The sequence below is a fragment of the Cryptomeria japonica genome, chromosome 4 (genome assembly GCF_030272615.1).
Source record: "Cryptomeria japonica chromosome 4, Sugi_1.0, whole genome shotgun sequence".
Lineage (NCBI taxonomy): Eukaryota > Viridiplantae > Streptophyta > Pinopsida > Cupressales > Cupressaceae > Cryptomeria > Cryptomeria japonica.
Window position 1 is genome coordinate 599508968 of NC_081408.1, and position 144179 is coordinate 599653146.

General features: G+C 36.4%; 3 protein-coding genes across 6 annotated transcripts; all 3 read right to left on the bottom strand.

The window, feature by feature from the left end:
• Window positions 1-26626: 26626 nt before the first annotated feature.
• LOC131040323 (mitochondrial protein pet191 homolog) lies at window positions 26627-97430 on the bottom strand. 4 transcript variants are annotated; one of them, XM_057973220.2, is made up of 4 exons: window positions 97039-97422; window positions 67461-67565; window positions 27859-27916; window positions 26627-27034 (listed from the first exon to the last, which is right to left on the bottom strand). In XM_057973220.2, exons 1-3 carry the CDS (start codon window positions 97105-97107, stop codon window positions 27875-27877), a joined length of 216 nt encoding a protein of 71 aa, XP_057829203.1. In that variant the 5' UTR covers window positions 97108-97422; the 3' UTR covers window positions 26627-27034; window positions 27859-27874. The 4 variants fall into 4 exon arrangements, 3 of the variants coding, with proteins under 3 accessions (XP_057829203.1, XP_057829204.1, XP_057829202.1); XR_009104810.2 differs by lacking the exon at window positions 26627-27034 and adding an exon at window positions 60365-67288 and having other exon boundaries at window positions 27688-27916; window positions 97039-97430; XM_057973221.2 differs by lacking the exon at window positions 27859-27916 and having other exon boundaries at window positions 97039-97425.
• On the bottom strand, window positions 51269-53052 carry LOC131040321 (uncharacterized). Its single transcript, XM_057973216.2, has 2 exons — window positions 51758-53052; window positions 51269-51663 (listed from the first exon to the last, which is right to left on the bottom strand). Exons 1-2 carry the CDS (start codon window positions 52586-52588, stop codon window positions 51592-51594), a joined length of 903 nt encoding a protein of 300 aa, XP_057829199.2. The 5' UTR covers window positions 52589-53052; the 3' UTR covers window positions 51269-51591.
• On the bottom strand, window positions 94030-95867 carry LOC131040322 (uncharacterized). The gene is made up of 2 exons (XM_057973218.2): window positions 94517-95867; window positions 94030-94432 (listed from the first exon to the last, which is right to left on the bottom strand). The coding sequence occupies exons 1-2, from the start codon at window positions 94997-94999 to the stop codon at window positions 94274-94276; spliced, it is 642 nt and encodes a 213-aa protein (XP_057829201.2). The 5' UTR covers window positions 95000-95867; the 3' UTR covers window positions 94030-94273.
• Window positions 97431-144179: the final 46749 nt, after the last annotated feature.

Genomic DNA, 144179 nt, shown 5'->3' on the forward strand with positions numbered 1-144179 from the left:
TCTTGGAATCCAACTTGGCATGCTTGGCATCTAGAATCCAAACATATGCGAGAGACCCAAAATCTTTCAGATGGCCAATCCTTGGTTTGCGACCAATCCATGCTTCCTCAAGAGTCTTCCCCTTGATAGCATGAGTGGGAGACCTATTAAGGAGATAGACTGCAGAAAACACTACTTTTTCCCAATACTTCTTAGGAACATTTATGTGTTCCAACATAGACCTAGCCATTTCTGTAATGGGCGGTTGCGACGTTCTATAACGCCATTTTGCTGAAGAGTGTATGGTGTGGTTAACTGACATTTTATGCCACGTGTATCACAGAAAGTGGAGAAAGCGGTAGAACAAAACTCCCCCCCATTATCATACCTAAGAGTAATAATAGAACAACCAGACTCTTTTTCTACCAAGGCCTTAAATTTTTGAAATACATGAAACACATATGATTTCTATCTAAGAAAGTACACCCACATTTTACGATTGAAATCATCAACAAAAAGTAAGAAATGTCTGCACCCAGTAATAGAAGAAGTATTCATTGGACCACATACATCAACGTGGACCAACTATAGTACCTTAGATGCTCGTCATGAATCACCATCCTTGAACGGTGTCATGTGCTGCTTTCCAGCCTGACAAGCTTCACAAACTCGTTAATTCTGAGTTTGAATTTCAGGTAAGCCATGTACTAAATCTTCCTAAACAAGTTGAGCAAGGTAATGAATGTTCAGGTGACCATATCGTTGATGCCATAGACAGGTGATAGAGGAGGATTTTGTTGCGAAGGCATGCTCAAGAGAATCACCTATATCCACAAGTATGTAAAGACCATGATCCTCAATACAACCAACAACAGTAGTGTGTGTTGCATGATGAACAATTGAACACTTATGTGCACTGGAGATGACATCAAGCTGAGGATAATGCTGCATAATCTGACTCACAGAGAGAAGATTTAGTTCCATGTCAGGAACATAGTATACATTGAGGAATATGAGATTCCTCCCACCAAATTGTATCTGAATGTTGCCCTTGCTGACAACGGTATACTCTTCACCTCCTCCAAAATTAACCGAATCGGTATAGGAAGAAAATTATATAAGCCAGTCACGCTTGTGAGTGAAATGTCGAGAAGCACCAGAATCTATATACCAAGCAGAAGATTTCACATGGTCTAAAGGTCTTTTAGCCATGAAGGTGTAAAAGGTAGACTCTTTCTGCTCTGTGTGCTCAGCAACATTGGCTTTAGGCTGAGACCCCCCTTGCTTCTGTTGATCGGAAACTATGTGAGTATGACAATCCTTAATCATATGGCCATATTTGTGACAATAATTGCATTGAACCTTCTTCTTTTTTTAACCTTCCTGTGACTGATTGGAGCCCTTCTACTAAGATCACTGAGATGACTGAGCTTTGCCTTTATCCTTGTGAAAAGATTTGGCTATGAAGGCTTACTCTGAGGAGGATGAAATGGCACCGCTACCAAACTATTTTTTCCAACGATCCTGCTGCAGAAGTTTGGTGCACAACTCTGGAAATTTCATATCAACATTCGTAGACGTAATGTTGAGAGTTCATATGAAGTGCTCATAGGATTTTGGTAGAATCTTCAGGGTTATTACTACCATATCCTCTTCCTCCATTTTTCGACCAATAACTTCGAGCTAATCTCGAATGTTCTTAATCTTCGTGAGATGCTCCTGTAAGGACATGCGTTTATCCATCATGATGGAGAACAACTGGTCATCTGTGACAGAGAGCTTAAGAAGCATGACAGCTTCTCGATTGTGATCATCAAATTTGTCCTGGTCTAATCCGATTGTGGAAGGACGAGATTCTTTTTCCAAAACCAAATTATCAAGGTGACGATATTCGAAAATAGTTAGCATGCGCTGCTTCCAGATGTTATAATTCTTGTCATTAAATCGATGACTGCCTTCCAACATCAAGTTGGTCAATGACGTCATCTTGCACCTTTCCCACTACACAGAAAAATGAGAAATTTGAAAAGGCATGAATGTGAAATAAAGGCAAGAGAAAGTAAAGATTTCAAAAATTTACAGCTGGCATGAATTTCGAGTCAAATCTGTAGGCGCGAAAAATGATGCACCCAGAAGAAAAATCTGAGGACGACCCAAAAAATTTCTCAAAAAATCCGAAAGGAATCTAGTCTCTAATTTTTGAAAACAACAAAGAATAGCGGGTTTTCGTCAAAACCCTAGCCGCAGGTCATCGTGCATGTTGGCAAGTATGGAAAAAAAAAAGAAAACCAGGTCACGGATTCTGAAGATCACAAAATGCAGAAAAACCCTATGAAATTAGAAAACCCGTCTCAGGTCGTCGTCATCGAAGATAGGAAAATGGCGAAAAAATTCCCATCGAAAATGCAGAGCCGTGAAATAAAAAACGGATCGCCGGGCGCTAAAAAAAACACTGAAAAACGCGAAAAAAAAATCGCGTCGAACAAAAATCATGGGCCACAGGTTGAAGGTCAAAAAATGAGCACAGACAATGCAAAAAATCGCACGCGGAGACCATAGAAGAAGGTACCAAAAAAATCATGCAAACCCGTGTGCAGAAGATCGCAAAATACACAACGCGATAAAAAAAAAATCACACGGGTTGCAGAAGAAATGTGTCGAAAAACCTGAGTCGGAGATCTACAGAAATCACAAAAAATAATCTCGACCTTGCCCACAAACTAGACACAAATCGCTCAGGAAATAGAAGAATCGTTCTCCAATTTTTTTTAAAAACTTCTTTCGGAATTTTTTGAAAAACATTTTTTTCTATTACGACTCTGATACGCAAGTAATTGGTTAAAAAATTGATGTATTAACAATGAGCAAGAATGCTCAATAAATAAATTACAAGGATTTACAAAATAGATACTTTCTAACAAGAAACTAAAATCACAATATATTACATGATTGAGCATTAATAATTAGCATAGGAAAATATAATATTAATATCACTGGATCGTGTTCTTACTCTGACTTGTCTAGACTTAAGTAGCGGCTACATCGCAATTGCAGCGATTGTTCCAGCACTTTGCCTTGAGGATGAGGCTTCTTCACGCATCGTGTGGGCATTGTGCTTATTGTTGAGCTGATTGGTCGTTTCTACCCAGCTAGAGCCATGTTTTTGTTTGGACTATCGACTTGCCTTGGGTTGTTCATATGCTTTGACTACGTCATTATTTAGTCATGATTGAAGGCTTCAATCCTTCACTTGGATCGGGTTTATCTTGCAGTTTTTGAGGCCCTACAAAATTCACCTTGATTGCAAACCTACTAGTCTATGGCTATGGTGAAGCTTCATAGGTGGGTTCATTTATATTGATCGTTGGATTTGTTTGGGGGTATTATTAGTTGATCTCATTTTACAGATCTTGTTTGGGGTGATTTATTTGTTGCTTGCTTGCACACTCCATGTGAAGATCTATTCATTTTGAGGCTCTTGATTTGCCCTACAGTTCAATCTGTTGTTGGCACATCAAGTCATACATTGGTCAACTTATCAAATCTTATTGGCATTTTCAATTACTGTGGATCAAGTTATTGCACTTGGCTGACAAGATTCTCACTGAGTAGCAACGCCCCTTAACAATCTCTCGGCATAGTCCCAAGCTAGTATTTCATCAAATTTTGGTGTTTTACATATTAAGTGGTTGTGTATCCACCAGAGCTGATATATTAATCTCTTTGGTGGTAATATTGCTTGTGCTTGGGATCTTCCTCATTACAAGCAAGTTCAATACCATTGAATCTTGATGTTGGATATGTAGCCCATGTTTTACCGTCTTTGTGACATTGATTATACCAAACGCTTTTCTCTGGAGGTCATGCAATTGTTTTGTTTTGTTGACATTTTCAATCTCTCCTTGCCTTGTGGTTGTTGGTATCGACATTCCATTTTGTGCAAGCGACATTGTCGAGGTGTTTGTCATTTGTTAATTTGGTGCAAAGGTTCGTCATTTCTGAGTGATCGACTTGTTTGTTTATTCATTGTGATCAAGTTCCATGCTATATTCATGGGATTCTAGCTCTCTCCTCATATGAGGTTGTGGATTTGTTATGCATTTTTTAAGCTTATACCCATCCTTCACATTGGTGCGCTTGTGGTGCCTTGGCCGATTGAGTGGCATCGTTTGGTTTGCACATGGTAATTTGTGGAGATCAAATTAGTGACAATCATTTACTTATTTAGTTTAGTGAGCTGATTGGCGCGATTCATCCGCCAAATATAACGTGCCCCACTCATTTTTTAGCTAAAACTTGGGTTTTTATCATTTGGATAGTCCTTTTTTTGTGATGACACTATTTTTTTTATTTTTGGTTGAATCATAATTGGCATTATGGGTTTCGCTTTTATTTTGGAGAAAGGGAATTGCAAGGAATGGAGTGAATTTATTCTAACTCATCTTAGTGAGTGTCATTTATTACCCTATTTGTATAATGAAGTTCCTTGTCTTGACACAACTTGTGAATATAGTATTTGGAAACGGTTTAGGGTTGGTGTTTTTAGAGTTATTTTTGAAAATGTAAATGATGTCGTTCTGGAGTCACTTATTCACTTTGAGTGTCCTCATGCCCTTTGGACTCACATTCGAGAGACATGGAAATCATGATACTCCATCTCTCGATGATCCTCTTTCTAATTCTCATGTGTCTCTTCATTCTTCAGAACAAACAACCCATGTTTGTGATCCTTTGGAGGTTGCAGATGATTCAGAGGTTATTGCTTCTTTGTCAGAGATAGTTGATCAACCTTCACTTGATATTTCCATCATTCCTGATACACCGAATTATCTTTGTCTTCCTGATTGGAATTCCTACTTTCTAGACATTGGTTCTTTATTTGTGGAGTCTCACATTTCAGATTTGGGAGACATACTTGAGGAGATTTCTCTTCTCTTTGATGATAGTTTCATCATAGTTGGAGATTTTTCTTCATCTTCTTTGGAGATTAACATTCAAGAGTCTCCTCCTTCACTTGATTTGTCACATTTCATGGTCCAGTTTGATCATGCCTATGTGATGGCTTCTTCGAGCTTAGAGACTCCTTTTCATTTTTCAGAGGCATATATCCTATTTGATGATAGTTGTGGCACCAGTGTTGTCACTTCATCTTTGTCTTTGGAGCTTGTTCAAAATCAATTTCCAATGGTTCCTTGGTTGTCACCTTCTGTCATGATTGGGTATGTACCTGATTGGTTTGCGACATCATCTTCCGAGGACTTAGCGACATGTGAGCGGATTTCAGAGACATCATCATTCTACATTTGGATTTCGCTTCCTAATTCCTATCCAATTTGGAAAACATTCTTGCATTTATACTTGTTTTATCTTCTTCCCAAGGGGGGAAATGTCATTTGTAGACATTGTAGTATGTTTTGTCTTCAAGCACTCAAAAGGACATTGCTCATTATAGAGGGGCAATGTAGTCACCTTCTTTCCTTCCTATGGAGGGATATTTGCTTGTATATAAATGATGTGTGTAGTCCTTGGGGGATGTGATTGAGTCCTTCATCCATGCATCTTATTTCTTCTCTCTTTTTTGGAGAGAGTTTTGTCCCATGAGGTTTTTTCCTTTTCTCTGCTTTGTGAGAGATTGCATCTCATTTCATTTGCATTGTACATGGGTACCTAAAATGACCTAGTTGTTGGGGCCCATCTTGCATCTTTCTCATATTACATAATAATCTTCTCCCTAAGTTACACTTAAGGTGGGGTGTTGGAGTACATTAATATTTACAATATTAAGTTTACGTAGGTATATCATTTTCCTAGGTAGTAGGTAAAGTTTATTATATTTTATTATTTACCTACATTAATATTTGCCAATAGTTGGCAGGTAGTTGTACCTACCCTTGCACCTCATCGGTGCTCTCATAACCACTCATGCCTTTATAAGGAGAGCTTATGTACATTTTATATTATCTCAATCTCAATATATCATCTATTGCAGAATTATATCTCTTGTGAAGCTTTATAGCAGTTTGTTGGTCTTGCGAAGTTCATAATTCCTACACCCTTCAACTCCTTAATCTCACTTAGCGACACATCTTTATCAAATGGAAACACTGGAGATGAAGATGAAGGGGTAGCTACAACGTGCACTAGAGCACTTTTTAAAATATATATGTGTGCTTCCAAGTCCTTATTCTTTATCACTAGGTGCATGCATTCCTTCTTTTAAGGCCTCGTGATCTATATAGAGCTTATCATGTGTTGCCTTATCAAATAGAGAAATATTAACTGCTAAATTTACACCTTCTGGTGTAGGGGTTTCTGATAATCTTTTTACTAGGCAACTCCCTTTAAAATCTTCAAGTTCTAAACCAAATTTTGTTTATCTATATTTGGTGCCAATGCCCACAATTCCAAAGTTTCATATTGTGGACTGGAAATAAAGCCAGAGAAATAAATCCTTCTCTACTTTCTACTTTGATGAATACACTTGTTTCTCTAACTTTCTCATAGTATCAAATACTAAAGTAGTACAGAGATCCCAATGTGACAATAGGAGAATTCCACTTTCTTTAACTAGCTTCCTCCCCTCTTCTGGTGTTCTGTCTGAAGGTGGTGCCTAATTTCTTTCCTCTACAACCTTCTTAAGATACTCAGCTTGTCTCAATGAAACAACAAAATCTCTTAATTCTCAAGTCTACACAAAATTGTCATTATCAATAAATTAATTGCAAGCCAATGTTCTGATATCATTTGTATGATCATTTGCAATCTTCAAATTTTACAATATTCTGCTCGAAGGCATAATAGGAACAATTACCCTTGATGTAATAGAATGTGGTGAATATGGTTGAGGAGGACAAGAAATAATGGGGGAAGATGGAGCTTCATGTTGTTCAGGCTCAACAATCTGCACATTCTCTTCTAAATCTACAATTTTAATACCTTTTCCTTTATCCAACTGAGATCAAACAACTTTGCTTTCTTAGAATGTGGCTCTTCATCCTTTCCCTCTTTCACCTCAACAATAATAGGCTGCTTATCTTTCCTAATAGTTTTCCTTGGAATTAGAGTATGTGCATGTTCTAATAACCTTTGAATCCTTATGAATGGACTATGCTCCTCAACAAAGAATCTAGGAAAGTTTGGATTGTCATTTTTACATCTTTATCAAATAGCATCGCATGGACCATATGAGGCCCCTGCTTTAAAAATTTGATAAATGAAACGAATCCCTCTAGATCAAAATCTTTAGTAGATTCATACCTCACCCTGTATGATTGCAATATTGAGTAGGTTCTTTCTAATCCATCTTTATTTATAGTAGTGAAATTCGCGAACTTGATTGAGGTAGGATAAAGGGAACCCTTCTTTTGTCCTCACAAATGTATTTTATCTGTTTCATTCAATTGCCATATCACTTCAAGCAAAAGCAATTATCCTTGGCACACACCTTTGTAACACATGGGGTTGAACATAATACCCATAAACTCACAGGGGCTTCACTGGCTAGGCAATATTATATCACGTGCATTCCTATTGGGGGGTTTAATGTCCCAAAAATGAGGATGCAATATATTGTCTATCAGTGAAAATAAGGGGGTTTTAATTCTGGATATGAAAAAATACAATATTTGGTAAAAATAGGGGGGCTTTTAATTCAGGTTGTGTATTGGGAGGGGGTGACTAAAGAGGAGTTTAGGGCAATATTTTTTGAAAATAGGGGGATTCTTTAGTATTCCATGAATGCACGTGCTATAACCTAGGTTCACTAAGTGAAGCCCTTGTGCATAAAATCTGATAGAAATATTATTTGTATAGAGATACCAATCTCCCCAATTTTGTAAAATCCCAAGATCAGGACTTATGTTAGAAAATCTAAGGAAATCCATCAATTTTGGAATTCTCACTTTAGGCTCACCAAAGTAGCTCATGATTTTCCGAACAAAATGCTCTTCAAATGTCACAAAGTCAGCATTTTCATAGTTCTTACAATCCCATATGTATGTCCACCATTGGACAAGGAGCATATCATCTTTACCATCTCTCATTCTGACTTGGAGTTTGTCATCACATCACCCTTTTTCTCTAAACAAGAGCATATAACAAAGCAAAAAATACCACTTGAATTCAAATTCTTTTGGATGTGTCTTTACTATGACTAGTTTCTCATGCATTCTTTTAGCCAAAAAAGTTTCAAAATTGAACTTTATGTTGATTTCAAGGTTCCGAATATCAGCTCCCATAAAGATAAATGGATTAGGCATTTTGGGCTTAGCATCACGGACCAAAACCTGACATAGTGTGTAATAGGTCTTCACAAAATAATCCTCAATGTGTCCACCCCAAAGGGTTCTTTCTCAAATTGGGATTGGGAGCACTATTCTTCCAGGACCCTTAATTTTGAACTTACGGATAGTGACACTTCTAAACACAATATTATGTGTCTCATATTCATTCTTGAAGTGATTAATTTGTTTTTGCCTTTGATGCTCCTAGGTTCAAATTGAAGGCATTTGAAATGGCTACCTTAGACAAATTCACCATTTCCACACTAGTAGCTAAAAGCACACTCCTCAATTTCACATCATATCTCTTAGCTACTGATTTTACAAAATCTGCATACACAAATATGTTTGGCACAACTAGCTTCCCCATATCTAAATACCATATGTTTCTAAGGGGGAATTTACAACATCTCTTTTTGTACTAGTGCCCAAACAAATCCCACCCTGTCTTAGGCAATTGAGCATCTTGCACTCTAGCCAACTCATCTAGGAGCTTGTCATTAGGGCCCTCTAGACCACTAAGTTGCAATGGTTTTCTTTATCCACTCAATTGTTTAAGAATATCATTATCTAACTTCTTGGAGGCTTGAGATACAACTACTTTCTTACTCATGTTGATTGTCACTAAGGTTTCAACTCTATAACTAATGTTTTGTTTTTTTAGCCAACAAAGACTTCAATTTTCAACTCAAAAATATTCTACACAAAATTATGAACTTAAAGATATAAGAAACATGGAAATTGGTCCAATTTATAGTCCAGAATGAGTGTATACTGGTCGTTCTCTACAAACCCTAATTCCTTTAGCAACTTCCTTTAGAGCTCAAATTAGCAAACGAAAGTGGATGCAATAAATTGTGTTTGATGAGGTGGTCTAGACCGAGTATTTAATTGCATCAAATGGCTCAAAATCAAGCCTAAATAAGTCATTTTGCAATTACTGTAGTTCAAGTTCGAACTATGAACTTGTAACTAGCCATTATCCAAGTCCAAAGACTAACCACTGATTTCGAAGGATCATGGCACAATAAAAGATTTGATCTAAAAATATATTAGGCACACTTTAGAACATTTTGGCCAATCAGCACTCAACATGTTGGAGTCCATTTTACATTGTGGAGCTATGTGTCACCAGCGTGTGCACCCCCAACAGAGAATGGGTCCCATTCAATTGGCACCATGAGGTTGTGCAAAGAGCTTCCCATTACCTAGCTCGCGGGTGGGACCAGCCATGTGTCATCATCGTGTGATAGCACAAGGTTGATTCTAATGAACATAAAATTTTGTTAATATTCAAATATTCTAAAGATAAATTTTAATTTAATTTATCTCTGCAAAATTTGACTATTATCCAGGGATTGAGTGCATATGGCCCTTGTTACCCATAGTAAGCAGGGTCAGGTTTCATGAGGCCTCAAGAGAACAAGTCTTTATCAATAATGTTTTTACTAATGCTATGCTAAAATTTGTGGTAGTAGAGTTATCTAAAGAATCAAAGTTACAACAAAGAAAGAGGGTACCCAAATGTGAAGAATAAATATAACACCATTTGCAAGTGGCCATCTTCTTCTTTTTCTAACCAAGTGTGTGTTGTATGAGAAAGAATGGTTTTCTCAAAAACACTTAATATGTAGATATAAATATTTATGGCCTGCATTGGTTTATCTCCATACATGGATTGCAAAAACTTGTCTATGAAGATTGAATGAATGATATAGATATGTCTAAGTGCCCAAGGTTTTTTGGGTTGTGTCAATCAATAAATGATAAACCTATAATATCATCCAATTGAATGTCAAATTTCTATCCTAATGCCTATATTTCTAAGAGATGGATCATTCAAGAAATTGCTTATCATTTCAAAAAAAAACATGGGATTCCAAAGTGGATATCTAAAATATGGCCAATGGGACCATTCAAACCAAATGCCACCTTTCATGAATGTGAGTGTAACTCCTAGTATTGACTACTCAAACGAGGAACTTTGTATGAAAAGTGTAACTTCTTTACCAAGATGCTCTCACACACTACTAAAAATAGTTCAAGATTGTTTTCCTAATGCACTATGTAACCGCCATATCAATTCTCTTTTACACCCATCGTAATATATATGTCAAGTGGTGTAGTGTGTCAACCAAGGAATCTTGGGAATCATCTCAAGTGGGGCACCTCATTCCAAAAGGGGTCAACAATTAAATACATTACAAATTTTTAAATATTACATTATTCCTAAGATTTACAAAGTCCACACCTAATCCTAGCATAACTTTAAGGACAATAGTAAGGGCTCATGGAGGTCACAAATAATTTAAACATATGACCCTTTTCATAACTCAATTAAAAATTTGGTATGATATTATCTAAAACATGAAATTAGAACATTATAAAGGGGCTAAACTATTGTGAATGGATTCCCTTGAAACTTTTAAAAATGATGAAACATAATATTGCTTGGGTGAAATGAGAATATGCAAACATCATTTATAATTCTTCCCAGACCTCCTTGCATTATATTTTAGTGTCTCCTCTTATTGTTTAGTTTTCAAGGTTTTACATCAAGATGTTGCCAATTAGAATCTCATTTAAGGGCTTCATCTTTTGTTGAACCCAACTTTTTAGCTGGGGTGGCTTGTTTGTAATGGGGAATCTTGTCATGCATTGATCATCCTCTCTCAAATAACAATAGCTTTGATAGTTTTTAGTCTTGGTTGTTATAGTTGATTTTGTCTCCTCCCATAAGCTACAGCCGCTCTTATTTCACATTCACTCCTCATTTTGTTTCTTCAATTTTCTTTTGGCATATGGTGTTGGCTTAAGCTCCCCCCTTCTCTCTCTATACTATTAATGTGTTTTGTCTTGTGAAAATGGTTTAAAAGAACTATAATTGTAGCCTAATCCCATAGAATGTCAATGTGATGATACAGAAAAGTTGTATGTCAATTTAGTGGACCAACGTCATAGCCCCGATCTCACAAGCGAATCTGAAAGAGAAATTGTCCCACGATGCTAAGACTTCACAATTTTTCCTCTTAACGTCACTAATGAATGCAACAGTAGTCGTGGTTAACAAACAGATCGCAAGGAACCAAGATAGCATCGCAGGAAAATAAGATAACAATCACCTTCTGAGTCGATCCTCTAACAATAGTTCCCTCCAATGCGAACAGGGTATTTGTTATGAATTAACAATAATAAGTTATGGAAAGCAATTAATCCATAAAAGGGTGCATTTGGCAATAGAGGTCTTAATTGAGCAGCGATTTACTAAAATGAAAAGGCAACGGTCAAATTGCAAGAAGACACCACCTTTGGAAGGGACATGGTCATGAAAAGACATAAATCTCCAAACCGATTGAGGTATAACTTGTAGACTGATTCTCAAAGGAGAGGGGCATTGAAGGAGATCACAGAAAAAGACGTGAAGTCTGCATCAAAGAAGAGATCATAATTAAATACTATCATTATCAGAACAGTAGATTGCTATGTTGTATCTTACTTATGCTTGTTTACATTTATGTTATGTTATGTCTGCATTCTATAAGGAATAATGAGCAAATAAATATAACTGTAATATAAGTTATTATATTTATTTGGGTATGAATACGTATAAAGAAGTATTCTCAATAAAATTTGCATTTGTTAATAATAGGGAGATCAAATTTATACTTAATTTTATTTATGTACATATGCATTCATAATACATGAAATATTATTATACTAATGGCTTAGCCTTTAATCATTCGCTATTGCTTTTGAGAGGATAGGCTGGTGTGTAGGGAGAGGCAGAGTAAATCCTCACAAGATAGGTATGCCCAAGATGGGGAATGGACGGAGTCCTGAAACCTTAAGGGAGCCTACTTGTAAATTGGTTTCCAAGCACCCTATGATAGTAACTCCCTGTCCTCCATTGGGATTAGAAAAGAAATAAGGATGGGGTAAAAATATGATAATTATTGATCGTATTATGAATAATTAATTGTTCTCTAGTTTCAATAATTTGATTGAAAGCATGATAAGTGATGGTGATGTATGTTTAATTATGGGAAACATGCTTACTTCTAGTAGGGGACATTACAATTGGTATCGGAGCTTTTATCTTGCCATCCTGTGAAAGATAAGTTAATGCAACATACACAAAGGGCACAAAGAACCTTAGAAAGGGAAAGAAAGAAACTAGCAGCAAACTCTAACCCCACTCAAAACAATAACATGGATGAACCAATCGAATGGAGATGACAACCAAAGCATCAATGGATCAAAATGAAAGAACAACCCAAGTACTTCTCCAAGCCTAACAAAACATGGGAAATTCAATCAATAGTCTTAAGACCAATTCCTCAAATGGGGGAGACATAAGTTCAAATCATTCAGAAAATAATAATGGATCCTCTACATCTAGGATACCAAAATCCTCTTTCCTACCAAGGGATGATATACAAAGGGAGGAAGAAAAAATTAATCCACCCACAAATAGCACCGAGGAAATTGATGTAGCCTACACAAATTTAGACCCTAAGGTAATAAGAACTATATCATTTAGGGAATTTTGTGAAGCAAAGAAACACGAGGCACCTAGAAAAGAGAAGAGGCATCCAAGTAAAGACTTGAGACACAAGGTAAATAAACTAACTCTTCCACATTTCAATGGATCTAATAAAATAACAGCCCATGAATGGTTACAAAAGTTGAACACCTACTTTACCCTTAGCCCAATGACCGAACAAGATGTTGTCCAATTTGCTATCCTATATTTACAAGGATTGGCCCATGAATGGTGGCACCATACCCAAGGGCACCAGAATGTATCTTCCTATGATGAGTTCTCATAAAAACTTATTAAAAGATTTCACTGGAAACATCCAAAAAAATATTTTAAAGAACTGACTCAATTAAAGCAACAAGGAATAGTAGACGATTACATAGTTGTATTCCAAAATAATTTAGTCAGGTTTCAGAAGTTGATGAAGATAGGCTAACCTATCTATTTGTTGAAGGATTGAAAGATTCACTCTAAGGATTGGTAAGCACCCTTAATCAACTATCTTAGAGGATGCCATCAAAAAGGCCTTGAGACTACAAACATCATCTACAAGTAACAAACCCTTAAACAAACATACAAAAAATTCCCAAAAGGAAGATAGATTCCACAAAGACTTCTCTTCCAAAGATAAACTTGAGAAAAAGAACTTATGCTACAAATGCAAGGAACCTTGGGAACGTGGGCACATTTACCATAAAGGAGGGCTTGATAAGATAAATTTATGCTACAAATGTAAGGAGAAATGGGAACCAATGCATAGATGTGAGAAGAGAGATCGAGCCTATTAAATAGAAGCAACCTTCGACAAAGAAGAAAAAAAGAAACCCACCAAAGAAAACAAGGTATGACAAAGGAAATCTTAAGAACATAGAATCAAAAGAAGAAGCGACAATGAACAAATGGAGCTTTGTGGAGGAACCAATCTAGTAATCACAACACCCACATAAATATGGCAGTTGAAACCTCCTCATAAAACCTCAAGGTTTCATTGTCAAGTAAGGAATGAATACATTCTACTTAATAAGAAGGATCTAGTAATAAGTGGCATGTGTATGTTTTGTATTTTATGTGTATGCTTTGTGCTTGGTTCATACTAGATGTATTTTCATGACTGGCACTTTAACAACTAAGACAATCAAAAGAGACAGGAATTTATTCAAAAGAGAACATTGAATTTAAGGTCATAAATGTGTGTCATGCTTCTTGAAAATATATGAAAAGTTCACCCTTGTTTTGTCTCACAATTACAGTTGATGAGAGAAAACTTATCTTAAGATTACAAACCTTGCAAATTCCCAATCATTAGTCAAGATAACCCACAGTGAATTAAAGATAGTGATATAAGCATTGAGGATCTAAGAGTTAGTTTAGGGATCCTCACATGAAAAGATTTAGCTAAAATTGGCATTGCTTGAGGACAAGCAAATTTGGGAGGGGCATACTATCGTAGCCCCGATTTGATAAGTGAATCTGAAAGAGAAATTGTCTCACGATAGTGAGACTTCACAATTTCTACTCTTAATGTCAATAATGAATGCAACAGTAGTCGTGATTACCAAACAGATTGCAAGGGACCAAGATAGCACCGCGGGGAAATAAGATAACAATCACCTTCTAAGTCAATCCTCTAGTAGTAGTGCCCTCCAATGTAAATAGAGTATTTGTTAAGAATTAACAATAATAAGTTATAGAAAGCGATTAAGCCATGAAAGGGTGTGTTTCGCAATAGGGGTCTCAATCGGGCAGCGATTTACTAAAATAAAAAGGCAACAGTCAAATTGCAAGAAGACACCACCTTTGGAAGGGACATGGTCATGAAAAGAAATAATCCTCCAAAACGATTGAGAGGTATAACTTGTAGATCGTTACTCAAAGGATAGGGCCACCAAAGGAGATGAGGGAAAAAGACATTAAGTTTGCATCAAAGAAGAAATCAGAATTAAATACTATCATTATCAAATAGAAGATTGATATGTTGTATCTTATTTATGATCATATACTTGTTTACATTTATGTTATGTTATGTTTGCATTCTATCATGAATAATGAGCAAATATATATAACTGTAATATAAGTTATAATATTTATTCGGTTATGAATACGTATAAAGAGGTATTGTCAATAAGATCTGCATTTGTTAATAATAGGGGGTCATATTTATACTTAGTTGCATTTATGTACATATACATTCATAATACATGAAAGATTGTTATATTAATGGCCTAGCCTTTAATCATTCACTATTGCCTTTGAGAGGATAGGTTGGTGTGTGTCGGGAGAGGCAGAGTAAATCCTCACAAGATAGGGTACAAACGAAGTCCTGAAACCTTGAGGGAGCCTACTTGTAGATTAGTTTCCAAGCACCTTGTGATGGTAAATCCATGTCCTCTATTAGGGTTAGGAAAGAAGTAAGGATGGGGCCTAATTATGATAATTATTGGTTGTATTATGAATAATTAATTGTTCTCTAGTTTCAATAATCTGATTGAAGGCATGATAAGTGATGATGATGTATCTTTAATTATGGGAAACATGCTTACTCCTAGTAGGGGACATTACAACCAATTAAAGGTTAGGCATCTATATAAAGCAAACAAAGCTCGACAAATATGGAGAAACCTTGTCAAGCCTCTCATAGTCCAAATTTGGGGGAGCAAATGAATCCACTAAAATATGGTTGACTAGAAGACTCGTTTATAATAGTCAAACAATGAATACATGGGTGGAAAGACTTGGAACCTATTGCTAAGTCATGAATGCATGAGATAAATTATGTAGTATGCGGGGATCCTATTATAAAAGCTTACTAGCAAAGGTACCCTTTATCTCTCAAATGGTCCTCTAAGATCCCTCCCAACATGAGCCTTTCCAAAGTCAATGGACATGATAGAATCATCTCAACACCCAAATAAACAATTGGACAAGTATAAAAATGTAGGTGAAGTATCAAATTGATTAAAATGATACCTGACAATGCAACAAAAAGTATAATGTTCTATGTGACAAGAATATGGAAAAGGATTTCAATACACAACATACTTTTCTATTGGAAAAGCATATTGACTAGGTACGTGGTAAGAATACAAGTCAAAGACATTAAATAAATGTGACATGTCCAATCCTTCTACAACTTCATTTGATGTGCATTTTTAGAAATCTCCATAAAAAGTGATATGGACAGATTTTCTTGAATTTCAACTTATTAATGTTCCTTTTAAGAACCCTTCTTTTCTTGAGTACACTATAACCAACCCACCCTCTAAGTAGGTCCTCTCTCATATGTGATCATTTGTGTGTGCCTCATACTTGGCATTATAGGCTTCTAGTTTCATCTTAACTTATGTGTGTACAATCTCCATCTCTTGCGTGAAGTCATTAGTATTTGTGTAGGTGTGCTTGTCACTTTCCATTCCCAACTAGTCAATGGTGCCTCTTGGATAAGTTCCAAACACCACCTAGAATAATGCATGTCCTATAGGCTTATTTATTTGAATTAGTACAAACCCTACTTGTACCAACACAAAATCCCACTATGCATGGTTTTCACCTACTCAAAACTTGAGTTTATTGCCAAGACTTCAATTAACAACCTATGTTTGTCTATTTGCTAGTGAATGATAAATAAAACTAAAATTGAGTTCTATAGCCAATTTATTCCATAAGGTACACCAAAACTAGCTAAAAATATTAGTATCTCTTTCCAAAGTAACACTCTATGGTAACCCATGCAATCAAACAACTTCATTGAAGAACAAGCTCACAATCCTAGATGCATCATTCAACTTTGGCAAGGAATGGAGTGCATCATTTTCTAAACATATCAATTACAACAAACATGGAAACATTACTTCTCTATATGTGTGGAAATCCAAGGATCTTTTCCATGGGCAATTCCTACAATGGTTTATTTGGTGTACACAATGGCTTATATAACCCCATATTTTGTGTCACTCCTTTTGTTGGTTGACAATTTATGCAATATTCTACAAAGTTGTGCACACCTTTACACAAATTAGGCCAATAATGCATGTCCTCCAATACTAGCTAATGTTCGTTGCACCAATAATACCCCTCCATGTATCTCTTGAATATGGTTCTCCCACATTGAACTATGTGATATACAATTTTTATCTTTTCAACAAGCAGTCTTGTGCAAAATGGTCCTCAAATAGGTCTATATCTTTCCTATGACTCTATTCATATGCCCTATCAAGGTTTTCAACATGCAAATCGTTCATCAACTACATGCCTACTAATTACATTTTCATAATAGACAACAATGCTTGCCTCATACTCAAGGTATCTACAACATTATTTGCCTTTATAGTTTTTGCTTCAAAACAAAAATAATCTTGTAGATATTACACCCATCTCATGTTCCTCAAATTCAACTTTGCTTGGTTGTTTATAAACATCAACAATTGATGATTTGTGTACAACACAAACCACATAGTGCATCCACTTGTGCAAAGATTGTCTAATTGTTAAAAATTACTAATCATAGGCAAAATACTTCTACCTAACATCATTCAATTTGCCATGAAAATATGTGATGGGCTTACCCTCTTGACTTAGCAAAATACTAATTGTGCTTCCCTTAGCATCACAATCCACCTAAAACACTTTTTCCAAACTTAGGCAGTACCTATGTCACTTTCTTCTTCAAGTGTGCACAGATCTTAGCAGCAATAGATATCCATTCAAATCCATTATTTCTTGTATGGTAAATCAAAGGCATACAAATACCAATGAAATTCCTAGCGAACTTTGCTTATTTCACCAACCTATAGAAGGTCCTCGCCTTAATGATGCTTCTTGGTTTTAGCCACTCAACAATTGTGCAAACATTTTCAAGATCCATTTTCAATCCTTCCTAAGATATGACAAATCCCAAGTGGTCAACTCCTCCTTTATGATTGTGTACTTATTTAGGTTAGTGTGCAACTTGTTAGCTAGACAAAAACCTATTACATGTGCACACAATGATTCGTCCAAGTCTTGTTAAACACCAAAATATCATCAAGGTAAATGTCCACAAACTCGCCCAAAAATGGCTTCAAAACCTCATTCTTTAACCTCAAGAATGTAATCAGCACATTAGTCAACACAAATGGCATCCATGTCCACTTATACAAGCCTTCCTTAGTTCTAAATGGAGTCTTGCATTCATTACCTTCCCCTATGTGGATTTAATGATACTTTCTCTTGAGAACTCTTCAAGAAATAACATGTACCATTTAGACAATACATCAAATCATCCATGAACAATAACAAAAACCAGCTCTTAAAGGTAATGTATTGATTATGCAAGGGTTGATATGCATCCTCCAATAAAAGTACTGCAAGCAATATAAGGACTCATGCTTTCCAAAATTAGACCTCTTTCTAGGAATTCTTCTACCTATTGGGCTAACTTCACACTCATATCTAGACTCATATGATAGGGTGACTTGTTAGGCAAATTGGATCCTAGGATAAGATCCATGCAATGTAAGATGTGCATCAATAGCAATCTATTTGGCATCCATATGCCAGTCACATCTACAAACTTATGAAACAACAATAAAATGAATTTAAGCTACTCAAAAATGCACACCTCTTCTTCCTCCCATGTACCTTAATTACTATTGCATAGGAATCTTACAAGTCTCTTACCTCCTTGAGAAACACCTTTGTTGAGGTCAACATCATCTTGCCTTCTACACTTCTTTTGCAACAATTTAAACTTCTTATCATTCTTGACGATGGTGTAGGTGTTCTTCCCCCTATTATGGATCACAAAAATATTATACTATCAAGGCTGGCCCAATATTACATGGTAGGGGTTCATGGGAATCACATTATACCAAATCTCATCTAAGTAGTTGACAATGCAAAATGCCACTCAACATTACTCAATCACCATGAGTTGTCCCTTTTGCACAAGAAACCTTGTACAACATGGGATGCACAACCATCTTCAAACCCAACTTATAAACCATCGTTGTAGACCTTAAACTATCAATGTTGCCTCCAATTATCAACTTGCAACACTTACCACCGAATTTACAATTAGTAGAGAAAATTGTCTTCCTCAACATAGTTCCTTCTCTTCTTGTGCAAGTTTAAGCAAAGCACTGTTTATCAACAAATTCTCACATACTTAAGGAGTTCCACTTTTTGTGTCATTGTCTTACTCTTCTCCTTGAACAACATCCATGCACTTCTCTATGTGACCTTGTTTTCATGCAAATTCCAAACACTCAATTGCCAAATGACCTTGCCTACACCTAATGCAAATCTCATTGAAGCCTTTGCCATGGCCTATTCTTCTCTTTGCCCTACCTCCACTCAGGTTTTCTAACTTTTGAGTTTTGCATGATACCACTAGATTCAATTGCTTCCTTCCATGCATAGATATAGTTTTCTCTACCTAGTACACTATGTTGTCTTTGAGATAACTTTTATATAGTATGTGCAAGCTAATAGCCAATGTCTATGGAACATATATCTCTCAAATAAATTTCATCTTAAATGGAGGAGTGCAAATATTCATATAACTAGAGGCCTTTTGTGTTTTCTTTCACATGGCAAAAGTGTATCTTGAGTTTGTAGTATTTTTTGTGTACTTTTTCATGTATGTCTCTCATTGGCACAAATTCCATTACTTCTTGAATACATCTAATTACTAGTTGGTGAGCATGAACTTTTCCTTGCCCTTGGCAACCATGTGATCCCACCAAGAGATCTTTCTCTTCTTCCTCTTCACATAGTCTTTCTACAAGTGTTCCCATAATGAAGCAACATACCCTTTCAACATTGTGACAACATTATTCACCTTCCTAAGGTCCTTGATGGATTAAAAGTCAAATTATTTCTCTAGCTCACTGATCTAGTTCAACTATTCCTCTAGATTTAAGCTTCCCAATTAGGTAGGAAAAATCAATCCTCAACTTCATACTAACTTTCACTAGGGCTCTTGCAAACTAAACTTCTATAGCTTCCTCCTTGTCAAAGTCTACCTTCACTTTCAACGAAATCTCTTAACATTCATCCTCACTTATATCAACGATCACAACTAGTCTGTTTTGTGTAGCTTCTATGACAATGAATGTCTCCTGTAGAGTTCTCAACATACTAACAAAATCCATTGAGTGCAATCCTCCAACCACTTGAATTGTGGGTCATCGCAACTTTTGGACCACCTATAATATGGCAATCACACAAATACTTACAACTATGAAACTTACACAAATCTCACATCTAAGACTTAACCTAAGGCCCTCTAATACCAACTCATAAAGCATTATAACAAGTTAAATGATCAACCAATGATGAGAGCACATAGTCACAACAAAAGCAATGTAAGAGAAAAAATGAAATGCAAGAAAATAGAACCTTTATTAAGCATGGCAAGAATTACACACATATGGACCCTTTATGACAAATGGAACCCAATGTTAATGTTTGCGTACGCTTCATAAGATTTTATTTATTTCTCTGATGGTTGTCTTTCCGTTTTGTTGTTCCTTATTTCTTGTTCAGCGATTAGCTGGAAGTATTCTGTCTCCGAAATGTATGTGAGCTAGCAGCAATTACTTCTTCGTGGATTTCTTCTGTTGAAGTTCTTTGGCATTATACCTATTCAATATATATATATGTATATATATATATTTAGAATTTTTCTTACTCCTTGTCTTGGAATTTGGAATTCTAAAAATTGCAAATTTTAGGGTTCCAACACTCTCTATGTGATAGCATCATGGATTCACTCAACATGATGTTCACCATGGCTACTCCCATGAGTGAAATAAACAAAAGCTCTCATCACAGAGTCACTGAATGTGATGTTGTCATGGAGTCTCTCAACATGACATCCACCATGGCTACTCCCACAGGGTGTAACAAGGGCTTTTACCTCAAACTGCTCTAGCAGAGAAGAATGCATTAACAAGGGCTTTTACCTCAAACTTCTCTAGTAGAGAAGAATGCATTAACAAGGGCTTGCACCTCAAATTTCTCCATCACAAAGAAAAATGCATTACAAGGGCTTCACCTCAAATTTCTCCGTCACAGAGAAAAATGCTTTACAAGGGCTTTCACCTCAAATTTCTCCATCACAGAGAAAAATGCATTAACAAAATCTTCATGATGATGAGGCTTCTTTATATCAACCTTCTGACCTCCTCGTCCAAGGTTACCTCTAATGAAATGACATGCTCCCTCTAAAGCTGAAATGTCAGGCTTCCTCTGAAGCTGAAAAGATCACGATCCTGGGACCTAGAACATGTGTAGCCTTCACCTCTTTATTGTCGGTTCCCATTGAGTTAGTCCTATAGCTAAGTCTTATATTCTCATAAGAATCCTCCAACACTGTTCTTTATATCAAGAATCTTTTGGTATGCATTAAGGTCTGCTCAAATACACCACATACTGAGTGTTCTCCCCATTTGAACAAGACATAGATTGCAGACAATAACAATGGCAACAATGTGATAAGTGATCACAACATATAAAAGCTGATAGGATGCAGATGCCAGATAGGAGTAACGACATAGAGAAGCGGTGATCTTGTCCTTCCAAAACAATAAAGTGGACCTCACACAATGCGATACCCTCAGATCAGTCACATAACGGAGATCCCGATGTGTTTTGCAGGGCTGCTCAAGAAATTCGAAATAGGCAAAAATGAAGTCGTAGCTTAGAGAATTGGCATGTCTTCAGAAAATAAAGATCGAATAACACCAAACAATAAACAAGCAACCCTCCCAGAATCCCGAGGCCTCCTGTGAGGGAGACGAGCTCACACTCGCTTTGATACCATGTTAATGTTAGAACCAGAATCATAAGACACAAAAATATGAAACTTAGAAAATCTCACAAGAACAAGATACACATAATCTATATTAGGAAAACCCTCTACCTGAGGGTGAAAAACCCAACCACATAATTTTTTTTTTAATTGAATGCCCAAATTGTGTACAGAACTTAAGAGATCAAATCCTCACACACAGATAATCTCAGCCAAACATAATAACTATATCAGAAGACTGAAGATGATGCAAGGTCACAACAACAAAGTCCTGAGCTTTTCATCGATAATCATCAAATACATCAGAATATCGATCACACTAAACTTCACATCTCTCGACGTATATATAACACATAACACACCCCAATATAGCTCACGAAGAAGAAAGACGGAAGGCCGAGCATCTAAAGAAGATGTCAGTTAGACAACCAATATACACAAAGAGCCAATTAATTACAATATGCCTAAACAACTTGTAAAGTGACAATTAATTACATAAACTAAGGCAATTTCGGGATTTGGAATTATTTTTATTTAAAAGGGGGGTGTCTTTTCACCCAAAGGGGTATGAAAACCATTCAAACACATATATATGTGTGATGTAAAATGTAAAGAGAAAAAGAGGGAATAGAGAGACGAGGTGGAGGCAATTTTGTACTTTTAAACTTTTTATCAAAAATAACCAGTTGCATTTTCTTTCTCATATGTCTTGAGAGTTAACATATTTTCAGAAGGCAGTTGCTTGTGATATTATCTAAAGGAGATAAGGTTATTTGTGTTCTTCCAGTGAAATTTTGTGTTTCATATTGTAGATTTGGATCAAAAAAGATTTACTTGTGAATTTTAATTGTTCCCTGTATTTCTTCCTTGGATGGTCTCTTAAAGTTAGGGTTAAATTCATTCAAGCGCTTTACAATATAGACATTGAAGTAGAGCTCATAAGAAACAGTAATTGACAGACTCGTCAAGAGGGGGTGGGTTTAAAAACTGTCTCATAAGTTTACACAGTAAGTCCCGAAGAAATATAAGACTCTGTAGCCCAAATAAGAGGAAAGGCACTGATCATTTGTAAACAAACCCTTTAACCATCCCAATTACCCTTTACTTTTAAGCATTAGGATTAGTAGAGTAGGTATAGTAAGGTAATTTAGCCAAAGTGTAATATATATACCTTTGTAAGATACATAGATCAATACACACATCTGAAATCAATCTGTTTGAGAAACTTATGCCATTTTGAGACTAGGAGATATCAGATTAAGACACTAAATCTGCTATAAAAAGCATTAGTTGAAGGAACAACTAGTGAATAGGTATACCCGCCTAGGTCCTGCAGAGCCTAAAGTGAGAGAGTTAGTAACCAAATAGGTTCACTCTATAAGTTGGCCAAGTCAATTGGAGGGTTTGATCATAGGAGTTGGCATTTCCTTAGAACCTATCCAATCTGTTGATTTGAGACCCAACAGAGAGAATGCATGATAAAATGTTTGTTTTTACACATATGGGTGTAGCCATTGTGTTTATCATGTTGAGAGACTCCATGACTTGAAAATCAGAAAATAATATCTCCTTTGCTAAGAGGGGGTGGTAATGTTTGCGTACGCTTCAGGAGATTTTATTTATTTCTCTGATGGTGGTTCATTTCGTTTTGTTATTCCTTATTTCTTGTTCGGCGATTATCTAGAAGTATTCCATCTTCGGTCTGTATGTCAACTGATAGCAGTTACTTCTTTGTGGATTTCTTCCGTTGAAGTTCTTTGGCTCTTTGTGTATGTCGGTTGTGGAACAAACATCTTCTTTTGGTGTTTGGCCTTCCGTCTTTCTTCCTCATGAGCTATATTGGGTCGTGTTATGTGTTATATATACGTTGAGGGATGTGAAGTTTAGTGTGATCGATATTCTGATGTATTTGATGATTATCGATGAAAAGCTCCGGACTTTGTTGTTGTGACCTTACATCATCTTCAGTCTTCTAATATAATTATTATGTTCAGCTGAGATCATCTGTGTGTGAGGATTTGATCTCTTAAGTTCTATACACAATTTGTGCATTCAATAAAATAATTTTTTTTTTGTGGCTGGGTTTTTCACCCCCGGGTGGAGGGTTTTCCCAGGATAAATTTTGTGTATCTTGTTCTTGTGAGATTTTCTAAGTATCAGATTTATGTGTCTTATGTTTCTAGTTCTAATATTAACATGGTATCAGAGCAAGTCTGAGGTCGTCTCCCTCACAAGAGGCCCCGGGATTCTGGGAGGGTTGCTTGTTTATTGTTTGGTGTTATTCGATCTTTGTTTTCTGAAGACAACGCCATTCTCTAAGTTGTGACTTCATTTCTGCCTATTTCAAATTTCTTGAGCAGCCCTGCAAAACACGACAGGATCTCTGTAATACGACTGATTTGAGGGTATCACATCGTGTGAGGTCCACTTTATTGTTTTGGAAGGACAAGATCACGGCTTCTCTGTGTGGTTGCTCTTATCTGGCATCTACATCCTATCAGTGTGTATTTGTTGTGATCACTTATCACATTGTTGTCATTGCTATTGTCTGCAATCTCTGCCTTGTTCAAAGGAGAGAATACTCAGTATGTGGTGTATTTGAGCAAACCTTAACGCATAACAAAAGATTCCTGATATAAAGAACAGTGTTGGAGAAGTCTTATGAGAAGATAAGACTCAACTATAGGACTAAGTCAATGGAAACGGACAATAAAGACGTGAAGGCTACACATGTTCTAGGTCCCAGGATCGTGATTTTTTTCAGCTTCAGAGGGAGCATGACATTTCAACTTTAGAGGGAGCCTGTCATTTTATTAGAGGCAACCTTGGACGAAGAGGTCAAAAGGTTGATATTAGGAAGTCTCATCATCATGAAGATTTTGTTAATGCATTTTTCTCTATGATGGAGAAATTTTAGGTGAAAGCCCTTGTAATGCATTTTTCTCTATGATGGAGAAATTTGAGGTGTAAGCCCTTGTTAATGCATTCTTCTCTGCTAGAGAAGTTTAAGGTAAAAGCCCTTGTTCCACCCTCTGGGAGTAGCCATGGTGGATGTCATGTTGAGAGACTCCATGACAGCATCACGTTGAGAGACTCCGTGATGAGAGCTTGTGTTTATTTCACTCATGGGAGTAGCCATGGTGAACATCATGTTGAATGAATCCATGATGCTATCACGTTGAGAGAATTCGTGATAAAATGTTGTTTTTTACACATATGGGTGTAGCCATTGTGTTTGTCATTTTTAGAGACTCCATGACTTGAAATTCAGAAAATAATATCTCATTTGCCAAGAGGGAGTGTTAATGTTTGTGTATGCTTCAGGAGATTTTATTTATTTCTCTGATGGTTGTCTTTCCGTTTTGTTGTTCCTTATTTCTTGTTCAGCGATTAGCTGGAAGTATTCTGTCTCCGATCTGTATGTGAGCTAGCAGCAGTTACTTCTTCGTGGATTTCTTCCGTTGAAGTTATTTGGCTCTATGTATGTCGCTTGTGTAACTGACATCTTGTGGATTATTATGTTCAACTGAGATCATCTGTGTGTGAGGATTTAATCTCTTAAGTTTTGTACACAACTTGTGCATTCAATAAAATGTTTTTTTTTTGTGTGGCTGGGTTTTTCACCCTCGGGTGGAGGGTTTTCCCAAGATAAATTATATGTATCTTGTTCTTGTGAGATTTTCTAGGTTTCAGATTTTTGTGTCTTATGTTTTTGGTTCTAACATTAACACCCGACAACAAATAAACCCAATAAAAGAAATATCTAACCCTAAGAAAAGACTATGTTACAAACTACCACTCCTCCAAGATACTAATCTTCTAAAAGAAATCCCAACCCTTGGCCGCTAAACAATCAATCCCTTTCATGCAAGAATGGCACCATTAAACAACAAACCATAGAAATGCTTGATATTCAACTATAAATTGAACAAGCAAGAAGACATATACGAAATGTTCATAAACTAACGAAAATTAACATCATAAAAAGACAAGCTACACTCCAAAAATGCCCCTTTGGCACCCATGTAACCTACATGTAAACTACATGAAAATCTCAAATCAACCCCAAAGAATCAACTACAAAGTATACAATTTATCTTTATAAAATTTTGGCACTAGACCGTATGCAATTTAAAGAACATGGCATCAACATAAGCCCTGCACAAACAAAGACCATCATGCAAAATGATACAAATGACAACTCAACTCAAAAGATTAGGTACCACCCAAAAGACTTATGCACTAGTGCATAGAGCGTGTAGACAATACGCACAAACCAAGACTTGCACAAAACATATCCCAAAGGCTACATTCAAATCACTACATAATGTACTCTAAACAAAGAAGTTGTGCACAAAAATAGACTTGGCTGCACAAGGACTAAAGGTATAAAGACATTATGTTGAGTGGATCTAACACTTGCCCAAAAAAAACACTAACAAAAACAAAGAAAAATACACAAGCACGCAACAAAAATAAGGCATGCATGAAAACAAACACAGGTAAACAATACAACCTATTTTTGTACAAAGGACACAAAATTGCTCAAACCCTGATATGCTCTTGAATTATTTCCCTTGTTATCAATATGTAAATAAAAGAAGAAAAAAAACCTTAAAAAATTACTTGCCTATAAACACGAGTCATTAGAGAAGTGACTTTGTATTATACACACGGAAAAGGCCACAATTTTTTTAAAATATTGAATGAAATTGATCATAAAATCTATAATTAATTAAAACAATAAAATGCTTTTGTAGGATACTCTCGCTGACTTAATTTATTTGAAAAGTAAAAATAAAAATCTAAAAACAAATTATTTCTTACTTATGCTTTTAAATTTTACACCATATGCCTTATATGTATATTGGTTTATTAACGTAGCTTCATACTAATCCTTCCATTCAATAACTTTAAAAAAAATTCCCACTAAGAACGTTGGTTGGATCATCTTATTTATTATAACCAAATTAAGCTTTACCTCCTTTAGAAATTCTTTATCAAGCAAATAATAGAGCCGCCACCACTCACAACATCATCCCTAATCCACTTATTGGATCATTTATTGCAGGGACCAACTTCAAACATGTACCTTGGCACTCAATAAATTTTGACATAACAGATATCCATTTGTCTATGAATTTTAGTAAAAAGCACAAGTGTGACTCGTGAACCAGCTAATGCTGCTGCAAGAAACCGGAGTCGTCTATTCTCCATACAAAAACAGTACCTCATCAAAAACACAAAATCTGCAAATCACAATGGACTTTTACATGATTTCTACTAGTTCAATCTTATTAATCTGCCTTTTTAATGCTGTGAAAATGCAAAAAAATCGCTGAAAAACAACTGTGTTGTGCAAATTTGTGGTTTTTATTAGATATCGTTTTGTATGGAGAATAGTCTTTGCCGAAGAAACCACTCCTAGTGGCGGATGGAGTAACCCTGCAATAAGCGCTCCTAATGTCAATATCTGCCCCCAAAAAATAAAGTTCACAAATATCTTGTAAGTCAAGAAAATATTCTAATATTACTATTTTTAATAAATGGTAAGAATGTGAAGCCATGTTCAAGTGGAGAATTGTGCAAGCTTGTTATATGTCAAATTTTGAACTGGTTATTAGTATTAGCTCCTTTATAACGGCTTTTATCAACCAAGCATCTTTATTGCTTGATGCGGTGTACCTTTGTTGGTGCTAAGTTCCTTGATAACGGACTTTGCCAATTATATATCTTTACACTTAAACTTGAACCCTACATCCAAACTTTATCCCCAATTTCAGTCCTTTTATTGAGTTATAGGAAGACCAACTGTTGTTATAGTGCTTATACCACTGTTTAAAATGTGAAAAAGTAGTCTTCTTGGTTGAGAAAATGAAATGTTTTATCTATTTAAATGCTTCAAACACAATTCAAGAAAGACCATATACAATAACATCTGTCCCCCTTAGAATGGTTTGATTTATGATAGACATTTTAGTGTATTTAACAACAAATAACAGCAAAGCAACAAAGAAAACAATAGAGGCATAATGAACCACCTTTAGAATTGATTAATTCATATTAACCAATCAAAAATAGCGTATCTGCTAAAGTGTAAACTATGAAGGAAAGATTTTTATTGTTTGGTTCAATACACTTACATATATTTCTCACTAAAACAGTTTAGAAAACTCTAGATATGATTTAAAATTCACCTCACCAAAAGCCTAAATTTACATTAAGATTCTCCACAAAATTGTTGCAATGGAAACCACAAGCTGTAGTACCAGAAAATCAAATGCTTCAGTAACCTTTGTTCCCTCGGATACGAGTCCTCATATCAACCTGACACACATCATTAGCAAATTTCTGTTAAGATTTGTACTCATGTGCAAGCTGAAATGGAGCTAAAATAGCACCTTCTAGACCATACTCTAGGAACTCCAGTCAATTTAACTAGAATGCCTACCAAAATGGCTGATTTGATATATTTATTGTCCTCATTTTAATGATACCATATGACAAACACTTTGTAGACGGACATGATGAACTTTAGGATATTTGTAGTTTTGACAAAAAAGTTTTAACAATCATCCTGATTAAATATTATAATCATTATTTCACTAAGCCCAAGAGATCCTCCATTGTACTTTCAATTTATGCTATACAAGGATAACTATTAAAATCCACACACTCCATAATCGATCCTTTAAAACTAGCGTTGTAGTTGATCCACATGATGACATGCTCACCTTTATCGACCCCTTGTTTAGGCATTCCAATATATGTTTTGAGACTTAAAAAACTAATGGTTTATTCATCTAATGTTTAACAAAACTACACTTAGGATAAGCTAAAATTCATGCTTTATTGGGTGCTCAAATGACAACCCTTTGAACTCCAGCAATACTTATCATAAAACAAAATCAGATTTTGAATTTATTCCCCTTCTTCCACAGTAAGAAAACTTGCACACAACTTTTATTTTAATCCTTGAGCCTCTCAAATAGAAGCACTAACTTCTTATTGGCATTTTTAAATCTATTTGCATGTTGCAATCAACATGCAAGAGTTTCATCGAACTTTGGCATCTCAATCTCATAAAATAGCTCCCCAACCTAAACTTATAATTTTTGGCTGACTTACATTTCAACATCTTTGCTAATCCAACCCAATGGGTAGGTATCTGGACAATTATGTTTTCAACCCAAAATTCTAGACCAATCCTTCATAGATTAGGTTCGTCCAATGACATTTCAAATATAAAATCAACTCATCATCTTTAACTTATATCTTCACATGAAACAAACTCTTTTTGACCACATTAAGCATTATCTAGTACGGTAGTACCAGTTAGAAGCAGCTATTGATATCATCACCAACATCTTAGCTGATATGTTTTTCATCAATTTGCTTTAATTATGAAGATGGTCTTCCCATTTCTCTCCCACAAAAGGTTGAACATTTATAGTGTCAAAAGAAAATGTGAACATTTTGTTTGGGTATTGTTGTGATGTTTTCACATATCGCCCCATTGCAAATGGGACCCCCCCCGCCTTGTTTTCACTTTTTAGGGTAGTGTTTTGAGTCACCAATCTTTGCAAGTCTAGAGTTAGGGGGTTTTCAAAGAGTTCTTTTTTTTAAGTCCTCAAGTCAATTGGACCAATCATGATCAAATGGGCATTTAAACATCTCAGAAATGCTAAGGCAAGCCAAAGGACGAAAAACACAACTGCTTAAGGTCAATTCTAACAACTTCCTATTCTTGTGGAATTCTGGTTTTTTTTTGCTTTTTGCTTTTTCATTTTTTGGCATTTTGGGACCAATCGGGGAAGAAGATTTTTCCCCTGCTTATTTGCTTTTTGCTTTTTTCAGCTTTTTTGAAAATTGACCTAGGATTGGATCATTCAGGTAATAATAATGAGGTTCTTGTCTTCGAAATGAAAAGTTTGTATCTCCAAGGTAAAAAATCAAGAGAAAATCCTCCAAACAAGGCGTTAATCCAGAAAGTTCCAGATAAACATGGCGGTGAGCAAGAAATTCCACTAAGTGTTTATGGCAAAGATGAAATCTCTTGAATCAAAGCAACATCCTAATCCAAGGCAAACTTTGCCCATCAAGGAAAGAAAATGTCTTGAGACATGGCAAACTCCACCCATCAAGGAAAGAAAATGTTTTGAGACATGGCAAACTCCACCCATCAAGAAGAGAAAATATCTTGAGACATGGCAAACTCCACCCATCAAGGAAAGAAAATGTCTTGAGACAAGGCAAAATCCGCCTTCCACATGAAGAAGACATCCTAAGCAAGGCAAACTCCGCCCATCAAGGAAAGAAAATGTCTTGAGACATGGCAAACTCTACCCAACAAGGAAAGAAAATGTCTTGAGACATGGCAAACTCCACCCATCAAGAAGAGAAAATGTCTTGGGACATGGCAAACTCCACCCATCAAGGACAGAAATGTCTTGAGCCAAGGCAAAATCCACCTTCCACATGAAGAAAACGTCCTGAGCCAAGGCAAACTCCGTCCATCAAGGAAAGAAAATGTCTTAAGACATGGCAAACTCCGCCTTCCACATGAAGAAAACGTCCTAAGCCAAGGTAAAGTCCACCAAGCCTTGTGAAGAAATGTCTTGGGATATGATGAATTCCGCCCAACACTTCGCAAAAATGTCTTGGCAACACATGAATTCTGCCCAAACACTTAGAAAAATTTCTCAACCACATGCAAAGTCCGCCCAAGGAATGGGTAAAGAAAGTGGTTTAAGTGTTGGCATTTTTTAAGGAAAACTCGGAATTTTGGCTAAAGTATAAAGAGATGAGAAAAAATTCTAAAGTCAATATGAAGTTCACCTTGGAAAATTTAAAAGTTTCCTATCCACACATGAAATCCACCCTAGGTGGATAAATGAGAAATTTGACTAAAGGTGAAAGCAATTGTGGAAAGCAAAGAGAAATTCGCCCAAGTTGAGAAGGAAAAATTTGGAAAACAAAGGTTGAAATCAACAGGGAATTCACCTAGGGTAAAGCAAAATCAATGGCAAAGGATAAAATTCGCCCAACTATTTATAGGAAAATGGAAAGATGATCAAAATAAAAAAGTGAAAAGCATGAGGAAATTCGCCTAAGTAAATCAAAAGGAAATTTGCCCAAGTCTTGGAAGGGAAAGAATTTGAGAAAATTTGGCTATGTGTTGAAAAAGTTCAAAATTGCAAATTTCCAAGACATCTTCCGAGAGAATTCCAGAGCCAATTTCCACACTTGAGATCAAAAAAGTTGGAGTGATTTAATAAAGAATTTTCCAAATTTTCAAAACAGCTTTCACTTCAAATCATCATAGATTCCAGATTCTATACGTAACATGCAACTAAAGTTCGAAAGCATTGTTTCTTAGGGGCAAATGCTTCAATTTCTAAAATTTTCATAAGTTAAAATTAACCTTTGAAAATTTCTTCAAACTTTGCACTCAACGATGGGAACAAACATCCAACCCCCTTATTGTTTTTAAAAATTTAGAAAGTTTTCGTGATTTTCAAGAGATAGATGTCAGCTCAAGGAGGACTTTCAAGGAAAGTTCAAATGAAGTTTCCCAGCAAGGGAGCATCCAGAATCTAAATTCACTTCAAAGTGGAAGAGGGTTGGTGACACCAACCTTGGTCATGTTGACTTCAATGACAAACAAGGAAAGATTGAAGAGAGAAGTAGAAAAGAAAGAAGAATTAAAGAAAGAGAATGAGAAACTAAGAAATTATCTCCAACACTTGATCAATCCCATTGATCAAGGAGATGCAGCGCCCCCTCCACTCTTGACTCTTCCACAGGAAACAATTGGAAACTATGAAGAAGTGAAAGTGACAGCTAGAGAGACTAAGGACCAGATGGCAAACATCATTTAAGTTGTCACATTTGTGGAGAAATTGATATTAGCATATGGGCAAACTTCTTCATTACTTTCTAGAATTCAAGACATGGCAGAAATATGGGAAGATCTTCATGATATTCATGATAAAGTAATGCCATGCTTGAGGTGTTCAAAGGAATTCCGAAGCAAGAATTAATAGATGGGCAAGTAATTGTAGTTGGAGATATCTATAACTTCAACACATGGTATTGGGCATTGATAGAGCAAGAAATGAAGTTTTAGAATTGATGGTGTCAAAATTGAAGAGCTGATCAAAGAAATTCAAAATAAGATTTTCCTTATAGCTGTTGATGTGCTTGGAAAGGAAGCAATCCGAAAAAATGAAATGAACATGGAAAATCTAAAGGTCAAAGCACAAGAGAATTTCTTCACCTTCACAAGATCGATCCTTAAGCAAAATATGACTAAGGCATCCACCTTCTTTTCCATTAGGGATGCCTTTCAGAAACAGGAATTGGATTGGGAAAATGCTTTTGCCACCTATGCTAATGACTTGGACATGATTGAATTCAAGATAAACATGCTGCCACATGTCACAATGGAAGAGGTTAAGCCTACTATGTCCAAGTTCATCGAATATGCTGCCACAGAGAGAGGATAAGGATGCATTCTTCTAGAAGAAAGCTCCCTGTGACACTTGTCTATCTTTTATTTGCTCTTATTGGATAACTATTGCAAACCCTATTCAAGGTATCCGTGTTTCAATCTCGACCATTGATCTCTGTTTGATCTAGATCTTTCGTTCATTTTCAAGACTCTATATAAACCCCTCTTCTCTCATTTGTATGGGAGAGATTGGTGAAATTGTTGCTTAAGACTATTAAGATAATAAAGTTCATTTGCATTGCTTTGAATCTCTATGTTATCTTGTAGTTGCATGGTTTCATATTTTCTTCAACATAGAATAGAATTTGTTTTATAAAGTTATTAAATGAATGCAAAATTTGATAGTATTGGTTGGTGAAATCGTTGCTCATACTTTCGATGAACAAATGATTTTTGTTCATTGTGCAAAGTTAGCCTGAGCGTATTTTGTGGATGTTTAAATTTTACTTTCGAATAACTATTGTTCATTCTGATGGTACTATTCATGGTATGAAAATTCTATGCACAACCCTTGAAGATTGCACCCACTTTGTTTAGTTGTTTAAGTTGGCGAACCAAAGCGTGGTTTAGATTCACCCAATCACTACTGACTCTTAAATTCTTAGGAATAGAATAGAATTCCTAAATCCTTTTCCTTTTTTATCTATTTTGAAGTTCAAAATCGAAAATCCAAAAAAAATAATAAAGAGTTCTCATATCTGAAAGTTTTCATTGTGAATGAAATTCTCAAGTTCCCCTTGGATTACCAGCATACATCACCAAACAAGCTATATCCAACATTAAAGTCGCTAGTTAGCAGTAAAAGTTGCTAGTTAGCAGTGATTTTATTCAAGAGAGGATAGAGTGTCTTTTGGGCATCTTTATTCTGTGTTCGGTGTGTCATAAAACATGCACCAACAAGTATGTGCATCAAATACTTTTACCCAAAATCCTGCAGTGCTCGTGAAAAATGGTTTTTTGCTAAAAAAAGAATTTGGCAAAGGTCTACATGGATATTCAATGACACCCTTTAACCAAGCTCAGCAAAATATAGCTATAATACCTTATGAGTAATATTTGTGCAAGAAAATCAACTTGAAAGGAATGCAAACAAGTCAAATCATAGTCTATTTTATCAAAAATTCACACAATAATAGAGGAAAATGTACGGACTTCAAAAACCTGATTTATGTTGTTTTGAAATAATTTTGTAAGTATATTATAAATATTATTATTTTTGGATAACTCCAATAAATTTGACAAAATAAACAATTGTTAAGGTAGAGCACGAAGAATCCATTGTGCATGATCTTAAGCTTCATGCTTTGTATAAGTTGGGTGAACAAAAGGTGGAGCTAATGCTAGTGCCTGGTGTTGCTGTATACAACAAAGTTTATGAAGGCTAGCACTTTGGGCATCCAGGAGGTGGTACAAGTCTAAGCAATGCCAAATATGTTTCTTGAACTTCTATATGTTGAGTTTTTTGTATGCAAATGTTATTATATTCTATATTTTGTCAAGTCTCAAGACGGGGGGACAAGGGGATAGGTCTCAAAGATGAGGGGACCAAGGGCCTATATTGGCAACTATGGGGAGATGGCAACAGGACGATGGTTCAAATATATATAGTACTTAAAAATAGTTATTAAAAAAATATATAAGAAATAACATGTGAAACTTTGAAATGCTGAAATGTATTTGATATTGCATTGAATGCATAATTAGAAGTGAAAATTCAGAAGTCACAACATAAGTAAAAAGAAATTTATGACCAGCATCACATAAAGCACAATCTCAAGATGGGTGATATGATTCAACTGAATTAGCATACATGCTCCAAGAAGAAGATAAGAAGCTCAAGCCCATAACATATGGCCCCTTCATGATCAGCAACATTTTTGTTACAACAATATCATGTTATAGTCAATGGTTAATGTGGAGAATGTTAAGTTATTTAAGCCTATTTGTGTCGTTCTTGTCTTCCTTGCTTTGTTTTGTGTGCTCCATCACTATGTTGCCTCCACATTGTGCAATTCCAAATCTCCCACATGCCTGTCGTGGTCCCTCCATTCCTAATCTCTCTTTTCCCTCTCACCACCATCCCCTTCCCTCGTGCAAACATTTATGTTCACCTTTCCCAACCTTTATTTGCCATCAGCCTTGTCTTCTTTTCATTCCATCTTCATTTGCCTCTAGCTCTTGATGATAATGGCTCATTCTAAAAAAAATTGCATCCTCCTACTTATTGAAATATAGGGGTCTCCAATCTTCAATGTCCTTACTTTGTCCACCTCTCATGTCTTCAAGGTGGACTATCCTATGGTGGAGGGCATTGTTCAAGTTCTTGTTGGCAAGGATTTCCTTCAAGATCCACTCTACACTCTACACTACTCTGAGGTGGCACCCCTATTCTTGTCCAATGCAATGGAACTCTTACACAATGAGCCACTCGTTTAGACATTGGTGTTTAAATACATCTAGGATTATCTCATTCATAAGATTGTCTAGGCCCTGGAATGGAAGTGTATGACCTTTTCCAAAGGAATTCTCTTGTTGGGGACCTATTCAACTTCAAGGAGCTAAAAAAGGACCCTAACATTGTGTGCATCTTTAGCACCTATCAAACAACTTTACAAAATGACTCCTCAGAAGTGCTAGAAGTGGTTGTCAATAATCATCAATTGGTGCTTGGCCCGGTATTTGCAAACCACTTCCAATGTACATTTCATGCACTCTATTTCCTATTGGTCCACATCCCACACTAGCTTCCACCATCACCTACATTGGCACTACCCACCCCCCAAAACAACCGGAGTCTTCTACCACCTCATCTCTCAACTCTTCAGCTTTGGGTTAATGGCTTCTGTGTTCACCTTTTTGGCTTTTTCATTTTTATAGGCCATGTTTTATATGTATTTTTGCAGTTTGCTGGCCAAATAGTTTGTTCAAATGTTCTTGCTCTATGGAGCTCATTATCATATGTATTTTGTTTTCGTTTAATAAAATCCAATTATCACCTTTTATTCAAAAAAAAATTAACTTGTTTGAGCCTGAAGCTCGAGAATCAAGTTCTACTATTTTAGATTCGACTAAGAACTTTCAAGAAGTAAAATAGGGCAACAATCGTTAGCAAAGCAAGCCTACCAAGAGGAATGACCAAGAATACTAGTGGTGTGTCCTAAGGGCGCTTGCATCCCATTAATGCTATATGGCTATCCAAGGATAAGATGTTGAAGTCTATCTACAGTTAAGTACATAAGATTTGGGTGCCAAAAAAACCTCCAAATAGGAGATGTGCTGTGAAAGGATCTCCTATATATACATATATTTATTCCTTGTAAATGATATACACTTGTTGTAGATAATCACATTGCACAAAGTTCCATATAATATTTTGAAAGCGCTTCCATTTGAGGGAAAAAAGAGACCAAATACAAAGCAAATGAAGAGTCACCAATGTCTCTTTGGGATCATTTCTCTTACCATGCAAGTTCTAAGAGGCAAATGAAGAATTGTTGCTAGTTTCTCCACATCTTGATTGAAGCTAAATCTATAGATAAGAAGCATTATGATTTCATGACAGCAAAATTCAATTCAATGATGGGGAAGCAAAGAACATATCATGCAAAGCGTGTGGAAGGGTAAAGAGCAGTTCCAAAAAGAGAATCGGAATGTCCTTTGTATCATAGTCCCTTTTGTATCTAGCAAAATTGAACTCGATACAAGCCTACAAGGCCCCATTCATTGGGTTTCTCCAAGGTAAATTTTTGGTCAACTTAAAATGAATGGTTTGCGATGATTGTTCCCTAGCATTTCATTTGATTGTGGAATATTTCATTGAGTTTTGTAACACTGTCAAACAGTGTTCTTAAAGTACTCGTAAGTTGGTGAATTAACACCAATCTTACTTGACCCAATTAAACTTGTCACCATCCTTGATTTTTTAATCAGCTCAAAATTACTTTGCTCAACCTTCAATGGCACACCTTTTGTTGAATATGCAAAAGTAAAACTTTATCATGCATGCCATCTCCATATTGATTTGGATGGCGCCATCAAAGAAATTCCACCTACCTTAATAGTGGAAATTGAGTCAAGATACAATGCCCACTACTCCTAAGACTGTCTATCCTTCTAAAAGATATTATAGGTATGGTTCTCTTTATTCATGTTATATTTCTTTTGTGTCATACTATTGACGTGTGTTTTAAGCACAATCAAACAAGGAATAAAATACCAAAGTATTTTACCCTCTTGAACAAAATCACCTTAGATGCTAAATATATGATCAACTAAGACGATTCCAAGGTTTCTACGGTCAGTTCTTGACATGTGGGTAACTCAATGGCTGATGTGATTTGTTGTTTTCACTTGGGGACTTACACAATTGTTCAGATTTGTCAAGCTTATCATGAATGAGGATAGGTTGCCAATGACTTCAAATGATTTTGCAATTATAGCTCTTGATCTAATCTAACAAAGGATTTTCAAATAAAATGCAAAAGGACAAGGGTTTAGGAGTTCTATTCTATAACCTAGAATGCAAAATGTAGTGAATGATTCAATGAAATTCAACTATGCAAGGTTTCACCATCAAAGAACAATTCAACACATGCTTAGTGCAAACATCTATGGTAGATTTACAGATATTCAAATTATCACCATCAACATCAATACCATCAAGGCAATGCATACCAATGGATGTGCAATAATTAAAGTTAAGTCCAATTCAAATTTTAGTTGACCACAGAAGGCAAACTTACAATCAGCAAGAAGCTAATGGTATGGATTAAACGAATTTCATTCAATGCATTCAATACTTCTTTTATCCAATCTAAAATACTTGAAATAAATTCTAATCTAAATTTGGAGGCAATGAGAACCACAAATGCAAACAAAATCTAAACAAAACCACCAAACTTCAATGATTTTATTCAAATTTGCAACACATGTAGACGACAATTCTCAAAAATCTCTCTTACAAATGAGAGGCAAATGGGTTTATATATAGTCTCAAATGAAATGAAGGGCCAAGATTCATTTAGGATCAAGGGCCAAGATCTTGCCAACACTACCCTAAAATAACCCTAATTAGGGTTTGCATCAAAAAAGAATAGGTCCAATAGGATGACGCCTAGTAATCAAGCAAAGAATCTTCTAGAAGATTTTGTCCTACATCCCTCTCTTTAGCTGCATACTCCACGAATCTAGCTACAACTGAGTTGAGTTCCTTCATGGTGATGCTAGGTAAAGCTTCCTATTGCGCATCAATCACATCCAAGGCATCTGAGCAAGCATCAAAGACACTTTCCCAATCCGGCATAAGCTTCTGCAAATTGTTGATGTGAACCACGAGAGAAACCAGATCATCAATCTAACTCTTCTTCAAAGATTTTAACTGATTGAAGTAAACAAACTTCATCTTTTCTTTCAATTCTTCTAAGTGTAAATTGTTGGAAGCATGAACATCCATTCCCAATAATTCATCAATAGATGTAAGGATCTTGGATTGAATCTCTTATATCGATCCTTCCATCTTTGTGCAATCCTGTCTTGCATGATCATAAGCGGACCTCTGCATAGCTAAAGAACAATACCATCCCTGGAAATCATAAACATCACTTGCATGCACAACTCCCTCTTGGATCAACGTAGGCATCACGATTCGCTTCAAAACTCGGAGGCGAGGAATGGTCTTCTCCTGCACTGGGTGGAAATCATCCCAAACTCGCTCCAAATACTGTATCCTGAATATGAGCATTGACGTCTTGTCAAATGCTTGGACAAACTGAGCTAGAAAATTATCTTCTTGTTTCTTAACATCTTCAATCCACTTTCCAACCTCCTGATGTGTACTCCTCGCTGCCTCATAGTCAAAAGGGAATCTGCGATCAATTGCAATGGGTGAGACAAAAGTAGGATCCTCACACCTTTGGGAATTCATCCCTTCAATATATTCCTTGACTCTCCTATTCTCACTCTAAACCATCTCTTCTTCTCAATAGTCTTATTCAATCGCACCTCAATTGCCTTGTCAATATCATTCAACTCTTGGAATTCTTGCTTCTGTGTAGTAGGTCCAAGGTCAATTGTGGTAACCTGATAATCCATAGGAGTGACAACATCTCTGGTCTTATCACCTAGCGGGACAGCCACTTGTGCAATATGCACCCCTGCCTCATCTCTAGTAATCGTAGAGAACACCTTAGCCTTCTTTTGTTCCTTTTCTTTGCTAGTCCTAGCTAAGAAATCATCAATATCTTATATGGGTTGTATCTCTATCATTTTCTTTTTCTCCATATTGTACAGCAACCAATTGAGAATAGTAGAAAATTTCCATCTCGTCCTCGAGGCTCATGTCCCGATCAAGTCCTCTCAAGGCTGTAACGACATCATCATCTGTATCCTTGTCCTTAGTTAAGTCCACCACATTGTTGCCCAAGTTGACCTCTAATTGAATAGTAGGAGATCCCAATTGTTCTTCATCATCATCATGTGGTGTCGACTATGCTGTAGCATGCAACTCTTGATTGTTCTCTGGTAGGATTTTCATATCAGAATCCTATCTGGACTCATCATCCTTCTCTGTCATATCATTTTTTTTCACAGATGAGAAGCTCATGGTGGATAAAGGAGTGTTAGACTTGTGATTTTTATGCCTTGACTCTTGGCTAATGGTCTCCTTGCCTTTTGATTGTGATTCTCCAGGCATAACCTTTCTTCTCTTGGGAGCCTGACTCTCCTCATCATTATGTATCCTTATATTGCTGACTGTTCTCTCATCTTCATTGAGAGAAGACTCCTCATTTATCATTTTCTCATAGGTAAAGGTGACCTTCAACTTCCTTAACTCATTAACATACTTGTCCACCCATTCCCTGGAGTAATCATTCACTTCTCTCATCAAAACATTCAAATCCACCAACTCGGGTTGCACCCAACTAGGTAACAAGATAGGCTTGTCCTTTTCATTTATGTACTGTGGAAGGACATGATCACCATCATCCTGAACCTGACCTGGGATAGAGAAGAGATTGTACTTCCTCATGGAGTCAATTGACATACGAGACCACATCCTCTCTCTAACTGCGAGCTCGTCCATAAGATTAGCCCAATAGTCCTCGATGTCGATTCTGTGTGTAAAAATTCCTCCCTTGATCTTTACAATTATCTGAAATGGATCAAATCGATCCCTGCTCTTGTAGGTTCCAAGGCAATAGAACTCCAGTTCTTCAATAATTGAATTTGTTGTGACCGCGGTGTGGCATACCTCCAACGTCTTCCAAAGTGCAATTGGGAGACTTATCCTTGTTCTATGCTTTTCCTTTTGGAGGAAATCATACTCCAAAAGTTGTCTCACTACCTCAAGCAAAATCATCTTATCTGTCGAATACCTAGGAAGCTTGTATGGTTCAGATCGAAACCCCTGAATCCATAGGTATGTGAAGGTAGGAAATTGTATATATTGTGATCCGTACTTGTCAATAAGCTTTGTTGCCTCCTTGGACAACCGTTTGTGGATCTTGCCTTGCAGCAGTCTTGTGATGTACATGGTGAAAGCATCGTTCACCCTTTTGTAATGTTCAATCTTGTGCATATGGAGTTGCAGATAGCACTCATAAACTCTATAGTGTCTCGGCCCATTCTTGACTACGCCTTTGCATATCAGTCCTTTGTACACAACAAATCTGGCTAGTGTACACAAGGTAGGAGGTCATGTTGAATGTTCGTGTTTTCTCCAAACCTCTCAACTGGAAGTCGAGGTTATCACTTATTATTTTGGCCCAGTTGATCATTGTTCCCTTTGTTATCTCTTCAATAAAATAATACATCCAATCCTCAAATAATGCCCCTTGAGGTGCTCCCATGACTCGGTTGAGCAAAAATACTAAGTCACTATATTCATCTTTGAAGTCCAAACATACGAGCCTCTTGGGTAGCCTAGAGTGATGACACCTTGTCTCAAGAACTCACTCATTATTCACAATTGTCGTATGCTTCCGCTCTCTTTTCAAATTTCCCTAAGGCTTCATCCTTAGTCCTCTCTTGCATATCCGCACACTTGGGAATTCCAAACACTTCCGCGATTGATCATCCTAGTTCGCGGATCATAGTGCTTGGCACACTCAATAACAAGCTCACTGCATTGGATATATGGTGGAAAGCCAGCCGCTTGGTAGATTCCACTATTCACGATATTAGCCAACAGGGTTGAAGGAAGATGATTCTTCACTCCAAATATTCTGTCTCATCTGCTTCATGTCTAGGTACTCAATGTTCGTATATGTGGTCTTCTTCCATTGGGACAACATCAACCAAAGATGTAAATATCTTAATCGGCAATAAATCTTTAAACAATCGGGAATCGGCAATAAATCGGCAAAATTATCGAGCATTTGAAAATATATAATTTCTTAAAATATTCTTAAAAAACACATGTATAGACTAAATTTATAGAACACAATAGCATATTACTGATTTCCATCATATATAAATCATAGTTTGAGTCAAATACATACCATATAGTGATATACCAAAAAACAAGTTCAAGTTCTAAATACATTTGAGTCAAATACATATTGTAGAGTCTAGACCACAAAACAAATCAATCTTTGAAGTCTGAATACATATTAAGTTAATGGTTTCATATCATTGAAAACTGGAAATCATAGATTGCGTCTACGACTAAAGCTCAAAAAACTTTGTTGCCGCTAAGTGGGTGTTGAAGTAGATGGTGTTGATGTGTTTTTAGGCACATACGAACACAGAATAAAATACCTAAAGTATCTTATCCTCTCTTGAGTAAAATCTCCTAAAGATTAGCTTAAGGATCATTCAAGAAGACTCCAAGGTTCATGAATAGAGGATCACTACGTGTTGATAAGCTTTGTTGGTCGTTGTGATTGTTGTTTCATCTAGGGGCATTTATGGTTCGAAAAGATTTCATGAAGTGGTTTGCAGATGATATGCAATGAAGTTTCATGCTAACACTATTGAAAGATTATCAAAAAAAAATGGCAAAAGATAAGGGTTTAGGGAAGTCCTAAACTATCCTAAGAATGAATGGATGAAGAATGACACAAGTGAAACTCAACTAGTTATAGCTTTGCCATACATGAACAACTCCACTAGAACTAGTGCAATCTTCTAAGGATGTTTGGAGATTTTCAAATCACTACTAATCATAGACACCATTAGTTGAATGCATATCAATGATTGAGCAATAATCGAACTTAAACAATTTCAAATGTTCCAGTTGACCACACAAGGCTCACTTACAATCAGCGAGAAAGCTAGTGGTATGGATAACGAGCTTCACAATACATCAAATGCAACATGCCATCATTCAATCCAACACTAAAACTAACATCAAAGATTGACTTGAGAAGATAAAAGAACAATGCAATAGGCTTCAAGGATTTAGCAAGAACACCATAACTTCAATGTTTTATTGATCCAATAGCCAAACAACAACAATTCTTCAAGTCTTTCTCTTGCCACTATTCTAGCACTATTACTCTCTCTTCTATTCTCTTCTACTCTATTGCTATTGCTATTGCTATTATTGCTTATTAACCATTACAAATGAAATGAGTGGAGTTTATATGACTCCCAAATACAATGAAGGGCCGAGATCGAATCAAGATCAAGGGCCAAGATCTTGCCACCTAAACCCTAATTAGGGTTTGATACAAATGAAAACCCTATCTAGATAGTCATCATCATGAATCAGCCAATAGGAAAATAACATGTGCCAGCACACACCAAGGAAGCATCCTCCAATAGGAACATGAAATGCCAAATGGGATCATAACAAACTATCTTCTAGAATCTGGTTCCCTTTCTCACATTCCTTTCTAGCATGTTCGATGAATCTAGTCACCATGTCTTCCATCTCACTCATCGGGATCTCAGGTAGAGATTTCAGCTGCTCTTCCATATGCATGACTTTGTCGAAAGCCTTGACGATAGCATCCTCCCATTCAAGTTCGAGTTCTTGAGTTTTGCTTGCTAAGACCACGAACTCGAGCATATCATTCATTTGATCCTTGGTTGTCATACCATCAGTACCGTGGAAAATAACCTTTATTCTTTCTTCCAACTCCTTAGCCTCTATAATTGTCCCTGGATCAATCTTCTTTCCCAAGACAATCTGTGCTACTCCCACTATCTTATCATGGATTTGGTGCATATCATCCTGAGCTTGACCACATCCATTTCCAATCTCCTCGAAGATGATCTTCTTTGTGCGAAGTAGGCTACTCCATCGTAGAAGGCTAGGTGTAGTTCCTTCTCTCCTTACTTTCTCCCTTGATAGGACCTCTCTTGGTGTCTTCCTTATTACTTGAAGCACTGGAATGATAATGTTCCTAGCATGAATAAATGCTTTGGAGGCTTCTATGAGGACATGAATTCTTCGAAGGACCTTTATAACAGTATCGAGTGTTTGCATGATGCCTTTCACGAACTTGCTCACTCTAGTATATGAATCCTCTATCCATGTATCCATCAGCTGTGATGATTACTCATTTTCTCCATATGATCAACTGACTCTACGGGAAGCAAGGGAGGTGGTGTGGCTGCTCGATTTTGATGTGTCAATGGTTGCTGAAATTGTTGGACATGGTTCCTCCATGCACTTATCTCCTTTTCCAATCTTCTCTTCTTCTCTATTTCAGCTCTTAACATGTCATTGACGACCCTTAATGAATCGGTTGCATCACCTATAGCTTGCTCGGAGGTAAGTGGACCCAAATCAATAGTCTCCATATCATACTCATCTGCTGTAATCTCTCCTTCATATTTCTCAACTCTCGGAGTGAGTCATCTCTAATCACCTTTGACATCTTTGTAGGTTTCCTCTTCTCAGTTACTTCTCGAGTTTGGGTTAGATGACTTGCTATATCATAAGTTTGTTCTTCTTCAGCTACTATCACCTCTTGAGCTAGTCTTTCTTTTAACCACTCCGGAATAGATCTTCCTTCTTGAATTTGTGCTGCTCCGTGCATTTGCTCATCTCTTGGTGGTGAAGTAGTTTCATCGTTATCTTCTCCGCCTTCTTCAATCTCCTGAATGAGGTGAGTGAAGTCTTCTTGTTCTTGAGATGCTTTTTCTTTTCCTTTATCATTGTGGACTGTAGACTCTGCTAATCCATTGGCCCCTTGACTCGACTCCTTTTCCATTCTTAACTCTTCTTGTCTGGAGAAAGGATGGTTCGCACTTGATCTATGTTTATTCCTTGCGGGTTCCTTTTCACCATAATCTTCCTTTCTCTTTGATCCTCTTGAATGAGATGGTTGAGGTGCACTGCCACTTGCACTAGCTTCATCTTCATCATCTGCTCTTTCTTCTTCTAAGTGGAATGTTGGTGTTATATTTTGTTCTTTCAACTTTTGGTGCTGCACATCTATCCATATGCGAGTATATTCCAAGACTGGCTTCATCAATTCTTTCATGTCATCAATCTCCATATCCGCCCATTTGAATATGATCTCTTTGTCTTCTTTGGCATAGGATCCTTGGAGATATCTACCACTATCTTGAACTTGATCGGCTACATGAAACAATTTGCCTTCTCTAATGAAATCGAGGGATAGCCTGGAATACATCTTCTTTTCACCTCTATATCATTTTGAACATTCGTCCAATAATCTTCAAGATGCCATCGATGTCTATTCTTTCTTCCCAAAACTTCCTTCACATTGCCATATGAATCAAAGCAATCTCTAGAGGTGAATAGCTTGAGTGAATGTAGTGCTAATTCATGTTTGGCATCTTCTGCTACATGAATGGATGGGCATGATTCGATAGAATCTCCAACTGTGATGGGAAAAGAAAAACCAGCTCCATGCTTGTGTCTATATGCCTTGATGTATGCCAATAACTGTCTCACCACCTCGAGTAGCACCACTCTATTCGTTGGGTATCGCGGCAACATGTAGAGAGGGACACGAGATCCTTGAACTCTGATGTAAGTGAACTTCGGGAATTGGATGAACCACGCACCATGTTGCTCTACCAATGCATGCGCTTCTGGAGAGAGTCTTTGTTGTGATCCACCTCAAAACTGCTTTGTGATATGCATCGTTCACCCTCCTGTAGTGTTGTTTTGGTGGATGTTTAAGCTGTGGATAACAATCATACACTTTGATCTCTCCACGTCTCCTTCCAACTACGCCTGTGTACATGAGTCCCAGATACTCAAAATTTCTCGCAATGGAGTATATGACGTAGTGTTGTGACGTTTTCACACATCGCCCCATTGCAAATGGGGACCCTTGCTTTTTTGCTTTTTAGGGTTTGTTTTTGGTCTTTTAGGGTTTTGTTAGTTAGCCTTTGCATTTTGAGTGTCGCCCAGGTGATCACATGGATAAGCAAGTCCGGCTTGAGTGATGTCCTGATCCTGAAATTTGGCTAAGTCTGGAATGTCCTGATCCTGAATTTGACTAAGTCTGGAAACTGAAAAAACCTCCAAAAACTAGATTTTGCAATATAACTCCTGGAGGTCCGAAACCACTCTCAAACATCCTGAAAGTATATATGGAATACTTATACTTAAATGTTATATTCCATGAAAATTATCCTGATAGAGAGTTCAAAAAGTCAAATTTCGCTCGTGTCCTTCACTGAGGATCCAGAGCGAAAAGCGCTCCTGTCCCTCTCCAAGGGTCCAAGGCGAATCGCTCATGTCCCTCGCCAAGGGTCCAGAGCGAAAAAGCTTGCTAGAGTCATTCCTGACCTTGTTTGGACAAATTGAGACATCAAAGGCATGAAGGAGGACGTAATCAACCCATTGAAGATAGTTTTGAAAGTTAACAAGGCATAAATGAGCTCATAAAGGCCAGAGCGCTCCTGTCCCTCTCCAAGGGACCAGAGCGATTTTCCCTCAAGACAAGTTTTTGGCAAAAGGAAGGCAAGTTTCGCGTTTGAGGTGGGTGAAGGAAGACGCAATCGATCCGTTGAAGATAATTTTCGAAGCTAGCAAAATACAAGTGAGCTTATAAATGCAAAATCGCTCTTGTCCCTCTCCCAGGGACCAGGGCGAAAAACACATTAGCTAACCTTCCTCTCCAAATTCGGACGAATCCAAGTCAAGACGCAAGGTCAAAATGATGTTTAAAAGGTTTCACGGAAGGACGAAGTTGCAAAGACCACAAGACTTGATAAAAATGGCTAAGGCGCTCTTGTCCTTCACTCAAGGACCAAGGCGATTTTCATGGAATCAACCATTCCCTTCCAAAACCACGTCAAGGCAAGGATATGCAAAGTCAAAAATGTCTTTCGAAGGACGATGAACAAGGAATTGACTCCAAGAATCGACAATCTTGGGCACAAATGCAAAATTCGCTCATGTCCCTCTCCCAGGGACCAAGGCGAGATTCTTAACAAAGTGATATTTTCATCATGCTTAGGCGCCAATATCCTTCAAATTGTATTAAATGCCAGATTCGATAAAACCTTGAAATATTTTTGGCATTTAATAAAAGCGCATGGTATTTAATAATTAATTTTGAGCCTAAAAAAATCGAATTTTTTAATTATAAAGGCATTTAAAATTAATTATTATTATTTTAAAAAAATAAAATAAAATTGGAGCGCTTGGGGTATTATTTAATGTTTTTATCAAGTCGGCCTCTTCTTTTATTAATTTTTATTTATTTTTTTGCCTTTATTTGCAAGGTCGGCCTCATGGGTAAGTGGAAGGTGAGCACTCTATATATTGGAGGTGTTTTTTCATTATTCAAATCATTCACTCATTGTTTCAAGTGCGATTTGGAGAAGCAAGGAAGGAAGTGCGAAATCCAGAGGAGTGGAGCGAATTTCTACTAAGTGTGGAGAAGCTAGTGGAAGGCGAAATTCATCTTGAAGGCTATTGGAGAGGCGTATTTCTTGCTAGATTGGAGGATAATTTCCAGATTTTGAAGACATTTGAAGGCGAATTTCCAGATCTTGAAGAAGCTAGTGGAAGGTGGAGTTCTTTTCCAAGCAAAAGGGGGCGCATTTTGCTAAAGGGAGTCTTGATCTACATTTTGCCTAGCGAATTCTCCTATTTTTGCATCATTTTTTAGATTTAATTCCCAAGTGGAGGTATGGCGTAATCACCTTGGCACCATTTTTGAAGATTTAAATTTTGCTTTGAAAATCCTAAATTAGGAAATGATAACTCAAGATTTATCATGAAGTTTCCTAAATTAAAATCTTGAATCTTCCTTTTAAAGTTTAATTTTTAGATTTCAAGATATATTACTAATTTTGAAATGTTGTGTAGGTATCAAGATGACGACTCCCAAACTCGAAGGATCTACAAGTCGGAAGGCTCTCATCAAGGAAAATCAAGCCAGATCAAGGACGGTCTCCTCCGAGACGATCAAGCAAGGACAAGAGCAACCTCTTCCAATCCAGCATTTCAAGGCGAGGTACATCATCATCCTGCAAATCAAGGACACAAGAAGTCAAAGCAAAGGGTTCGTTGAAGAAGCAGATAGTTCCAGATGAATTAATTAAAGCTAGCTTCTCAACAACATCAAGTTGAATATCTACCAAGTTACAAGTGTCAGACGAGGTGGCATCCTAGTCATCACTTCTCCAATTAGTGTGGTCCACCTCAACATTTCCAGATTCAATGTACCTAACTCATGGCAGGTGGCACAAACTCCGATGTACCTACCCCGGCTATCCATTGGTCGATTTTTCCAGAGAGGACATGTGTCCAAGCAATAAAATTTTATCATTGGTCGAGCATTAAATGTTATGTAATGGTTGTAACAAACCCTAATTAGGGTTTTCATTGTTGAATCTTGGCCATTGATCTCAAATTGATCTAAACCATCGAATTGTATTGAGGGCACTATATAAGCCCTGGCATTTCATTTTGTAAAGGCAATAAATAAATGAGGAGTTAGAAAATAGTTGGAAGCATTAGATAGATAAGAGATAGATAAGTAATAAGATAGAATAGCAATTAGAGTAGAGTAGAGAGAGAAAGCAAAGATTGTTGCCAAGATGTTGTTGTAAAAGACTTGTAACTTCATTGAAGAAATGGTGAAATTTATGGGTCGATTCGACAATTTGCATGGTCTTTATACTTCTCATATTTGATTTCGTGTTATTAGATGAATGGAAGAAATGTGCGTGATTGATGGTGGAATTCGTATATCCATACTACTAGCAGTTTGTTGATTGCAGACTTGCCTTGTGTAGTCAACTGGAATCATTCAGCTTAAGCTTAACTTCAATTGTCGCTTCTTCATTGATATGCATCAACCTGATGGTGTCTATGCCTGCAGTGATGATTTGAACATCATAAAGCTTTCCTTCGAAGATCGCACTAGCCTTGTGGAGATGGTCCTGCGATGTCAAAACAAGACCTAGTTAGAATTTCATCAAAGATCAATCATTGCTCCTACATTCCTTAGTATTAGGATTAGATTCTTTCCTCGCCCTCATCTTTTTTCCTTTTTTCCAAGTCAAAGCTAGTAAAATCCTGTGTCCAGCAATATTCAAAGCAAATCAGAAGTTCAGGCATCAAGTGTAAGTCCCCTTGCGATTCCAGCAAATCGCATCATACCACAAAGAGCTTATCCACACGTAGAGACCCTACATACAAGAACCTTGAAGTCATCCTGATTGATCCTTTTTCGCGATATCTTCAGCAATCAGAGACTTTATTCAAGAGAGGATAAGGTACCTTTAGGTATTTTATTCTGTGTTTGATAGTGTACAAAATACACGTCAACACGTAGGAGCTCATATAGAACGTTCTGGTACGCAATAGCCTTCTTAACTGTTTATCAATGTTGTTGCTAATGAGTCTTGCCCAGTTGATTGCCTTCTTATCGCGGGTGACGGTCTCAATGAAGTAGAACATCCACTCCTCAAAGTATGAAGCCTCAGATGCACCAACCAACCGATGGAGTAAGGTGATGAAGTCTCTGTATTCATCATTGAAGTCTATCATGTGCAGTCTATCGGGCCATCTTCTTTTTCCTCCTCTACTCTTCTTCAACCAAAATTTGTCAATGATTTTCGCACAAGGATCTGGATCATCATCGTAGGCTGATTTAGCTCCTTCCAAGGTTATGTAGGCCATTTCCTTGGGCTCGGGTAGATGGAATGTCTTGCTAATTGTTGTCTCTAAGAGGTATGCGAGCACTGTCCCATCCTTCGCCACAATTCTCCTTGAGTCAAAGTCATAGTGTTGAGCACACTCTACAATGAGCTCATAGCATTGCACTGCGGGAGGAAAGCCGGCTGCATTTATGATTCCACTTTCGATCATCTTCTTGGCCGTAGTTGTGGGTTCGTTGATGTATGATGGATGGCGGAACTTCTTGGTGCCGAACTTTCCAAGATTAGCATCTCCTACTTTGCTCCAATTCAACGCGATTCTGCTTTCTAATGCACTCCCCTTCATATCTTCCTTGATGAGCACTTGGCGGGAAAGAGTCTTGTTTGATTTGGAAGCTGCCATCCTTCACCTATGAGAAATGTGCAAGTTAGAACAAGTTGTAGCGCAATGAAGCTTATTTTCTTAACTATGAAATGAATTTGCTAAAGACTGATCTATTCATTAAATACATTAGAGAGGTAACTACAACAAATAACTATCAATTCAAATCAAACCTGCCCCTGACTTTAGATCAGTTCGACTAATGCACTTACTTCTGATTTTTAAACTTCAACTTTCAAAAACCAATTAGTGAAGCAACTTCTAATGTTCAAGATTTGCGGCCTTCTTGATCAGTTCAGGTGTTTCAAGGTGAATTCGCCTTCCTATCAGATCTGAATCCTTAATGTTGAAATCTCCAATCTGCACTTGAAATTCGCTGACTGCTACTCAAGAGAGAAGGAATAATTGTTTGATTTGATGCTAAAATGATTATTTCACTCTTACCTTTATAGGAGATCAAGATGAAAGGTTGTGCCTTTTCCTATGTAGGCCGACTTTGTCAAAATAAAACAAAATAAAAATTACCCTTTTGCCGACCTACCCTATGATTAATTTCGAATTTGTTTTGGGCGGCTAAGTCATGCATTAGTCAATTTCGCTCCATTTTATCAACTCATGAAGTTCGTTGTTATGTGGAATTCGCTCCAACTCCTAAACTCTTGAAGTTCGCTTGAGATCATCAACTCATGAAGTATAAAATTCGCTCCTCCTTGACTCATGAAGTTCGCTTTAAATCCTTCAAACATGAAGTTTACCTTTGTATGAAATTCGCTCCAATCTCTTCAAACCTGAAGTCCGCTCCAATACTTCAACTCATGAAGTTGCCTCAAATGTGAAATTCGCTCCAAAACTCTCAAACCTGAAGTTCGCTCCAAAACATGAAGTCATGAAGTTCACTCCAAAACACAAAGTCATGAAGTGGGAATTTCACTCTAAGTTGTGTGCACTTGAAGTCTTATTTCAATCGCCTTGCTTGCTAGGTTCGCTTGTCTTTTCCAAACATGAAATTCGCTCCAAACTCTTCAAACCTGAAGTTTGCTCCAATACTTCAACTCGTGAAGTTGCCTCAAATGTGAAATCCGTTCCAAAACTCTCAAACCTGAAGTTCGCTCCAAAACATGAAGTCATGAAGTTCGCTCCAAAACACAAAGTCATGAAGTTCGAATTTTGCTCCTCTACATGAAGTCATGAAGCTCGCTTGAGTGTTTGATCATGGAGTAGGCGCCTCTTGACTTTCTCTCATTCTTCCACTTTCAACATGAGGAAATTCGCTCCAAAAGTCTAACTCATGAAGTTCGCTCCAAAGTAGCAACTCATGAATTTCACTCCAAAGTGGCAACTCATGAAGTTCACTCCAAAGTAGCAACTCATGAAGTTCATTTGTGAATACTTGAACATGAAGTAAGTGATTCTAAATTTCCTTCATCTCTTTATCCTCATTTCGCTCTTGAAGGTGAAATTTGCTCCAATACCCCAACTCATGAAGCTTGCTTGAGATCACCAACTCATGAAGTTAGAAATTCACTCCAAAAGGTGAACTCATGAAGTTAGAAATTCGCTCCAAAAGGTGAACTCACGAAGTTGGAATTTCGCCCCAAAAATGCAACTCATGAAGTGCTCTCAACTCCTTCATTTCATTCCTTCATCGCTAATCTCGCCTATGAAATCTTGAAAGTGAAATTTGCTCCAGTCTCCTACTCCAAATCTCTCACACCTGAAGTTCGCTCCAAATCCTTCAAACCTGAAGTTCGGTTCCAACTTTTCAAACCTCAAGTTTGCTTCAAACTGTGAAGACATGAAGTAAAACCTAGAGAAGACTTAGAGATGACGTAGATTACAAATGAACTTATCAAGACTTCAATTCTTGGAATAATTCATTCAAATGCTCAAACTCACACTTACACCAATTCTCAAACAAAAGGGTCAAGGGAGAAATCGCTCATCTATCACTTAACACAAAGCTGGCAACTTCAATAAACTCCTTAACTAGACTTCCGATCAACTGACATGAGATGCAAACCCTACAAACTTACTCATTTCATCCTAAAAAGGAGAGAGGCTAGACTAAGCGGCTAAGTTCTCAAAAAAAAAGGGGGGTCCCCATTTTGATGGGGCAAGTGTGAAATGATCACAACAGATGGTGTTGCAGCAGCTGCTGCTGTTGCAATATCCTCAACAGGTGAGGAATCTGCCTCTTCTGGATCACCAAACTCATCTCCTACCTCCTCACGTTCTGCCACCTCTGTCGCCCATTTAGCTGCCTCCCTCTCCATCTCATCTAACTAATTGTCAATGAGAAATGCATCCACATCAACATCACCAGTAGCACCATCAGGTTCAGCAATCCAATCCACTGTGTATGGATCAATCTCATCTATGTCAAGTGCATCATATGAATTGTTCCCTTGTACCCTCTTTTCATGCAATCGAAGGTTGTACCACACATATACAAGGTCATTCAAGCGCTTTTGAGTCAACCTATTGCACTTTTTTGTGTGAATGGCCTCAAAGACACTCCAGTTGCGCTTACAACCAAAAGCAGTACAAGGCTGAGATAATATGTGTATTGCAAGCTTTTGAAGATTAGGCATTGTGGCACCATAATCTTCCCACCACAGATCTGCAAGCATACAAATTGGCATTTATAACTTGGTAAAGATTTTTGAAAACTTAAAGATTGAAATAAATGGTAAAATAGATTTAAGAGCACATTTATTTTTACCTGGCAGCAGGGTGTCTCTCTTACAAATACCAATAGGTGAAGAAAACAATGGCCCATCTTCCTTCTTGTACCTCTGCAACTCATCAACAACGAGGTCTTGAATATTTTCATCAGGAACCAACCTCTGAATACATGTGCCAAGGCCAAGTTGAACCTCCTCATCTATTTTGAAAGTGCGGGAGTAAAAGAACTTGGGCTTCAAATAGTAGGCAGCAGCATGGATATGTTGGTGGAGTTGTCGGTTCCACCTTCGATAAATTATGCGCCATATGGGTTCATATTTGGTCCTGTCTGACCCATACAAGTGTTGAATTGTCTCTTTGGCCTTATCCATGGCCTCATATAGATACCCTATGGGATTTTTTATCCCCATCCACCATCTGTAGAACCCTCACCAACAGTTCTAACAACTAGACATGACAAATTTAACAAAAATTAGCAATGTGTAATATTAGAAAATTAAAAAATAAATCATCAATTGAAATTTGAACTTTGAACACTTACATTGATGATCTCCTCCATGAGTTTGGCAAATCTATCATCAAAAACGGCCTTCACGACCTTGTCTGCTTTAGGCTTCCTACAATAAGGGCTCTCCAACCATCTTTCACTCACAAACATCCTCTTCAGGTTGGGCAATGCATGTAATATGCTTTGCAAGTTGAGGAAATTAGTAGCAAAATGTGTGACTCCTGAACGAACAAGATCCTTACCATCAGTGTGTTGTCTCATAAGCTCCAAGACCCATGTGTGGTTGTAGATGTACTTTGTGATTTCCCTTCCATCTTCAACCACATTCTTCACCCAACTAAGTTTCCCTATGTCCTCAAGGAGTAAATCAAGGCAATGAGCAGCACAAGGGCTCCAGAATAATGTTTGATGCCTAGCCTGTAGAAGTTTACCAGCTGCCACATATGCAGCTGCATTATCGGTCACAACCTGAACAACATTTTGTACTCCCACTTCGGTCACCACCTCATCCAACATGTTGCACAAGGTTTCTGCATTCTTCACTTCAGTTGAGGCATCAATCGATTTTAAAAATACCACCTGTCCCCCTGAAGCAACTAGAAAGTTTATGAGTGTCCTATTCCTACTATCTGTCCACCCATCAAATAAAATGGTACAGCCATTCCTTTCCCGATTCCTCCTTTGTTGTTCCACCAACTGATGTGTGTTTTGGACCTCATGCTGCAATAATGGCCCACTCAACTCATAACGACTTGGGGACTTGAACCCCTTACCTGAAATGGTCAATCCACTGACCATTTGCTCCCAATATGAACTCTCAACAATACTAAATGGAATATTGTTGTAAAACCAAAATCTAGCCATTGTTGCTTTTGTCTGTTGATGCACTTCCTTATTCCATGAAGTACCCTAACAATCCAGGTTGCGCACCAGGAGTGTTACGAGGAATTAAAAAACTAGATGTATTGCTGCCCACTTCAATATGTTCCGGCCCTGTAGAACTGATATCTCTCATTGGGGCTGCCATTGCCTCTGTTGTCCTCTTTTTTTCTGCCTTCTTTTGCTCAAATTCGGAAAGCCTTGCTTTTGCTTCCCTCTCAGCCTCTTCAGGAACATTTTCACATACCGTAATATTCTATCTAGTGATCTTTGCAAGGTGATATTTGAGTCGGTGTATGCCACCGGTCATGGCTTTCGTGCAATGGTTACAAATAACCTCTCTTGTTACTGCACCTCGTGTGCCATGTTTCCACATAGGATCCCTCTTTCTACCACCACCTCTAGTTGCAGAAGCCATTGTCCTTTGTAAAAATTCGAAAGAAACCTAGCAAAGCTGCAAAAGAGACGAAACATGGATCAATCTCCTACTTATGTATTTACTTTTAGTCTACAATCAGAAATTCTGAAATATAAATACTGTCACAAATCTACAATCAGAATCTTATTGCAGATTTGTGACAATATTATCATTAATCAAAAATATAGCAAATTTGTGACAGTATCATCATTAATCATTAATCTTATAGAAAAGGACAAAAATCATTAATCTTATAGAAAATATAGCAATACTGTGACAGTATTTAATATTTATAATAGATTTGTAATAGAAAATATAGCAATACTGTGACAGTATTTAATATTTATAATAGATTTGTAATAGTAAATTTATATATATTATAAAATTATAAATAGTAATACTGTGACAGTATTTTCACAGTCCCAGAAAATATAAATACTATCACAGTATTTATAATTTATGGTTTGTGAGCTTTAGTGAAAAAAATGAAAATATAAATACTGTCACAGTATTAATAATATAAAATTATATATAAATTAAAAATCAAAAAATAAATTGTTAATCTGAAAATTAAAAAATAGAACACTGATTAACTCATTAATGATTTATTGTTTTGCCAGAAATTAACTATACTCTATAGTCTATACTGTAAATATTGTCTATACTCTATAGTCTATACTGTATAACTATAAACTATAACGCAATAAATTAACCCTTACCTCTGCTGCATCAAGAACTTTCATCAATCCCGTCAGCCGTCGCGTCTCCTCCAGTCGCGCGCTTAAAAAAATTAACTTTGCCCTCGTCCATAAAAAAAAAGCCACTTTTAGGTTTGCCAAATATTATAAACAATTAACCACTTTTGCATACCGCGATTTTTACTGTTTTCCATGCGATTTTTTCGCAATTTTAATGCAATTTTAACTGCAAAAAACCCCCGATTTTTTACCCCCGATTTAAATGGCGATTAAATCGGATAGGGTTTTGCCTCAAGAAAAATCACAATTTTGGCAATTTTTAGCAGATTTTTTCATCCTTGATATCAACAACTCCAGATAGAAGCCCTCTTGTACGATCTTCAACTGGTTCTTTCTTGCTCCTATTCCCGCTTTAGACATGGTGTCTGTACGAAGCTCAAAGTCAATATCATGACCAAAATAATTCAAACAACTTGTTTTCAAAATTCCTTAAGTTTTGATTTTTAACGATTTTGTCATATTTAATGGTCTAAAATCAGAAATTTCCATGGTTAGTGACAAACTCTGAAAACAACATGAATTTCAATCAAAATGGGGTACAAAACCCTCTTAAAAACTAGATTTTCAGACTTATGTAAGGTCTGATCACAAAATATGTCTGAAGTCACCCTGGTATACTCAGAAAATGAGGAATTCGAAGCTCAAAATGTATACCCAGGTCTGAATACACTCAGAAAATGGTGTATTGAAGTCTGATTTTCTGATATTAAAGTCTGAATACACCCTCTGAAAGTCTAAAAATGGATGATCTTGGCTGCCCCAACACGTCTCAGGTCTAAATTCTGAGTCTGGAGGTCTGAATACACTCAGAAAATGACAAATTTCAGAAGTCAAAATTATAAACAAAGTCTGAATTTCTGAGGACAAAGTCTGAATACGCCCTCCAATGGTCTGAAAATGTCTCTCAAAAGTCTAAAAACACTCAGAAAATGCTCCATTTTAATGGCTGGAAGTGGTCACAGCCATGGCACACCTCCACACTTAAGCTGTTTTGTCCTTCAACACTCCAAAATGGCCACGTCTGGGCACAAATAAGTGGCTGGGAATGAAGTCTCAGTCTGGGAAATAATGCTGGTAATGTAGTTTCAGACTGGACCAGCAATGGTGCCAATCACAATGCCTTCAATCTACTTAACAATGGTGCCCCAGGACTCTTAGGCAAAATCGCCCTCCTCACTACAATGGCGCCTCAAATAAATCACTTCAAACCACCCCCCAAATGAGGCACAATCAGCTACAAACAAGGTTGATGCCCTCCAATAATGGGGGCGGCACACACAGAATCATCCCAATCAGCAATGGCATTCACATAAAAGCTTGGAGACCACCTTCATCAATGGTGCTATCCCACACTTGGACACATTTGAACCCTCTAACCAGCAATGGCACTTCCAATCAGTCTTCAACCTGTCAAATCAATGGCAATATATTATTATTTTAATGCTGGCTGGGTCCTTTTATTCATGTTTTCACCTTCCAAGTTCACCACACAAGCAACGTGGGATAAAAAATTGCCCTATATCAGCCTGGTGGAAAATCGATTTGCGTTGGGATTCCACAATTTGTCATTAAATGCATTACACTTGATCATCAATAATTGTGGCAAGGCAAAATAAAATCATTTGGGGCACGCTTGTCATTGCATTAAATTCCAACCACCTGGGGGGAAATCGATACCTATCTGGACAAGTAATTTTCATCAAAATTCGCCCAACTTGCACATTTTAGCCTTGAGGAGAAAATTGACCCTCCTCTGGACAACAAAATCATCATCATTTCACTTACCTTGTCCAAAAATTCCACCTTGCAGAAAATTGATGCCTATCTAGACAATTAAATTTCATCGTTTCATGCAAAGGCATCCCCAATGGAAAACAGTCCTTCATCTGGACTCAAAACCCTAATTAAAACTTGTCAAAATTCATCAAAATAGCCTCCAAGGGAAATTCGAACTCCATTTGGACAATAAAATTTCATTAAAACTCATTAATTCTTCCCAGTGGAAAAACGCACCTCATCAGGACGACATAATCTTGTCCACACTTAACTTCGTCTCCCTCATTTTCTTCCTCTGGTGGAGATTTGAACCTCATCTGGACAACTCATAGCATTTAACTTAGTCATTTTACCCCTAGTGGAAAAACATGGCTGATGAGGAGGATTATACAGACCGAAAAGAGGTAACCTTGAACCAACCAATCTCTAAGGCATACAAACTCAACCGGTAATCCCTAATTCCAAAGATCCTTACACAACACCAAGTCAAGCAATGGTTCAATGACACCAAACAACACCTTGGAAAACCCAAAGGCTCCACTATGTCCACTTACAAACAACTAACACTTCTCAAGTTCTTGTGTGACTACCCACACCCTTGCATACATGAGTGGGCTACTACTAGGCTTTTAGGGTTTGAATGGCCCACTTGACCAATTCAATACAACTGAAACAAGATTTCATGGTTTAGACCCACCGGAACATCAATTTTGACTCGCCCACAAGCTGAATCGGTTGCTACTAGGCCTCCATTTGAAGGAATCGGGTGATAACTTTTGACACCCTGAGGACCTAAGCAAATAAATTATATTTTCAGATACCCTTTAGGGAGTTCTCAACAATATCTTAGTTTCCGGTACCGGTCCAACTTGTAGATATTCCAACCAATGCTACACTAACAAACCTAATAGGGCTTTTAGACCTATTTGATTGAACGCCTTTCACAAACTGGCTTGGTTCTCCTAATGGGTGACCATCACTGACCATGAAATGTTATGTAAACCTTCAAAGTACTCTTCTACCACATTCAAACCCTTTTCTAGTGCTCTACCACTCAATTCTCACGCACTACACTCATCAAACCAGTCTGTCACATAGAGATGCCAGACCTAGGGTTAGTTCTCCATCCTCTTCGCCTTGTTGTATCCTCTTAATGGCTTTTGGAACTGACATATGATACAGTGGCTTATCATCTCCTATAACGGCAGAGTGTTCAGTTAAGGATTGATAGGCCAAAACCAATTATTGCAGTCAAACCCTAGGGGTTTAAGGGTTTTAGGCTACCCGGTAGAGATTTGCTTGTAGAATGGGGCAGCGATCGCTTCAAGACTTCACACTAAAAGCAAAACAAAGGTAAAACGATCTAGTTACAGGAACTATACCATGAGCATTCTTGTCAATTCACCTTCAGTATGCAATCAACAGAAATTAGACGGTTTTCTGAGTTTCCAACAGTTCTTGATACTTTGATTTCCTTTCCAAACAAACCAACATACATCCTTCGGTGTTTGGGGCCTTTAAAGATATCTCCCAAACGACCACAACCTCCTCCAACTGTTTTTCAAACTGACTGACCGTTGGAGAATCACGACTTACAAAAAGTGCAAAATTGTCATGACAACAAATTGACAATATGACAACTTTTGCATAATTCAACCAACTTAGACTCTAGACTATCATAGTCCCCCAAAATGATTACGGTTGATTCTAAAACATCAAAAACGACTCAAATAGACTTGTGGTCACTTGATCCCTCAATTTAGACCATTGTAACCCTTATTGCCTCAATTTGCTCTACCAGACCCTAGATGACAATTTGACCCAAACATGGACAAACTTGTCACACTCCTAGGACATTGAATTACAAAAAAGGACCCATAGGGTCTTATTACATTCCTTCTAGGCAAATAGAAAATCATCTTGTTCTTTGTTCATGCCTTCATAGGTAGTTGCTCCTGCACCAGTGGCCCATTGGGACAACTGCAGTGGAGAATCCAAATGCATCGGGATTTTCCCCAAAACACTTGCAACTTGGTGGAAAAATGCCCTCCATCAAGATAGAATCCAATTTACCTTCAAAACTTGGTGGAAAAACACCTGGACAACTTGATTTTATGCCTTAAAAGGGGAGAAACATTTCCCATCGAGACTATGGTGTTTTTCACACTAAAAAGGCCAAAACTTGACAAATTTAATCATTTTGCATCGGGACTTTTATCATTTTAACTGAATTTAAGCAGGGGAAAACAAGAGTCCATCGGGACTTTGTGCAAATTTGACCTAACTTAACCTCCTAGGAGTGGAAAAACGACTCCTATAGGGGCACTTGACGCTCTAGCACAAAATAACACCGATTCGCAACACTTGGACATATTTACGCTCAATTTACAACTTGTTGCAACCTCAAACTTAGGCAAAAATTTAGGATCATGAAAACATTCGGCATTTAAAACATATGATCCTATTGACTTCCAAAACTCAAAACCCTAATTGCACATTGAAAACCTCCAAGTAAAACCATTTAAAAAACGAGACTCGAGCACTGAGAGCTCAAAATTGTCGTCTGACTGCCAAAAACCCTAACTAACAAGATGCGAAAAGCAGGAAAGAGGGGGTCCTCGTTTGCAATGGGGCAATGTGTGAAAAGGTCACAACACATACCAGCCATCTTTCTTCTATGCCACTTATAGAAACTTGATCATTTTTTCATTGAAACCAGTAGACTTAGACAGTTTAATAATCAATTTCTCTCCTTTTGATTCAAGATATAAGGTATTGTTACATGTATCCTTACTTAAGTCTTGAGATGAAGTAACACTAATTCTCTCTGAATGTAAGAATGGACATGACCAATGTACATCAACACATCCTATCCACTAATGTAGCTCTAACCAAATTGATTGCTTTGGAACTTTGATGTCTTTTTTCTTGAGGTACTCTTGCTTCTTAGTTCTTCATAGTTTAACCACCAATTCCATACATCCATCAACTTCATCTTGGCACACAATACTTGCTACTTATCATTGTAGCTCTAACAATCAAAGTATACTTCCAATTGACACAGCCAACTATTCAAGTTTCTGATGTTAATTGTCTTTCAGAAGTGACTATGTTCAATTTAGGATACATAGAAAACAAAAGGTAAACATAATAATTTAACTTCTATGTTGAAATTCTCAAATTCAACATTTTGTAATTCCTTTTAACACCAATGCTTCTTTGAGATCCTCAGATAGTGGAATGGTGTACTAGGAATGTGTTTATATGATAGGAAAAAATTTCATGGATTTTACAAAAAACAGAGAGAGATGCAAGTGACAAAGAGTGTCATACATATACTAAAAAAACAATAAAAAAAAAAATTGTAGCTTTTCAATTGTATAATTAAAATGGTAAGTATCATTCAACATTCTAAAGAGTTGAAATTGAAATAACATTAACATCTATGGCATTGAACAATGAACATTCAACATTGGCCAGTCAAAATTGAACTTGCAAATTGAGTAGAACAGGAAATACAAATACAATTGATTTTTTTATTATCAATAAGCTAAAATAACTAAATGTTTGAAGATGCTCCCTTTTTTGTCTTTCTAATATTACAAATACATCTTTTCTCTTTTAAAATTGTTGACATTGGAATGTCCAAATATCCTCGGGACAATTTCAATAGGTTGGAGGCATCTCTCAATCTCCCAAGGACTTCAAGATGTCCAAATGTCCCCCAGAATAAGAAGCAACCTCAAGATGCAAAACACTAGGAAACGTCTTAGGAATATGAGAAAAAAACACAAAATTAGGGCAAGGAGATGTCCCACCACCTCATGTCCCCATGCTTCCAAAATGTCTAAAGAACCACTAGAGGGATAGAGACATGTCCCCAATTAACAATTCCAGTAAACATTGGTTTTTCTCTAAAGGCTTTAACATAAATCTCCAACATAAGAACCATGAACTCAATGAACATAGTTACATACCTATCACAATGGAGATATTACCCTCATCCAAGAACACCTTTTTTTAAACCCCTACTCTTTGTTCTCTCATTAACAAAAGCTCTCGTCTTTACATTGTCCATCCTAAACATCCTGAAATTTAATAATCAATGTGATTCCTATGTGGAAAGCAAGTCATTCCATATTGGTGCCAATTTTGGTGCCCCTCAAAAAGAAACTTTGCTTGCAATCATGCCATTCCTATCATGATATCAATGTCAAACCATTATCTTTCCCATCAAAAGCCAGGTATTTAGGTGTTGGTGTGTCTTGTCCCAAAGTAAGTATAGGCAAAATGTTCATCGTCAAAGGTTTAAATTCTGAAAAGGCTCCAATGCAGACAGGATGGGAAGAGAATGAGGCTCCAAAGACAAGATTGATAACAATAAGCATAAGTGAAGGATTACATGATAGGAATGTCTTCTCCAGAATAGTAAGATGAGGTCATATTTTTGCCACTGCAAAAAATGTCGCACATTCAAGCAAGCAATTTTTATGTTTACCAGAGATCAAACTTCTTTAGTAGAAAGTTTCTACATTTTGAAAAACATGTTTTTTTGCTTTTTTGTTATGTCCTAGATCGAGGAGAGAAGCACAAAATCAAAAGTTTCTATTTTTTGAAAGTTGTTTTGTATTTTTTCTATTTTTTTGGCAAAAAGTGATGAGTGGCAAAGGCAAATAGTTACTGAAGCAGCATGAAAATGAAATTCAAAAACATGAAAGGAAATGTATAATGGAATTTTAATTTATGTCAGTATTCAAAAATGAAATATGGAATAAATTTAAAAGAAATTCAAAGTTATGAGCTAATTACTTGAAAATTTGCATTGATAGCAAAAACCCCCATAAAGTCCATTTTTTGGTGTCAACAAGAGAAAGTTCCACCGAGTGCCAGCTTTGCCAATTTTTACAACTTGGCATTGATGACCAAAACCTCCACAAGTTCCACTTTTTGGTATCAAGTGGAAAAAGTTCCACCAAGGGTCAACTTTGACAATTTTCCTTTGCATTGATGGCAAAAACCTCCACAAGTTCCACCTTTTGGCATCCACTAAAGAAAGTTCCATCAAGCACAAACTTTGCCAATTTTCATTACTTGGTGTTAGCAGCATAAAACATCCAAAACCTCCAACAAAAAGTAAATAGGGGCTTAAACTCAATCAAGCACCAAAAAACATGTTTTCCTTACCAAAATGACGATAGAATTGAAGCAAAAATGGCACCCAAGTTAGTATATAGACACAAGTGAAGAATGCAAGTTAGTATATGGACACAGGGGGTTCCATAATGTGGACCAAAAAAAAACACATAAAATAAGATATACCCTAGGAAGCCCTATCATTTAAAAACCCAGTAAACAAATAACACCACTCTAATTATAATATAAATAGGAACAATAATAAAATTAAAATGCAAAAAGAATGCATCTATACTATCAAGGAGATGTTCAACTCTGTCAAAAGCAATTCTGGCAACATGTACTTGTCATACAGAAACCATATGGAACTCCATCCCAAACCTTGGATTTATAAGCAAGAGGCAACCAAGACTGCAAATGGTTTCCAAGACTAGGGATCAATTCATAAGTTACAAACCATGGGTCAAGTGAATCCAATGAGACCCGTGTGTTCCACCTATTCCATACATTGAAGATATTTCCCAAAGAAGGATCACCCCTTGCGAGCAAGGGAATCAACTAGTTAACCTAAGTGTTGCATATGGGAGCACTAGCTGCTCTTACAAGATGCTCTTAAACACTGTTATATTTACCTGGTTAAAAATGCTCAACCTAGTCTACTTGTAACTCCTAGTATTAATGCTCTTACAACTATCATTACACATATTCCAAGAGGCAAGATATGTCATAACAAGGAATCTTCAGACTCCTCACAAAAATAGTGCCCCATCCCAAGAGGGTCCTAAATACAACACTACAATTATCAAAATAATTTAAGGATTGGAAGGTGTACAGCAAACTGAGTCCTAAAAGTCATTGTATCTTATGTGTTCACACGAAAAACAAGTACATTGTACAGCTCCATTAGAGGTTGTTCTATTTAAATTAGGTTTGCATTCTACTGCTTTCATCTTTTCCATATCCCACTAAATTTGTATAATAATAATAATCCATGACATGGGTATACCCTTGTGCCTAGAGAACATGTTAAAGTGTAATGTCCCCATCCTAGTCAAGGACTTGGGTTTGAGGAGTTAGCCTATTTTTGGACCCTTGTAGGCTAACAGGGTATGGATAAAGGGGTCAGTAATGCAATATCTTGAGGAGTGGTCTATCTATTTGTTCTAGTTCAGTGTTGAGTTCAGTTCTGGTCTTCGTTTCATCAGTTTCTGACACTTTATGAGGATTTCCTATTTTTTAGGGAAAATTTGCTAAAAATAGACATGGTCCTATTTTCATTGGCATGGCGAACTGTGGCCCTAGCTTCTGACAGATTCAATTTCCGAGCAATAATGAGAGAGATATGAATTTTTAAGTGGTTCCACAGGCAATTAATATTTTAATGAAATATTAATATAAAATCATAAAGTGCATCACTTAAATTTATTTAAGTGAATATTTATTATCTCCTAAGCTAGGCATTGCTTTTAGGGTTAAGTTGGAAATCCTAAAAGCAAGTTATAATTTTTAAATCCCTAATTGCCAAAAATCGCACCTTTTGGGTATTTAGGCAGCCAAGATGGAAATTAAACCTCATTCATTGATATTGAGCATTTGACATTATCTTCTAAGCACTTGGCTATGGCGGCTAGGGTTTGGACCTATTTTGGAGAGCGTGCATTCTTCAGAATTCAATAGCTTTGAGATTGTGAAAGATCAATCGAATTGTTGCAGCTTGATTGGCTTCATTCAAAAGTCAAATTGAATTGAATTGGGGCAGATTTGGCTTCTTACAAGGCAGATTTGTTGTAGGTTTCCCTATTTACTGTTTTGTTGATTAATTCTTCTGTGGTTTGGAGGCTTCTTTTCTCAAACACACGGCTTGCTCATTTATTGGCGCCATCTTCTACTGTTTGGGTGCCTTAGTATTAAATAAGAGCAGATCTGAATTGTTTCAGAATAAAAATCAGAACTTTGTAAATTGCTGATTTATTCTTTCTTTTCAATAAATTGGCTAAGGACCTATGGGTATGCTTATAAATTCTCCAATTCATTGTTTCAGTTGATTAAATTCATGTATTATTTCTATATGTGTTGCAAATTAAAGAAACCCTCTTCCGCAACTTCGGTCTAATTCTGAAAGACCATCTTAATAATTAAAAATTACAAAGAAGATCTACAAATTACAGCAGTTGAAGAGTTGAACCAGCAAGGTTCATCACATAAAACTCCTGTAGTTTAGAGTTTTGAATGGCAGGCAGTTTGTTCCAGCTATTCTCCTATGGTCAAATGTTTTGTCCATTAGTCGTATCTATTCAGAGAAGTCTGGCGGTCCCTAAGAAGGTGGTTTGCTACTCCTCCAAGAGGATATTACCTTGTTAGCTGAGATTAGTTTTACTCAATGATAGGGCTCCAGATGGTGGGTGCATCCTTCTGAAGGTGGCATGTTGCTCTCATTACAAGTGCTTCGTCAAAAAATTAAATATTTTGTTAATTTAGGCCTCCTTAATTTTTTGGATTACATTTTCCATGACACCAGAGGATATTTGTGCTTTTCGTTGAACCCTTTTCAAACAAAATCTCCTTGAATAGTGACTAAAAAATATTCAATATTCTTAGGAAGAGATAGAAATTTGAACTGATAAATCAAAACTGCTTGTGGAACAGAGTTCAGCAGTAGTTATTTTCCAGCAAATGAGAGCCAACAGAGTGTCCAGTGAGAACTTATTTTGAAGTTGATGTATAGTTCCATCCCGAAGATTTTCTTTGAGCTTCAGATATGATGGGAATCTCAAGTACAGTGGATGGTATTGGGTTTTGAGATTTGAGAATCCTAAGGAATTCCCTTTCTTATTGCAATAACACACGCAAAAACTATGTGAGATATGTGTTTATTTGTATCTCAGTTCTGTCACAAGACCACCTGACATTTGGTGAGAATCCTTCCCAATTTTTTTATTTACCTAACAATGAGTGCAGAAAAGCAATGCATCATCAACCAAATAGAAGTTAGCATATTTATTGCTCTATCAACAATTTGAAATCCATAAATCTTTCCAATACTCTGTGCCTCTTTCAAGGAGCTTGGATATACTCTCTCCCACAATGGTGAATGCATACATGCTGAAAATGTCTCTTTGATGTAAGCATATTGAAGACAAAAAAGGAGTAACCATTTCTCCATTGATAGAGATAGAATGCATCGAAGTTTAGTTAAAACTATTATAATAATATCTTTCTCTTTGTGTTATTAATGGTCATTTAAGTTGTTTCTAATTTCACCTTCTAGTTAATGATTGTTTCTTTTAGAAACAATCATCTTTGTAACTCTATTTAAAGGAGTTTTGTCTCCTTGATTAATTGAACAACATCGATTCTTTGAAATCCATATGCTTTTGCATCTGTATTATGGTATCAGAGCCTTGGTTATTTTCGAAATAATTTTTCAATTAAAAATTCGTCACGAATTTTTAACAGTTTTTTTTGAAAAAATTTCTGTTTTTTGGCAATTCGTTTTGGCTGCGGCTACTAGGGTTTTCAGCTATTTTCTAGCCATTTTCTGCCCTCTCCCGCAACCCGTCTCTCCTGCATTTCGCGCGTCACGATTTTTTTCCCGCCTGCAAATTTTTTCAGCCATTTTTTGGACAGAAATCTGCATTTTCGACTAGGGTTTTTTCGGTTCAGATCAAGTCGAAAATTTTTTCCCATTGCAGATTCTTGGTGGGTTTTTCGAGATCTCAACTGGGTCGTCGTCATAATTTTTTGGGTGCCTCGATTTTTGAGCCAGCAGATCCAGATTCTGATAGAAGATTCTTTCTAGGTTTTTCGCAAGGATTTGTGGGTTGTCTTCGGATTTTTTTGGGTCAGCCGGAATTTTTTCTTGAAATTCATGCCAACCGTACTTCATTTTTTGAAGTTTGTACCTGCATCTGCCTCTGTTTCTGCATTGGGATTCGAATTTTTTCAATTCAGTGCCAGCGCCTCTTCTCAGTTTTTTCATTTTCCGTGCATTGGGAAACATGCAAGATGGTGTCATTGACCAACTTGATGTTGGAAGGCAATCAGGTTTTGTGCACTTAGCATCTTCTAAGTACCTAGTTTTGGGTGCCTCGAAAAGCATGAAGATGGCTTATGGGCATCAATGTTTGTTTTGGTTTTTAATATTTTTTTACCTGAAAAAAAATTCTGATGGGTTTTAATATTTTTTTCCCTTAAAAAAAGTCTCTGGGTTTTTAAATATTTTTTGTCCCTATAAAAAAAAATCATGGGAGGGTTTATGATTTTTTCCTCAAAAATTGTACTTTGTTGCAGTCTGTTTTTAGTCGCACCTAAAGTTGTTGTGCGAACATCTGCACTAGTCTCTTGTTTGTAGTCTATTTTCGGGCATCTTGCTCATCTGCAATAGTTTGGAGGGTTTGCCGATTTTTTCCTCAAAATCGTGACAACTGTTCTTGGTGTGTCTCTAGTTACAGGGAAGAACAGTTCTCCAACATCAGGTTGGACGGTTGGTGTTGTTTTGGGTATCTCCAAAAGTTCTGCAGTTTCTAGGAGGGTTGGTGGCAAACTCATCTCAAGTGGCAGAGTTAGTGGCAGGGTCTTGTCTTCTGTTGCAGCATGTTCTGAGAAGAAGGGGGCAAGCTTCTCTGTTATTTCTCTTGGTAGTTAGAACGATGATCATTAAGGGAGGGTATTAAAATAATATCTTTCTCTTTGTGTTATTAATGGTCATTTAAGTTGTTTCTAATTTCACCTCTAGTTAATGATTGTTTCTTTTAGAAACATCATCTTTGTAACTCTATTTAAAGGAGCTTTGTCTCCTTGATTAATTGAAAAACATCAATTCTTTGAAATCCATATGCTTTTGCATCTATATTAAAAACCATCAATCTATCCAATGACTTGTTTGCTGAAAATAAAGGTGGGCCATTATAATCATCTTGCAAAGCATTTTTTAATTTCTTTATGACTCATCAAACCAAGCCGAGCTAAAAGATCATCTTTGAGGATGTGCCAATATATTCAATATAAAAAAAACTGGAAATCCACCTGAACTTGGGGCCTTATTTCACTAGAAGGAAAAGATTGTGCTTTGCATTTATTACTCTGTGATGGGCCTCATCAATTGGTTATTTTCTGCTCAATTAAATTTTGGATATATTTGAAATCCCGTTATGTTCTTGTTTATCAGCTCTTTAGTGATGATCATTTGGATATGGTCTGCTGTACATGTAAGAACTTCACTGGAATAAGAGATAAAAAAACCTCTTTGACAAAATGTGATGCATTGCAACGTTGCCTGCTCAAACAATTTGTGGAACCATTTAGTATTGGAGTCTCCATGTGTAATACACTGCTCTCTGTAACACTGCCATCTATTATTAAGTACTGATCGGGCTATGGATGAGAGGTTGTTACCTATTTGTCATGGTTTAAGGGAAACCCTTATGCCAGATTTCTTTTTGAAACATTACAAACTGATTTTTTATTTCCAAGAATTGCTGAAATATATTACCAGAAATTGTCATTATTCCATTGTCTCAATCTGGTTTTGAGTTATCTGATCTTTTCCATGAACATAGACAGTTCATGGCCTGGAATGATGCTTGCAGCAGCCTAGCATTTCACTACATTATCACTAAGGTCAATATGTGAGAGCTACATTTTTTCACATTTGAATCAATTCACTCCTCAGTATGCATGATATAGTGAGGGAAATGGAACAATGCTCTCAAAACCTGGAGTCTCCAACCCTAATTGTGTGTTGGCCATGATCCACTAATAAAAAACAACAACTCTGTCTAATTTTTCAGCAATTTAGTGTATCCCGCAGTATTACTCCAAGTGCAGGTGCCTTGGTCAAAGTCAAGGTCCTTAACAGAAGTATCTATTGCCAGCTTAGTGAGGGACCTCTGTTCGATGATTGAAACCTGATACCCCTTTTTCCCATCCAGTGACTTATTGTGCTAACAATGCCCATAAGTATAAGATTGTGTGAACCAATGCTGATGATCTGTACTGTAAAATGTTCCATGAAAGAAATTACATTGTCTCCACTACGCAGGATGTAAATATTGACAATCTTATAATAGTATTGAAATTTGAAAGAGAAGAAAACATAAATGTACCACAAGAATATGATTGATATCAGTGTAGTGCATACATAGATGGATCTCAATGAATCATTGAGAGTGTTTACTTACAACTATACATGAATACTTCCCCAATGACCTGAATACTCGAGGCCTTCTAGGACTCTGAGCTGAAAGTTTCTTGAAGGACCATGTCAATGCCTTCTGTTCCTAAACTATTTCTGATAAATTTAGGTGTGCCTAACCATCTTCTGTTCTACAAGAGGATCTGCATTTGGAAGTTTGAATAAAAATGGAAAAATGCTCCCTTAGAATCTTCGAGTTGTTTATGATGTGAGCTTCCCTCTTTGACACCACAATTCCTCCTGATTCAAAGGTAGCTAGACTAGTTCATCTTTTTATGTTTCATCATTGGATGGTTTCCTTTTTTATTCTCGGTGGTGGCTGTTGCCTTCGGCTCTCAAAACAGCAATTTGGCTGGAATTCTGTCTACTTCGGGATGATTTTTGCCTTTGATCTTTCTGCATTTGGACTGAGATTTAGAAGAATCGGCTTTGGATGTATAAGTGATTGGTCTCTTTTGATGTTTTCTGGTTCAGTTAGTTTGAGCAGGTAAACTTGCAAAATAAGACACAAAAGGACCCTAAATCCTGTTGAACCATGTAAAGTGAATTTGGAATATGAAAAAGGGTGTGTGAGTGAACCTGGCCACGCTTGCAATTGAAATATGTTTCCCTTAAGCCCACACATTCACTTGGAATTGCAGGATCCTTTTCCCCTGCACATTCTCTATATGAACGCTTCTCCTCCTGAATTGAAAAGGAAAGCATTTATAAATTTAGAGAGGCTAACTGTCAAAAGAATACCATGTCTGGAAGCAGAGAACAGATGATTAGAAATTCTGTCAGCGATACTAAGTAGAATCACAAAATAAAGAATCAGAGAGAATACTTGCTCTCAAATATAAAAAAATTCCCATCAATTATATTTTACTACAAATAATATAATGTTAAACACAAATTCTCTGAAATACCAAACTATAAAACATTTAGTCTTTACAGATCCATCTATGTTTCTAGAGAAACAAAACCATGTCTCCTGTAGAGATCATTATTCTTAAAAATTCTTTCTTCCAATCATCATGCCAATGTCTCAAAGAACTCAGAAAATAACAATCTACATGCCCACATTTAACCAAACAGTAGACACTACTGTTTATCCCAATGTTAAGTTTTACTGTGTTAATCATAAGAGCAGAAGGCTCGGTCATGATTGATTTATGTTCCATGCCAAACAGCCTTAGATGTTGATTAAACCATCACATATGGAATGACTTGTAGAGTAATGGTACTTTTAATCAAAAAGGCATGTTAAAATGTCTCGCATGAAGCTGTCTTTCAAAAGCATAGGAAATCACAGCTAAAGTAAAATCTTTGACATGTAAATAGAATAGTAGCTGGCTGAATCCCATAGCCAGCGACCTCTCCTCTAATATGGCATCAAAGTAAAAATATGAAAAACAAAAGGTTCCATATTGATATTTATCCATTACTTCCATGTGGTAATGCTTATTGCAAACTTCCTATAGTTCTGTAAAGATTAATTTGTGCAGAAATCAAGCATCTGTCAAATAGTTTTGAGGTAAAATTCTAGTGTCCTCTGTACCAAATCACAGATTTCATGAAATTGAGAGAAAAGGTTTCAGAAGATTTTACTGGTTTTTCAAGAATCCTGGCAGATGCGAAGTGTGTCTGCTATCATTTTTAATGGATGATCTCTCTGTCAGCACAAGCATGGATGATCACTAATTTCTCATAATAGAGATATGCAAAGCTACATTAGGATAATGTATCCATGGGATAGTTGCAAAAGACCTTGCTTCAGTGCCCAGCACACAACTTAACAAAAACAGAAGTGGATGATACAAAGCATCCTAGATCAGTGGATCTTAGATTTGCAAAAGTATACTTAAGGCTCCACTGCTTATGTTTTTCATGGAACCTAGATATCACAAACATCATTTTGGACTAACATAACCAATGGGTGAATACTGTAAAGCTAACCAGAGTAAGACAAGAAGAAACTTGGACCCTACATTGACATGCTAGTGGGAATATTGTGTTTCAAACTTTCATATAAAACAAAGTATGGCAAGCCAGAGCAGGAAAATAAGAAATAATAGACACAGAAAAACAGTTGCACACTGTACATTTAAAGAGAGCATGAAGACAAGAGAAGAAACTTAGACCCTTCCTTAACATGTAAAGTAAGAATATTTTGTTTCACATAAAACGAAGCATGGTAACCTGGAGCGGGAAAATAATGACTAATAAACCAATGAAAGAGAAAACCTAGAAAGGCTACTGGATTCAAAGAGTCATGAATACCATCGAAGGGCATATTCTGGTGCACCTTGTACAGTGTTACCTATTTGGGTGATGGATCACTTACTATATAAAGGAGCAAAACAACTTGTGTTCCACGAGCTAACATCCCACTACCCCCCACCCCTGAAAAATGAGCCATTCCAGGGGCAGGGATGAACCATCCTCCTTTCACCCACCTGCTCTCCCCCCTCCCACCATTACTGCCTGCAGAGGATCCATTTTTTTTGCTCTACAAGTTTTGGTGAGGTTTACTCACCAAGCTTTTTGCAGAGTTTTTTTTAAAAACTGTAATATTCCTTGCTAATATAGGTGTAAAAAATGATGAATTTGAACTCAAGGAATATTGTCAAACAATTTGCATACATGCTGAAATCTATCATATACTGACTGCAATTGATGTAGGAAGATATACAACAATCAAACATGAAAAATACACCTCAAATGCATCCTAAATCTGAAATGGGCATTTTATCAAACACTTGCCATACAAGCTTCAGAATAAGCAAATTGAATATTCAATACTGCTGTCATAAAGTTCTGATTACAATTTCAGATTTGCAAGATGCACAATAACATTTATTTCTCAAACATAATTGACATATGAAGGTACTCTAAAGGCTGCTCCTAATCTTTGAACACAATGTAGTCAGAAAATTGACCAAAACATAAACCCAAAGGGATCAAAAACCTGATTTGCTGATGCCGATTGAATGAGACACCTTCAACAATGATCGCAGATTTTTTATTTGAATTTTGGAAGGCTCTATGAGGAAAATCACCCACCTTGCAGCTGGCCACCCTTGCCCTTGATGTTGCAGCGTAAACCATAAATAATTGCAGCCTTTTGTCGCCTTCAAAACATGATGGAAATGATGTTCTGGATTGGGGAAAATGATAATGATGTTCTGGTCAAATACCCAGAACGATTTGTCCCTTCTATCAAACGCAATGAACATAAATGTGAGCCTTATGTGGTCTGATCAACCTCCATGGCAGACCTGGTATAAATCTGAGAACCACCTCCAAACTTCACAAAATCACCTCCAAAATACTCCTAAATGGAGCACCTATCTGCCCTCAATAAATGGATGCCAAAACTGAAATCAATCAACCCAAAGATGAAGGCTCCATACCAAACCAAACTCTATGGATGTTGAAACAAAGCTCAATAAGCCCTATGTGAAAGACTGAAGTATCTTCCACCACAATGCAACCCTTCGGAGGATCTTTCACCACCTCAGTTATGCCAATCAAAGAGAGTTATCGTTCTCTAAGACTAAAAATGAATTGCAGAAACCCTTGGCTCCACAAGCTATCAAGCAAAGAAGATGTCAAAACATTGGATGATCCAACAATGAGCCAACCCCCTCTATTTATTCTTTTTCTCCAAGAGGTCGGTCACCTTCTAGAAGATTCCTTTTTCACAAAATAATATTTAATTGCACTTTTAAATAATATTAAAATATCATTATAATATAAAGTGCAAATAACATAATACATGAAAGTACATTATCTCACCCAAAATCATATAAAAATTAGATGTGAAGCCGCAAGCACTGCCCAAGTGACCCTCTCATCAATTCCTTGGCCTACGAGGGTCAAGTAATAGGCCAAACTCCATCAATGTCTGAGTACTAGTGAGAAGGGGACATTACAAAAACTCACTGTTTTTAGTGAGTACTCACCAAGACTCACCAAAAAAAGAGTGAGTTTTTCCATTCAACTCAAGGTGCCAGCAACATGCCAAAATTTGAGAAAAAAAACATGGGTTAGACACCACCAAAACTTTTTATTTTTTGGCTTTATTAGCATTGTTTGTGGTCTTCTAAAAAATTATGAAAATGGTGTGCACCATGAAGGTTTGTGTGGTTTGAAGGTCTTCATTTGGACTTGGCTACCTTGGACCTCACAAGAGGCACTGCTCCTAGACCCCCACCAAACTCATTTGCCATATTTTATAACCATATTTTGCATAAAATTTATATATTTTTTTCAAAAATATAAGTGTTTTTTAAGGGGTCAATTTTTTCCCAAGTACTCTCTGAATCAAAAAAATTTGGCTTGCCAAGCACTCTCCAAGTCCGAGTTTGCGAACTATGATTCTATGTCTCACCTTGATCTTGATATAATCAAGGAGTTCTCTTTGTATTCTCATTCATTTTAACAATTCATCACAATGAACATTTGCATCAATTAATCGAAAAGCATTATTCTCTCATAGTTGATCTCTCTTGTGCTTTCACTAAAGCTCCTAGATCTTGGTTGACTACATCTTCAGCCAAGTCTCGCTTGTTATAGCTCTTAAATGGTATCAAAGTTTGTGGAACTGCTTCTTGTTAGTCTTTATTAAGAGATCTAGGTTGCAAATCTTGGTGGATCTAGAAAAATTGAGTGTGATCTTCTCTTGAATCATATGATAACATGGAGAATCAGAAAAACTTGATAAAAATACTGGATTTTGAAGGGATTCCTCTTTGTGGCTTTGTATTGCAGGTTGGAGTATGTTGTTGCAAATATGAGCTCACTATTGAGTTTAAGATGTCCAAGAAGGTCAATATTAGCCTTTTAATATGTCCAAATTTGAAAGATCCCCAACTAAAATCTGATCTGAATTTGCTGATAGTTTCAAATCTTAATCTTTGACCAGCGATAAGGATGATTGGATTTTGTTTGGTTTTTGAATTGTTTCTAATTTTTTTGTGTTTTTTAATGCCTTATATGGAGATGTACGCAAGAAATGCAATGAAAGATTGACTGAAATAGAATTGAATATTCTGCAAACTTTTAACAGCAACTATAGAAACAAATTTTGGAAGCTTTATTATCTAGAGAGAACAAGTTGCATACCAGGTGATCCCACGCCTATCCTAGAATAAGGGTTTTATTGACAATTTGTAAAATAACGACTTCCAATGCAATTCAACTCCTCCAATGAGATTTATTCACCATAGTAATAATTATGTGATGTCCCCAAGTAAGTTTAACCATTTAAGACATCATAATTCCAACATTCTCAAAGCAGATAGAAATAGAAATAGAAATAGAAATTAACATCACAATGGAGTTCAACTTAAAAAACCTTACTACAATTAAGTTTGGAAAGGATTATGATCTTGAATAGGACGCTTTGATACCTCAGCGTGAGGACTCCCTCAGGGTTTTGGATCCAAGCCCAGGCCTAATTTTCGGATGACACCCTCAAGTTCTTACATGGGTCGTTGATCTCTACCCATCTTGAGATAGACGCCCGATGGTTTTACACAGGCCTTTCCCTATTCATTAATACAACCTTTCGACTACATTCATATTAAGGATTAACAATTTGTTTCTGTCTTGTTTAATTGTTCTAACTGGTTCATTTGCTAGTTACGGATAAGAGTTTGTATGATAAAGAATAAATAGTTATGGATTCATACATGTGTTACAGATAAGAAATTAATTATTGAATTATTGCAATTTTATTAAAACGCTGATATATTTGACATCCCCTTTACGGTTTATTCTAGTAATCATGAATTAAATTACTGATGTTGTATTTTGCTGTATTATGGATGACTTGCATTAAATATATATTTTTGTGTAAATTATGTGTACCTTGGCAAGATCGCAGCAGAATTCCTATAAACTGATCCCAAATGCGTATTCCCAGCCTAAGGAAATCGTATGCAGTGGATATCCACCAATGGCTAGTGATTAGAGCAGCATATATTCAGACTGAAGTTCAAACGTGATTTTTCCTCAGTGATTTCCTCCCCTTTATATCTCTCAATTTGAGGGAGAGGTCACACCTCTTCATCATGTATGCCCTTTGGCAACTGACATGCCCTTTCACCATTAGCACCCTTTGAAAGAGTGCAACTCTTCATTATTTCTACCCTTTGAAAGGGACACAGCTTTTCATAATCAGATGTGCACTTATTATTTAAATCAGATCTGCACTTCTCATTTTCAAATTATTCCCCCCCCCCCTCAAATGAGGTTCTCTTCTCCCTTTTATATCTCATTGTTGAGGGAGTCGCAACTTTTCCTTTCATGTCTTTTGACTTTTCATTAACTTAATTAATTTTTAATTAATCATATTTAATTATATTATTTTATATTTTAATTTAATTTTTAATGTTTTAATTTTATTATTATCATTTATTATTAAATTCTATTTCAAAGTGGGGACATTACAATTATCTAAAACAATTTGATGATCAGACAGGAGATCTGAAGCTTATTCCAAAAACCTGTCAGGAGACTCCATCCAAATTGCTTCCAAATCCCTCATTATTTGCTGATTGCTTCCAAATGTGTTGAGATTTGTCCAAATTGATTGCCAAATTATCTTAGCTATGCCCTGACAATGATTTTACCAACAATTACTTCTTCAAAAACGCTCCCAATTATTTATTTGAATCTCCAGGCAGCTAAGGATGGTACGGCTGCCATAGGGAGAGGTACGACTGTCCAAAAATGCTTCCAATCTGCTGGAAAGTGCCAATAAACCGCCCAAATCTGAGCCTCAACCTCTGAAATTGCAGAAAGATCACACAAACCCTCTGAAAATGGTCCTCTAGACCTGATTTGAAGGTTTCCTTGAGTGCTGACTTGATAGAAATGGCTGGGGTTTCGTCCAACCTGTCCACAATTGATGGATTTCGTCTCCAATTTGGTCTCCAAACCTGCTGTACCTACTATGGCAGCAAATTGCAGAGAAAAAACAATAAAAACTCCAAAAATAATGATACCAAGTTTTGCATGTAGAGCTTCCTTACGCCTCCCAAACCTAATCCGAACTTCCTCTTGGCATCTAGAAGATTCCAATGGAATCTTAGGCTCTCATAAAAGTTCACCTAATAGAGGGATCAGCTCATCATTGAAAGTGGGGCCACTTTTAATAACATGTTACTTAGGAATATGAGCCAAGGTAATTTCATAAAGTTGTTTTATAATAACTTGTAACTTAACTTTTTCTATTTTAAGAAAAAGTGATTTTATAACTTTAATTTATAAAGTTACTTTATTAACTTACCAAAGTCATAAAAATGACTTAAGTATAAAATTCCCTTTGGCAAGTAGATCATCCCCAAACACTATAATTCACTTGTGGAGATGGGTGTCAGGTGAATTTCCCATCCCGATAGATCACTCAGGAAGTGGGGACATTACAAAATTGGACATGTGAAGTCGAACGTACAAGGATTTGAAATTGGAAGGCCCCATGAACCTAAGCCTTTGTGGCCGATCTGATAAATTTGGACACTTCGCCCCAAATCCTCTAGATGAATTTTTTATCTCCTACGTCATACAGATGTTGCCCAAGAAAAAAATCTCGACTGGCATCATCTTTATGTTGCTGTTAGGATTTGAAATTTTTTTAAAAATGATTTGAAATTAAAAAAAGGAGGTTTGATAGATCTATGTAGGCATATAGAGTACACTAACTCCAAGGATGCCATGTGACTTGGCCATAGCCAGCCACAACCACTAATCCCAATGAATATTTCAAGAAACTAGCCACCAAACTATCAAAAATTTCCGAAACCACCTGTGACAGACAATTTTACAACATAGAACAACGCATTTTGTATCTTTTGAGTTGTTTTACACATTCCAGGAGCATTTTTGTGGTCTATATTGTACACCGATGATAAATGGTTACAAATTGAGTAAGAATGATGAATCACCTAATACAAATCAGACAGAGTATAGGTCCATGATAAGTCCATGATAGGCAGTTTATTGTATCTTACTGCATCAAGACCAAATATTATGCAAGCCATCTATATGGTGAATTGATTTCAATTTGCTCCTAAAGTTTCACATGTTAATGTTGTAAAAAGAATTTTTAGGTATATGAAAGGTAGTGTGAATTATGGGTTATGGTATCCAAGGACTAATGATTTTACTTTGACTGCCTATACTAATACAGATTGGGCAGGTTGTATAGATGATAGAAGCAGCACTAGTGGTGGGGCATTCTTTCTAGGAGATAAGTTGGTTTCTTGGTCAAGCAAGAAACAGGAATCTATATCTTTATCCACTGTTGAGGCTAAATATGTTGTTATTTCATGTTGTACATAGGTCTTATGGATGAAACAAACACTCAAGGATATTAATGTGACCTATGATCAACCTATTTCAATCTTTTGTGATAATACTAGTGCTATCAATATCTCTAAAAATCTAGTTCTTCATTCTCACACTAAACATATATCTATACAATTTCATTTTTTGAGAGAAAAATTGCTGATAATGAAGTGAAAATTGAATATGTTGCCACTAAAGATCAGTTGGCTGATATTTTTACCAAACCTCTTCCTAAGGAGACCTTTGAAACTATTCGACAGCAACTTGGGGTTGTGGTTTCTCCTCTCTAATTTTGTTTTCAAGCAAGTATCTTCTCAGGGGGAGTATTTCACTGTTTTCTTTCATGCCCTTGGTCCTTTGTCATTGATGTCAAACGGGGAGATACTACAATTTTTGCAGATTTTTGTTGATGCAATTACAGTTTGATTGGCAGATTTATTGTTGTTTCAGCTTTTAGACTTGTTGGTGATTGTTGTTGGTTCAACCTTGCTGGTGACTTCAGACTTTTTGGTTGAATTCAAATTCCAAGTTCTTTTCAGATCATTGTGTTGATACAGTTTGGGTACTGTTTAATGTGGTTTTGCCATCGATGACAAAGGGGGAGATTGTTAGAGATTTTGTCATTGATGTCAACAGCAAACAATCCTTACCAAACCGACTTATGAGGAATTGCAGAACAAACACTTATAGTTCTATCTGAGAAATAATTTTCTTCATTTGCTGAATCTGTACATATTGAGTATAAGGTTGATATTTACGATCTACATTTTTCAAACAAAAAACGGAAATATATATAACAGCAATATTATTGGATCAAGAGAAGGTAATGTCGATTGAGTCACAGCATTCAAGGGTTTCAAAAATTCACGGGTTAGTCATCTCGGTGGTTATATATTTGGTATTAGTTGTGTGTGGTTGTAACTATATGATTAGTTGATAATTGTATGATCAGTTACAACTTATTTCTAACGGATAGTGCCACCCGAATACATTTACAAACTGCAATACACTCCATTGTCATTACTGCAAAAGGACAATGTGTGAATATTTCTTCAGGCGAGACAAATAAGAGTTTGTTTTTGGTTTCTGTTACAACTATCTTGAGTAGTTTTTCAACTATCATCTAACTGTTCAAACCGATGGAAGCATCCTTTTTAAGGGAAGTGAAAGGTCCGATGATGAGAGGTGTTTGGAAGGTTGATGAAGTGAAGGTGATTAAGTGCAATTCATGCCTCGACTGTTTTGATGAATTTCGTATCAATCCGAATGAAGAAATCAGAAAATTTTGTGAGATGAGATTGAGTTTATGATTGTAGAAGCACGGATTTAAAATGTATTAATGAGCTCGAAGTTGTAGATCAAAAGAAAGCATTTTAGTTATTGCAGAGAAAGAATGCAGTGAGCATGCACTATATAATGAAAGATACAGTAGTGCTGTAAGTATGCAATTCATTGTAGAAGATTAAAACAGTACGGTGTATGTGTTATAAATTGAACCAATTTAAATGAGAACAAAAGCAGTTATGTGAAAGTAGTGATATATCTCAATTGATGAGTTTGTTTTGAGTTGGTATGAACAGGCGATCTGAAGATTGCTGATAATACTGAGTTTGTAAAGGTTTATTTGCAGATTGCTATTGTTGTGGTGTGTAAAACGGATCGAAATATCTGAAGTGTGATAACAGTCCGTTTGTAATACTTTGCTTGTATACCTTCAAAATTGTAAAGTATAATACTGCAGATTGAAATCAGTAATAACTTATTTTATTTGTAACATCCTTATGGTTGGTGCCTAAGGATGCTGAATTGGTGCTCAGATTGAAAAGTGTGTGTTTGTAAGAGTTGGCGCTCTCAAGCAAGGAGTTTGGTGTGGGTTGGTGCCCTAAATTCTGTATATGTTAATGCTTTGTGAGGCTGAATTAGGATAGTAGATCCTACTAGCTCTTCTCACCGTAGATAGCTGCTGTTTCTGGGTATAATTGTGTATGTTTTTTTGCATCAACATTTCGGATTACACTCTGTGATCCATCATCTTCTCACCGTGTTTTTTCCAATTCCAGGTTTTCCACGTTTTGTGTGTGTACTGGTCTCTACATGTGGTTGCATTCTTTTCAGTTCTGACTTTACGCTTTTTTAAGTTTATCAAGAATACTTAATTGATTAAGGATTTGAAAGTTTAATCTACTACTGATTCGCCACCCTCTCCCCCCCACTCCCCCCCTCCTCTTAGTAGTAGAATTATGTTCTACATTCCCTTCATTTGGTGTAGTTTACATACACTTACGTGTACCACTCTTCCATCAAGATGGCTCCATTAGAGGAACATTATGGAAAAAAATGTAGGATACTGTTGTGATGGATAAATTTGGAAAAACACAAATATCATTTATCATGAAATTTTGAAGCAATATGGTGAGCAACTTAAAACCATAAGGCAGTGTTTGAAAGAAGATGCCAATATGTAGAAAAATTATGCACATTTAAAAAGAACACCCTGCATCTATCAAGTGGGTGGAAAAAACGATGTTACCGGCAAGACCCCTAAAAAGCTCTATTAAGTTTGGAAAGGCATCCAGATTAGTTTCCAGGATTGTGGGACTCTTTGAAATTTTCTTAAAGTAATCAATCTTGTGGCATACTAGCTAGCCCTTCCACCCTGTCTCTTCAAGTTCCATGATGTATTTCAAATTGCACTTTTGAGAAAACATATATCTAATGTAAATCATGTTTTAAATTGGCAATGTTGAAGACAAGGAACAAGTTATCCTCAAACCAATCAAACTCTTGGATCATCGTAACCTCAATCTGAGAAAAAGCTAAATTCCCAAGTTATTATGCAATGGAATCAAATGGGCCAACATAGTACCACCTGAGAAGAAGAATCTTCTATAAAGAAATATTTTACTTTCTTGTTTAAATAAACTTATTTAATCTGCTTAGAAATTTGTGACGTGTGAATATCGGGCCAATATTCTTGTCGTGTGGGGAAAAATGTCATAACCCTTTTTTCAAACTTTCATTATTGTAATGACATTATAGTTTTGTTTTAGTTTCTTGCATGCAGTTTATTTGAACTAACTTGGCAGCTGTGACAAAATGCTTTTAATTAAGGTTCATCGCATTTAATATTAACTAATCGTGTACTTTGAATATCATGGTAAGAAAATGGTAAAAGGATTTGAGTTAAGTTAATTTTCAGACACCATGATCCTCTACATGGTTAAATTTTGCAGGTTCGCACACATCAAACACTCATTATGAGTGTATGGGTGCATCTCAATGGATTCTACAAACATAGTTCCTCGAAGTGATTGATTAGTATTAGATTTCCATTCTTGGTGGTGTTTTGGTAATCTTTGTGCTTTTATCATGTTATGCCTTGCTGACTTTGGTTACCTTGCAATATTGGTTCATTGTTGACATATTTTAAGGAGTTATTTTTGCTTTAAGGACCAAGTCATAGTCCTAAATTCAATGCCTTGGACCCCAACCTAGGGCTTAAATTCAAGGCCTTGGACCCCAACCTAGGACTTTGACCTGGGATATTGAATCTTTGAACATTTAAATCACATTGGTTTTAATATTTTTATTAAACCCAGTCTCTGTCTGGGCAGAAAGCTTGCTTGGGTCTTGAGCTTTGGGCGGTATTGTTTCATTGAGTGAGGAAGTGGAGAATTGATTGACCTCAAACTTGCCAGAGATTGTATGGGTGGATTGAAATGTTGTTGGTTTCTTCATATTTTAGATTTCCTTGTTTTTTGGTGGTGATCTGTGTTAAAAAATGAAAACTGTGTCTTCTCATTCAAGTTCTTGTTTGAGGGAACTGGCGACATTATGCATTTTTTATGCCTATTTTAGTGGAAGAAGCTTAATGGGAGTGGTGGTCTGTTACAGCTTTTCCAATGGTTAAAAATAATGAAAAATAAAATAAAAACGGGAGGAAATAGAAGGATATTTCTCTGGGGTCTAAACTGTTATCATGGAGATCATTCTCTCGAAGGATAGATGGCGATCTTTTCTTTGTGATGGGGATAGTGACTGCACAGCAGGCAGTTTAGCATTAAAAATAGTTTAAAGAAGAATATTGTATTCAATCTTGGGTTTGCTAAAGTGATTGCTCGAGTTAGATTTTGAAGCTAGAAGAAAGTCTATGCATTTCTAGGAAGTCTTGCATCTTTGAAAGAATCTAGATAAGATGTATAATGACTTCCATTTTTTAATATTTTATGCTTTATTATCCTTCTTCTAAATGAAATTTATAAGGTTATTTGAGGCTTGAGCAATGGCAAGTTGTTTATGTTTTCTTGTTTGACTCTTGTTCTTTGGAGGTATGTTTTGATCCTCCTCTCCATGCAAATAATGCCTATAGGGTCAATCCTACAAGGGTTGAGAACCCTCTACTTAGTCGATTTCATAGAAGTCTCTTGCATTTGTCATCTTGTATGGATTTGTTTAACCACTGTCTCTCTTTGCTACTGGGACTGTGGGTTTCCTTTTTGACTGCTGACTGGTTCCTTTGGAGTTTTTTGTTCTGTTTGTTCACCTAACATTTGACATTCAGCAAGGACTAAACCCCTGGTGTCTTCAATGTCATTACATTTCCACAATCCATTAATGTATCTGTATAATGCTTCTGGATTTGATTGTGTGAGTTTTTTTGCATCAACTTTTCAGATCACACTTTGTGATCCATCATCAGGATGATAAGGAGCACTAGGAGAAAAATGCATTATACAGATACATTGGACACTCCTGGTGTCTTCCTGACCACAATATTAGACACCAAGCCTACAGGAATTACCAACTTGATGGAATGCATATGCCATGGGAACATTGTTGTGTTTGGTATTTTGGATTGATGGAAATGCATTTTACTTGTCATTATTTCCTATGGATTTGTGTTTACCTTACCTGGGCAAAAGTTCTGGGTGATGATCCATGGTTGGGAATTATTTGCACTCCTAACTCTTGGCTATCATGCAATCCTAGATGGTATCATGGGGGGAATCTTTATGAGTGATTTGGACAGTGTTGTAGAGAATTCAATGCTCTCTAAGTTCTTTATGACGGATTGCAAGATTTCTGCTATATGTAATAGTGGCTTGATTACTGAATGAAGTTTATGAATTGCATAATGTCAGTATGTCGTGCTTATTGTTGTCTTAATGGTATTCGTATCACCTGCTTAGTCACATATGCTAAATAAGTTTCATGAACAATCCTGCAGCAGAGTAGCAGTGAAATTGTATATAATATATTATCACCCGCGTGACTCTTGTATTGTATTTAGGAAATAGAAACTGTCTAAGTCTTGGAAACACCATGTGCATTGCCTTATTCACGTTTCCTTGAAGGTGTTCAAATATAGAATGATTTGTCATGTCAACTTATGCTTTTTCCAATATATATTACAAAGATGAAGGATGCAGCGATCTCTTATCTGTAGGTCATTGTCTCGTAGTTCTATAAGGTTAACAACAAGGTTACCAGGAGAGGGGGTACTTGGAGACATCAGATACTAGTACCAGTACTGGTACGGCTAATTTTCAAAAATAGGAGACAGGGTATTTGAAGATGCCAAATTTTTTTAATATAATTTAATAATTTCCAGAAAATATCATGACATAACTTTGAAAACAAGAACAGTGGTAAAATTTACCATTAACTTTAACATTGAACAAAAATTGAAATTAAAATTGCTTATACTGGTGGTACTGTAGCCAGTCTAAATGTTTCAGTGAAAGTAAGGTAATATTGGTGTTCAGAACACTCGATATTGTCAGCTAAATAGTAAAGTCAATTTCTCTTTAGACCATTCCAATGACAGGAAATCAATCATACAATTGTTTATGTCCCTCTAAAAAGTCTACACTGTCAATAGATCTGGTCACTATAACTTTGCATGCATTTTTGTCTTCCCACGGTGTGGTTTCCTTATTAGTTCTTTCCCTATGACTTCGCTTTGCTGCAGGCTTATTTTATTTATTTGCCTTCATTTTTTGCCTCTTACCGCATTTCGCCCTAAGTTTTTTGGTAAGAAACATCATTTTTTGGTAGGGAGACTTTGAAGACGGCAGGAGATGGCAGCCAAAAGCACCCTATATGTTGGGAAGTTTCCAGAGAAGTCTCTGGTATTGAAGACACATCTCTGTCTCCGAGATGTGTCTCAGGGGGTAGGAGACAGATCTCCTGGTACCATGGATTTAACAACAAGAGTATCATTGTCTCACAAGACAAAATGTTCTGAATTGAAATTGATATGCATCAGGTATTGACATTTAACTGTGTACATGAATCCTAATCATTGATAATGATTTCAGAAAATGATTATTGGTTTTATGTGAAAATTGGACTGATAAAAGTTGAATTGGGATCATACATGCACATGGTCATGCGTATATTAAACTTAGTCTTGATGTTTTACCTCGGTATTTTGAGAAGTTATGTTTGGTACTGCAATCGTTGTTTTCCTTTATTTCAGTATTGATAAGTCTTGGAGACTGAAGTATAATTAAACACGTTCCACATATCCTATATCAATAACACAGATTTGATAATGTTTGCTTTATATTGCAAGTAATTGTACATTCATTGTTTAGCACTATAGTCTTGAGGCATGCTGCAAGTAATTGTACGCTCATTGTTTAGCACTGTAGTCTTGAGGCAAGCAATAAAATAACTGTTACTAAGGCATAAAGGAGTGAAAGTGAGTACAAATATTTAGGTTGGTTAGAATGACATTGCCAATGTGTGAGCAATTTAATTCACATCTTTCAATGCAACAATAAATGGAACATATGTGCAGTAGAACTTCTCTTTGAATTAGCGGGTGAAGCTGTCTCTAAACAAAAACTAAACTAATCTGAACAATATGTATTTGCTATTTACAATTTATGCAATGTTTTCTAGGGTAGTTGATGCTCATCTTAAGTAAATCTAAAATGTGTCTTTTGGATTCACCTAGGGCAGAGGCTGATACACCCTTAAAAGCAAAGGGTTTTTAATGATTTTTTATTCAAAAAAAAACATACACTTACTGCATGTTTACATTGTTCACCTAAAAGCACAGACTCGCAAATGCAAGTACACATAAGGATTGTGAATACATTTAAATGCATTGGTAAATTGAAATGAAGGATTGGTAAATTGAAATGAAGGATTAGTACAAAGCTACAATCTCCATTTCAGGCAAATTTGTAATACAAATCTTGCAAAATCATTTTAAGTGATTTGTCTACTTCAACACACATTACAAAAACAAAAACATCTCAATAGCAATTTAGAAGCAACATAAAAATTAGTGAATTATAGCAAATGATAAGGAATTCTAGGTTAAAAATAACTAGCACAAGTACCTATAGGAGGTTCAAGGGATACGCTGATAGGATATTCAAGTAAAACTTATAAGTATTTTAAGATTGCATAATTATCTCCTTATGCTATCTTTAGCATCCTGATGATGGATAACAGAGTGTAATCCGAAATGTTGATGCAAAAATTCTTGAACACAATCTAATCCAGAAGCAACTACTATAATTGCATAATTAGTTATATGATAATTAAAATCTATATATGTTTTGACATATTGTTGGAACATGATTCTTCATGTGAAACACCCCTTTAGATGATGACCATATTATTTAATTTTCTATTACCCCATTCAAGAGTCTCATGCCCCCGCCATTACAACAGATGCTCACACCATCCTTGGTAAAAGAAAATTGTCTTGTTTCAAAGACTGCACAATTTTCTGAAACCTAAATCGGACCTAGACAAACAGCAAAGAGGAAGTGATCAAGTTGACCCTGCATTGATATAAAGGTTGGTGTATACACAGCAGTTTCTATAAGGCACATATACATATGATGAGTGAGTTCATTAAGGCAGTGATCTCACATGATTACCACAGAGATATGTTATTAGCTATAGTTAAGAGGTGATTTCATTAAGGCAGCAATTAGTTAAGAAGCAAAGGACAGTGTGAAAAGGCACCTCTCTTAAAAAGGGCCATGATCGTGGGAAGGGACATAACCCTTCCTTACTAATCGAAGGCTATATAAAGGAGAACTCCATTTGATGATATAATAAATATTGTGGTATGCATTGTGGTAGTATATTTAATACATATATTTTGTATGGACAATAATATGAAATGCTATTCCTTCTTCATTAAGTTACCCAAACAAGCAATCATGTAGAGGTGAGTGAAGAAATGCAAGGAGGGAGAGCAGATACGAAATTCCTTTCTAAGTAGGCCACCCCATGATGGATGGGTGACGTGCCTACAACATGTGGGCCAAGGGGGTATTGTATTCCAACCTTGGGCTTAGATAAGAGGATTTTTGGGCGCCCTATTGCAGTTTCCTCTCCAACCTTTACGACAATTGATTATTGGAATTGAATCAAGATAAGTCACAATCATGGGCGGGCGAATAAGGTGACATGAAATGGGAGGGCAAAGACGAGCTCCCCCACTAGGTAGACCACCCCATGTTGGATGGCTTACGTGCCTGCCACATATGGGCCAAGGGGGTGTGGTATCCTCCCTTGGTCCTAGTGTGAGAAATGCTTTGGGCACCCTACCATGCTCCCCTCATTCAAAAAATTTTGGTCTATGAATTATATTTCCAATGTTGTCTAACATGCAGGACCTAAACCAAGATTTATCTTGCTTAAAACATTTTAATTGGTAAAGTTATAACTCAAACTATAATACATTTCTTATTTTTAATGGACCTTGTAATTTTGGGGCAAGATTTAGGGCAATCCCAAAAGGGGACATTACAATTGGCATCAGAGCATTGTCCCTACCACCCTGTGAAAGATAGTTGATGCAAGAGAGTCAAAGAGCTCAAAGAGCATTGGAAAGGGAAAAGAAATGACTAGCAACAAATAATAACTCTACTCAAGGAAATAAAATGGGTGAACAGTTGCGACATGAAATGAGGGTCTTCATGGAGCACAATGCAAGGACAACGCAAACACTCCTCCAAACCTTACAAAATATGAATGATACAATCAATACCTTTCAACCCAACCAAACAAACGAAAGAGATTTAAACTCTAATCATTCAGAATATAACAACATACCACCAAGGGGATCAACCCCTAGGCCAAAAAGACCTTCCTTCATACCTAGGGGAGAACACACAATAGAGGAAGCAGAAAATAATCGACCCATTAACAATATTGATGAAATTATTGAAGCATAATCAAGACTAGACCCCGAAATTAGGAGATGTTTCCTTTAGATTATGATGCTAAAACACAAAATGCGCCTAGCGGGGAAAGAGGCCAACCTGACAAAGATTTAAGACAAAGGGTAATTAAAATGACAATTCCCAACTTTGATGGACCTAGAAGAGTCACGACATGTTCAGGGGTCCAAAAGATGGACACCTATCTCTCACTTAGTTCCATGACAAAGGAAGACACTATTAAATTTGCCATTCTACATTTGGAAGGAACTGCCCATGAACAACTTACAATGAATTCACTCAAAAACTTATCAAAAGATTTGATAAAAAGCACCCCGAATGGTACTGTAAAGAGCACACACAATTAAGACAACATGGAACCAAAGATTATGCCACTAAATTCCAAAAACTTCCAGTCATGTTACCAAAGGTTTCTCAAAGTAGACTCACATACCCATTTTTAGAAGTGTTAAAAGAATCAATCTGCGGGCTATTGATCCTACAACACTTGAAGATGCAATTCAAAAAGCATCAAGGTTGGAAATCACATCATCAAAAGACGAGCCCTACACAAAAAGTCTCATCAAACACACACACCAAATCCCCCAAAGAAAAATTGGCATGAAAGGGAATTTCCTCCTAAAAATGACCACGAAGAATTTCGAAAAGGAAAATTATGTTTCAAATGATAGGGAAAATGGGAGTATGGGCATGTTTGTAATCGCGAAAACCTTAAAAGCCAATGAGAAGACCTAAACAAGAAAGGTTTGTGCTTCAAATGCAAGGAAGGAATGGGGGCCACGACACATGTGGAAAGAGAAGCCAAGCACATAATATAGAGACAATGTCCGATGAAGAGGCGTGGGAAGAAGAAAAGAAAAACCCAAGCAAAAAAAGGAGGTGCGATGAAGAACATGGAACCCTAGCTGCCATCTCTAGAGCCTCCAAGCATCATCCTTTCCGAATCAGAAGTGTTATAAAAAGGACAAAAAGTAACCGCCCTTGTGGATAGTGGGGCAACCCACAACTTTATCAACGAAAGCTTTGTTGCAATAATGAAATTAGAAACAAAGGATTTTAAGGGCTTTAAAGTGGCCTTGGCTGATGGATCCACTGATGTACGAAAAAAAATCCACAGCTATGCATCACCTAGGGAAAGCATCTATCATGCACCCGCCATGACAACAAACACTCACACCATCCTTAGTAAAAGAAAAATGTCTTGTTTCAAAGACTTGACAATCTTCTGAAAACCTAAATTGGACCCAGACAAACAGCAAAGAGAAAGTGATTGAGTTGACCCTGCATTGATATAAAGGTTGGTGTATACTCAGCAGTTTCTATAAGGCACATATACATATGATGAGTGAGTTCATTAAGGCAGCGACCTCATATGATTACCACAGGGATCTGTTATTAGCTATAGTTAAGAGATGAATATATTAAGGCAGCGATCTGATGTTTACAACAGCAATTCGTTAAGAAGCAAAGGACAGTGTGAAAAGGCACCTCTCTTAAAGGGGTTATGATCGTGGGAAGGAACATTACCCTTACTAATCGAAGGCTATATAAAGGAGAACTCCATTTAAAGGAAAGTATCAAGGAAGATTGAACAAGATAAAGGCATTCAGATCAGACTATCTCTAATATAAGAACATGATTTCCCATTCAGCAATTTGGGTGATATAATAAATATTGTGGTATGCATTGTGGTAGTATATTTAATACATATATTTTGTATTGGCAATAATATGAAATGCTATCCCTTCTTCATTAAGTTACTTATTTCCCAAACAAGCAATCATGTAGAGGTGCGTAAGGACATACATGGAGGGAGAGCAGATACAAAATTCCTATCTAAGTAGGCCACCCCATAATGGATGGCTGAAGTGCCTACCACATGTGGGCCAAGGGGGTATTGTATTTTGCCCTCGAGCTTAGATAAGAGGATTTCTGGGTGCCCTATTGCAGTTTCCTATCCAACCTCTCCGATGGTTGATTGTTGGAATTGAATTAAGATAAGTCACAATCATAGGCGAGCGAATAGGTGACATGAATCGGGAGGGCAGAGATGAGCTCCCCTACTAGGTAGACCACACCATGTTGGATGGCTGACGTGCCTGCCACATGAAGACCAAGGAGTGTTGTATCTGCCCTTGGGCTTAGTGTGAAGGATGCTTTGGGCACCATACCATGCTCCCCTCAATCAAACCCTATTATGGTTGAACACTAAAAATGAACTATAGATATTACATGATTTATCTAAATGGATAAAGATGATTGATATATATGTGTGTGTGTGTGTGTGTGTGTGTGTGTGATCCCTAACCCTTGTAATAATAAATGATCTTATGAATTATATTTCCAATACTGTCTAACATGGAGGACCTAAATCAGGGTTTATCTCGCTTAAAACATTTTAATTGGTAAAGTTATAACTCAAACTATATTATATTTCTTATTTTTAATGGAAATTGTGATTTTAGGGCAAGATTTAGGGCAATCCAAAAAGGAGACATTACAAAGAGTCCAGGAACACAGTTAATGACCATTGTCTTCATAGTGCTCAAGTACAACTACAATAAATGCTAACCATATTAACAACCATCTATTTCCTATAGGTGCATATAGCTAAAGGAAATAAGATTCAATGTATAATTTGTCACCTGAGTTTCTTACTGCTTAGCCAGATTGAGAGCTGCAAATGTACAATAGATCTGTGATTGACCTCAAGTGAAAGACTTTTTCAGACACGATATTGAATGCTTATTTTCCAAGTAGATCAAGATACTTTTAACCCTATCTTTGGCATGCTTAACAAAAACTAAACCAGGTAAAAACAAAGTGCATCGTGTCTTTTAAATTAATCTTAGTCTAATGTTCATAAGACAGTTAACAAATGTGGGTTCTCAATACAAACCACGAGAATTTCTACATTATGTCAAGGACCTTATTTTATTATAATATCTATTCAAGGGTCATGAGGAGTAGAGAGATAAAACATAACCATACCATGCTGTTTCTTGCAATTTGTGGCAAGTTAGCTACCCTTGACAATTATATTTTTTCTCAAATCATATTGACATCTTCCTTAATAGAGCCCAAGTAGGCCTAATGGTGAAGGTCTGCATACTCCATTAGTGGAGGCATATGATAATACAAAAGTTAATACAAAAACAAACGCTTTGTGGGCTTTTAAAGGCCATTCATGCACCAAATCAGGGTCTTGCTTGGTGGTGAGCTTAAAGCTGCCTCTACCATCTATTTTTACTGCTATTGGTTGGCAATGATAATTTATATATGTAAATTTTTGCTTTCAGTTTTAAATGGTATTCTCTTTATTTTCTTTTTGTTTTTTCACCCTTTTTCATAACTTTATCTTTTATGGTACTTTGATGATTAACCTGCTTCTCTTTAACTGTAGTTGTATCCTTTTCCATTTTTCATTTCTTGTTTGCAAATGTTTTAGTGTGATCTTCAGTTTGTATCATATAAAAATGGTAAATTGGAATATTAAAAACTAGATGATGCATTTAGTTATCACTTGATTTCAGCATCATTTAGAATTCTTTGGTGGATATCATGTGTAGCGATTGGTGTTGTTGTACTTGGCAGGTCTAACAACTTTTTCCTTTAATAGCAGTTAATGACATGTGAAATCAAATGAGGAGAAAATAAAAGAAGCAATATTCATGAAGGATGGAATACCATTTTGGGTTGCAGCTTTGGGTTATGTAGGCTTTGCAGCAATTTTTGTTGGAGTAATGCCTGTCATTTTCCCTCCTTTGAAGTGGTACTTGGTTCTGATTTTCTATATTATGGCACCAGCCCTTGCATTTTGCAATTCTTAAGTACTCTGCAGCCATCAATGATATATTTGCTGCTGCTTGAACTGAATTGACGCTGAATAGTTTGGTTCTGCATGCATGCAAAAACTTTAACTACTACCTTCATTGATGGCGAACCTTTGACATCCTCAGTTACCTCGGCAGTAGCATAACTTAAGTTCCAACTCCCAAATTTGCCCAAAATTACAGATTCTTTAAAACTAAGTTCACAATACAATAAGTATATGACAAATGTCCATTCTGGGTATCAAAATCCTTCATTAAACATATATAAACATAACTGAGTATCAAAATATTGTGCCCTCAATGGAAGACAGAGAGATGGAGAATGTCAACAAATGCACCAAGAAAATAATGCAGGGCAGCTATGTTTGGGCACAGTTTTTGCAGGACACGTTGAGCAGGCTTAGAAGCATGTCGGAGACCGGCTATCTATGGATCCAGCTAAAACAGGCAGAGGAAGTCCTCCATCATTTATGCATTTTACAAAACCACTTTCTTCAATGACATATCGTAGATGTTTAACAGCAACTGGGAAATAGTTTTCAGAAAGACTGAAAGATGTTTCCAGGAGTGAGACAGGTATACTGGCAGTTTGTGGACTTGCAAGTCCACTTATTAAGTCTATCGGCTAATAAATACTAGTGAACAGCAATTTCAACAACATACGCATGAAAATCACCATTAGGAAACTAAGTGCAAACTGACACTCATTTATAAAGTTACAAAATATTGCATGAAATTAAATGAAATAAACTAATTGCAACTTCTACTCTAGGAATAACTTCATTCCATGCAATGTAATCTTTATTACTAAATTTCATCCACTAAACTAAATCTAAAACCATAAGATTGTCAATTAAACTGTCACTTGAAATCACAAACTATCTTTTAAAGCTCGTATCTCTTGCATGACAAGAGACCCAAAAATTGACCCTTAAAAATAGATGATCAAAAATTAGCATCCTCAAAAAGATCACTGACCCAAAATAGAGACTGCTAAAAATAGCATGAGTTATAAATAGATCCAGCTAAAACTAATTTTCCAATATATGGTTTTCCCTTTTAAAATGATGAAAATTAAAAATACTACCAGAAAATAGGCATTGGATAGGCAACTCTGGATGATAATCCAGAAAACCTCTTAAACGTCAAAATTTTCTTGATGCTTTGGATCTGAAAATCCCTCCTCTGTTGTCTTCTCTGCATCAAACCCTATAGAAAATATGCAACCGTAAGTGTGCTAACACCCTTCTTTGCTCATCATCCATGTATTCTAACAATCTATCATTGAAACGCTTCAACCGGAAGAGGGAATGATAACCTATCACTATTTGCTCTATAAAGTTAAAACAAAGGAATTATACATGCTGATATCTTGTTTTTTGGCTAATGAACACCCACTAGAAGCATAACAGACCCTAGCAGCCTGGAAAAGATTGCCAACATAATGATGAATTTATCATCTTTGTTCATATTTTGAAACATTAGGTGCATGTTATGAAAATCTGAATTCCTAGAACCTTGCAACTTTGTTAAAAAGGTAACTAATCCCTAAGCACTTTGAAAAGCTTGAATAATTTGTGACAACAGAAGATGTATCAAAAAACCCTAGCACTGCCTTTTGTTTGAAATTATGAAATTCTGATTTAAACATCACTGAATATAAACAGTTGTATGTTGATGAAAGAATAATTGAAATTTGTTGACTATTGATGAAAATTGTTAGAGTGCCCTACTGAAACCATCCTCCTTGATATAAATCACTACTAAGTACTAACATACTGCTCTGCTCTTCACAATTTTCTGAAATTTTGTATTCTGCTCTTAAGCATTCTACTACTAACAAACTCTGCTGAAACTTGGCATTCCAACGCTCTACTTTGGAGTTCTGTTGTACATTGCTTCTGTAGAAGGCTATGAATTGGAGTTAAATTTAGAGGACTCTGTCAAAGTAGGCGCCATCTCATTGGATAATAGATGCATCTGCTTTATTGATAACTAGTCAGCTGTGTATGGATTGACATCTATTAATAAAACTCTTCTAAGAAAATCTGCAAGTCATCCTCCCTTTATATGTGCACCCTTGTCTATATAATCAGCACACTTTTCATTCCAAAAGCCAAGGCATATGTATAAATGTGCCCTTCCATACTAAGATTACAAACTTAGTCCATGCACCAAACCTTGGATTTCACACTTGTATTCCACCTTGACAGGTACACCACTGTCCATGCCACATGTACCTATATATTGTTATCTGAAACTTGATTTCACACCTCCATTGCAAAATGTGCACCCATGAACGGTAAATCCAATCTAAACTTTTAAAATTTCCTTTGTTTATGTGCACCCTACATGCTTAGGAACGCACCTAAGTATGCCAGTTGATTGCTTGATTTGATTCTGAATTTATTCCTATTTGACGAATGCACTTCAGCTCCACACACACACCAGAGTACTGATGTTTGATCTTCTGATTTGCACCTTATGAAGTGCACACTTATTTATCCCACACACAACTAATAACTAATGTTTGATCTGAATTTCGAAACCGTACTTCTTTCTTTATGAGGTGCACATTAAGACAGTCTATGTTTCGCTATACAGCATTTGAAAACTGTACTTCTTCCTTTATGAAGTGTGCCCAAATACACCGGCTGCACATCCTGTAAAGCAACTTAGACTTCAATAATTCACTTGTCCAGCCCTTTACCTAGCACACACGTTTTAAAAGGAATTTGTCTTTTAGCTTCAAACACTTTTTCTGCCTTGTTAAATGCACCCTTGACCATGGCAATTTAAAACTTTGATCTTCCTTCCTCAGTTGCACACACCCAGATGCATCGGTCTCTATTAACAAATGTGTACTTCACAATAGGTAATTTGAACTTACTTTGTTAGCTGCATATCTAGACATATGAACATGATTTGAATTTGAAAAGGGGCATGCTTCATGACATATTTAGCCAATTTTTCATTTAAAACGTCTACTTCCCAAAGGTATGCACTTCATCCTCACATGCACCCCTGACAGCAGCTCTTTGAACATTTGAAATTTAAATTATGCTCCCATCTTCGTCAAGCATGCAAATCTCCTTCACACATGCACCTTTGAACTTAGTTTATAAATTTCATATTTCCACTTTGCATTGCCCTTTCCTGAATGTGCATGCTTACACACACACACACACACACACCTGTATGTGTACTTTTTTAAATCCCTTATGAAGGTGCACCCCTAACCTGGTGTGTTTGTCACATTTCCTAACAAAAACTATCTTTCTTCATCCTTCGTCTTTTTGAAAGTGTCTGAAAGTTCTTTCCATTTGAACATATTAAAACATAGAAAAAGATAAGTAAAATGATATAGAATAACCTGGTGCATTTGCCATTTTCCCTAACAAAAACTATCTTTCTTCATTCTTCATCTTTATGAAAGTGTCTGAAAGTTCTTTCCATTTTCCACTTATTAAAACACAGAAAAAGATATGTCAAAAGCTATGGATGAATATGTTAAACTTAAAACTAGGGTTTTCTAATTGAGCTGGTTTAAAAGAACACTTAAGCCTACTGTTCAAACCTTGGTTGTGAGCTTTGTGTGAGACTAAAAGGATTTGGGAATTTATTGATAACATCCTAACTGGTGAGGCTCTTAAACACTGATACAAACAAGATATTGTGGAAACGGACAAAGAAAGTAATTGATGGGTGATGGCATTGAATTAACCTCTTATTTGAGCTAAGTTGGAAATAGTTCATGTTGGGTTACGATATAACCCAAGGTGGACAATCAATCAAACTGGGTTAGGCCAGTTAACTCAATTTGAGCCTTCATGCACTTGAGTTAGGACATTTAACTCTTGTAATTTCTCATACACTTGAGTTAGGATATGTAACTCAGAGTTAGAGATATGTGCTAAAGAGGAGGTGATTATGCTTTAGGAGCAATCCAAAATGCATGTGAAACATGTAAAAAATTTGAAACAGTATCATGTATTTTAAATTCCAACCTTAAATATAAGTTAACGTGTCCATAATTTTCAAAGTAGTACCATGAAAGGTGATTATATATCATTATTTGGTTGCATGTGGACTCCTGCAGAATATTTGGTGGAAAAGAGAGCAAAAATATTGGGGGTCTAAATTGGGGACACTGCAAACAGCTGGCCCCACTTGTAGCCATTGTGATTTATAGTGGAATGGATTATTCCATCAGTTTGCAAGTCTCTAATAAATCATACTTATAGAGTCAACGCCATTCGTAGATTAAATTGGTAATAACAATGTTGTGCTTTGTATTTGAGCTCTTTATTGGATTAAATTTCTTGATGCTTCTGGATTAGATTGTGTGCAAATTTTTATTTTATTTTTTATCATCAACGTTTCGAATCACACTCTGTGATTCATCATCAGGATGAGAGAAGAGTTCAAAGGAGATGAAAGATGACAAGTTGCAGATCTAGACTGAATATTATTTTTCCTTACCTTAACCCTTGTGCTTTCTTTCTCTCTCTCCTCTCTCATCTTTATATTCAGTCTAGATCTGCAACTTGTAATCTTTCATCTCCTTTGAACTCTTCTCTCATCCTGATGATGAATCACAGAGTGTGATTTCACAATCTAATCCAGAAGCATCAAGAAATTTATAGCATGGATTGTGGAAATCTGATAGCTTTAATCTTTATTGGATTACCAATTCCTCTTTTTGAGATGTACTAATCAAATATACATGCAATGTCTTCTTCCCATGAAAATCAGAGAATAAAACCTAGAAAAAAATTGTGTAGATTGTAGGTTTATCCCATTATGTATGCCCTTCCAAGTGTAAATTCCCATATTGAATAGGCATAAAGGCAATAGAAAAAAAGATGTTGAACTACATACAGTTTGGACCATAGTTAAAAAACTAGGACTCGACAATAACTCAACAAGCCCAAAATTTCTAGAAATTGGGGACTCGAGCAAAACTTGGGAAAAAAATCGGCAAATTTATCGAACATTTGAAAATACATAATTTTTTAGAATATTCTTAAAAAACACACATATATACTGAATTTGTAGAACATATTATTGATTTACATTATAGAAATCAAAATTTGAGTTTAATACATATCACAGACAGAAAAAAAAAATTCAACCTTTGAATTAATATGGATTTCAAGTTTTGCTATCGATAAAAATTATAAATCATTAATTTTGTCTACGACTAAAATTCAAAAAAGTTTGTTGCCGCTATTTGGACGCTCGTGAAGTAGATGGTACAGCTACAATATTCTCAATAGGAGCCTCAACTTGTGATAGGATCAAAATGTGTATGTGTGGAATCTGCCTCTGATGGCTAACCAACCTTTCCTTTTGCCTCCTCATATGTTACCATTTTTGCTTCCCATTCAATTGCCTTCCTCTCCAAGTCAACTCACTCATCATTACTTAGCAATGGATCCACATCAACATCATCGAGCTCAGCAATCCAATCAAAATATAAATCAATGTTATTACGGTCGAATGCTTTATGTGAACATTGCTCATGTACCTTCTTTTCATGCAACTTAAGGTTGTACCGCACATAAACAAGATCATTCAAGCGCTTTTAAGTCAACCTATTGAAATTTTTTGTGTGAATGACCTCAAAAACACCAGTCTTCCCACCACAAATCTGCAAAGATAACAATTGCCATTTATAACTTCGTAAAGATTTTAATAAACTTTAAAATTAAAATAAACGGTAAAATAAAACTAAACACATGTTATTTTTACCTAGTTGCAAAGTGGCTCTTCTACGAATGCCACTAGGTGAAGAAAACAATGGCCCATCAGCGTTCTTATAACTCTATAACTCATCAAGTATGAGGCCTTGAAGCTTCTCATCATCAACCAATCTCTCAATACATATGTTGAGGCCAAGAAGAACCTCGGCATCTTCTTTGAAAGTAGGAAAGAAATAAAACTTGGGATTCAAATAATAGGCAGCAACATAAATATGTTGATAGAGTTGTTGGTTCCACCTCTAATCAATTATGTGCCATATGGGTTCATATTTGATCTTGTTTGACCCATAAAAATGTTGAATAGCCTCTTTGGCCTTGTTCATGGCCTCATATACATACCCCATGGGGCTTTGATACCCATCCACCAATCGTAGAACCCTAACTAACGGTTCTAACATCTAAATAACAAAATTTAACAAAATCAGCAAACTGTAATATTAGAAAATAAAAGGATAAATTAAAACTGAAATTTGAAAACTTACATTGATGACCTCCTCCGTAACTTTGGCAAATCTATCATCAAAAATGGTCTTCACCATCTTCTTTGCTTCAACCTGTCTACAATAAGGACTCTTCAACCATCTTTCACTCATAAACATGCGCTTAAGGTTGGGCAATGCAACTAATATACTATGCAAGGTGAGGAAATTAGTAGCAATGTCTGTGACTCCAGAGTGCATGAGATTCTTACCATCAATGTACTCTCTCATAAGATTCAAAACCCATATGTGGTTGTAGATGTACTCTGTGACATTTCTTGCATCTTCAACCACATTCTTCACCCAACTTAGTTTCCCCATGTCCTCAAGGAGTAGATAGAGATAGTGAGCAACACAAGGGTTCCAAACTAATGTTGGGTGCCTCGCCTCTAAAAGTTTACCAACTGCCACATGTGCAGTTGCATTGTTAGTCACAATTTGAATGACATTTTGCACACCCACTTCCATCACCACCTCATCCAACATGTTGCACAAGGTCTCTACAATTTTTATTTCATGGGAGACATCAATTGATTTTAAAAATACTAGCTGTCCTCCTAAAGCCACTAAAAAATTGATGAGTGTCCTATTTCAACCATCCGTCCACCCATCAAATAAAATGGTGCAACCTTTCCTTTACCATTTTTTCTTGAGTTCTTCTACTAGTTGGTGTGTGTTTTGAACCTCATCCTTCAGTAATGGCCCACTCAACTCATGATGACTTGGGGCCTTGAACCCCTTACCTACCATGGCCAATGCATTGACCAATTGTTCCCAATAAGGACTAGAAGCAACATTGAATGGAATATTATTATAGTACCAAAATCTTGCACATGCTAACTTTACCTCATGTTGCAAATCTCCATTACATGCAATACCTTCCAATAAAAATTGTGCACCAAGAGTGTTACAAGGAACAAAAAAACTAGAACTATGGCTGCCCGCACTTCCTGATCCTTGTATCTGTGGCCCAATGGAAGAAGAGTCCCCTATATCTCCTTGTAACCCTATAGTACTAAAATTTGGGATTGGGGCTGCCATTGCCTCAGCTGTTCTCTTTTTACCAGCTTTCCTTTGCTCATATGCTACAAGAAGTGCTTTTGCCTCCTTCTCAACCTCTGAAGTAGCTACTTCACATGGCCTAACATCTTGGCAAGAGATCCGTGCAAGGTGATATTTGAGTTGATTTATACCACCATTCACAGGCTTAGAGCAATGGATACAAATAACCTCTCCTTGCCCTACGCCTGGTGTCCTGTGTTCCAACAAGGATCCCTTGGTTTGCCACCAGTTCTTCTACTTGTAGAAACCATATTCTTATAAAAAAATACAAATGAAACCTAGCAAAAGGGAGATAACATCAAAAATTAATCACAAGGTCATCCATTTAAATTTTAAACCTATTTTCAAAATGGATTTTCATAAAGAAATAACTACAACAATCACAACTCACAACCATTAGGAATGGAGTAAATTAAGTTTTTCGCCATATATCTTGATTCTTATCTATTGCTTCTCCAGTTTGGATTCAATAAAAATATAATAGAAACAATTTAATGAGATAGTGATGTAGATGGTTGGTTTACTTTAAAAAGGGGCTAGAAAACAAGAGGATCTAGTCACTAAAATCAAATGAAAGTTCGAAAATCTATCTCCTCCTTCAATGATAAGCAGCCCAAATGCATTTATTTGGGCCTCTTCTTTTGATTAGTTCTAATCTGAATATTATGCTAAAAATTAGAAGCTTCAATTAACAATGCAACGGCATATTTCTCGTTCTTACTGAGGATTTTATTCCTCTTTGGCATTCATCTACGTCTTAAGCACTGATCCCAGAGAGACGCTGCTGCTCCTATTTTTATGCCCAGGTTACCGTGCAATCTGTTGTTTTGAAGACCACAAGTGGAGCAATCTTTTCCTTCTATTGTAGGGCAGGGACTTGTTAGGAAAGGCAATTTGAGTGCCATGAAAGCGAGGCAGGAAAAAATTTTAGCAATTCTTGTTGCCTAACAGCTCTTGCTTTGCTTATGAACGAAATTCAATTGTCAGACTAGGAATTGAAAAAATGCTGTAGCATGGAGAAAAATTACAAACCATGAGGGCATTTTCTTGCAAAAACCTCCTAAAACTTCATTGCAGTACCTGAACAGAAAATTGTGCTATGTCAATTACAGGAAACCACTAGGTTACTCTGATGCAGAAACATTGATGAAAACTCTTTTTTGTTAACAGTCTCTAATTCCTAACTGCTTGTGAATGATACACCCGTATCCTAAACCTATTCCTTTTCCAAGTACTCCTTCATGACAGAGATGTTGAAAAACAAAATAACACTCGACATCTGATAAAACTAATTCAAGGCAAACATGTTTATAACGGCGTATGAAAGGGGTCACGAGAGAGCTTATGGTTAAGCTCGCGAAAAATAATTCAATAAAAATAGCAATAAAGTTCTAACAAATCCAAAAAAGAATAAAGCTCTAACAAATAAAAACGGTGAAATTAGATGAGGATTATTAAGTAACCTTGACGCAGGGAGAATCGCTAAGACATTTGACTAACTCCGCCGCTAACCCTTTGCACGATTTCGCCATTTCTCTTCTGTTCTGTTCTTCTAACTACTGATTTTCTTTCAAATGAGGTGAATACAAAAGTATTTGATCGTTCTGTCCTTCCCTCCTCTTTTGCAGTTAAAGACGAAATCAAATGAAATGATTGCGATTTAAGGGAACGTTTAGTAGGTCAAAATGGTTTATGGTACTCCAAGAAGAGAGCACGGAACTGAGAAGATCATGGCGTGAGAAATCCCGCATATATATCTGCAACACCTTTGGGTTCCTTTTTACTGATCTCCCAGAATGAAATTATATGGAAGAATTCTCCTACTTGGTTAAATCTCTCAAAATTCTAGGTGGCTTCCTCCCTTCTTATAATTATAATTAAGGTTTAAGGTTTAAAGTTAAGTTATATTATAAATATTGTCACACTAGCATGTTGTTTTTAAATCAAAACAATAAATTTCATTTCATTTTTAATACTCATCATCAAAATTAACAATTTTAAAGTTACAATTATTAGTGAAATATTATTAAAAATATTAGACATTAAATTAACAAATATTATAACAACTATTAGATCATTTTGTCTTAACATTGTATCTTTACCTTATGTTTTATTAACTTGTATATATGAAGAAAACAAAATGTCTTCACATAAAATTATCTAGGCTAATTAAATTATTAAAAGAATTATTAATAATTATTTTTTACAAATTAGCTTGTCTTGAAATTTGTGCCAATGTAAAAAATATTTTTTTAAATTATTTTTCTTTAAAAAAATGTATTAATTGTTATCTCCATTGGAGAGTAGGAAATTAGGAGGTAGAAAATTTAGTTTTGATTAGTTTCAACTTAGAAAAATATAGGATTAGTGACAAGGTTGAGTTAAACAAATGTACGAAATTTTAGTTTGTCTTGCTAGTTGCAAATTGCATAATTGGTGTCTAGAGGTAGTTGCAGGTGTTAATCTCATCAGTTATAAATTGCACAAGTGACATGCTTGATAGAAAACTTGAGTGACTTTAGGCAATTCATGGTAAGGTAATTACAATTATACACAAAGGGTTCAAACATCACTACTAACCAAGAAATTTGTGTGCATCAAATAGCAACAAGGTGTGAAAAACCTTTTAGATTAACACAAGTGCTTTAAAAAAAAAAAAAAAACTTGAGATGACCATGTGATCATCATTGTAAACAAATGGAACCATCAAGCTTCACTACAAGTGAGCAATAATGACACTAATGAGAAGCTAAATGTTAAGAAAGTTAGTGTAGATCAATCAATACATGCAAATGGATCTAAGATCCCACATTGAGCACCTTACACACTATTTAAAGTCATACAACTTTAAATTAATTGCTAGTGAATATAAACGTGACACGTATGCCTAATGTGGGAGTTACAACCTAAGGTCTATGCAAATATAAACACTTAGGAAAAAAATTAATGAGGTCGATCACCAACATTGGCTAGGGATATGAGCTAAATCAAATGACACGTGACAATTAGTCAACATTGCGCTATAACATAAAGTGTATGCAATGGTAAAGACCTCATAACTAAAACTTTAATCCAATGGAGAGAGAGCTTGGGATCTTCACATAATTAAAAATGATGATAAAAATAATTTATTTGATGGTTACATCAACTTTCAAGAGGGTGATACCACAATAGTGGATTACAATTTCACCCACGAACAAAAAATCAAGTTGCCATAAAAACAAATTAGCAACCACCTATGTTCAAACAAAGGTGTTCAAATGAAGGTACTTTAGATCCTTCATACAGACTAGGGGCCTTTGTTCGAACCAACCTGTTCGAATGAAGGTCCCCCATCAAGACCTTTGAGCAAACACCCTTTCACTACCACATTTTTAAATATTTTAAAGGGTTCACTTGAACACCAACTTCAAGCAAACCCCCTTTAACCGGGCCTAGTTTTTTGAAACAATACATAAGCTCAAAATGACAATTAAACTATCATTTTCATCTACAGTTGCAATTACGAAGAGAGGGTTAGAATGAACCCAAAAGGTTATTTTTTACAAAGCAAGCTAGTGCACATGCTACACCACTAACCACTTTAGCTAGACCATCTACCATGTGCACAAAATTCTTTGTTTCTTGTTCTCAATTTCATGTATAAAGTTTTTCATTTCTTGTTCAGTTATTTTGGATCTCAAATATCTTTCATTTAAAGGCAACTATTGCATATTCTTAAATTCATTGCATTTATTTAATAGAATGAAACCCTAGGGCTAAAGTTTAAAACATGGAAAAAAATACACAACTACTAGTCCAAACTAAAGTAGAAACTCCATAAATTGAGTTATCTTCCTCTATCCATCTAACTTACACTTGAGATACTTTGATATCAATCTAATAAACATGGTGAAAATGTTTACACAAAACTTATAAATAGGGTCATTTTGTTTAAATTGTAGCATTCTACACAAGAAAGAAGAACAAAGATAGGCAAATCCACTTCATCAATGTTGGGAATGGAGATAAAGAAGTGTGTTTGTATGAAATGTAAACATTTAGGAGAGTTTGAAAGACCAACACTACAAAAAATAGTGGATAATAAAAAGTGGAACTAGGAGAGAAGTCCACAAGAGTGTGTAAACAAGAATATAGTAATTGGGAATACAAAGGTGTTGAGGATTACGTAAGGTGTGAACTTCCTCATGAAATGATATTTTTTGAAAAAGGGAAATGCATTAAAATAGTGTGTATTCCATTGGATGTAACTATAATATGGAAGACCAAAGGGCGCAGATGCACCTACCTTGTATTGCATCTACCTTTTCCTCACCCGATGACATAACAAAAAATAGTTGTTGGTTAAGAAAAGATCAAGAGATACATTGGGATGCCATCTGTCTAAGCATACATTAATTTCCTTTATTATATTTGTGAGAAAGAGGAACCCAACTAAGACTACCAACTATATTACCATCAAAAAATAGAACAATGTAACTTTTTTATAATACTAGAGTTATACCTCTAAGATGTGCTAAGATGTCACGTACATTCATGATTACATCACAATATTTTACCTTTTATCATAAGTGAATCAAAAATAGTGAGGCCTTCCAAATTGAAAACATGTATATGCTAGTCAATGACGTAGCAAAATACTTTATGTTCAAACTTATAGCACTATGAAGATGCCATTAAATATTGAAGTCGCCTTGAAAAAAAGAGGTTTCTTGAAAACACTTCACTCATGATAGAGGGAAAACATGAATGGTTTCCGACACCATCAATAAAATATCCTTTTTAACTCTTAAGTGTTAATAATTATTATTTAATAAATGGAAGGACTAAAGTATAATCTACTGAGTATAAGTCAGATGTGTGACAAAGGGTACAAGTTCACATTTGACTCTACCGGTTGTCGGATAAGAAAACAGAGTACCGGTTAGGTTGTGGCAGAAGGAAAGAGAACAGATGGTAATGTCTACAATCTGAGGGAATGCTATTAGTCCCAATGTATGATGGGATAGGTTGATGAAAGATGGTTGCGGCACCGAAGATTAGGCCATGTGAACTTTGACAATGTGGTGAAGATAAGCAAGAACCGGTATGTAAGAAACATTCCACGAATAACTAAACCAGCAAGTGCCTTTTGTGATGAATGCATCAGAGGCAATCAAATCAAAGTGAGTTGCAAAACAAAAGAGTATAATACCTCAAGACCTCTAGAGTTAGTACATATTGATTTGTGTGGACCATCAAGGACAAGGGCTCTGACCGATGAGAGATACTTCATGCTATTCATTGATGACTACTCAAGGATGACTTGGGTGACATTTTTGTATGAAAAATCATAGGCATTTGAAAGATTCAATATTTTTAGAAGGATGGTTGAAAATGACAGTGGACACCAGTTAAAGTGTTTAAGATCAGACCGAGGTGGAGAATATTCTTCAAATGAGTTTATTGACTACTGTAAGAAACATGGAATCTGGAGACAGTATTCAGCTGCAAGAACACCACAACAGAATGGTGTGGCAGAAAGGAAGAACAAGACAATAAAGGAAATGGCTAGAACAATGTTGAATGAGGCAAGCATACCAGATACATACTGGAAGGAAGCAATTCATACTGTTGTCTATACATTAAACCGAGTACAACTAAGAGTGAATAGTAGAATGACTCCTTATGAGTTATGGTACAACCGGAAACCATCACTCAAGCATTTTAGAGTGTTTGGAAGCAAATGCTTCATCAAGAGAGATGTTGATAGATTAATAAGTTTTGATACTGGGAGTGATGAAGGAATCTTCTTGGGTTACTCAACCAACAACAAAGCCTACAAATGCTACAACAAGAAATTGAGAAAAATGGTTGATAGTATAAATGTGAGAATAGATGAAGACCTACATAAGAAAGAATCTACACCAGCACCCTATATTGATGTTTCATGTGATGAGCATGAAGATCAACCTGACAGTGGACCAATAGAGGAAGCACCAAGCAAGAACTCCAACTGGTACGTGCAAAAGAACCATCCAGAAGAACAAATCATAGGAGATAAAAATGAAGGTGTGCAGACCAGAAGAAGACTAGCCTGGAATGATGAGCGGGTAAATTTCTGCCTCATGACAAAATTAGAACCCAAAATTTTTTATGAAGCTAGCAAAAGTGAGAAATGTGTAGATTCCATGGATGAAGAGTTGAAACAAATTGAGAAAAATCAAACATGGGAACTTGTTCCTGGACCGATAGATAAGAATGTCATAGGTACCAAGTGGGTCTACCAGAATAAGATGAATGAAGAAGGCAAGATAATCCGGCATAAAGCAAGGTTAGTTTGTAAAGGCATGCTGAAGTGGAAGGTATTGACTTCAAATAAACCTTTGCATCGGTTGCTAGGTTAGAGGCAATAGGAATGTTTTTATCTTTCTCTGCCTATAAAGGTTACAAGGTCTACCAAATGGACATCAAATCTGCTTTTTTGAATGGTAACCTTGAAGAAGAGGTGTATATGGAACAACCAGAGGGATATCTTTTACATGATGATGAGAGTTTTGTATGTCGGTTGAAGAAAGCCTTGTATGGCTTGAAGCAGGCTCCCAGAGCATGGTATTCTCGTTTGGATAAATACTTGAAGGAGCAAAGATTCTGGAAAGGGAATGTAGACAGTAACTTGTATGTCAAGGTAAATGGAGATTACATGATTATAGTGGTTATATATGTGGATGATATTATCTTTGTGGAGACAAGGACATCATGTGCAAAAAATTTGCAAATCAGATGAAGTCAGAATCTGAGATGTCCATGTTGGGTGAGTTGTCCTATTTTCTTGGTTTGCAGATCTCACAGCAGGAGAAAGGAATTTTCATCTTCCAAACCAAGTATGTGAAAGAAATGTTGAATAAATTTCAAATGGAGGATAAAAAACCGATAAGTACTCACATGGTTATCGATTGTAAGTTGAGAAAACTAGATGAGTCACCAGAAGTTGTGCAAACACTGTATAGGTCTATGATTGGTAGTCTGTTATATTTAACAACATATAGACTAGATATTGTACAAGTTGTTTGCATGGTAGCAAGATTCCAAGCTGCTCCTAAACAGTCTCACTTAAATGCAGTCAAGAGAATCTTCAGGTATCTACAAGGAACTATCAGTTATGGCCTGTGGTATCCAAAGAAAGGAGACTTCTCTTTGCAGGCTTATACTGATGCAGATTGGGCAGGAAGTATTGATGACCAAAAAAGTACAAGTGGAGGTGCTTTCTACTTAGGAGACTAGTTAGTATCATGGCACAACAAGAAGCAAGACGCAATGTCATTATCCACTGTTGAGGCCGAATATATAGTTGCTGCTACATGTTGTTCACAAGTGCTATGGATGAAGAAGACATTGAAGGAAATACAGGTGGAGATACCGGATCCTATTCCAATCTGGTGTGATAGCTCAAGTGCAATCAACATCTCCAAGAATCCAGTAATGCACTCAAGAACAAAACACTTTGCAATCAAGTATCACTTCTTGAGGGAGAAGGTAGCAGACAAGGAGGTCATTGTTGAATATGTTCCAACTGGTGAGCAGATTGCTGACATATTTACCAAGCCACTTCCTTTGGGTCCATTTAAGTACTTGAGACAAAAGATGGGAGTTGTCCCACCATCCGGCATCACTTAAATGAGTAGGAGGATGTATGATTCAGGGGGCGTCAACAATTGTTACTATCTTCTGACTCTTGAATCACGAAGCATGGACAAAGGGGGAGAATGTGTCCTAACCAGATGTTGACAAGGGAGAGATTATTGGTGTCAGACTAAGGTTCCCTTTTCCATTGCTATCAAAGGGGGAGAGAAACTGGAACAGATAATGTTGACATCAATGCCAAAGGGGGAGATTGTTGGCATTGAGTTGTCATTGATGTCAACTGGTATTGCAGGCTACCGGTAGGGTATGTCAACCCGGTATGAAGAATATTGAACTGGCATAAGGAAAATTAACATGAAGGTTTGTCAACCGGTATGGTGGAAGACAAAACTGGTATAAAGGCGTGGAAGACAAGCAGGTATTGAGACTGTCAGTGAAATCACCGATAAGAGGTGATATGAAGTTGCGTGTTTGCATGACAGGTTGTAACCGGTATGAAGGTTGGTTTTTTGTTTATGATAATGTTTGTGATAAAGAGGCCGAGTGACAAAGAGATCACAAACCACCAGAGGTGAAGTTGAGCTACCAGTGTAGTGTATGTTGTCGGATAGCAACAGGAGAAGGTTTTACCAGTAAGGGCTTGTGTCGGTATGAGGATTTGTCAAATGTTCAAGTTTAAATCGACCCTATGTCGGTGAGCTGAGTGTATGCTGATGTGATGCCACATGGAGCTGAGGTGGCAAGCATGCAGAGATCGGTAAAGTTTCCATCGACCTGGTTGTTGGAGCAATTAGTCGACATTAAATGAAATAGCCACAAATCACGGGTCAACAACAAATTGATGCAGCTCAAGGAAGAATGAATGACAAAGAAATATCAAGGAGTTGTTGGCCCCTGGATCAAAGCAAGGAAATCGGATTGCAAGAGGACCTCAAGAAGGAAATAGTTGAGTCATAAATGAGTCAACAGATTTCAAGGTCGAAAAACATGTGATGGCTTATTACTCCAAAGTAGGTGTGTGATCCAAGGCAGATCAAATCAGATTGGATGCAGATTTGATCGGTAGAAGGAAACCCTAACCACCCTTTGTTTGAATTGGTTTTTGGTGGGAAAGCTTCATTTTAAAATATGACGACCTAAGACAGATAGTGGTGTTGCTGAAGAGTGAAGGATAGAGTGAAATTATTGTCTAAGAGCCGAAGAGATAACCACCTAAAGTGTTTGTGATAGAAGATTGTACCGGTAAAGAGAAGTAGGGTAAACCAGTGTAAGGAACAAACCGACAGAGTGAGCATAGAACACAGAGGTGACAAACTGAAAGAAGTAGTACTTGATAGAGAGTGACCAAGTGTGAGTTGAATTCAAAAGAACAGAGGGAGAGAAGATTTAATAGAGTTAGAGCCAACAGAAAAGCTAAGTTATAGTGTGTGTTGAGTTGACACAAACCAGTAAGATAGAAACTGGTAATGCAAAGCTTTGAAGGGTTGCAATACTTCATTTGCAGTAGGGATCTCATTTGTAAATCTGAGTTTTCATATTGTTTTCACTGAGTAGGTGCTCAGTGCAGGGTTTGTAGCCTACAAATTGTGTAGGGGTTGGTTCTCTTTTGAGTTGGGACTCATAAATCAGGGGTTGGTGCCCTAAAAATTTGTAATCAAATATTTTCATTGTGAGGCTGGATTGGAGCAAAAGATCTCCAACAACTATTCTCACCGAAGTTTTTCCCACATTGGGTTTTCCTCGTACATCTAGTGTTGTGTGTTGCATCTTCATGTGTGTGTTGTATTAATCTTTCAGATATTCCTCCTACACACCTTGTTTGCATTGCTTTGGTAACCGGTCTACATTTTGTTTATTTCAAATTAAACTGGTATAGCTATGATTAAGTAAAAATTGTTTAAATAACTGATTCACCCCCCTCTTAGTGATCCATTGTGTCCGACATACTATTAATGTGATCCCTCCAAGTAAACCAAATAATATATTTCGAAAATGAGATTTGCAAAAAATATCTACTTGTTGGCCCAATAATATATGTTTAGACAGTTGATGATGACTAGAAGGAACATCAAGCTCAAAATGTCCCCTTGAAGTACTCTCATCATTAAATGTACATAGAATAAAAAAATTCTCCTTGAGGTATAATGTTCCCATAGGCCCAATATCCCCCAATTGTAATAGGGAACAAACAAGTAAATGGAAACTAATATATAAGAAATATTATCTCTTCTTCACATTGATATATAGGTTGGATGCTTAAAACTTGATGGCATTATTTCCTTAATATAAAGAGAAATATTGTGGCCCCTAATCCATTCAAGATCGAGAAAGCTAATACAACATATTTATCTCCAATGGGATCATAAGATATTTCTTGAAGCTTAGGTTAAACTATTTATAAAATCAAAATCAGTGTTCAATATATGATCATAGTTTCTATTTTTGTTGTTGTTTTTGGATTCGATTGTGTGTGTTTTTGCATCAATGTTTCTAATCACACTCAGTAATCCATCATTAAGATATTAGAGAGCTCAAAGAGTAGATCACAAAATGTAATCTAAAATGTTGATGCAAAACACACACAGCTGATTCCATAAATAACAACAAGAATCATTATGAATTCTGAAAAATTGATAAACTTAATCATATTTCCTATTCCAATCAAGAAAAACCATGTAATAGAGTTAAGATTGGAAAACTAAGAAACAATCATAGGAAGGAAGATGAATACCAAATACCTTTCAAGAAAGATTAGTGGATTGAATCCACAAGTTGAACAAAAAAAATTGATAAAATATCTTCAATGTACTCCCAACAACAATGATGATCGGTCCCATTTGTCACCTAATAGATGCAGGATCAGAAAAGTGGAGAGCTAGACATCTGATTTCTCACCAAAGGAAGTTTTATCAAGTTCCATGTATCAATTCTAGTGTTTTCATGGTATTGATTCATGCAGTCTTGCCTGAAGCCATAGTTTGTATAGTGACTAGATATGAGCAACAGAGAGATATAATTCCCCATATCCTATGTTGCTAGCCATTTATCTAAATTTCAACAATGGTATAAATTGTTGGGTCATCAATGATAGTGTTGTAACAGGTTAAGGGAGCATCTTTTCCATTGATCACTAAAAAGTGAATTTGACATTAAATACAAGACAACTTCCCAAACACTAGCCTTGTATGAATCTTCATCAATACATGGGGACTTAAATAAATAAATAAAAATGGATTTATCTTTGTTCCAAAGATTCAACCTTTAAGGCTATAGCACAACCCTTGTTGATTTCTCCGTACCCACATAAAATACTAACCTTGCTAGTAACCATCACATTAGTGAGTTTTATCAGTTCATCTAGAAGAGACTACTTGCATCCATACAAGTTATCATAGCCGAGTCATTGTCCTAAATCCATTATAATTTGTGTGCCCTCACGCATATCCCACAATAATTGCATTTCACTAGATGGTATTTCATTGAGGCATTACATCAAACAGTTTATGTACCTTGTCCATGCTTCAAATTTTTGGATGGTTATTATCTAGAGAGCACCTACAGATAAAATATTTCTAACCCATGTTTTGATGATTTCCCAAAACCCTCTTGTCACTAATGGTGTTAGATGAATTCCATTTAAATTATCCCATTTGATGAACATGGTGTGCCTCGAACATTGTTTTGGCTCCAAAGAGGTGTTTAGGAAGCAATTAAAAGGTTGAAATGGTGTGATGCAAGGCTACTAGGAATACTTAAGAATTTTTGAATTGGTGTGATGCAAGGCTATTGAGATCCGATTAAGAAACTCTACAAATCACTTCGCTATCTACCTACTCCAAAATACTGTCGCACTAGATCTGTCCTTCTTCTTTTCTCATTCAACATCAACTTCTTCACTTATTATTTACCACCTCACTCTTCACTTACTTCATGACAATTCATCTATCTCATCCTTCAATAGGAATGTGTGTGTGTGTGTGTGTGTCAATAGGAATATATATCAAGTTGTCCTTCAATAATATTTTCCTAAATGATATTTCAAGGGTCAAATCACACGCTACAATCACTGAAGAAAAACATCAATATAATCTTTTAAGGTCAGCCTAACTCGGGAAGAGCATATCCTTGAATTTCCACAATTACATGCTACAAGAGCACAATGATCACGATTTGATGCAAGAGCATCCCCGATCGATGAGAAATATTGCATCAACCAAAAATATTTCCTTTCACTTTTGTTCTTGTCTAGTTCTTTATGCAGTTTTTTTGTGTTCTTACTGGTTGGTACTGATAGTTGGTTGCTTTTCATGATGAATCTTATTTTCGGTTTCTAGGCTGGTCCATGTGCTTAATTCCACATTTTCAGTTCATTTGGGTTCTTTTCCGGTCAGTTGTCGCTTTCGATTGACTATTTATGGGTTCCAAGACAGTTCTTGTGCTTACCAGTTGGTTTTCCTTCTTTACCGGTGTAATTCTTGGTATGTGGACCTATTTGGGATCTTGTCCAATGTTCTTTGGTGTGTGGCCAACCTTCCTGTTGAATCGCACTCTGTGGTTGTTATTTTTCGAAAAGATTTCTTTAATTCTTAGGGCCAACCTAGTTACACGTTTCATTTTCCTAAATTGGTAAATGTAATCTTATGAGGCCGACCCATATATGTTTCGATGGGTATAAATATGTTATTATATAATCATTTGTAGAGGCAGAGGAAGTAGAATTGAGATTGAGGATTGAGATTCATATTTAGTGATTTGGTTGATTCTTAGAGTCCCGATTGGATTGTATCTAGCTGATAGCCTCCATGTAATCGGTTAACTACCAGATGTTCTTTGATGATTATATGATGATAACCAGATGGTTTTTGGAAGTTCTAAAGCAATAATATGATTTGTTTATGTAATCTTGTTATGTTTTCTTGTTGCTTTCATTGTGTTACTCTTGCTGCATAAGTCGATTGATTCTCTTTGAGGGTTTTACCGGTTATGACTACATGCTAGTGGAAGAGTTGTTTGTGAACATTAAGGCATTCCTTTGGGTGGACAGATCGCCGATTGGAGGTAGGTTGCATGTGTGTTCAATAGATCACCAAGGAGAGGAAATTAAAACCGGTAGTCAGATCGCCGAGTTGAGGCAGTTTACCGAAGTGGAAGAGGAGATGTTTCCAAGAAGGACAAACCTCCGGAGGGTAGAGCAGATGATGGAAGACTTCAAGAATGAAGTGAAGAATGAAATCCGAAACACTTTGGCTAGTTTGCAGAGAAACCCTGAATCTAAGGATGAATATGAAGAAGTCGATGAAGAGCTTGAAGAAGCTGAAGGACCAGAAGATAAAAGAGAGGAAAGATTCCTCAGAGAAGTGGCGCAAGCGAGTAAAGTTCATAAAGTTGAAGTTTCCAACTTTTCCGGAACACTGAACCCGGAGGATCTGATTGATTGGATCGAGGATTTGGAGGACTACTTTGAGTTTGAGGATGTCAAGGACCCACAGAGAGTCTGGTTGGCACATACTAAGTTGAAAGGGCATGTTGCCTTATGGTGGAGAGAATTGTAGAAAGATAGAGTGGATAATGGTGAATTGAAGATCACCTCGTGGAGACAGATGGTTGCAAGATTGAAGGCTTAGTTCATACCGGGACACTATGAATTGGAGTTGTTCAAGAAGTTGCAAAACCTGAAATAGAGAAACATGACTATGAAGGAATATGCTGAAGAATTATACAAGGTGGTGATTAAATCTGGACATAGAGAGATGGACAGAGAAAAGGTGGTGAGGTACATAAAATGGACTTGCTTTTAACGTTCAGGATGAGTATGTTGAAATGAGTATGTTGAGGGTTTTCACAGTTGAAGAAGCTTACCAATATGTTTTGAAGGCTAAGGAGAATATGAGAAGAAGACAATCGAATAAAGGGAAGGAGAAATTCAAAGGACAGACAAGTGACAGTATGAAGAAACCGATTGAGGAAGATGAATCAAAACCTAAGTGGACTAAAGTACCAGAGTAGAAAACATAGAGGAAAGACACTGGTAGTACCGGTAGAGAATTTCCTAGCAAATGTTTCAAGTGTGGAGAAACCGGACATAGATTCTATGAATGTAAGAGGGGAATGGCAAGAAGTTGTGTGGTGAATGAGGAACCAGAAGGTGAAGGTACCGGATCTGATTGTGCACCGGAGCAAGGAGAATCCCTTATGTTCAGAAGAAAGCATACCGGATCTACTCGAAGGAAGAGTCTTTTCCAAACTATGTGTAAATCAGGTGGTAAGTGTTTACAAGGTTATTGTAGATACTGGGATTACTGGCAATTTGGTATCTAAGGAGATGGTTGTGAAGCTTGGATTGAAGAGGCTTGAGCATCCTTGTCCTTATGAGGTAAGCTAGTTACAAGATGATCAAATGCTAGAAGTAAAGGAGCAATGTTTGGTGAATTTTAATATTAGGCCTTTTAGTGATGAGGTTTTGTGTGATGTTGTATCTATGAGTGCTTGTCATATCTTGTTGGGAAGACCTTGGTAGTTTGACAGAGGAGCTATTTATGACTGTAGAAGAAACCTAATCACTATTGAGAAAGATGGGTAGAAGTTCACTTTGACCTCTTTGAAGGAGAAAGAGAAGGAGGTGAAGAATCTGAGTCCTGAGAAAAGTTGCAGTCTTGAGAAATTGATGGCAGAGGTTATACCAGAAGGTTTGCAGAAAGATCTGATAGAACCGATTGCAGAAGTTATACCAGAGGGTGACATGAGTTTGTAGAAGGATCTGACGGATGAGCCTGATGGACAGATGTAACTGGATGACAGAGAGCTTATGGTGGCAAATCGAATGAAGTCTTGTGGCAGAAATGAATCAGAGTTGTAGAAGAAAGAGAACAGTAAACAGAGATAATGTGCAGATCTGAAGCAAATGAAGAGAAACAAAGAGAGTTAGGGGTTAGAGAAGTCGATTAAGGCACCGGAGGAGCTCAAACAAAGGTTGGCAAATAAAGAAGATGTTTGGATCAGAAATGAGCATGGGGTCTTTATTCTAAATCCTTTTAGATATTCCTGAGTTGCCTCTAATGGAACATCTTCTTTCTACCTGGGGTGTCTGATGTAGGAGCATCCCTGGTTGATGAGCAATCTTGCATCAGCCAAAAATATTTCCTTTCAGCTTTGTTCTTGTTTAGTTCTTTATGTATTTTTTTGTATTCTTACCGATTGGTACTAGTAGTTGCTTTCTTTTGGTGGCAGATAAGATTATTTTCAGTTTCTAGGCTAGTCTATGTGCTTAATTTCAGATTTCCGGTTCATTTGGGTTCTTTTTCGATCAGTTATCGCTTCTGGTTGACTATTTCTAGGTTCTGAGACAGTTCTTGTACTTATTAGTTGGTTTTCCTTCTTTACCGACGTGATTCTTGGTGTGTGCGTTGGCATTTGCATGAAGAATGCATTAATGATATGTTATGTTGTCATTGATGTCAATTAAACCGGTAATGATATTGTTGATATTGTTATAATATTGTTACTATAACTGGTAGGAAGAATTTGTGGAGTGAACCGGTAACCGGTGTAAACCTTATCTATTGTTGTAATTGGTAAACCCTACCTATTGTTTTTTATAAACCCTAATCGATTAAGTTTGGTGAATTGGTTATATTGGTTTATGATCTGATGATGAGCGGTAATGATGATGACACACATGATTATTGTATGAAGACAATTCCAAGAGATTTTGGCGAGTTGTTGTAACGGTTTTTGTCTAGGGAATGAGTAAATGTATTGCATCTAATGCAAAGCGTGTGATGAGTTGCTAAGTTCAATGAAGCGATGATCAAGGAGCGATCAAGGTTTTCTTGATTGATGTGCAGAGATTGCTATGTAATCCAATGGTCATACTTGACCGAATTTGTTTGTAATCTCGATGAGAGTTAGGTTTTTGTTGTGTTATGTTACCGACCTATCTAATTTGTATTTAAGGTCGATGAACTTGTTTAGTTTTAAGAGAGTTGGCAAAGAGATAGACACAGTTTAGTTGAGTGTGTGGTTGCCAAACTGGATGATGTATTTTCAGTTTGAGTAAAGGCAGATAGGAGCATGAAATGGATATGATCAAGAAAGTGTAGTGCTATTCAGACAGATCAGCAAACTTTTGTTGTTTTCTAACAATTACAGCAGAAATGAAATCCCCTAACCAGGTAAGCTCTAACAAGCTTGGTGTTATTCAAATCCTCTAACAAGGTGGCCCATTAGATTAGATTTTCAAATCCTCTATTAAGGTAACTCTTTACAAGGTATTGCTTCTAACAAGGCATTTGTAGTCAATCCCTTAATCAGGTGATTTCTAACAGGATCAGTTCTTAACAAGACTTTTTATAAAGCTTTAATAGGATAAGCTCCTAATAGGGTGAACTTCAGAAGAGTTCAGATAGTTATCTTGTGAGTCTCATCTCACCATGGTTTTTGCCTATTTGGGTTTCCACGTCCAAAATATTTGTGTCAAGTGGTGTTTTTTTTTGTGGTTATGTTTTCATGGTTGATTTACTTAACTATTTTTGATAAGTCATGATAACCGGAAGCATTGAGATATGAAGAAGTTGTTTACTGTTAATTTGTTGTAACAGACAACCGATTTATCTTATGAGTTTTTATATTGATAGAGTTATTATTCTAAGTTTACTTTGAGAGATTGATTGGTCAATTTTATTATCAATTTTCATATCTACTGATTCACCCCCCCCCTCTGAGTAGTTGACCGGATACTTATTCTTTCATCATAACATCAATTGGTATCAAAGCAATTCAAGTCCTCTAAGGTCTAAGCCTAATAGCTTGAGGTAAAGATCTGTTGATCATGATGAAGAAGGAAGGTCCGAAGTTTAATAGAGAGAACTACAGGATATGGAGTGACAAAATGAAAATTTATATCAAGAGTCTGGGAAGTCAGTATTGGGAACATGTCGATACTAAGTATGTTGCATCTACTGGGATGTTGAGTGATGATCAGAAGAAAGAGAAACAAGAAAATCATCAAGCATTGGAGGCTATTATCAGTTCTTTGTCTGATGCAGAGTATGTAGATGTTCATGGTCTTGAAACTACATATGAGGTATGAAAAAAACTTGAAGAGATTTATAGCGGTGATGAACATGTTAAGATTGCTAAAGAGGAGAGTCTAAGAGGAAAGTTTGATGACACGTGGATGGTTGAAGGTGAGAATATCCAGCAGTATGGTCAAAGAATAAAAGAAATAGTCGGTGAAATTAAGAGTGCAAGAGGTAAAGTGGAAGATTCCACAGTGATCAATAAGGTACTGAGAACCCTGCTACTGGTCTACGCCATCTGAGTTGTAGCTATTCAGGAGCTGAAGTCCATTGACAAAACTAAGGTAACTCTTGACTCCATCATTGGCAAGCTTACTGCTTTTGAATTAAATGGTTATGATGGTAATGTACAGAAATCTGAGTCTGCATTTAGAGCTTATGTTTCTAACCCATCTAGTGCAAGTAAATCACAAAAAGAACTAAATGCATTAAAAGGAGGCTTTCCAAAAAAAAACATCAATTCTCCTAGAGATATCAATGATCATAAAATAATCCAACTATGAAATCCCTCGTATAACCTCATTGGCTTGAAATAAGCGCAAAAATCTAAAAAAATATTTTTTCAAGAAAAGAATAGTCATGCATACAAGCCTTAGTTGGTGGAACCAAAAATCATAAATTGTCTTTTGGGTTGCAAAATTGAACAAGAACTCAAATGAATCAAAAAAATGCGTATAGAGAAATATTACCATCAAAATTTATTTCTCAAAAGATCCCCAATATGTGACCATTTAATTTTCCATCGATGTCTTCTTATAATAAGGTAACTATATGCTCTAACTAATCTTCTATCATGTTAACAAAACCATAAGAACTTATTGATAGGCACATGTATAAGTGAGTGCTTTAACCCCACTTTGATATATCATGTAATGGCCCTCTCTCATAGTTTATAAAATATTTTATATATATACACAAGTCAATTTTTAAAAAATCTAAAATCTTATTCAACCAAAATTACCTTCATCTCTATTGTGCACTTATTGTAGTTTTAGTATTAAATATAATGCACAAACATTTGTTTCTAATTTGTCTATTGCTCGGAACATGAATCAAATTATTAAATCAATCAAATTAGAACTACCTATATGGTATATACCATTGTATACCTGAAAAGATGGTTAGTGGTCAATTAAGAACTAAATGAACAAGCATACCAATGAAACATTATCTATGAAGGATAAAACAAGTTAAACAAGTTTAAACCAATATCCTCTCAAAATCGTTCCATTGTTCTCTATCTCATAGGATTCCTTGAGTCATGATTGCTCTCAGATCATTGAGCAATTGACTCTTGGAATGACAACTCCAAGAATGAGGGATGAGATGATAAAAGATCTACATGCAAATGCAACTAAGATCTATGATATGATAATGCAAGCTAGTTATGATGGAGATTATGTTATGATAATGAAAGTTAAACAAGTTATACTAACATGATATATGCTAACATGATAAAATGTTATACTAACATGCTTATAAATGTTTAAAATGATGATTAACAAAGAGAGGCAAAAGCTTGATGAAATGAACTATAATCTGGATGCATGAAAACTTGGATGATGATAATGAGAGAAATGAGGCCTATTTATAGAAGAAATGGGCAAATGGATGGTTAAGATTGAGTAATCTTAACAAGGGCTATGATTGAATGATCCTCAATCCATGTGATACTTTTAACCCAATCTCATGTTGGCAAGTGTCACCATGAGAAGGCTTGAGAGGAGATATAAGAGGCATTAAATGCCCGAAGGGACATGATGGTTACCCTAGGGGGTAAGGTTAAGGTTGAGTTAGTGGATAAAGCTTTTATCCAAAGCATCAACTCTTGTACAAGGGTTAAAGGGATAACCATGGTCAAAGCAATGAATGCTTGAAGAGATCTTGTGGGTTAAATGGATGGTTGAGTTAGAGAGAAAGTCTCTAACCAAGGGTCAAAGGTGGGTTAGTTAGATTTAAGCCTTAAAGGCTTGGGAGGACTTTGGAGTAAAAAGGCTTTTAATGTTTGTAAGAGCCTTTATTGTTTTGGAAGACTTTGAGGGTTATTTTAGGTTTAGGATTGTGCAAATGTTTAGGAGAGGATTAGGCTTAATTAGAAGGGTTTAGAAGAATTGAGAAGGAGGATTAGTGTGCAAGTGGATTTTGTAGGAGAATGCAAGTGGGATGGGTTTTAGGATTTTAAATAAATATTAATTTATTTAAATATGCATGTGAATTTTGGATTTTATTTAAATAAATCTTTAATTTATTTAAATGAAAAAGGGGGATAAAGCATTAAATGCTTGAAGACTTGAAGAGAGTCATTAAAGGTTTGAGAAGTCTCTAGAATGAAACCTTTAAAGGTTTGAAGACTTTAAAGGAAGCCATTAAAGGCTTGAAAAGTCTCTAGAATGAAACCATTAAAGGTTTGAAGACTTTGAGGGTTAACTTGTTGAAGAAATAAAGTCTTTAATAGTTATTGAAGGCTTTACATGTTTTTTAGAAGTGACCCCTTCTTAGGCTAATAATAGGGATTTAGACATGATTAGGAGGAAAGTTAATTTGCAACTTGTATTTCCTAGAAAGTGCAAGTGGGGGAGGGATTTTAGGATTTAATTGAAATAAATTGATTTACTTCAAAAAGGTGGGTTACAACTTGCATTTGAAGGATATTTAAATAAATATTGATTTATTTAAATGCCATTGGATTTTTAATTAAATGTAAATATAATTAAAAAGAAAAGGGGGGGTTTTAATTAAATAAATATAATTTAATTAATTAAAGGCTAGAATGTGGTTAAATGAATTAAATTAAATAAATTGGATAATTCATTTAATTAATAGAGGAATTGGGGGTGAATTAATTAAATATAATTTAATTAATAGAAGAATTGTTTAGTGGATTAAATAAACATTAAATATTTATTTAATTAGGTGGTCAAATTTATACGTCTACATTTTGCCCCTCTTTGAAGTGATGTGTGGTGACACGTTGATTCAAAGAAAAAATTCGTTTAATGATGCTGATAAAAAAATTTATTTGCCCCAGATAAAAAATTTGATTTGCCCCAGCATTGATGGTCGGATAATGATGTGAGTATGCCCCCTCGAGAGATGAATCTGATTGATTTTTCAATTTTTAGGATTTTGACAATCAATTCATTTCCCAATAAATTAAATAATTGATGTTGTCGATTAAATTGATTTGATCTCCTAGAATAAAATGTCAATTTCTTGATTACATTGATGCGTTCACTCAGTTAGATGATTGATTGAGTTTGATTGCCCTCATGATTGATGAGTGTCAATTATATAAACTCATGATTTGGTGATTGGATAGGTTTGATTGATTGTGTGACCTCATGATGGATGATTCACTGACAGATTGAGTTTGATTGACCTCCTGATTAATGAGGATCAATGATATAAACTCAAGGATTGATGATTTGATAGGTTTGATTGACTGCAATGACTTCATGATTAATGAGAGTCACTGATAGGATAGATTGGATCGATTTGTGTGATTGATAAGAGTTTATGATAAAAACTCCAAGGTTGATGATTGCATGATTGCATCATTAATAGGATAGATTTGATTTGATAATAGTTAATGATATATTTACTCTAATGATGGTGTGATTGCGTCACTGATAAGATAGATTTGATTGGATTACCTAATTGATAAGAGTTTATGATAAAAACTCCAAGTTTAATGAGTGTCATGACTTGCGTAACTGATAGGTTAGGTTTGTTTAACCTTTTGATAAGAGTTTATGATAGAAACTCAAAGTTTGATGATGTCATGACTTGAATCACTGATAGGTGCTCAAAGAGATTGATTAAGATCTCACATGAGCAAATAGGATAGCCGATGCATTGATTGACTGATTGATTGATAAGATTGTGTGATAGAAACTTCAACTTTGATGATTGCGTGACTAATGTCACTGATAGGATAGGCTAGATGAATCTCCCGATTGATTGGTTGTTGAATTTGATTGATAAGAGTTTGTGATAGAAACTCCAAATGTGATGATAAATAACTTGACATTTTGTTGACATCACGTTGCAGGCAGATTTTGATGTGTTGATATTGGGGCATCCGGGGAAGCAGCAGGGTAATTTGATGTGCTTATGTATGATGATGTGTAACTAATATATAATGATAATGATGATGATAATGATGATAATGAATGTAAATGATGATAATGATGATGAATGCAACTAAATGCATTAATGATAATGAATGCAAGTCTAATTGTGCCACATTGTCATTTCGTCGATCAATTGTTTGTGCTCTTTTTATCATCAATGAGCTTTTAAAATGTTGGAATTTAGTACAAACATCAATGGTATAATTGAACCATGATGACCTAAGTACAACTTACATGGATTTTGATATTGAAAATAACACAAGCATCGAGGTATAATTGAACCAAGATGACCTAAGTGTTGTTTGCGTAAAATAGACAAGAGTTAACCATCAGTATATGCAAATCTGAAATGTCGTCAATGATATGTTTCCAATCATGTCTTGCGAAAAATTTGCACCATACCAATGATTGACTCACAGATAACAAACAAAGAAAATATCAGACTCCTTCCTTGCTTCTCTAGTTCAATACATCCTTGAGTTGCTCAGGAGATCTAATAACCCCCCAAAAAATCAAGATACAAATAGTCAAAACTCATGCTAAAGTAAACAAATAATGATTCGAAATAGATCATCCATTGTGTTTTGTTTTATCGATACTAAAGTTGATTTTGACGATCTTGATCCTAAACCTGATGTCGAGTTTGACAATTGTCTTTGTAAAATGTGTTCTAGGACGTTAAGGTGTATTTTAAATTTTGTTTTGATGTGTTTGTCTTGTTGTTGGTTGTTTGTTTGGTAAAGCCTAAAACTGATTGCCCCCACTGAGATCAGGATTTTTCCCCAAGTTTGATACAACCTTTTATTGTGGATATATACGATGATCACCAAGCCATGGTGAGATGTTACTGTGACACCTGAGATATACACAAGGCCTTGTTTCTAGAAGAATATGGATAATGATAGTGAATAGTGGATATAGGTACTAATAGATAGAAGAGTCGATCAATCACAAATAACGCCTGTTGCTAGGTTTTCACCACTTGCTTTTATTGCACCTTTTTTATTTTTTTTGCATTTTCTTGCTTTTTTGTTTTTTTTTGTTTTTTTTTCATGCTTTGGATAACTCATGTGTGGAACCTCTTGAGATGAATGTTGTTGATAGGTTTGTTGAACAAGTCCCCTTTTGATGTGGATAACTGATATGCCCCAAATCCATATGTTGTTATGACGACAAAAGGACCAAGCTAGTTTGGTTCAAACTTGGCTTTCTTTTCCCGATCCAGTTGATTGCGAGGATTTTCTTTCAGTACCAAGTCACCAACCTAAAACATTCATGACTTTACTCTGTGTTTATAGCTTTGAGTCATCCATTGTTGATATGATTTTAGATGATCAAAAGCATGTTGACGATGTTCATCTATCAGTTCTAGTTCTTGTAGTCTGTTGACCCTGTATTCTTCATCTGGGATGAGTCCTCTTAGTGACACTCTGAATGATGGTATCTCAACCTCAATAGGCTCCTGTTGGGGTATGGATGCTAGTTCGGTATGCCCACAAGGCAAGATTGAGTTGGACATGCCAATCTTTGTCGACACCGTTCACTGTTTTCTTCAGGATTTTCAAAATGGTTTTATTGGAAGCTTCTGCTTGGCCATTCCCTTGAGGATAATAAGGTGTTGAGAAGCGATCATGGATATGAAATATTTTGTATAGTTCTTTCACATCTTGGTTCTTTAAGGGTCTACCATTATCAGTGATAATGGAACTAGGAATGTTGTATCGACAAATGAGATAGTTCAGGATAAATGAGGATATTTGTTTATCGGTAACAATGGTTAATGGAACAACTTCAATCTACTTTGTAAAATACTCAGTGGCTGTGATAATGAACTTGTGTCCATTTGAGGAGGAGGGATGAATTTTACCCATGAGGTAGAGTCCCCACTGACAGAAGGGCCATGATGTGGTGAATGGTTGCAAATCCTGTGTTGGTGCGTGTATAAGATTTCACCATTTTCTCTTCTTTTATGTTCTTCTAACTACTGATTTTCTTTCAAATGAGGCGAATACATAAGTGTTTTATCATTTTGTCCTTCCTTCCTCTTTTGCAGTTAAAGACGAAAACAAATAAAATGATTGTGATTACAGGGAACGTTCAGTAGGTCAAAATGGTTTATCCAAGAAGAGAGCATAGAATTGAGAAGCTCATTGCGTGAGAAATCCTACATATATTTTTGTAACATGTTTGGTTCCTTTTTACTAGTCTCCCCATAATGAAATTATATGGAAGAATTCTCCTACTTAGTTAAATCTCTCAAAATTTTACATCTTCTCAAAATTCTAGGGGGCTTAAGTTTTTTACATTATTACATGGCAAGTCCCTTCTTTATAATTAAGGTTCAAGGTTTAATCATGTTACATATATTGTCATACTAGCATGGTTTTGGTTGAAGTGTTTAAAAAGATCTTAAAACTAGCATGTTTTTGGATGAAATGTTCAAAAAGATCTTAAAACCAACATGTTTTTGGTTGAAGTGTTCAAAAAGACCTTAAAATAAAATTAAGATGATATTTGTATATCAAATCATGTTTTTATTGGTGCTTTCAAATATTATTAAAAACATTAGACATTAAATTAACAATTATTAGAACAACTATTAGAACATGCTTAACTAATAAGTCATTTTGCCTAGCATTTTATCTTTACCTTATGTTTTATTGACTTGTATATATGAAGAAAACAAAATTTCTTCACATAAAATTATCTAGGCTAATTAACTTATTAAAACAATTATTAATTCATAAATTAGTTTGTCTCGAAACTTGTGCTAATGTAAAAAATATTTTTTTAAAATAATTTTCTTTAAAAAATGTATTCTTTTTATCTCCAAATTGGAGAGTAGGAAATTAGGAGGTAAAAAAAATAGTTTTGATTAGTTTCCACCCAACAAAATACATGATTAGTGAGAAGGTTGAGTTAAACAAGTGTATAGATTTTTAGTTTGTCTTGCTAGTTGCAAATTGCATAATTGGTGTCCTGAGGTAGTTGCATGTATTAATCTCATCAGTTACAAGTTGCACAAGTGACATGTTTTATAGAAAACTTGAGTGATTTTAGGCAATTCATGGTAAAATTACAATAATACACAAAGGGTCCAAACATCACTACTAACCAAGAAGTTTTTGTGCATCGGATAGCAACAAGGTGTGAAAAACCTTCAAATTAACACGATTGCTTAAAAAAAAAAACTTGAGACGACCATATTATCATCATTGTAAATAAATGGAACCATCAAGCTTTACTACAAGTGAGCAATAGTGACACTAAGGAGAAGCTAAATGTTGAGAAAGTTAGTCTAGATCAAGCAATACATGCAAATGGATCTAAGATCCCACATTAAGCACCTTACACACTATTTCAAATCATACACATTTAAATTAATTGCTAGTGAATAGAAACATGGCACCTATGCCTAACATGGGAGTTACAACCTAAGATCTATGCAAATATAAACACTTAGGAAAAGAATTAATTAGGTCAATCACCAACATTGGCTTGGTATATGACCTGAATCAAATGACACATGACAATTAGTCAACATTGCACTATAACATAAAGTGTATGCAATGGTAAACACCTCATAACTAAAACTTTAATCCAATGGAGAGAGAACTTGGGAACATAAATAAAAATGATGATAAAACTAATTTATTTGATGGTTACATAAACCTCCAATAGGGTGATACCACAATAGTGGGTTACAATTTCACCCACGAACAAAAAATCAAGTTGCCATAAAAAAAATTAGCAACCACCTTTGTTCAAACAAAGGTGTTCAAATGAAGGCACTTTATATCCTTCATACAAACTAGGGATCTTTTTTTGAACCCCCCTGTTCAAATGAAGGTACCCCACCAAGAACTTTGAGCAAACGCCCTTTCACTGCCACATTTTAAAATATTTTAAAGGGTTCACTCGAACACCCACTTCAAGTGAACCCCCTTTAATCAGGCCTTGTTTTTTGAAACAATATATGAGCTCAAAAGTATAGTTTATCATTTTCATCTACAACTACAGTTAGTAAGAGAGGGTTAGAACAAACCCAATAGGTTATTTTTGAGAAAGCAAGCTTGTGCACGTGCTACACCACTTGCCACTTTGGCTAGACCATCTACCATGTGCACAAAATTCTTTGTTTCTTGTTCTCAATTGCATCTATACAATTCTTTATTTCTTGTTCAATTATTTTTGATTTCAAATATATTTCATTTAAAGGCAACTATTGTATATTCTTAAATTCATTGCATTTATTTAATAGAATGAAACCCTAGGGCTAAAGTATAAAACATGGAAACAGATACACAACTACTAGTCCAAACTCAAGTAGAAACTTCGTAACTGAGTCATCTTCCTCTATCCATCTAACTTACACTTGAGATACTTTTATATCAATCTACTATAAATGTGGCAGAAATATATACACAAAACTTATAAATAGGGTCATTTAGTTTAAATTGTAGCATTCTACACAAGAAAGAAGAACAAAGATAGGCAAATCCACTTCATCGATGTTGGTAATGGAGGTAAATAAGTGTGTTTGTAGGAAATGTAAACATTTAGGAGAGTTTGAAAGACCAACAATACAAAAAATAGTGGATAATAAAAAGTGGAACTAGGAGAGAAGTCCACAAGAGTGAGTAAACAAGAATATAGCAATTGGGAATACAAAGGTGTTGAGGATTACGTAAGGTGTGAACTTCCTCGTGAAATGATATTTTTTAACAAATGGAAATGCTTTTAAAGGGTGTGTATTCCATTGGATGTAACTATAATATGGAAGACCAAAGAGCGTAGATGCACCTACCTTGTATTGCATCTACCTTTTCCTCACCCAATGACATAACAAAAAATAGTTGTTAGTTAAGAAAAGATCAAGAGATACATTGGGATGCCATGTGTATAAGCATACATTAATTTCCTTTATTGTATTTGTGAGACAGAGGAACCCAACTATGACTACCAACCTATATTACCATCAAAAAATAGAACAATGTGACTTTTTGATAATACTAGAGCTATACCTCTAGGATGTGCTAAAATGCCACGTACATTCATGATTACATCACAATATTTTATCTTTTATCATAAGTGAACCAAAAATAGGGAGGCCTTCCAAATTGAAAATATGTATATGCTAGCCAATGACATAGCAAATTACTTTAAGTTCAAACTTATAACACTACAAAGATGCCATTAAAAATTGAAGTTGCCTTGAAAAAAAGAGGTTTCTTGAAAACACTTCACTCATGATAGAGGGAAAACATGAATGGTTTCCAACACCATCAATAAAATATCATTTTTAACTCTTAAGTCTTAATAATAACTATATAATATATTTTAAAAGTGTAGGTAAATGACATAAAGAACTAAATGCATTAAGAGGCTTTCCAAAAAAAACATCAATTCTCTTAATTATATCAATGGTCATAAAATAATCCATTCATAATATTCTCTAAAATAAAAAACCAATTATGAAATCCCTCATATAGCCTTGGTGGCTTGAAATAAGCCCAATCATTGTAAGAAAAAAAAAATTCAAGAAAAGAATAGTCATGCATACAGGCCTTAGTTGGTGGAACCAAAAATCATAGATTGTCTTTTGGGTTGCAAGATTGAACAAGAACTCAAATGAATAAAAAAAATGCATATAGAGAAATATTATCATCAAAATTTATTTCTCAACAAATCCCCAATATCCCAAAATGTGACCATTTAATTTTCCATCCATGTCTTCTTGTAATAAGGTAATTATATGCTCTAACTAATCTTCTATCATGTTAACAAAACCATAAGAACTTATTGATAGACACATGTATAAGCAAGTGTTTTAACCTCACTTTGATATATCATGTAATGGCTCTATCTCATAGTTTATAAATTATTTTATAAATACACATAAGTCCTCTTTTTTAAAATCTAAAATCTTATTCAACCAAATTTACCTTCATTTCTATTGTGCACTTATTATAGTTTTAGTATCAAATATAATGCACAAACACTTGTTTGTAATTGTTCTATTGTTTAGAACATTAATTAAATGATTAAATTGGTCAAATTAGAACTACCTATATGGTATATATCATGCAATGTACCCACAAGAAGGTGAATGACTCCTTAAGGGAGATGGAAACGATATATAATTCATCATTTTATTCTACTTATGTGCTCCTTTATGTGGCGAGCTCCTTTCTATAGAACTACAACATTTTATCTTAGACTTTAAGATCTATTTAACGAACTATCAACGTATTCTTACCTCTTCCAATTTAAGTGTTGTATTGCTACAACTTATTAATGTACCATGCTAAGTGAGTAGTACCTCTTTAAGGTTATTTAATGTAATTTCAAATTTTACCATCCATCTACCTTCTCCTAGTTCCTTGATATAAAAAATAATAATAATATTCATGTTACCCTTGAATTTAAGTGTTGTATTGTTAGAATTTATTTCAATGTGTTGTTAGGTTAAACCTCATTAATTCAGTAAGGAATGTACAGAAATAAAACATGTATTTTTCCCTCCTAGTCCATCTTAACTATCTAATTAGATTATATTTGACTTACATTATATATTTTTTAAGGTTTTGTAATAGGATCAATTATGTTCATAAATTGCAAACAAAAACAAACCCTTGTTATATGTTTACATAGTTCATGTAGTTCACGTTTAATACAAGACTTCACATGCGTGTTTTCCAATCTTATTTAGCCAAAGCTCGACAGAAACATTTTTTGCATGCATGTGTGTGTGTGCATTCATGCGTGCGTGATTATGTGTGTGTGTGTGTGTGTGTGTGTGTGTGTGTGTGAGAGAGAGAGAGAGAGAGAGAGAGAGAGAGAGAGAGAGAGAGAGAGAGAGAGAGAGAGAGAGAGAGAGAGAGAGAGAGAGAGAGAGAGAGAGAGAGAGAGAGAGAGAGAGAGAGAGAGAGAGAGAGAGAGAGAGAGAGAGAGAGAGAGAATTTGTGAAAATTATTTCATTTTAAATTATTAAATTTTATTTTATTTAAACATCTTGTTGTGTAAGCTATGCATTCTTTTCATGTACGCATTGATAGTTTTGTTAAATTTAAAATCAATTTATGGTTTACAATTCTATAGCTATTAAAGAAAGAACCTAATTAATCATTTGGGTACACCTATGGTCGATCTTGCAGTACCACATGTAGCTAAGATTTTTCACACATTGATACTCAGATTGATAAATTGAAGGCTACTCTAGCTAACCCAACCAAGTCTCGGGGGGGTGTATAAGAGTACATGTCAATCTATTTTATCGAGCTTTGAGCTGATTAAAGACTAGATAGGTTGGGCATATGCTTATACATTCGATAGTATAGACTCTATTCTTTCCTAGAAAAGGTGAGATATTGCTGGAGATATTTTATTTGATATTGTTCAACACAACGTGAGTAAAGAAACCATCAAAAGAGAATGCTTTCCATACTATGATGGTAAATCTAAGGTGAGGGGGTATCAAGTCATGAGATATGTGGATCCAACCATGGGTGATCTGATTTACCCTCATTTTCTTGTAGTGCATGGTCATTATCCCAATAACAACCAAATTATTGTATACTTTGCACAATAGTTGTACGTTGAGGTTCATTTGGGCCTCAAGGTCAACTATTGTAACCTACCAAACTATTGTGGTTGTGGTCGTGGCAGGGTAGCAAATAGAAATAATTATCGTAAAGATAATGGAGTGGCTCCAAAGTATAGGGGCTTGCTTGTTCAAAGGATGTCAGTTGTCTCCCTAGCCCTACCTCCAAAATGGACCAGGTTGTCATTGCTTCCCAAAAGGAAGCAATTGACAATGTTGGAGGTATTGCAATTGTTACTGCTAGAATATCATCAGATTATGTGGGTTGATACATGATGAGTTGTCTATGATCAAGATCCTTTATAGGTGGTGCATCTAGTACTGATGATCCTCATTCTATTATGAGCGTTGATGAGTTGAGACATTGACATATTTTTATCCTTAGAACACTTAAGTTTTTGTCATATTTTGATTTACATAATAGTAAGGATGTATCCGAAGTTTACTATATGTATTTCAGATGTTATCCTGAACCTATTAAAGTATTTTTGTCTTTGCCAATTTATTTTTGCAGCCATGTTATTCATTCTTGTTGCCATGCGGATTGTTTAGGTTAATATCATGTGTGAAATTAATAGATATCCTGATTAAATAAAATATGTATGTATGTTCTTGTATGTTATTTCTTTTGAAGTGCAGGGAATAAATGATGTTGCGGTGGAAGCTGGCCTATCACACCAGTTGCAGGAAGAGATATTCAAGAAGATGACTGAAAGATCGAACAACAGAAATGCTGAAGAGCGTAAGGAACGACATAGGAGAAGCAATCACGCGATACTAACTGATGTCTAACTCAAGTGGATATTGGTGTTGTAAATACTGCCACAATATGTTATGATTGTGGTTCAGTTTAGATCCACATTTTATATAGCTTAACTCCGGCTATCTCCTTTCTCAATTAGTTATTTGCCTCTTCTCTTCGGCGTGATCTGTGTTATTTGAAGTAGATGTTTTCTTTTAAAATAAGCTCTCCATCTCTTCTCAGAGGATAGATAGAAAAAGAGAGAATGCAAAGCAGGATCTTAAAAATAAAGTTACAAGTGTTTTTAAGTTTCTTTTTTTTTTATGTTGAATCATGTAATGACTTCCAAAGAACGGTGAATAAAAATATGTTATTCTAAGCACTTAGAGTTGTTTTTGGAAAGCCTGGAATCACTCACCCAAGGGGGCCCAATTGGTGAGTGTTCCTGTGCATTTGTTAAGATTAGTTTTCTTCTTTAGTTGCAGTAGACGTTCTTGCATTGACTGTTCCTACAACCACTGGAAACAGATCCACTGACTGTTCCTGCAACCAAACCAAAACAGAATAATTTCTATTTATCAGCATTGAACTTAGTCAGTATTGCTTGAATGAATTTATGTTAATGCAGAAGTTTTCCTATAGCCTTTCTGTAGTTTCAATTCTTGCTTATCTTTTCCGCATAATGTTAGTTGTTGCAGTAATGCAGAGTAGGTGTTGCAGGAACTTAGTGAATATATAGTGCATACCCATTTCAAGTATTACGTCCCTGGGTTGACAATCAAATGAACACTAGCTATAGAAATAGTAACTTTACCAAGTGAATGTCCAAACTTCGGGTTGAGACTTCAACTAGAGTTATTATTCTTATTGTTGGGTTGAACATTTTTGGCGTTGTTGTCGGGGATGGTGTCAAACTAAGAACCTGTTATGGTTATTGTCTTTTCAGTTTTTAGTTAATTATTTTTTTGGCATACCTGATTGTTCGAAAAAAATAATTATGAATCTGCATGCATAGGTGAAGAAGAGATGTTCTAGGTAGATTTTTACCCAATTATCCTAATCATGCAACAATTAATTCCCCATATATAAATCCTTTTGCTGAACTTTATCAAACCCCAGAGAATTTGAACCACCCTGAATCTGAATTTCTAGAAGGCAGTCTTCAGTTCCTCTTTGGACCCCCAGAAGAAGAATTTCATATAGTAAATCCCCCCACAAGTCCAACGTAAGGAAACCCACCTCTTGGTGGAAATAATCCACCACCACCCCCTTTGGACCCAACGTTTGAGTTCCCCATATCTGATCAGCATGATAATGCTAATCTTAAGAACATTCCAACTTCTTCCCTCCTAATAATTCTATGGATTAGTGATAGAGGATCCAGACACATTTCTGTTTGAGTTTGATGTTCTCTATACGAGTTTTGATTATACCACAGATGCCCATAGACTCAAAATATTCCCTGTCACTTTGAAGGAATCATCTTTAAGATGGTTTATGAGCTTGGGTAGTAGCACAATCAATACATGGGATGAGATGAAACGATTGTTTCTTGCAAAGTATAAATATTATTATAGAGGCACCGAACGTCATGGGGATGATATCTTTAGAACGACACAGAAAGAAGATGAGAGTCTTGAAGATTATCTAGAAAGGTTTATGTTTAGTGTCAAAAATTCCAAGCATAGTACTCTAAATGAAGATTCCCTCAAGTTGATATTTTTGAGGGGAATCAGTGTTGAATCCCTAGATGCTTTGGATCTTATGGGAGGAGGCAACATTACACAGTCTACGTGGAATAAAATAGGATAAATTTGTAAGAAGTATTCCAAATTTGTTTCTAAAAAGAACAGGCGTTTCAAGCCAAGAGTGCCTTCATTAGCATCCAATACTGGAGTTTCTAGAATGGAACTTAGACATTTGTTGAAGGACTTTAAGGAGGACAACGTAAACAATATGGCTACTCAGTTGGATACACTCTCAGCTAAGAAGAAGCATGAAGAAGCTGATGCATTTCTTGCAGAATTTTGCCCTCATTATAGACAACGAAAAAAGGATTATAGATGTAAAATGGTTGCAAATCTCGAGGTTCCAGACTTCAAGCCAATATAATGTGAGGATGAGCAAGTTTTCTATGTTTCTCAAAGAAGTCCAAATTTCCAAAGACAAGGTATGCCTCCGGATCCACTTTCTTTTTTTGGTTATAGTGGAAATTCTTATGTACCAAATAATCAATGGCAATCACCATATGCTCAAAATTTTGGTAATTATCCAAACTGGTATGGTTCTCAAGGCCAAGGGAAGTATTTTTCTAATCAAATGCCACAATGGAAGCAACCACAGGGAAATTGGTATCCACCTCAGGGCTAAGGGAGCCAGTTTCAAGGGAATTGGCAACCTACTCCTCAATGGAGGGGGAGTCAACTATGGACTACCCAATCTTCTAGATATCAACAACCTATTGAGTAGCCACTGTTTTCCCACCTAAACCGACGCAGTTGCCCACTCAGCCAATGCAAAATCCTAATATTAAATCTCAACAACAACAACAAGCTTATTTAGCTAACCCTAATCAATACCCAACCTACTCTTTATCTATAAGTGATATTCACCTCCGATCTGGGACAACTCTGCCTAATCCATCTCCTCCAGTTATCGCTGAGGTATAAGAAGAACAATAAATCTCTAATCCAACAACCGTAATACCTCAGAAGTAGAGATTACCACTATTTCCCCAAAGATTGCAAGAAAAGGAAGTTCTTACAGAACAAGAGCAAGGTTTTGATATCATAGATCAACTGAAACATGTTTGTGTTAAAATTCCATTGTTGCAAGCAATAAAACATGTTCCTATATACAATAAGGCACTTAGAGAGGCATGTCTAAAAAAACTTGCCAGGAAGAAGAAGGATCCACAAATAGTGCATGTGATGGGTCAACTCGCAGATATTATGCTAGGAAATGTTTCAATTCCTAAATATTTTGATCCTGGTAGTCTTGTTGTGAGTATAATCATTAATGGCAGCCAGATAAGGAATGTTTTAGTTGATTTAGGGGCAGCCATTAATGTGATGACAAGAGAAGTAATGTAGCAGCTTAAAATCAATAGTCTCAGGCCTACACCCACACTCCTACAACTTGCTGATAGCTCTACAGTGTGTCCTGATGGTATGATTGAAGATGTGGTTGTTATTTTGGATTCCTGGGAATACCGTGTAGACTTTATGATTCTGTCTCCAAAGACAACACTAGGAGGATATCCGGTGATTTTGGGAAGACCTTGGCTTGCCACGACTGATGTATGTATTGGATGTCAATCAGGGGATATGACTATTTCAGATGGGAACTCTACAAAAACGTTAGCTTTGTATTCTCCTGCACAACCCCAGTTTGATCAACAACAAGCCGTTTGCCCTACTTTGGGAGAAGACTCTGAAAAAGTTGACTCTATTAATCACCTTATGATGATTAATCGAGGGCCATTCATGCAATTACATGATGAAGACTCGATTCTTTATAAAATTTTGACAAATGACTTGAAACAAGAACAACAATTGCAGGAGTTGGTACCAAATATTGCAAATTTAGACTTTCATGCAGCCACTGATATATTGCATATTCTGTTGCTGTAGGAAGTCTGTACTTCTCATTTTTCTGATATATCCCAGATTGATCTTACTATCAAAATAGAAGTTGATTTGAATATCAACAGTGATCTTGCAGATACTCAAAAAGTAGCACTTGTGGACTTGCTTAAATATCATAAACATGCCTTTGCATTGGATTACAAGGACATGCATGGAATAGATCCAACAATTTGCACCCACTGTATCTATATAAAAGAAGAATCTTGCCCACTCAGACAACCACAAAGAAGAATCAATCCTGCATTAAAAGAAATAGTTAAAGAGGAATTGCAAAAGTTGTTAAAGGTTGGGTTTATCTATCCTATCTCTGATAGCCAATGGGTATCACCTTTGGTAATAGTTCCTAAGAAAGGAGGAAAATGGAGGGTATCTATTGATTATAGAGCTTTGAACTTAGCAATAAGAAAATATCATTTTCCATTGCCATTTGTAAATCAGGTATTAGACTCCTTGGTTGGTAAGAGATACTTTTCATTTCTGGATGGATTCAGTGGTTAGAATCAGATTCAGATAGCCCCAGAGGACCAAGAAAAGATCACATTTACTTGTCCTTGCAGAACATATGCATATTTTGTTCTTCCTTTTGGATTGTGTAATGCTCCAGCCACTTTTCAAAGAGCAGTGATCAATATATTTTTAGATATTTCTCAAGACATCATGGAAATTTATATGGACGACTTTACAACTTATGGTTCTCAATTTGAAGAAGCATTGGGGAACCTAAAAAAAGTTTTGCAACAATGTGAAGACTATGGTTTTTCATTAAATAGTGAGAAGTGCTTCATAATGATGCATGAAGGAATAGTCCTTGGTCATCATATCTCTATAAAAGGAATACAAGTTGACCCAACAAAGATTGAAGTCATTCAGAATATCAATGCACCGGTAAAGCAAAAAGATGTAAGAAGTCATGTTGGATACTATAGAAGGTTTATCAAAGACTTCAGCAAAATTGCAAGTCCCTTATATTCTCTACTTACAAAGGATGTGGAATTTAAATGGACTTCTTCATGCAATGAAGCTTTCTTGAAGCTTAAGCACGCTTTGACCCAAGCACCAGTTCTTAAAGGTCTGAATTGGTCTTTACCATTTCAAATTCATACAGATGCATCTGATTATGCAATAGGAGTAGTCTTAGGACAAAAGATTGATAACTTGGAAAGTGCAATATATTATATTAGCAAGAACTTGCAGGGGCCTAAGTTAAATTACATAGTCACTGAAAAGGAAATGTTAGCAGTTATGTATGCACTCAACAAATTCAGGCATTATATCACAGGGTATCCCATATTTGTGCATACTGGTCATACTACAATCAAATATCTCATGAATAAGCCTTCAATTACCGGTAGATTGGCTCGCTAGTTATTGTTGATGCATGAATTTGATATCACAATTATTGATAAACCAGGAAAGTCCAATGTGGTTGCCGATTATCTTTCAAGACTTCAGTTACAGGAAGATTCTACAACCATAGATGATGCTTTTCTTGATGAACATCTATTCCTTATACAAGCCCACACTCCCTGGTATGCTGATATTGCCAACTATTTAGTGACTGCTAAAATGCCACTTCATTTCTCTCCTAAGGAAAAGAGGTTGTTAGTAGAGAAAAGCTTTAAATTCTCTTGGATTGCTGATTGTTTGTTTTATACTGGACATGACCAAGTCATGAGAAGATGTGTGAGAGAAGATGAAACATATGATATCTTGCATGCATGTCATGATGAGCCATGTGGAGGACATTTTGTTGCTAAAAGAACAACACTCAAAATACTGAATACAAGATACTATTGGCCCACATTATATAAGGATGCAACACAATATATAAGAAAATGTGACAGATGCCAGTGCATGGGGAGACCTACTAAATCCGATGAGATGCCATTGTATCCACAAATATTGGTTGCACCGTTTGATAAATGGGGATTAGATTTTGTTGGCCCGATTGATCCACCTTCTAATGGCAAATCCTATATTTTAGTATGTAGAGATTATGAAACCAAATGGGTGGAGGCTCGCGCCATGACACATGCAAGAGACAATAAGGTGGTTGGGTTTCTTTCTAAGGAGATATTTACAAGATATGGAGTACCAAGGGAAATTGTATCAGACCAAGGCCCACAATTTACTTCAACATTGATTGCAGCCTTGGTCAATGAATACAATATAAGCCACAAAAAATCTACCCCATATCATCCACAAGCTAATGGATAGGTAGAGGTTACAAATAGGGAGCTTGAGGCTATTCTTACCAAGACAGTAGCTGTTCATAAAAAAGACTGGTCTCATAGGATTTCAGAAGCAATTTGGGCATATAGAACAACTTGGAAGACACCAATTGGTTTTACACCTTTTGAGATGGTGTATGGAAAAGCAGCAATGATGCCTATTGAGTTTGAGAATAAAACTCTGAGGACAATTTTGCAATTAAATATGACACTTTCTAAAGCACAAAAGGAACGTATTCAACAATTGAATTCTTTGGATGAATGGAGAAAAATGGCTATCCAACAGACAAAACTGATACAAAATCAGAGGGCAAAGTGGCATGATAAATATATCAAAGAGAAAAAGTTCAAAGCCAGTGACTGGGCAATATTGTATGACTCCAGATATAAAGATACTATGGGAAAGTTGCAAACCAGATGGTTAGGTCCATATAAGATAGAGGAAGTTTTCAACAATGGAGCTATTCGTTTGACCACAATTGATCCGGTTCGGTTTAAGCTTTTGGTAAATGGTCACCGATTGTGTCTTTATTATAATTTGGCCAACAAAGAGGAGTTTCTGCAACAATTTGCTAAAAAGGATCAAACACAAGTTCCTGCAACAACCAATCAAGTTCCTGCAACCACTGATCAAGTTCCTTCAATAATTGAGCAAAGTAATGGAGGTAAGGTTCCTGAAGCCACTGTAGTGAACGTACTTGCCACTTCATAATTCTCCTCACGCCATTTCACAAAAATATTTCCATGTCTTATGGAAATATTATTCTTCATAAATAAAATTTCCATCCACATCATCCCATCTCATTTTCTTATCTAACATTTCATTTTATTTCGCCTTTCTTTTCGCACGACTGCAGGTATGTACATATTTTATTTTATTTTAATTAAGCATTTATGATTTCATTATGATTATTGCCTTTGTTAAATCTACATACACTTCCCTAAATCCTTTCCACCTATGTGGACACATGCCAAAGTAAGTTGGGGGGGTTGTTTTATGGTTTGGTTTCCAAAATTAGTAATTACTCGTCCTTTTTCGGTACCTTGATTTGATTGCTTGCCATCATTTTTTTTAAACAAGATATTCTTTCGCGTAAGAAAGTAATGAACTCTGCCGCCAAATTTGGAAATAGGTAAGGAAGTTTCAATTTTTCAGTCTATAGAATATTTTGATTCTCCGTTTCTCAGCTACAGAGTTTGCTACATTAACATATTAAGAAATGGGTGGAGATCCAATCCACCATGAACCAACAGTCCATGATGCATTTCTACAGGATGCTCTTTGTGAGCATTATTTCAGGCAACATGGTTGGATTGTTTACTTTATAAAAATAAAGGATTATAATGAGGAAATTGCCATAGAGTTTATGCATTCATTCAATGAAGGAGAGGCTACTGTTAAAGGATTAAGGGTCATTGCTAAGGAGCAGCGGATAGCTGAAGTTACAGGGTTGCCGCAGGAAGGAGAATTGTTTCCAAAATCAAAAGAAGCCAAAAGCACTAGAGCAGAGTTTACACTTCCCATAGATGGACCTCTAATTGTGGACAAACAAGGAACCATGAGGGTTTCCCTAGCAGTAGAGTGGCCCCAGGTGGCTTTATATGTAATGAAGTACATTACTTGCAAAGGGAGGTATTCAAACTTACATTCACCCCATTTCAAATTGCTTAGTCATTTACGGCATGGGCGAAGAGTGAATGTTCCTAATTTTCTATACCACCTCATTTTCATAAGTGCCAAAGAAACACAGAAGAATGGGAATCATTTTGTCAACCATCATGGTTTGATTAAATTATTTGTAGAACATTGTCTTAGGGATGTTTCACAGATGGAATGGGGGGTATTTGAAGACATATTGCAGTTTAGGGTTGAAGATGCTCTTGTTGTAGATGAGCCAATAGTTGAAAAAGAAAATACTGAGGAACCCTCTTCTCCTATAGTTTCTACAGAGAATGAATTGCTCATCGCTGAAGGAGCTATGACTATTACGGAGGAAGAGATGGTTGAGACAAATGTGGAGCAGCCCTCCACTTCTTCTTAAAGAGAATCACCATCTTATAAAAGAAAAGGGAAAGAATTGGAAACAATTGATGCAGATGAAGAACCTATGGTTCAGTCGCAGGCAACTCGAGTTTCTCCTATAGCCAAGAGGCGTAGGTCGAAAAGAAATGCTCCTGCAGCAAAGCCACAGGTAGAAACCATTCCTGCATCCACTCCAAAGATTTATGTGAGAAGTACTCAGAGTAAAACCCAAAAGGCCCATCCAGCAGGTGATTCGGCAGAGGTTATTTCAGTGGAAACATCAGAAGAAGGGAGCCCTACAGATGTTGAAACTCAAAAGGAAGATGATGTTGATAGACTCTCAAATCTGGCATATGTGGCAGAGCAACTTGAGGAACCTGTTGAAGAGATTCCATGGCCTAAGGTAACAACTATTAGACCTCCATCATCCCTAAGCAGTTTATCTATTGCGTTAACATTTTATAGGCAATGGGAAATAGAGAGGGCTAGATTGTAGGGGGGTATTGACAAACAACAAAGAGAATTTGAAAAGAGGGATAACAAAATTGAAGAATTAGAGGCTTAAATTGATACAATCACTAGTATGGTCCCCGAATTGATGCAATGTAGGGCATCGCCAAGGGTTTATGCTTTGCATTTAAGGGAGCGATATTTACATTTCAAATTGAATCACATTGTCAGGGACCTTAGCCCCTCTTTAGAAACCCCTGAGGAATTTTATGATGCTTACCAGACTTCCCTAGCAGCTGTGAAATTTTTTTGTGTGAACTTTATTTACATAACTATGTTGTAGCTTCAGATAGTGAGTGGAATCCTTTGTTATATATTGGTGATATCCATATAAAAGCTTTAATGTCATGGAATCAAAATGAGATCAACATGGGGGCAAAAACCAGGACACACAAGGATTTCAAATTTGATTGTCCATTGCCATTAAGGAAGGAAGAAAAAGAGCCAAGAGTTCTTTATTATGAATGACAGAAGTTACAGGTAAGGCAATATGTTAGGAATCTAGTGTTGTCGATGAGGGAAGAAATATACCAAGCATATGAGCATTTAGTTCAAACTGAAAGTGCAGCTGCAATTGATGGCTTAACTCAGTGTTGGAATAACTTGTCAGAAGAATTGAAGCAAGGAGAACCTCATTCACTGCCAAATTTCCATGCAGCTATGCAAAGAGCCCCTAAATATATACAACTGGGCAGAGAGAAAACCAATAACTGGGTACCTTTGATCTTTCAGCCTCCTATTCTTATGTGGCCACTATTGGGATGTAAGACTACAGATAAGCCCTATGAAGCAGTTACAGAAGAGGCCAGATCGTCCAGGTTGGAAAAGATGAGAGGGTTTTACTGGAATTTAGCTTCTGGAGGAACAGGTCAAGGAACCATTGGTGACCTAAGAGTTAGTGCAAGAATCAGAAATTTTCCTCTTGCTGGAGGATCAACAAGACCTTAAAGTGGGGGGGGGGGGGGGGGGGGGGGGGGGCGCATGATGAGTTGAGACATTGGCATTTTTTTATCCTTAGAACTCTTAAGCGTTTGTCATATTTTGATTTACATAATAGTAAGGATGTATCGGAATTTTACTATATGTATTTCAGATGTTAGCCTGAACCTATTAAAGCATGTTTTATCTTTGCCAGTTTATTCCTGCGACCATGTTATTCATTCCTGTTGCCATGCAGATTGTTTAGGGAAATATAATGTGTGAAATTAATAGATGTCCTGATTAAATAAAATATGTATGTATGGTCTTGTATGTTATTTCTTTTGAAGTGCAGGGAATAAATGATGTTGCAGTGTAAGCTCGCCTATCATGCTAGTTGCAAGAAGAGATATTCAAGAAGATGACTGAAAGATCGAATAGCAGAAATGTTGAAGAGCGTAAGGAACGACATAGGAGAAGAAATCACGCGATACTAACTGATGTCTAACTCAAGTGAACATTGGTGTTGTAAATACCGCCACAATATGTTATGACTATGGTTTGGTTTAGATCAGCATTTTCTGTAGCTTAACTCCAACTATCTCCTTTCTCAATTAGTTATCCACCTCTTCTCTTCGACGTGATCCGTGTTGTTTAAAGTAGACGTTTTCTTTTAAAATAATCCCTCCATCTCTTCTCAGAGGATAGATAGAAAAAGAGAGAATGTAGAGAAAGATCTTAAATATAAGTTACAAGTGTTTTTAAGTTTCTTTTTTTATGTTGAATCATGTAATGATTTTCGAAGAACGATGAATAAAAATATGTTATTCTGAGCACTTAGGGTTATTTTTGGGAAGCCTGGAATCACTCACCCAAGGGGGTCCACTTGGTGAGTGTTCCTGTACATTTGTTAAGATTAGTTTTCTTCTTTAGCTACAGCAGACATTCTTGCATTGACTGTTCTTGCAGCCAAACCAAAAAAAAGTAATTTTTGTTTATCAGCATTGAACTTAGCCAGTATTGCTTGAATGAATTTATGTGAATGCAAAAGTTTTCCTGTAGCCTTTCTATAGTTTCAATTCTTGCTTATCTTTTCCGCATAATGTTAGTTATTTCAGTAATGCAGAGTAGTTGTTGTAGGAACTTAGTGCATATATAGTGCAGACCCATTTCAAGTATTACGTCCATGGGTTAACAATCAAATGAACACTAGCTATAGAAATAGTGACTTTACCAAGTGAATGTACAAACTTCGGGTTGAGACTTCAACTAGAGTTATTATTCTTATTGTTGGTTTGAACAAGCGTCCCTTCGCTAATGGATATAGATGGTTTGACAGGAGGTGGTATGCACCAAGAGATATTTTATTGTTTGGTTGAGGACCTATTGCAGGCATATGATTTCATATCATCTCATCTTTATATCCCTTTACATGAGGTTAGGCAGGACATTATAAGAATTCTCATCACCTTGTAAACACCAATGCAAAACATTCAGACCCACCTATAGATCACTTGATTGTCGCAGAGGTGGATATACAGTCTATGGATCATTTATGTAGTGTAAAGAATATTCACACATCTGAGAGCCTAGATTCATTTGAGGAGAAAATACAGAGGATGGGAACCTCTGGTTATATGGACACGCTTCTAGGTTCAGACTCCACATCGATGCCCACATAGTCCCCTTCACTCATCATTACTACATATGTAGTCATAGTTGCTATGGAGGATACAATGGTTGTAGATGATCCTACACCACCTAATACCTAATTACATGTACGTACATGTGTACACAGACACAATTTGATTTAAGTTTACTTCGAAATAAAAAAATTTAGTTTTATTAAATTATATAGTCCTAACATATGCATGTTACAAATTTATATATTTCCAGGTGCAGTTAGCTCATGTTACTCTCTGCCTATAGAAGGATAGAGAGAGAGGACCTATCTAGAGAATGATAAAGAGAGCTTTAAAAAAGACCTGAGGAGAGAGAGAGAGAGAGAGAGAGAGAGAGAGAGAGAGAGAGAGAGAGAGAGAGAGAGAGAGAGAGAGAGAGAGAGAGAGAGAGAGAGAGAGAGAGAGAGAGAGAGAGAGAGAGAGAGAGAATAACATACTAACTTACCATGAAAGAAATGCTAACTATTGCAAGAACATTTTTTTTAAAACTACATTCCAACTTTTCCAATTTATGAACTGACAAGAAAGAATTATGCATTACCTGAAAAATATCATTAAAAAAGAAGTTAACTTATTATTTTTTTCTAACATAAACAATATACAATAATTAAGCAAGGATTTAGAGTTTACAAAAATTTTGTTTTCCAATCTGGAATTTTTTACAAGTCTTGGCTTATTCTACATGAGGGAAAGAATCATCAAGGCACTTTTCTTCCAACCACAGACTTGGCGGCCCCCTAATACAGAGAGTCTTGGAGCTTGATTCAATACACCTTCTCGAGTGACTTGTCCTACTCAACCCTTCAACTACTCAAGTCCATCCAATGGCACTTAGTAGGGGTTTATGCTAATGAGACCTCCAAGGTCTAAAACTCTATGGATTGCCTCCTAAGTATAGCCAATGTTTTTGTACAATCAACTCCACTTCTTGAGGTTGCCAACTCAATCACACACTCACCACTCCAGGGCTCGAAGCACTCCTGCAAGGATCTCAACACACAACCACTTCCAAAGGGCTCACAATGCATCTACAAGGTGTATTTGAAGTATTTTGAGGCTTTTAGGATCACCAAACCCATATCTTTGGCTTCCTAACCTTTCTAGGTCTCTACCGGGCTCAAATAGGCGTAATTGAATTAGCCCTCCCTTGACGGTTTTAGGGACTTAGTTTTCAAACCTTCCAACCAAGGCTAGAAATAAATTATGGATTCAAGTACCCTTTTGGAAGTTACATAAAAGATTAAAAATTGGCATCTGGGTTATCTGTACAAGTGGGGTTTCCAATGTTCACTATTTTGAGGGTTTAGGCCTCACCGGGTGACTTTGAAAGATGGGTCTGAAACTCTTCACCAGTCAAATATCTTGCTCTAAAAAATTTAGGATTAATCAATTGAACTTAGAAGGATTTACATCCATATGACACTTTGTCCTGCACCAATCCCCAGGTTCTCTTAAAACTCACTTTTCCTGCTGTCCTAACTCACCTACTCCCAGCGATGGGCCTAGGGCTTCATTGTATCTCCTCCTCAAGGACCTGCAAAACCACAAATCCTATCCTAAAACTATACACAAACCCTAACTCAACATTCTTATTGATTTCAACAGGTTCCATCAAAGAATGCTTAGGCTAGAGCCATTTTGCTCTTAAACCCTACTTGCAAGGGTTTTACACCTAGTTGCAAAGAATGGAAGAAATCTCTGCAACCTAGGACAATAAAAAATTCAAATCAAGTTTTTGAAAAGTAAATTCAATCAACACTCATTCCCTACAATTATTTTACAAAATCATGTTCGTACTAGACCGTACCAAACAATGAAAACAAGAGAAAACTATCAAACGGTGAAGAAAACAAGATTGTTTTAAAATCCAAAAACTTGTTCTTGCATTTCCAATCCTCCAACCCATACAGTGAAGTGAATTTTGGATTTTAAGCTATTATATCAGTTGGTTCAACCAAATTTTCCATGCCATCTACCAAAAATTCAACTTTTGCAAGAAATTGCAAAATGTTGCTCAACAACTTTTTACATCTTTTGACTCCAAGATGCAACTTTGCATTCTAATGCATTTCAAGACTCTTGAAGGTCCTCAAACACTATAGAAGACCTAAAAACAAAAAAATTGACCCCTATTACATGAATACATTCATCTAGAGTACTTCTCCTGTGAACTACCTAAGCATCTCACTTCTCAGGCTGACAACATCCTGAACACAAATGACTTAAACCAAAACTTGGACAACCCAACAATGGCTCTACTGAGTCCCAAATGGTTGGTCTATTATTACATCACAAATACAACACACAAAACTTGAAAGAAAACAAAATTTCATGCTTGGAGTGTTAGGTACCCTGCACCATACTCCCCTGGGACAAAGAACTCTCAAGTCCCTTGAGTTAAAAGGTATGCAATCTCCACTCCATGATGAAGTATATCTACCTCTGACATCCACATGACATCTGAATCAGGTAACCCTTCCCACTTGAAAAGATAGTGCTTGTAGACTCTTTTCCTTGTCTTCTTTACTATCTTGGTATCTAAGATACTCTCCAACTTAACTGGTTGACTAGGTGGCAAATCCCTTATCCAATCTTTATTAACCAATGATGACATATCCAACTAAGGTGTTGGTGACTCTCCCTTGTATGGATAGAGATCACATACATTGAAGATAGGAGATATACCCAAGGTGGGAGGAAGTTCAACTTTATATGCATTCTACCCATACTTGTGCACCACCTTGAGAGGTCCAATTTTCTTCATCATGAGTTTGATATGCTTCCCTTTTGGAAGTCTCTCCTTCCTTAGGTATGCTAACACTAAGTCTCACTCTTTAAATTGTACATTCCTATTTGTTTTATTAGCTTGAACCTTATACTTCTCATATTTTTGTTGTAAGGACTGCCTTACCTTATCATGCACTTCTTTAATACCTTCTGCAAAGTTTTCCCCTTGTGCACTCTTAGGTGCCATTAAACTAAGATCTCAGAGCTCCAATATGCACCTAGGATGGAATCCTTACACTATTTCAAATGGTATTTTACCTATGCTACAGTTTACTGAGTCATTATATGCATATTCTGCCTGTCCATGTACTAGATCCCAAGTCTGCCCATGTTGTTTTGTAAGACATCTTAGCAAGTTTCCCAATGACCGGTTGACTACCTCTGTTTGACCATCTGATTGAGGATGATAGGAAGATGAAAAGGATAACTTGGTGCCCAAATTTCTCCTAAGTGTCCTCCAAAAGTGGCTCAAAAACTTCAAATCTCTATCATATCACTGACAATGTTGATTGGAAGACCATGAATTCTGACTATCTCCTTGAAGAAAAGGCCTGCTATATAGGTGGCATCATTGGTGCTCTTGCAAGGTATGAAATGTGCCATTTTTCTGAACCTATCTACCACCACATACACATTATCAAATCCCCTTGGGGTGCTAGGCAAGCCTAACACAAAATCCATTCTCAAACATTCCCAAGGCCTCTGAGGTATGACCAAGGGTTGATATAGACCTGCATTACTTGATGTTCCTTTTGCTCTTTGGCAGATGGTACATTTCTCTACAAACCTTCTCACTTCTAATTGCAACTTAGGCCAATAATTAAACCTACCAACCTGCTCCAAAGTCTTATCAATGCCAAAATGACCTCCTAACCTCCTTGATGCTTCTCTTGGATAATATTTTGCCTCATAGAACATTGAGGTATGCAAAGAAGATGACATTTGAACAAAAAACCCTCCTATATCCTATATTTCGAATAAGAGACATGTGAGGTGTTAGAAAAATCAGAACAAACACTATATATCTCTGCAAAATCCTTATCTTCCTTGTAGAGGTCCTTTAACTCACTCAAACCCACACTTTGCAATTGTATCTCCTGCATAGTCATGACTCTCCTACTTAGTGCATTAGCTACTTTGTTGGTTGTCCCTTTCTTGTTTTTGATAGTGAATGTATAGGATTGTAAGTACTAAACCCACTTTAGGTGTCTTTGGTTCAACTTCTCTTGCCCATTGAGGAAACTAAGGGCATGGTTGTCAGTGAAGACTACAAATTCTTTGGGTAGCAAGTAATCACACCATTTTTTCAATGCTTGCACCATTTCATATAACTCCAAGTCATATGTGGAGTACCTTTGTTTAGCTTCATTCAACTTCTCTAGTAAGAAAGCTATAAGATGACCCTCTTGGCTCAAAACTACCCCTATTGCCCTTTGGCTAGAATCACATTCTACTATAAACAACTGATTGAAATCAAGCAATCTAAGGGTTGGAATCTCTGCTATCTTGACTTTCAACATTTCAAACCCCTTATTGGCTTCCTCTATCCACTTAAAGTGACACTCAATCCCTCCTTTGATGGTATTGAGAATAGGAGCACAAACATGGCTAAAGTTTCTCACAAACTTCCTATAAAAAGATGTCATTCCATGAAAGCTTCTAACATCACTTATTTCCCTAGGGATAGGCCAATTAAGTATTGCTTCTACCTTACTTGGATCCATCTTAAAACATCCTTAAGAAATAACAAAACCAAGGTATACAAGCTCTGTTTTCAAAAACTCACATTTTTCAAGGTTGATCTTGAGTTGAGCCTCCTTCAACTTCTTCAAGATGATCTCCATATGCTTGAGGTGTTTCTCCTTAGATATGTTGAAGATCAAAATGTCATTAAGATACACAATAACAAATCTACCAATAAACTTAACTAAGACTTCATTCATGAGCCTTTGGAAGGTACTAGGTGCATTGGTGAGGCCAAATGGCATCACCAACCACTCATATAGGCCTGCATTGGTTCTAAAGGTTGTCTTCCATTCATCTCCAGGTCTGATTCTGATCCGATTATAACTAGACTTCAAGTCCACCTTTGTAAAGTAGCTTGCACCTCCTAGATTGTCCAATAGGTCCTCAATCCTTGGCATGGGAAACTGATACCTTATAGTAATCTTATTGATTGCTATGGAGTTCATGCACATTCTCCATTTGCCTCCCTTTTTAGGCACTAACACAGTATGAACAACACTTGGACTCAAACTTTTCTTGATAAACCTTTTGTCTAAGAGTTCTTGCACTTGTTTGGCGATCTCTTCATTTTGACTAGATGTCATTTTACAGGCAGCTTTGTTTGGCAAATTGGCCCCTGGTATTAAGTCTATTTAATGGTTCACATCTCTCATTAGAGGAAAAGAATCAGGCATTTCATCTCCTATCACTTCTGCATATTTTTTGAGTAGACCTTGCACCTCTTGAGGCACTTCACTCATTGGGTCTGCCTTAGCTTCATCTCTAGGCTTCAACACTATAGCATGGCCTTGATGACCTTCTTGCTTCAACACTTTGAGAAACTCTTTGCCTCTCATCAGCATTACACTTGAGCCTATTTTCTTTTCTTCCTTTGGATCAGGTAGTGGATCCATTTGGTACTTCTTCCCATTCTTGGTGATAAGATAGTTGTTCTTTTCTCCACCATGACTAGCTCTCACATCATATTGCCATGGATGACCCAACAATGAATGAAAAGCATCCATAGGCAATATGTCACATAATAAACTATCCTTATACTCACCAATTTCAAATTCCACCCATGCTTGTTCATCAACCAAGACATGTTGACCCTGGTTGAGCCATGATACCTTGTAAGGAGTGAGATGAGTTAATCTTTTCAATTTGAGTTTGTCCACCATTTCAACTGAGACAATGTTCTCGGTAGAACCTGAATCTACAATCACCTTACAAATTTTCCCATGTGACTTACAAGTGGTCCTAAACAAACTTTTCCTCTATGGTGGCTCTTGAGCTTGGGGTATCTTGATCATTGTCCTTCTCGTCATTAAGTTTTCTCCATCTGTCACTGGCCCTGCCTTACTGATTGAAGAAGTTACACTATGAGTGTCCTCCTCTTGCACCAATTGAGTCCTTCTTTCACCCATGTAAGAGCTTGAGTAACTAGAGGCTTTTCCCGAACACTTACTCATGGTATACCCAACTTCATTACAATGATAGCACCTACCGATGAAGACTGTACTTCCCCTTCTTGAGTTTCCAAACCTACCCCTAAAATAGCTCCTTCCTCTAAAGGATCCTCTAAATGTTCCTCTCTGAGAGTCCCCACTACCTTCTTGGCTTTGCTACTCCTCATTTCTTGATGATTGATTCCCCCTACCAAAGGTTCCTCTACCTCTGAAATTCTTACCACCTCTATGTTTCTGATTTTGTTCACTTCTCCTCTTGATCTTCTTCTCTGCCCTGAAGGCCAACTAAAAACACTTATGGACAGTGTGCGGTGTGAGGATACTTATCTCATCTTGTATGTTTTGTCTAAGGCCATTCATGTACCCGGCCAACTTATCCACTTCATTCTCATGCTTTACAGCCCTCAAACTGAGCTTGTGGAATTCCTCAGTGTATGCATTGACATCTAACTCCCTTTGTTATAGATTTTGCAGTCTCTTATGGACTTGAACTTCATAATCCCCTGGAAGGAATTGAGCCTTAAGTCTGATCTTCATACGCTCCCATGAAGTTATCTTCTTCTTACCTTCTTGTATCCTTCCTTCTTGCATCATATTCCACCAATTTAATGTTGACCCTCTCAATCTTGATTTGGCCACATTTACTATTGGAGTTGAGAAAATACAACACCACAGGAGCCCAAATGATCTCTGCAAGCTGAAAAACCTATTACAAGGAGAAGCAAGGAAGCAAATCACAGAAGGAACAAAAACATGGGAAAAATATGCTCCAAAAGAGAGAGCTCAATATTGATAAAAATATGTAATGTGATTCTTACAATGAAAAGAAAGAACTCAACCTTTAATAGGTCAAGAAACCCTAAAAGGGAAAACCCTAGGCTTGCACATAATAATTAATAAAAGAATTAATTATTATGGACCTAAAGTTAGCTTAAGTTTAAAAGAGATAAAGGGAACTTAAATAATTAAACAAATATTGTTTAATTAATTAAGTAAATACCCAAATACTCTAACACCCCCCCTTAAGCTAGACTTAGGGAGAAGCTAAAACCTAGAACAACTACTGAAAGCAATAAAGATGGGTCCTGACAACAAGGCTTGATCAGGTACCCAAATACAATGAAATCTCTATGAAATGGAGACAAAGGAGAAAACCCAGTGGGGAAAAACTCCTCTCCAAAAAGAGATAAAAGAACACCACTGAAGCACGAAGAACCTGCAAACTCTGTCGAAGAATAACTATTGATCTGAAGAACCTCCACTAAAATAGAACATGACCGGGTAGAGAAGACTGTAATCTGTATGAGTGCCCTCAAATGACACTACTCAAATCAGAAGGCAAACAAGGCAAACAACAGAAATCGAAGATACAGATGGCATGAAAACACCAAAGCCTAAAGAGTTGATCAATTGAACCATGGAAGCATTAGAACCAATGGGACAAACCTCCCCATAATGCTGAAGAGGGAGAGGGATAGGTACACTGAAAATAATGACCAACAAGAATTGCATGACGAAGAACCAGGAACATCAAAGGTGCTAAGAAAAGTACAGGGTGTCGTGGAAGGAACACTCACTTGACACACATCAAAGGAAGATGGCAAACAACAGGCAATCATCAACCCCCTCATGGCACTTTATCAATAGTGCATGTACAACAAGGCACAAGATGTGCATGATCCCAAGTAAATTATGCATGATGGCACTTTATCTCAATCCGTTTGCATAAATACAAGCTACAATGATAAGAAGACTGGAAATAGAAACAAGAACCAAAATAGAGACATCCTACCCAAAGAAGAGATCCCAAGACCTGAAACAACCAAGATATCCACCGGAGTGCTGAAAAGCAAAAAACTGAATAAAATATGCATGGAGAAGAATCTGGAAATAAAACTCATATGGCTGGAAATTAAATAGCACACGCTTTCCAAAAATATAAATTTTTCAAAAAACGAAGGTCAGATGCTCATTCTATGGCTCCCGGAGTGCAAAAACTAAACCTCACTTTGACTGGAAAAAAACACAGTGAACAGAAAAATTGGAAAAAATTATGAATATGACGAGGTCTGGCTCGGAACCAACTTTCCGACGCCTATTTGTTTTTGAAAAAATGACTCTGTATGCCCAATATATGGCCAAAAAACCAAACCCCCCCTGAAAGAGGCAAAAAAAGTAGTCTGGTGGATCTGGCGGGCGGAGGTGGCCAGTGAGTGGCGCACTGGTGGCGGGATGGTGGCGCTCCGGTGGTGGTCAGGTGGAGCTCCGGTGGTTGGATTTTTTTTCCACTAGGTTTTCTCCTTTGTCTCCATTTCATAGAGATTTCATTATATTTGGGTACCTGATCAGGCCTTGTTGCCAGGACCCATCTTTATTGCTTTCAGTAGCTGTTCTAGGTTTTAGCTTCTCCCTAAGTCTAGCTTAAGGGGGGGTG

What these genes read in the sequence shown, in the direction of transcription:
- LOC131040321 (XM_057973216.2), bottom strand. Translation starts at nt 52,588, where the DNA reads ATGGCTAGATTTTGGTTTTACAACAATATTCCATTTAGTATTGTTGAG. An exon ending in TCATGGAGGAGATCATCAAT is followed by an intron (nt 51,664 to 51,757) that starts GTAAGTGTTCAA and finishes TGTCATGTCTAG; the next exon opens with TTGTTAGAACTGTTGGTGAG.
- LOC131040322 (XM_057973218.2), bottom strand. Translation starts at nt 94,999, where the DNA reads ATGTTGGATGAGGTGGTGATGGAAGTGGGTGTGCAAAATGTCATTCAA. An exon ending in TTACGGAGGAGGTCATCAAT is followed by an intron (nt 94,433 to 94,516) that starts GTAAGTTTTCAA and finishes TTTGTTATTTAG; the next exon opens with ATGTTAGAACCGTTAGTTAG.
- LOC131040323 (XM_057973220.2), bottom strand. Translation starts at nt 97,107, where the DNA reads ATGGCGAAATCGTGCAAAGGGTTAGCGGCGGAGTTAGTCAAATGTCTT. An exon ending in GCGATTCTCCCTGCGTCAAG is followed by an intron (nt 67,566 to 97,038) that starts GTTACTTAATAA and finishes TTTTCAATTCAG; the next exon opens with GAGGAGAAGCGTTCATATAG. An exon ending in TCAATTGCAAGCGTGGCCAG is followed by an intron (nt 27,917 to 67,460) that starts GTTCACTCACAC and finishes GATGTGTGTCAG; the next exon opens with GTTGATATGAGGACTCGTAT.